The 144,179-nt window shown below is 41.7% G+C and overlaps 2 protein-coding genes and 1 pseudogene across 3 annotated transcripts; 1 reads left to right on the top strand and 2 right to left on the bottom strand.

Moving 5' to 3' along the window:
• Positions 1–28,116: 28,116 nt before the first annotated feature.
• On the top strand, positions 28,117–53,454 carry LOC146683856 (rab3 GTPase-activating protein catalytic subunit-like). Its single transcript, XM_085446792.1, has 8 exons — positions 28,117–28,533; positions 29,524–29,623; positions 31,954–32,046; positions 32,187–32,359; positions 32,957–33,045; positions 33,189–33,299; positions 35,316–35,376; positions 51,552–53,454. Exons 1-6 carry the CDS (start codon positions 28,339–28,341, stop codon positions 33,205–33,207), a joined length of 669 nt encoding a protein of 222 aa, XP_085302918.1. The 5' UTR covers positions 28,117–28,338; the 3' UTR covers positions 33,208–33,299; positions 35,316–35,376; positions 51,552–53,454.
• On the bottom strand, positions 46,756–49,162 carry LOC146683857 (histone H1 pseudogene; annotated as a pseudogene).
• Positions 53,455–54,745: 1,291 nt separating the features above from the next.
• LOC146683855 (rab3 GTPase-activating protein catalytic subunit-like) lies at positions 54,746–81,742 on the bottom strand. 2 transcript variants are annotated; one of them, XR_014917710.1, is made up of 8 exons: positions 81,629–81,742; positions 69,097–69,262; positions 68,007–68,106; positions 65,584–65,676; positions 65,271–65,443; positions 64,574–64,662; positions 64,320–64,430; positions 54,746–55,302 (listed from the first exon to the last, which is right to left on the bottom strand). XR_014917710.1 is itself a non-coding variant. In XM_085446794.1 (7 exons), the coding sequence occupies exons 2-7, from the start codon at positions 69,250–69,252 to the stop codon at positions 64,412–64,414; spliced, it is 630 nt and encodes a 209-aa protein (XP_085302920.1). In that variant the 5' UTR covers positions 69,253–69,262; positions 81,629–81,742; the 3' UTR covers positions 63,439–64,411. The 2 variants fall into 2 exon arrangements, 1 of the variants encoding a protein (XP_085302920.1); XM_085446794.1 differs by lacking the exon at positions 54,746–55,302 and having other exon boundaries at positions 63,439–64,430.
• Between the last annotated feature and the right edge of the window lie 62,437 nt (positions 81,743–144,179).

Raw genomic sequence — 144,179 nt, 5'->3', positions numbered from 1 at the left:
TGTTGTTCATGAGACTAAAGTCAGTGTAAATATATGTGGCCAATATTCTAGTTATTATATTAATCATTATAAGTTATTACAGCAGTGAGTTTGAACTCTCAAATCAAATCACTTATTGTCACATCACATGTGCAGGTACACTGGTACAGCACATGTGAGTGAAATCAACCCGTTCTCACTCCCGACGCGTAAAATAATGACGACAGAAACACACACTTTTTTTTTTAATTTATGTTTTATTAGTTTTCTTATTTATACAACATATACAACAAATTCAATTTAATCACCGTGAGGGGGAAAGCAAAACCAAACCGAACAACAACAGAAGAGACAAACGGACCAAAACAAGACCAAACAAAACACAAGAATAAACAAACCAAGAAATACAATGACATTATACAAAATCGGGCCTCCCATTTTGTACATATTTCAACCATTTCAACCAATATTCTTCAAAAGAGTCCGCCTGGCACTTTAGCCTAAAAGTTATTCTTTCCATAACAAAAATATTATATATCACATCAATCCATTCATCTATGGTAGGAATATCCTCTTTAATCCAAAGGCGAGTTATGGCCTTTTTGCAAGCTACCGACAGCACACTGAACAAATACTTATCCGGTTTGCATAGATTAAGACTCTCTAGGTTGCCTAGGTACAATAATGCAAAATGAAATTGTATTTTCTTTTGGAAGATTGTTTCCATGACCTTATGTATTTCCTTCCAAAATGGAACCACACGGGGACCTTCCCAAAAAATGTGAAAATGATTTGCTGTTGCATGTCCACAATGCCTCCAGCATGTTGTGTTCTGAGAATAATTGGATTTTTGGGCTGGGGTAATAAAATAACGAAATACATTCTTCCAGCTGAATTCCCTCCACGAGGGGGAGCTTGTTACTGACCACTGCTGCCTACAAATCCCATCCCATTCCTCTCCTGTTAAGAATAGATTGCTCTCTGTTTCCCATCTTCCTTTAACATATCTTGTATCATGACCCCGTAGATTGATCAGTGAACAATATAATTTGTAAATGATTTTTTGATAGGGTCCATCTCTATATGCATTCTCGAATATATTTATAATCTCTTCATTCCCAGTCGATAACTGAGAATTGTTTAGCTTTTTTTAGAAACACACACTTCTTACCGAAGAAATGAATATTATTTTACAGTGTTGCTGAATCACATGGATGAATTTAACACCTGGACACAGTTATAGGGCTTTGGAGCGTGATGTCACGGGGGTGGGCTTGGAAAGGATTTTGGCCCGATCCGCCATTTTGGGGGTCTAGCACAAGTGAAGAGGGAGCGAAGGCACACACCAACAGGCACACACCAACAGCCATGGTTCGTTCTTGCTGTGTGGTCGTCTGCAATGTTCGATCGCACGAGGCACAACATGAGGCAGCTCGTGTATTGATGTTACCAAACGAAGGTGTCTAGCCTGGATAGCAGCTGTGAGACGAGCTGATATCCAGTTCTCTTCCATCTCCAAATATCTGTTGATGCTCCTGACATTTTCATTCCGGTAAGTTCTAAATATGTTCATATCACTCTTTATAGCCTATTAGTTTTATTTTCTATGCGCTCTGAGCTCATAGCAAATTAGAACAAACATCCTACTGAGTGATTTTGCAGAACTACCTTCTATTTATAGAGTTGCTAATTATTTGGCATTATTGTAGTAAACCAGCCTATGAAATGGGTGAAACACATCATGACTGGGTTCCAGCGCTACACAAGGGACCTGCTTCAAACATACCACCATGCCAATCAGATTACTTCTTCCATGTGAGGGTGAAGAGGTGACCCTCCTGGATAAGATGGTGAAGGTTTGCTGCGTTTTGGTGAACAGTGTGATAATAAAACTGATGTGATGTTCTATAAGGTGGTTTTAATAAAAAAAGAGGCAAAAATTAGTTTGTTTCTTTATTCAACTTTTGAACAGTGGTACTCAGTCAGTAGCTAGTTGAAGGTCAGGTGGTTTTAGTGGCGTACCACTGAAGTGCTCTTCGTAGATGTGGTTAGGCAGGATAGAAACTGCAGAACCTGTGTCCACAATCAGTTCAATGTCCTTAGCTGATGACGTAGGTGTGCTCACATTTATGCTGCATTGCAATCCTTTTGATGCATGAGAAGGATCTGTTAAGTAAAGGACTGTGAGTTTTGGCAAATGGACTTCCCGTACATCTCTTGTCTTGGATGAGCAGCAGACACAAGCAAAATGTCCAATTTTATGACACAGTTTACAAGTAGCTTTGGATAAGATAGTGAAGGTTTGCTGCGTTTGGTGAACAGTGTGATAATAAAACCAGGGAAAAATGAAACCTGCTCCTGTTAAATATTCTTAAGTCTTGTGTTGTTAAAATTGCTGTATTTTTTCAAAAGATACAGTAAATAAAGTAATGTTAGTAGTGGGTGATATCATGTAAACACTGTCATGATTTTGTGTAAACATTTTGTCATTTGTAAACTATAAATGACATTGATTCTACATTGTAACTGATGTGATGTTCTATAAGGTGGTTTTAATAAAAAAAGAGGTTGACAGCAAATATCTCGATTAGCTTCAGTGCATCTGTAATAAATATGTGCAAGTTTCACTGCTTCGTTTAAACTGTATGATACTTATACTGACCCAGGGTCAGTGTAAAATACAATCCCAGCTGTGTGAACAAAGCCACTGTAAATTTAATCCTGTATGACAAACCTCAGGATGCTGGTTATTATTACTCTTTCCTGCTGGCACACCTGTCACACCTGAGAGTCAGCTAGAAACTTACAGTGACGTGGAAATCATGCAAAGACTGCCAGACTCTGTAATACTGCAAATGATCAGTGACTCAGGTTATCACTAAACTTTAAACAGCACCTCTGTGTGCTGAACATCTAGGATTGAGTCAGGCTGCATTGACTGTGGGACTTTAATGTGTTAAAAGCAGGTTGAAGACGGCTCAGAAACATTTGAAGATTAAAATTTAGCATTATGGCTGCTACTGGTTTGTAAAGCCTCTACTCAGCTGTATTTTTGTTACTAATTTATGTTTGTTGTTGTTTAACACGGATTTCAGAAGAGCAAATATGCTTAATAGTTTAACTAGATTTCATTTGTCAGTGTAGGACTGCTGAGTCACCTGAAGAACTCATTTCATTCATTCTCCACATGATGTTCATTTACAGAAATGTTTCACAGGAACTGATTTCTCCCAAAGGTTGAACTAGTGTGTTTCCATAGATTACCTCTGTATGAATGTACTTCTTAAATGAAGGCAAGTGTTTGTCCTTTTTTGTTCCTCAGGTACAGTACGTGATATCAAGGGCAGGCGGTCAACACTGGGGACAAGAAGCAGACATACTTCCAAGAGGGAGCTGCAGTGAGGTCAGAGGTCAGAATCTGAAACAGCTCAGGTTTATATTTTAGAGGTTATAAAAAAATCAAAATGTATTTATAAAGAAACCTTTAAATAATAGTCATAATTATGATTATTATAAGAAATATCAAACATTTAAGTGGATTTTCTGTTACACATGTTGTGTTAGCCCTGCGATAAACTGGCAGCCTGTCTTTGTCCTGTATCAGCTGGGATAGGCTTCATCCACCCGCAACCCTGAATTGGATACATTGTATTCCAATTATGTAATCTGATCATTTACAAACTCAAGGTATCTAATCAAAATGTAAGTAATAATTATAAAATGGGAAAGCAGAAATAAGTGTGACATAAATGTAAATGTGTTAGCTGACATAGAGGACAGCTACATGTAGTCTGAAAAACCTTTGTTGTCAAGTTTGCAGGTATATCAGCACGAGACATTCTTACATAGAAGAGACATTAAAGTCTCTGACTCAGTGAAGCATTATTGGTCCCATCTGTTTGGATAAATATAGGTTCGAGAGGCTCTTGGGCAAAAGGGGGACACGTTCCTGTTCCTTTTTCTGGAGGATCCACCGGACCGGAGGATACACAGATTGTTGTTTGAAATCGGGGCAGAATAATCCCCTGATCTGTGCAACGACTGAAGGGTTGTCTAACCCCTGAGGTTGAAGAAAGAAGAGCAAAGGACCACCCAACTGGACGACACTGGTGGCTGCAGCAATAAAATAAAGGTCTAAAGCTCCTTGGACAGAAGTTCTAGTCTGAGTACGTCTGAAGGAGTGGAGTACCTGAATCTGGCATTAATATTTGACATCACAACAGAGATGAATCTGGCAGTGATATTTGACATCATAAAAGAGAAGCGAGTCTGGCAGTGATATTTGACATCACAGCAGAGAGACTGGATGTGATGTCAGAACCCTCTAAATGTTGTAATTTACAGATGATAAATTGTATAGCGCTTTACTAGTCCCTAAGGACCCCAAAGCACCTTACACATCCAGTCATCCACCCATTCACACACCGGTGACGGCAAGCTACATTGTAGCCACAGCCACCCTGGGGCGCCCTGACAGAGATATTTAATTCCAAATGATTTGACTGCATCATTGCGTCTTTGAGTTATGATCATAGGCTTAGGGTTAGCACCACTGTTCAAAAGTTGAATAAAGAAACGAACTAATTTTTGCCTCTTTTTTTACAGGCCATTTACTATCTGTAAATTACAACATTTAGAGGGTTCTGACATCACAGTCATCCTTCTGACATCACATCCAGTCTCTCTGTTGTGATGTCAAATATCAATGCCAGATTCATCTCTCTGTTGTGATGTCAAATATCAATGCCAGATTCATCTCTCTGCTGTGATGTCAAATATCAATGCCAGATTCATCTCTCTGCTGTGATGTCAAATATCAATGCCAGATTCATCTCTCTGCTGTGATGTCAACAGAGAAGCGAATCTGGCATTGATATTTGACATCACAACAGAGAGACTGGATGTGATGTCACAAAGATGACTGTGATGTCAGAACCCTCTAAATGTTGTTGTAATTTACAGATGGTAAATGGCCTGTATTTGTATAGCGCTTTACTAGTCCCTAAGGACACCAGATTCATCTCTGCTGTGATGTCAAATATCAATGCCAGATTGATCTCTCTGCTGTGATGTCAAATATCAATGCCAGATTCATATCTCTGCTGTGATGTCAAATATCAATGCCAGATTCATATCTCTGCTGTGATGTCAAATATCAATGCCAGATTCATCTCTCTGCTGTGATGTCAAATATCAATGCCAGATTCATCTCTCTGCTGTGATGTCAACAGAGAAGCGAATCTGGCATTGATATTTGACATCACAACAGAGAGACTGGATGTGATGTCACAAAGATGACTGTGATGTCAGAACCCTCTAAATGTTGTAATTTACAGATGGTAAATGGCCTGTATTTGTATAGCGCTTTACTAGTCCCTAAGGACACCAGATTCAGAGATATTTAATTCCAAATTATTTGACTGCATCATTGCATCTTTGAGTTATGACCCAAACTCTCTATCAACTTTATGAATAAATTCACGTCCCCCTGTGACCTCATAATTACACCACAGTTCAGATAGCATGAATGAGTCATGAGGTCACACCAACAGTGACAACATCAGCAGTGACATCACTAAAGTTGCCACATGAGTCCATAAATAGAGACATTGCCCCGCAGCAGCTCCAAAGTGAGCCAATGGAGAGAATAGCTGAGCGTCTTGACGTCCTCATAGAGCAAAATAGAATGCTCATTGCCAAGATGGACAACCTTGAAAGGAATTTGAATGATGTCCATAAGGTGAGGCATGAGGAAGGAGCACAGACCTCCGTTGCCAACGTTGTGCGCATCCTAGGCCTAGGCCTAGGCCTTGCCACAACGGGCACCATCCTCGGTGCAGTCCTCGGCAAGATGGCTCACCAACCTTAGGGCAAGTCAATAAACTAATAAATGCATCAAAAATTGTGATATTGTAATTCATTTGTATTTGTAATAAGGTTTTTGAAGAAAGGAAGGAGAGGCACACCTGGACAGGTGTGCCTCTCCTTCCTTTCTTCTTACAGGCACACCTGGACAGGTGTGCCTGTAAGATGTGTTGAATTATAATATCATTTTATGGAGTCGAGAACAACTACCGGTAAGTGGCTTCACCACTTCACCGTCTGAAACGGTGCTTTGTGCTTTTTTGGACACAGTTAAATTGAGTTAGGGACTTTAGGGATTAAGCCAGAGACTGTAGAAACAGATACTGGGTAAGTGGCTGCAAAAAAGTGGAGCTTTCTTCGGTTAGACCCGTTATGTTAAATTTTTTCGAAATTGGTTAGGCCTAACAGCTTTAGCACCTATCAGTGTTTGTAAATATAAGACGTTGTTGTAATATAAATTAATATAGCTTTGGTTGAGCTGGCTGTGAGACTGTGTGTGACGTGAAGCTGCAGCACTGCGAGCTATCTTTAGACTGTGTGTGCACATTCTGCTGGGAGGCGCACAGACGAGTTTTGCTTCCTGTTTAGCGTGTTATAGAGCTTTATAATTATGAGTTGCAAACAATGATACATGCCTGTAATTAAAACGCTGATTTTGCTGATTATAATATTACAAATAAGGTTTTGAATGACTACGGTGAATGTTTGATGTTTGGCTGGGTTTTGATATAGAAGAGACAAATCGTGCATGAGTAAGACCGGCACTTCAGTCGGCAGAGTGAGTGAGTGATAAATACAGCTGTGATTTGTTTCAGTTTTGTGGTGTGAAGTATGTTGGGTTTTAAAACTGAAGTGCAGAGAGGAGTGTGTGGGGAGGCTGGCATGTCGTCTGTGCTGTAAAGGTGGGCGTGTTGCCTGCTGGTTCTTCTGATAAACTGGCAGCCTGTCTTTGTCCTGTATCAGCTGGGATAGGCTTCATCCACCCGCAACCCTGAATTGGATACATTGTATTCCAATTATGTAATCTGATCATTTACAAACTCAAGGTATCTAATCAAAATGTAAGTAATAATTATAAAAACTGTAAATTTGGCTCAGGGGGACCTGAAAGCCAGGAGACAATTTATTGACTTTGCCCACAATCTTATGGAGGAAAAGATTTCCAATAAATATTAATAGAGCAAAATCTCTCTCTCTTAAGTATTTGCGCCTAACCACGTCCTAACCTAGCAGTCATATACAGCTATTAATTAATCCTGCATTTTTTTGTCAAAGACATTTCTCACCATGAAATTACCCGATTCAAAATATGAACACACTGTTAGCCTTTGCAGTAATTTCCATATCTTAGTACTGCAAAATCAACAGTAAAAAACTCTAAAGGATGTTGTCGAAGGAGTTTGCAAAGAAAAGACCTGGATGACTGAGAACCTTCACAGTCTAAAGGATGTTAGCAGTTTAGTACTGTAATTTGCATGTAATTGTGGGAAAATTCCATGAGATTACATTATTTTTACGGTAACTCACCGTACTCATGGAAACAGCTGTAAAATACAGCAAATGTAACAATTGGTGATGTTACTGAGATTATACTATTACACCATCCGGATTTCTGTTGTTTTCTACTGTAGATCTAAGAGTAATTACTTAAATCCTCATTCAGAGTGTATTACTATAAAATGCGATTCACTGTGAAAGTAGTATAACATATAAACTACAATATACAGCATGATTTTTAACTTAAGGAGTAAGTTGCAGCCACACTAAAATTTAATTCCTTGAACTGAATGGAACCTCATATATTAATAAATGTATTTGTTTAGTCAAACAATGTGAAACATTATTAATACTATTAATTAATAGTATACTTGTAAGGTTAGTATTGTGATAGAGTCGAGTATATTTTAATTATACCCTTGTAGACATTATGACATTATGCTAGTACAATTATGGTGAACAAAAAGTACATCTAAAAGTTAATTTCAAGAATACTGTTATGTACTAAAACGGGGGCCAATATAGTACCAAGAAGCATTATTAGTATACGTACTAGGTAAGGTATACTTGGGAAATATAATTGAAGTATACTTATTTTTTGTATTGCCAGCAACAAAAACTAATGGCTACATTTAGAGTAATGTTTAAAAATGACTTCATTTAGCAGGATGTTGCTTTTTTCTCTTCTTATTCTTTCTTATACTGAACCTTCATTTGTTTTGTATAAGATGGTAATTTTTAAGACACCTCTGCCTAACTACAGTGAACTGACCTAATAATATGCTCTGGTCGTCATTTTACACAAGGTGTCACATCCATGAAACCTACACCACTAACCAGCATCAGTCCTACAACTTCACTCTCAAAATTAATAAATTCTGGGACAAGCAGAAACTGTATTTTTAGCGGTGCATTTTGCTGCAGGCCAGACTGCTATTAAATGCTCTCCTAAAGAAATAATTCCTTTGTAGCACCACTTCGTCTTGGTTCAGAAGAGATGTCCTGGATATACGTGATAATGTAACACATTATCACAGTTTAGCGCGTTGGGTTGTGTTTTTAAAGCGATTGTTATGTTTTAAAGCTTTGTAATGCGACAGGTGCGATAGCCGACACCACACCTTCACCTGACGTACAACGTGACGTATGACGCACACGTCGGGTATTCACTTTCAAAACAAAAATGGGGATAGAAAATAGAAAATATTGCTCGAGGTGGTTAATGCTCCTTTCGCTGGTTGCCAACCACCATTAAATAACAATAAGAAGAAAATATTGATCTGCTTCTCTTAGTTTTGCACGTTTAAGCTGCAATTCAGACTCAAAAAAAGCTGCAAAGCAGGAGAACAACATGGCCATCAACTATTCTGTGCCACAGATTCAGTTCGCTGCAGCACAGAGTGATGATGAGACCGTTAACATGTGCAACTTAGAAGTAGTCAGAGGTAACTGGATGTTCAATGGGATTAAATGCAAGGTTGATTGGATTATATCTGAAGATCATATGCTATTCGTAATAACTCTGCTAGACTCCAAATTGCGGCTCGTCCATGCGGGAGTATCCCAAAATTAAATGAAACCACTTAACACTATTTCCCTAAAATGGACTGACATGGGACACATTAAAGTTGGATCGGAACCAGCTAATCAGTCTGAAGGTAAGTGTTTTTTTCACTTATTCGAGAGAAGTCCGAAATGCGTTCTTAGTACTGTTTGTTTTGACTTTTAAGCTACCCTACCAGGATATTTTCATTCAAAGACAAAATGTCAATATCTATGAATGTGGAGACTCAAAAGACTGGTTAGGTAATAGTTGCCGATGGATTTATGAGACTTGATAGAAACTTGGACGTTTGCAACAGGTGAATCGGTGAACTACCGAGGTTGCGCCCAAATGCTTAAAGCTGTTAGCTGGTCAGTGTTTTCAGGTGTGCTTGTACTACCTGTACGGTGCGGAGTGCTGACTAAGTCATGTTAAACCCATTAAAGCGTCGAGCTCAAATATCTTTTCATTTTTGTGCACTGTTCTCTTGTTGGCACACATTTTCTGTTTATTGAAGCCTTTTGTGAATAATTTTGATCATGTAAAAACTGGGAATTGGTCCCTATTGACAATACTCTTATTTTTTGCATTGCATATGTCCTTTAGCAAAGGTAATTGGTCACTGAACTTTTTGCAACTGTGTATTTCTAAATTTTGTGGCTTCAGTGCACACAAATTTATATTGTTCAGCTTGCATGTTAAAAGCCTGCCAAGCACCCCAAGGCTGATTATGCTTGGTAAGAAGTCATTTATGAAATAGAGCTGATTAGACCATATTAAAATTTCTGTTTGGCACAGGAGCTTTTCGTGGACACAGGTATCCAGTCTCTGTTTTGTTAGCTCAAATTTCTGTAATTTCCTTTATAAACCAAGGTTGTTGGACATGTGTCTCAGTGAATCCAGCAAAGTAACAATATCAAATTTCACATTACATATTACTGATCAACATAGTAGTCTAGCTACACCAACAGCAGGAATACTGAAGTCAATACTGTAAAGTTTAACAGCAGCACAAACTATAAACTCCAAAATAACCATACAGTTGATTCACCTCCGGTACTTTAACTGGGCTGACTCTTTGTTAGGTGTGTTTAATGGGCAGAATAATTCCCAATTATGTACAATTATAATATGTTAAAATGGACTTGTGTACATAAGGCCATTAATAATTAACTGTACGTAGCTATTTGCTTTATGACTATCTAGACAGTGTGAAGAAGTGAAGTATTGAAATTATTTTATGTTGCATAATGACAACATGTTGCCCCTATACATTTAAGGACAAAGTTCAATGACCGCCACCTGCTGGATGGTGAGTGCAGAGGGGCGTGTAATTGTTGAGCTGGACAAAGAGAACACCTGTGCTGATGCAATGTCAGTCTTCTTTGGTTCATTCTATGTATTGAACCTGGAATACCAGGAGTCAGCGGGTGCAAGGTTTTTTGTAAGGATAAACCCTGAAGAGGGAACAAAATGTACCTCCAAGGTTGGGACAAGCAGGAAGACTGGGACCACTGTGAAGCGAAAGGTTGTTCACATTAACCCTCATGTCACAACTTTCCTCCAGTGGCTTACTGAATTTGAGTGGAGAACTTCAAATTAGGGAAATTAGTAAATTTCTTGTATAATTTAAGTGACCAATGTGTTGTTACCCATGTCTCCACAGATGATCCATGTCCCATGCTTTCTGGACATTTACACAAGACGAGCAACAATGAAGACAAGCTCTCTCGCCATCTTGCAAGACGCTGTCTCTGTCCAATAGGTTTTTTTGAGTGCAACAGTTTTGATTTTTTTTCCTTCTTTTACCCATCCATCCATCCATCCATTCGCTTCCGCTTATCCTTTTTCAGGGTCGCGGGGGGCGCTGGAGCCTATCCCAGCTGTCATAGGGCGAAAGGCGGGGTACACCCTGGACAGGTCGCCAGTCTGTCGCAGGGCCAACACATAGGGACAGACAACCATTCACACTCACATTCACTCGCACATTCACACCTAGTGGCAATTTGGATTATCCAATTAACCTATCCCCACAAGCTGCATGTCTTTGGACGGTGGGAGGAAGCCGGAGTACCCGGAGAGAACCCACGCAAACACGGGGAGAACATGCAAACTCCACACAGAAAGACCTGATGGTGGAATTGAACTCAGGACCTTCTTGCTGTGCAGCACCAGTGCTAACCTTCTTTTACCCGTTTGTTAAAAATTATTTCAGCTACTTACACTTTAATTGTCACATGTATTGGCTCACCCTACAAATCAATGAACTCAGTCCACAAAGCAAGATCAAGTGCAGGTCAGTCAAGTTCCTTCACACCACACACGCTCATCCATGTCCTTGTGGACCCTGTTTTGTGCAATGATTTGGTCGTGTGAGCCAGTATTTTGGACAAAGTGTATATAAAGGCAGACGTGTGGGGCTTGATATTATATCCATTACAATTCAGTTTATTTGTATGGTGCCAACAAAATGAATGCCAAGGCACTTCACATTGTAGGTTTGAGACCCTACAAAATATAAGTAAGGAAACCCAACACTTGAGCATGTGTTGTCTGCCATGATATGGATATGACATAATATCGTTATTGTTTGTACAACCATCTGAGAAAATAATGGATTACATGGTTTAGTAAAAACAAGTGCTTCCTCAATGAAAATATGTTTTCAGTTCTTTTCAGTTTTTGATTTTGGAAATGTGTATTTCAGCAGGGAAGAATCAGAACTGAAATAAAGTGGTGCAAAGCACATGAATTATATTTTGTGTGTGTGTGTGTGTGTGTGTGTGTGTGTGTGTCTATCCATCCATCCAATTTTTTTGGAACCCTCCAGTCTCTTACAGTATGTTACTGTTAACTGAAATTACGGTAAATTACGACCTGTTAAAAGAGTAAATGACCGCCTGTTGGGACACGGTGTCCTCTAGCAGAGATGAATATTTTTGGTACTGATGATGCGTGATAACGGTAAGTTACTGGTTAATATATTGCAGTTTATTACCTTGCAGCGGGCTTACAGTGACATACCGTGAATAAGCGGTAGTATACCAATTTCTTAATCACAGTATGATGTTACTTTGTTGACGTAATTTACGACATAACGACATAACGGTATCTCACTGACATAACTGTCGCCAGTGAGATACCGTAAAAAAGGCTACGGTGCGTTACCATAATTTGTCCAAGAGTATTATACCACACCAGCAAAAAACGGTATCATCCTGCAGAAAGGTAAGCTAGCGTAACACGGCGTCACGGTATGACGCTGGCAGCAGTGACGCCAGTATGTTACCGTAAAGTGGCGATGAAAAGTCTAACGGTGCAGATACACGGAGTAATCAGAAAAGTTTAGCATGAATCTGGACATTAGATTTAAGATTTAAGCTTATCAGATATCACTTGTTAGAAGCTCCTTACCGTTTGAAGAAATCTCTTCTCAATCTGCTGTCCTCTTCTGCTTGCATCTTTTTTTTTTCATCTAACACTGACGTTATTCCATGTTAATTATTTTTTCTCCGTGAAAAACACAGCAACTCATCTTATCCCGGGGTGCCAGGAAGTCGAGCTGCGGATCTCAGCAGAAAACTTTTCAAACTGATTGCAGGTTGATCCAGGTATACATTTGAAACAGGTTCTCCTCTGTGACGTGACAGTCGGAACGCATCTGCGTAACCATGGTTACAGGGGGACGCTTTGGAGCTCTGCTGCTCAGCAGCAAAATATTTCAGATCAATATGTAAATACTCCAACTCTAAAACCAAGTAAAATAAATATGCTGCATATGTGTATAGTGCGTTCATGTGTGTGTGTGCGCTGCGTGGTGACGTAGGCGCGTGCATGTGTGCCCCTGTCACAGCTCCTTTCAGCATGGCCGGAGGTAAGTCACTGCCACGTTGCTCTCAGCTAATTAAAGTTTGTTCAGATCCCAAGCTGCAATGTGAATACAGCCAAACCGCCGCGTTTTTGTTTGTCATTAAGAGACTCATTCGGGATAAGTTTTGTGGAGGGCGGAGTTCACTAATATACACTTATAATGAGTTTTAGCCGAGAACGCAGCTAAAATGCTAGCATGCTAAGTTAGCCTGATTGCTAGCGGCTACTCGCGGCAGTCTTTTTTTAACAGCATGCACTCTTTTTTCCTTCGTCAGGAGAGGTGTACTGGCAGTCGCGTGACACACATAGATCAGACACATATTTCTGTGTTGCAGGTATGGAGATGTTCTTATGTTTTGGAGATGCAGTCTTTCAGTCATTGTTTTTATAAGTACAGTGTTGTACTGCCTGTTAGATGGCGGTTATTAATATAATTGTACTGAAGTATAATGTTTGAACTATAAGTACCAGAATATTGGGTCCTGGTTATTGAATTGTATTTATCTGACTGTTTATTTGTTTTTGAATTATTTTGTTTATTGTTCTTATAAGTTGTTTTTGATGTTTTTTCAGTGACATATTATTTATTTTGTGCTTTTTGTTTTTGAGAGCTTAAGTTAATGTTTTAAAACAATTTGTTGTATTTGATTCATTATATTATTGTAGTGTTAATGAAGCTGCAGACACAGCTGCTTTCAGCATGGCCGGAGGAGAGGTGTACTGGCAGTCGCGTGACACACACAGATCAGACACATGTTTCTGTGTTGCAGATGTGCAGTAAAGAGCCAAAGACTCAGTACTGTCTCCTGCCTCTTACTTTCACGCCAGAACACAACGCAAGAACAACAGGCGTAACACATGAACGGGTTACACATACTGAGGTGAGTTGTTGAGGATATGTCGAGCTGTCGATAAGCACGGCTGTTTTTGTGCTCTTATATACTGTTAGCCTGTTTTGCTGGCGTTAGTGAAGCTGTTTTCAACTGGATGTAACATTGTTGAACTCTGATGATTAATGAATAAACTCTCGATGTGACGACGTGAGCATGTAATTGTAACCCTGTGTTCATTTAGTCGTTTGATACCGTTTAATATCCAGTACATCTATTGGGTGTTTTATAACATGCCCTGGAATCATTTTAAGTTTTACAATGCCGGTGATTTACGACTCTTTCGCGACAGTCAACTGTGGCGTAAACTCTGGCGGGTCTCAGAGCTAGCTTATGTGAGCCAGCAGTGACATCTATACATGCAGTAGCCTTAAAATACTGATTATTTATTCTCCTGCTAGGTAAGAATTTGTGTTTTATACGTTTATTGTCACATTGTGCGCCATGTTATTGTTTCGGTGAAATGAATTTCTACAATGGCGGACTTAGACAAAATAGTGTTACTGTTAATTTGACTCTCTGCAGTGTTTAAATGCTTACATATACACACACAGTTACTGTCCCTCCACACGTAGGACTCAGTTCTGCTTCTATGCCCCATCTTTGTTTACTCTTTCCCACCCAACAAGTGCATAAATAAGATGTTAAAAACGTCATCATCATATCAAACATGATCGATTTGGGGGGAGTTTGTTTGGCACATGCTGACTGCATCTAATTATAATCAGAAGAGGAGGCGAGAGCAGAGAACGAGAGTGCAGCAGTTTGGTGAAAGGAACAGGTGAAGAAGAGGTGAGCATCCAAGAGACGAGCAAGAGGACGGTTTCAAAGCAGACATTATGGCACAATAAAAGCTGTAAGAGCAGAGATTCATTCATATCTTTACTATTTTTCTTTAGCTTTTACTCCCGCTGCTTACAATAAATCCGAGATAAAGAACAAACAAGAACAACTCACATGGCATTGATTGTTTAGTTCAGTGTCACTCTGTGATTGTTTGACATTTCATATAAATGTGACTCTAAAATATAGCCAATAATAAAAAGCTGCTGTTACTGAGTGAAACTTGAAGGATTATGATAAACTTCAGTTCTTACTGAATCTGTAACATTGCTTTTTTTAAAATTGTTAAATGACTTTTGTGTCACTGTGCACAGTGAAAAGCTCACCTGATGTAGTGGTGAGGCCATGTTCACCACTAGATGGAGACAACCTGGCACAGGTATTTTCTATACACTAAATTTCACACTGAAAAGCCTTGGTGGGAATTTTTGTTTCATAGAAAGTAAAGGAAAACATGTCTTGAGGTCTTTTTCCAGTGTTTTCAAAATTGTGTTTTTCACATACACATCAAAACTTCACACAGACAAACACGCACACACAAAACAACAAAATATGTCAAATTACATATTTTGTTGACTATTTTGTTGACTATGCACCCCTACCCATAATAAATGGGTAGGGGTGCATAGTCAGTAAAAGTCACCAAGGCTCTGCAGAGCTCCAAACCTGCTCTGCCACAGACAGAAGCATCAAAAATGTGCGCTGGGAGCTTCATGGCATGGATTTCTACAGCCAAGCAAATCTATATGTGTGTGGCCAAGAACCTTAGTCCATGTAGGGCATCTTAGCACAGTTTACTTGTGTCAGCTAGTGGGAGGGCAGAGAGGGCAGCCTTTACATTGTTTTATTGTAGAGTGACAGGAACTGCCTATGAGCTTCTAATCAAGCAGAAGTGTTGACGGAAAATCTATCAAAGGAAATACATTGATGAAAATCAAAGAAGAGAAATATTTATGTGATGTTCCATTTTCCTGAGAGCTGATTGGCTGTGATGACTCCTTCAAGTACTACATGCTACTTTGTCCTGCTAGTTAAGCCTGCTGTCTGTTCTCAGGCCTCCTCCTGTTTCACTGCCATATATCCACCACCAGAGGGCTCCACTGACCTGCCTGCTGACATCAGAGCACACCCCTGTGTCATGTGACCTGGCAGGAGTAGCAAAGCTGGACTCAGACCTGGCCAGGCAAGTTCAAAGGCAGCTGTGGTAGAGAGAGTATATGGGCTCAAATTGTGGTCATAAATATTTTGTACTTGTAAATCAGGATTTGTGTGTGTATGGGATCAGAACGATGCCACCTTGAAATGAAACCGAAAAAAATATTGAAACTGAAAAAAATATTGAAACTGAAATAAATGTACAGCGCGGCTGCAGTCACGGACAAACTTGCATGTGTCTGTTCGGGAATGGCAGATGCTGAGAGGTCCAGCGTTTACATTACCGGCTATTTCAAAGTGACAGCCTGAGGTGTTCTTCAGTAAATTGGACTACCAGACAGGAGGACCTGAGGCCCCACCGTATTATTTTCGGTAAGTTAAATGTGTGTGTAAGCTAATCCGTAACTTAGGTCCTTAGGTGAGCACTCGGCTGTCGGGGAAACTTGTTTTGTAAAGTTCGTTTAGCTAACCCGTGCAGGTGAATGAATTTACCCTGACTAAAGAAATCAAGAGAAACGCACCGGGCTGCTCAGTGACTAACCACGCTTACTGTACTTTCTTTATGAGCAACAGGCTGGACTCTGCTTCTGCTCCTGTGCAGAGCTGATTATTAAATATGTGCAAACAGCAGCATGTTTTCTGTCGCTTTCCACATGTGGAACGACATTAACGCCAACTTTTAAAAACCTGCCACTTCAGTAACCCCTCATTAGTCAATAGCTACGGATTAAATAGCAAAGCCCGATACTTATGTACTGAAACCAACTACTTCCGCTTGGCAGCTTAAGTTAAAATGTTAATTTTTTCCTCTGATTATTTTTTTAGCACTGACTCTGTATATTTTTTGTTTGTTGCAAATATTCAGGTTAAAAAACTGTCCGAATTATATTTAATGAGGTATGTTCACAAAGTCACATGTGCAGTACTCTGTATAGCTTGCATCCTTTAGGACAAATAATTTGAAGCATTAATATTTCTTGTTCAATACTGAGCTGATAACACCTCCGTATTGTCATGGCCCTGGGTCATGTGACCCAGTATTCTGAGTTTCTTGGTGTTTTGTTATTCTTTTTAGTCTAGTTTCATTTCGGTTTATCTAGTTCAGGGGTGCCCAATCCCGGTCCTCGAGAGCTACCGTCCTGCAGCTTTTAGATGCATCCCTACTCCAACACAGCTGAATCAAATGGTTTGATTACCTCTTCAGCATGCCATCGTGTTTGGCAAAGGCCTGATAACAAGCCATTCATTTGATTCAGCTGTGTTGGAGTAGGGATGCATCTAAAAGCTGCAGGACGGTAGCTCTCGAGGACCGGGATTGGGCACCCCTGATCTAGTTACATTCTGCCATGTTTCATGTCCAAGTTTTCTTTGTTTGTCAAGTTCATGTCACGTCTAATCTCCATGTTTTCTGTTTTACTTTGAAAGTCTGTATTCAATGTCAGTGTATTCAGTTTCATTTCTCCTGTCCTGTCGTTAGGTTCATGTGTGTCAGCTGTGCTCCCATGTGTGGCCACTTCCCCTGATCATCCCTCATGTGTATTTAGTCTCTGTGTTTCATACAGTCTGTGTCGCGTCGTCTGTGTACTTCCCCCCGGTCAAGTTAAGTGTTTTTCAGGATTCTGTGCAGTTCATGTTTGCCATTTGGTTTATGTTGTTTTTCATGCAGCCGCACGATGAGGTTCCGTGCAGGTCATGTTCATGTCTCTTTCGTCACGCCACTTGGTTCACAGTTTCCATGCATCTGCACAGCATTCTGTTCACAGTGATCATAGTTATGCCTTTCAGTCAGGTTAGTGTTTTTCCAGTTTAGGTTTTTGGTTAGTTGCAGTCTCAGTCCCTGTTATGTTTTGTCTACTCCCTTCTGCATCAGCCCAAATAAAGGCTCGCTTTCAGTTTAAGTTTTCCTTAAAGTGTCCTTAAGTGTCCTTCCCAGCGCTCATGAGACTGCTTTGCTGCACTGTGGTATGAGGTGCTAACCTGTTGACAGTGTTAATTTTAAAATGTATTCCACCAAAGATAATAGAAGTAACATATTCTGAATACTTTACAACTACATGAATATCCTATTGCTGTGTGATTTATTACTATTACCGAAGGTTACTCTCCATACCAACACCAACTAGATGTTTAAATCTTAATATAAATGAGTAACAGTAGGTGCACATTAGGTAAGGCTGCACTTTTTGCAGTGATCTCGTAAATAAAACAGGTCCGCGGCTCCGAACCGTAGTAAAGGGACCTCTGGCTAATACGTTGGGGTCTTTTTTTTTTTTTTTTTCCTGGATCACCTGTTGAGAAAGAAAAAAGAAAACAAGCAGAAGAAGACTAGAGCAATAAAATAAACAACACCATGATGATCTATGGGAATATAACAGTAAATACTAAATGTTAAACATTATTGTGCAGCACGTAAGATCGACAGCGCACAGTGTGCTTTAAGGTAGGAGCCAAAAAGGAGCAGAGCAGCGGCGTTAAGGACGTCCTCGCCGTACCTGGGTCCATCAGGTCCTCCAGACGCGTGAGCAGTTTGGTGAGTTTCACCATTTGCTCCAGGAGCTGCGCCTGGATGACGGCAGATTCCAGCAATACCACCGTCTTTCACTCGCCCAGTTTGAGGACCTGCTGTCCCGCGTTGGTCCCAGCATTGCCCGCCTTGACACCAACTACAGACGCTCAATCCCACCTGCAGAGCGCCTGTCCATCTCCCTGAGGTTAGTAAAAGTGTTTAATACGGTAGTCCTTTATTGATACCTGTGCTAACATGGATGTGCTATGCTATCAATGAATGCTGTCGGTGTTTACTGATAGCAAGCTGTGGTACGGAGACGACTGTTTATAATATTTCTAGTGATACTCGGGTCTCATCAAGTCCCGATTTACAGTGGGGCAAAAAAGTATTTAGTCAGCCACCGATTGTGCAAGTTCCCCCACTTAAAATGATGACAGAGGTCAGTAATTTGCACCAGAGGTACACTTCAACTGTGAGAGACAGAATGTGAAAAAAAAAATCCATGAATCCACATGGTAGGATTTGTAAAGAATTTATTGGTAAATCAGGGTGGAAAATAAGTATTTGGTCACCTCAAACAAGGAAAATCTCTGGCTATCACAGACCTGTAACGTCTTCTGTAAGACGCTTTTCTGTCCCCCACTCGTTACCTGTATGAATGGCACCTGTTTGAACTCATCATCTGTATAAAAGACACCTGTCCACAGCCTCAAACAGTCAGACTCCAAACTCCGCCATGGCCAAGACCAAAGAGCTTTCGAAGGACACCAGGAAAAGTATTGTAGACCTGCACCAGACTGGGAAGAGTGAATCTACAATAGGCAAGCAGCTTGGTGTGAAAAAATCAACTGTGGGAGCAATCATCAGAAAATGGAAGACATACAAGACCACTGATAATCTCCCTCGATCTGGGGCTCCACGCAAGATCTCATCCCGTGGGGTCAAAATGATCATGAGAACGGTGAGCAAAGATCCCAGAACCACACGGGGGGACCTGGTGAATGACCTGCAGAGAGCTGGGACCAAAGTAACAAAGGTCACCATCAGTAACACACTACAACGGCAGGGAATCAAATCCCGCAGTGCCAGACGTGTTCCGCTGCTGAAGCCAGTGCATGTCCAGGCCCGTCTGAAGTTTGCCAGAGAGCACATGGATGATACAGCAGAGGATTGGGAGAATGTCATGTGGTCAGATGAAACCAAAGTAGAACTTTTTGGTATAAACTCAACTCGTCGTGTTTGGAGGAAGAAGAATACTGAGTTGCATCCCAAGAACACCATACCTACTGTGAAGCATGGGGGTGGGAACATCATGCTATGGGGCTGTTTTTCTGCCAAGGGGACAGGACCACTGATCCGTGTTAAGGACAGAATGAATGGGGCCATGTATCGTGAGATTTTGAGCCAAAACCTCCTTCCATCAGTGAGAACTTTGAAGATGAAACGAGGCTGGGTCTTCCAACATGACAATGATCCAAAACACACCGCCCGGGCAACAAAGGAGTGGCTCCGTAAGAAGCATTTGAAAGTCCTGGAGTGGCCTAGCCAGTCTCCAGACCTCAACCCCATAGAAAATCTGTGGCGGGAGTTGAAAGTCCGTGTTGCTCGGCGACAGCCCCAAAACATCACTGCTCTCGAGAAGATCTGCATGGAGGAATGGGCCAAAATACCAGCTACTGTGTGTGCAAACCTGGTAAAGACCTATAGTAAACGTTTGACCTCTGTTATTGCCAACAAAGGTTATGTTACAAAGTATTGAGTTGTATTTTTGTTATTGACCAAATACTTATTTTCCACCCTGATTTACAAATAAATTCTTTACAAATCCTACCATGTGGATTCATGGATTTTTTTTTCACATTCTGTCTCTCACAGTTGAAGTGTACCTCTGGTGCAAATTACTGACCTCTGTCATCATTTTAGGTGGGGGAACTTGCACAATCGGTGGCTGACTAAATACTTTTTTGCCCCACTGTAATTCGATTTATGCCGTTATCAGTGTTTGAATGATAGCATGGCTGTGGTGTCATATCAATGTATGCTCTCGCTGTTTGCTGATATCAAACTGTGGTATGAGGACCACTGTGGGTTAATCTTTGTAGTGATACTCACTCCTTTCTTTTTATTTAGACCTGGTTTAATTCTGGGATAGTTGAATATTTGTATATAATCCCAGCAGACTGTTTTAGATTATATCTAATATATATCATGTAATTATCCTTGTAATTACAAAAGGTTTTATGTAAGATTTATGTTTTGTAATTTAAATCTGACATCACAAAAGTATTTTGGAATTTGAATAATGTATTTTGTAACTGCAGCATTTTGTCCAGGTTCCTTGCCACCGAGGACTCCTTCAGGACCATCGCATTCAGTTTTCGAGTTGGCGTGTCCTTGGTGAGCCAGATCACCCCCCAGGTAGCGACGTCCATCTGGGACTGTCTAGTGGACGACTTCATGGCTGTGCCTTCAACTGAAGACTGGCGGTGCATTGCAGAGGGATTCCAGGAGCGCTGGAACTTCCCTCTCTCCCTCACAGTAGAGGTTGTATCTGCGCTCCATGGAGCTCCGTCCTGAAATTGCGGAGAAGTGTGTGAAGGCAACGTGTGTTCTCCACAATTTTCTGTGCTGTTTGGACAAGAGAGGGGCACCTGCTGTGAGGGGTGTGGCACCTGCTGTGAGGGGTGTGGCACCTGCTGTGAGGGGTGTGGCACCTGCTGTGAGGGGTGTGGCACCTGCTGTGAGGGGTGTGGTACCTACTGTGGTGGAGCCGTTGCAAGGCCTGGGTCGTGTAGCAGCAAACAACTCCTCCAGAGAGGCTGTCCTGGTGGGGGAGAAGTTCATGGCCCACTTCTCGGCGGAGGGAGCCGTGTCTTGGCAACCAAAGGAGTAGCCTGTTTGAAGTCTGAGTGACTTCCCCACAACGGCTCTTTTGAGAGCCACCCACAAACCTCTAAAGAGTGTTCCTGTCTTTTTTAATTTTTCTTAATAAATGGAGCTCTACTCCAAAATAAACTAACCTCTCTTTACTCTCTTAAAGACATATTTACATATAATTGTTACACAAAGTTTTGGCTGTCTCACCTTGTTTTGGTACAATCTGCCAGGTGTAACAATTTTTAATCATGTTTTTGCTGGAGAAGTGCAAGGTTTTAGTCAACACCATCAGACACAAAGAAATGTAAAAATATATATTTTAAATTAAGTTGTTTCAGCTATTTTGACTATTACCAGCTTCTCTGTTCTACTGTTTATGCACATATGTTTTCAAAGTAATTATACCACATTTAAAAGTAAGATTGTTTTGGCTTTTTATTATTAGAGTTAGGCAGCACGGTGGTTAGCACTGTTGCCGCACAGCAAGAAGGTCCTGAGTTCAATTCCAACATCAGGCTGGGGTCTTTCTGTGTGGAGTTTGCATGTTCTCCCCGTGTTTGCATGGGTTCCCTCCGGGTACTCCGGCTTCCTCCCACCGTCCAAAGACATGAAGCTTGTGGGGATAGGTTAATTGGATAATCCAAATTGCCACTAGGTGTGAATGTGCGAGTGAATGTGAGTGTGAATGGTTGTCTGTCCCTGTATGTTGGCCCTGCGACAGACTGGCGACCTGTCCAGGGTGTACCCCGCCTTTCGCCCTATGACAGCTGGGATAGGCTCCAGCGCCCCCCGCGACCCTGAAAAGGATAAGCGGAAGCGAATGGATGGATGGATGCATGGATTATTAGAGTTACAGTCATACATATTTTCAGAAGCTTGTATTTAATCTCCATAAGAAACGATCATATTTAGCAGCGTGAAAATTACATATTTATTTAGAAAATTACGTATTTTTATTGGAAGATCATGAGGGAGGAAAATATATGGTTCTTCAAAACAGAAAAATAAACAAAAAATCCATATTATGGAGTTGACAAGTGGTGACACATGAGTAGAAAACAGGATATTATTTCTTTCAAAATGACCATTAAACCTTAACAACCTTTGTAATATCACAAGACACATCATAACAATTCTGTTTTTGCACATGTCAAGTTCTACATCTTAATAGTTCACCAGCAAGTAGCTGCCTACTGCTCCTTGATTCCTAAAGTACTCTGTGGTTGTGTGTTTAGACGCTGCTGGACTTTCTCTCCTTTTGACTCTCTGTGCTTGTTTCCAAAACCTTCTCTTCTGCCTTTTTTTCTCTTCCTTTCAGATCACTGATGTTCTTTATTTTTCCCTCTTTCACTCTATTTCTCCATCTTTCCCTTTATGAGAAACTCAGGCTGGCTGTTAATTTTTTCTCTACTTATTTTTTGATCATCCCTGTTCCTTCTCTTTTGTTCCTCTACTGACAGCTTCCTCTTTGCTATTCTAGCCTGAAATGTACCATTTTGTAATTGCTATAATTTTTCTGAAGCATATGCATTTACACATATTAAGGATGAATATTCACAACACAAATATGTATTAAGCAACAGAAATGCTATCCGGTCTTTAAGTCTGATGTCATTAGCCGTTTCCAGGTCCAAACTCCGCTGCAGATCCCAAAGTCAAAGGAACTCTGCGGCATCACTGAGAGTTACAAACTGTCTAAATTCTTTCATCTTTAATAAAATGATCAGTGTGGCTGTTTTACCAGGTGTAACATCCAGGCATCCATGAAAACAGAATATATGAAATTTAACAGAGTTAGAAGTTAGCTCGCCGGTTTCCACCTTAACACCAGCTCTGCTATCACTTCCAACATAAATGAAGACAAAACTAAACAGCACTGGCGTTTGTAGGGTTACTGATGTTGGACTAGCTGGTGTATAATGATGTGCTACGTGATTGCTAGCAACACAGCTATGTTAGCGTAACATAAACACAGTGAAACTTTTTTCCACTTGATAAAAGTTAACGTGAGGGTTCCCGATGGTTAGGCTGACAGTGATCACTGACTGTTTTTAGGGGCTTGTTCAGATTAAATAGAACAAGATAAAAAAGAATAAAAACATGTTAAAACACAACAGCCTTAATAAACACAGAGTAGTTTGGACCCGAAAGCAGGGTTCATACATCATCACTTAAAAGACCAGCTCTCGGGGCAGAGATAGCTCAGTAGATAGTGTTTGCCCCATGATCGTTGGGCAGGGCTCTAGACTAACTTTTTGCCATGGGCGTACGCGTACCGGCACAAAAGTTAGGCGCACACAAGTTTTATAATAATTTATATAATATAATGTGTTTTTCTGGATACACTGTGCTTTTTCAGCATTCAAAGATTGATGACACCGTGTCAGAGCACTGGCTATGAATTTCAGAAGGATCAGGCCTTAACTTAACAGAAAAGTTAGCAATAGTTCTTTTCCTGTTACAGCTACATCCACTTCTGTCGTGCCCAGGCTGCTCACTAGGGCTGGGTATCATCACTGATTTCTATAATCCATTCGATTCCGGTTTTCAAAGTCCCGATTCGATTCAACTTAGCCTCAGACAGTCAGAAATATTATAATTCTGATCATTTATCAGTACTGACTTCATCAGAATTGTGAACATCACAGCAGATTCCTTTGTGTGAAAGTAACTGAGAATAAAACACAGAAAAACATGAAGGAGATTTTCCTGGTCTGGCTTTTTATAGCAGATAACCTTAAAAATATTCTACAATGTTCTGCATATAAAGTTTAAATTTCTTCAGTATTGAACAACAGAAAAAATAGGCTTTCTTGAAGAAAAAGACAGTAGCCGACAGCACTGTAAACAACGGTAGACTGGTGGGTAATAAGCGAATAAATAATACAGAAAACAGAGATTGGAGACGGGAAACTGTTCTTGAAGTACAGAGAGAGATAGAGAGAGAGCTAGCTGTGCATGGATGTGATTTTAATAGTCGTGGAAGCAAAACAGCAAAATTCAGCTCGGTGAATTTTGGTTGGAGAGAGACAAAACCTGCAGCTCAGAATCAGCGCAAAAAGACGTAAACACATCGCGGACCGGACGCATCAGATTCGCTAAGCTCCGACAGCGTGTCCGTCTACGGGCCGTCGGGTGAGAAAGCCGAGAAAGACAAAGTTAATTCTGATGGGTCGGGTCCGCTCTGTGTTTACGTCTTTGTGTGGAGTCCGTGTACCTGCTCTGATTTGCTGTTTGGTTGTTGTTGAACTGGTTTTGTGAGCTTTAATCTGAGAATCTGGCGTTTCTGGCAAAACACAGTTATATTTAAAAGTCGATTCAGGATTTAATGAATTGATATCGCTTTATTCAAGCTACTCACCTCCCACTTCCACCTGCACTTTCAACTGGACCACGGCCAATCAGAGAGGTCCCGCCCCTTACTATCTCTGATTGGTTTAGTCCACGATAGGGACAAAATGTGTGTCTGTTGTTGACCACAGGGAAGGTTGCAGATTTTTTTTTTTTTTTTTTGCTACCCGAACAGTTGGTCGCACAGGTGCAACCAAATATTTTTTTTTAGTCGCACCACTGAAAAATTTGGTCGCACTCTAGAGCCCTGTTGGGGGTTCAAATCCACCAAACAGCGGCTATCCTGAGATACCCTTGAGCAAGGTACCGTCTCTACACACTGCTCCCCGGGTCATGGATTGGTAGCTGCCCACTGCTTCACTGAGTAAATGGGTTAAATGCAGAGGACTAAGCATTTTCCTACAGGATTAATAAAGTATACATTAACTATGAGATTCAAGATCAGGCAAATTCCATAATATTTGACACATCTGTAAAGCAGAAATATCAGTAAAATGCACAGGAAGTAATATGACTGAAATAGTAATAAAAATAATATAATTAGTGAATAGGACACTTTTGTGACATTTGCCAAAATCATTAGAAAAAGGGTCAACACCGTCAGGCAAAAATCCTGATGGTGCTGACAAAATACCCTACTTTCTCTCATAGCACGTTTTTCTGACAGACGCCATCTTGTTGTTCATCAGTTGCTTATGGCCTCTACTGTGGTGTTGATGCACTATGGTTGTGACACAGAGTTTTATCAGAAAGGTATGCAATAAATGAAATAAAAATTAAAAAAACTCACCAGAGCAGTGACCTCATGGCATGTGTATCAAACAGGAAGTGGTAAAGGGGTCCTCACAGTGTAAGTTACCCACAATAATTCCTGATTTTTTTGTACTTTTTAAAAAATCTGATGGTGTTGACAGAAACTTTGGACATGTTTTGTCCCTTATCTCAAGAATCACTGATATATTCTCAAAATCTTTCATAAACTGCCTGCTTTTCAGGAATGAGGTGGTAATTCGATTTTGGAGCAGTTCTTGAGCCATAACCAATGATGAGCAGCTTTCCTCACTGTCACTGGTACGGTGCTGCACTGATGCCTTCCTGAGAGCCAATGCAAGCACAAAGAGTTAAGTCAGCAGTTTTTTGATGAGCTTTCAATATTTCCTTTAACTAACGGGGAGTGAGGTCCTTTTATCTCAGGCATGTCAGGAATACTGAAACCTGGGCTGACTGACCTGACCACAGCCTCTATGACTTCAGCATCACTGTGTCCTTTACACAAGAGGCTGACTGGCCCACAGATCTTGACACCTCTCCTTACTGTCACTTCTTGAAGCCTGTTTGCTGCTGTAGGAAACACGTTTTATGGAGCTGTCAGCTGACTCGGCGATGTTCTGTTCACTCTTTGACACACCCTGCTAATTGCTTATATTAACATCTCTTGGCTGGTCTGAGAATGGGTTGGCGTTCCCCGGACAAGCTGGAGGAGGCTTCTCTGCTTGGGCTGCTGCTGTGTTACTGCTGCATTTCTGCTCATCAGACTCACCTAATGAGATGGCTGGAACTGTTTCTTTTTGGCGAGGTGTCTGATGTCAGCTGGCAGTGATGATGATGATGCCACTCGAAGCTGCTTTTTCAAGTTTGATTCAGTTAGTCTTGAGTGGAAGCGCCTCTTTGCAAGAGTCAGTTTTGAAAAGACCTGTTCAAAGTGGTACGTTGTCCCAAACAGAGATGCAAATTTCAGGGCATGTCTCGCCAGGATGGGAAAAGCCTCAGCATGAACGTACAGTTTGTGAAAGTCCAGCAGAGAGAGGCTGTTATACTTAGCTTTGAGCTCGTAGTTGTTTTGCAGCCCAATTATTTCCACTTGGAAAGTGTCTGGCACAGATGGTTGCACATTAAACGGCGTAGCAAACATCTCCAGTTCCTTTTGGATATTCTTCACATCTTGAAACCTGTCATCAAATGCCTGAATGAGTTTTGCACAACGACTGTTGTTGTGATTTGGCGCTACACAAATAAAATTGAATTGAATTTAGAATTGTCCCTATTGCCAGTCTTGGCAGCCGGGGGTCAGTCCGCCAGGGCCTCCGCTCCTGGCCGCCACCCGGCACACAATGCACCCAGCTCGCACTGGAACGTTTCGCAGCCGAGTGTGAAGCAGCGGGAATGAGGATCAGCACCTCCAAATCTGAGGCCATGGTTCTCAGCCGGAAAAGGGTGGAGTGCCCACTCCGGGTCGGGGATGAGTTCCTGCCCCAAGTGGAGGAGTTCAAGTATCTCGGGGTCTTGTTCGCGAGTGATGGGAGAAGGGAGCCGGAGATCGACAGACGGATTGGGGCTGCAGCTGCAGTAATGCGGACGCTGCACCGGTCCGTCGTGGTGAAGAGGGAGCTGAGTGTAAAAGCGAAGCTCTCCATTTACCGGTCGATCTACGTCCCTACCCTCACCTATGGCCACGAGCTGTGGGTAGTGACCGAAAGAACGAGATCGCGGATAGAAGCGGCAGAAATGAGCTTCCACCGAAGGGTGGCTGGCCTCTCCCTTAGAGATTGGAGCCTCCTGGGCGCCTCCTGGGTGAGGTGTTCCAGGCATGTCCCACCGGGAGGAGGCCCCGGGGCAGACCCAGGACACGCTGGAGAGATTATATCTCTCGGCTGGCCTGGGAACGCCTTGGTATTCCCCCGGATAAGCTGGAGGAGGTGGCTGGGGAGAGGGAGGTCTGGGCCTCTTTGCTTAGGCTGCTGCCCCCGCGACCCGGCCTCGGATAAAGCGGATGAAGATGGATGGATGAATTTAGAATTTGTTTGTTTTATTTTATTGTGAAAGAACTATAGAGGAAGCGACCACCTTTTCGCACATGCGTAGAAAAACATCCTAATTTCCTGAACCGATCAGGCAGCCAAAGGCAACAACATGGCTGCTGATAGCGATGTGAGTTTGTTTTGTAACATGTCAGTGGTCGTGTCCAAATTCATGGGCTGCATCCTCCTGAGGACCCGGCCTTCGCGGTCTATGTGGGCCGGGTCCTGAGAAGGTCGGGTAGGCCGGAAGTAAACGGCTGTTAAATTGGACGGTCTCGCCTTCGGATTAGCGTCACTGCTGTCTCGGTGGAGTTTAATAAACTCGGCCGTCTGCTCCTTGCTGTCTAAAATATAACAGGACACTGGAGTAAACTCTCGACCATCTCACACTTCTGTTTAATCAGTTTTCTGTTTGACGTTTATTCAGCTGTGTGAAAACCAAGGAGGAACCCACCTGGGGGATTAATAAAGTTTTATTTTATCTAATCTAATAACTTTAATCTCAGCCAAACCGATTTACTCACGAACAAATAAAACACTGAAAAAAGTCCAACAATAACATTTTTAGGTTGTCTAAGTGACTTATATATCACGTTTAACCTGAGTAGCGAAAGTCTGCGGTGATCTGAATATGATGTGCCGGGAGTTGTGCCGTTCTCTGCGGCTTCAGTGACCCTCGAGCTCCCGGCTAGCTATCGAGCTGGTGGGTAGCAGACGTGTAGGGACCTTGCTCAGGGGTACCTCAGCTTAGCTTTTCACTTGATTCAAACCCCCAACCTTCTGATCCCGGGGCAGCCACTCTACCTACTGACCTATCCCTCACACACGTTTACATCGTTGAACAAGTCTGTGCCACAGAGCACGCTGCATCGCTGCATCGCTGCATCGCTGCATCGCAGCAAAGAATGGGTTTGGAGGATTTTTTTAGAAGTGATGAATTGCTGCAGCCCCAGATTACGCCAATGAACACAACATATTAAAACCAGTCTGTGTAGCACTCAGTGGTCCGTGCAGTGACAGTGCTGACATACATGCCAGTACAATGCAGTTCTGCAGCTTGTTGCTCTGTGTTTCAGTCGGACTGTTTAGTTTAGCTGGATTGTTGCTGGTTGAGAGAAACTGAAGCTGGATGTCGGGCGTGTACCAGAGATCCTGCTAGTAATGCCTTCTGCTGTTTATCTTGTGTTCAGTCAGGTACCGATGTTTGTGCAGATCCAGCAGAAGTGGAGGCGGATGTATGCCGGAGAGTGCAAAGGACCAGGCGTGCGCACCGACTTTGAGATCGTTCACCTGCGTCGAGCGCCCGTGCAGTACAACCACCTGTCCGGCCTGCTCGACATCTTCAAATCTAAGATAGTAAGTGCTCTGGAACAAACATCTTTATATGGATCATATTTCAAGGTTGTTTGTTTGTTTTTAATAAAGAAAAATTAAAATTGTGCAGCCACAGAGCGTCATGTACCCATGTTCTACAAGTATCACCTCAGCATCCTGTTCCAGACGATTTTAGGACGATGTGAATCCTGTTAAATGCAACTAATAATCATAAAAGCATCCACGAAGTGCATGTAAATGTATTTTCTAAAACATTTATTCATCTGGTTTTTCCTGCTCATGTACAGTCTCTCCTCCTCCTCCTCCTCCTGCTGTGCTCTGACAGTCACACAAAAACTGTATTCAACTTGAAAATAACACAAACATCTTATCTTATAATAAGAATATATTCTTGTAATAGTTCGTCAAAGAGCAGGTTGATAACAGTACAGCACACTGCTTAGTTATGTGAACATTGGGAAAACAGAAGAGGAAGAAGAAGACGTCTAATTCTGTGTAAATTCGGTTTCTGGATTTTTGTGGAGTTAATTTGTGAATAAAATAAAGACTGTTAGGAAGTGGATGTCGGTTTAATGATCAGTTTGTTTGAACTTTGTTTATTCCTATTCCTGGAAACACAATGGATTCCCAGACATCACGTTGTTTAACCCTTTCATGCACAGTGGTCTGCAGCTATTCAAAGGCTGTTTTCTTGTATTTGTGTTGGTGTTGATGGTAAACTTGCACAGAAACACTACACACTGATGTCTCCATACCCTTCATAAGTCAAAACCGATGTTGTCCACCTAAGTGGACATTTAAAAAATGAAGTTCAAAAATCTTATATTCATTCCTAAAGAAGAATAAAAATCCTGATTGATGTTGTCATCATCCACACATGAGGGTTAAATGTGTTCAGTATGTTCCCAGAAACAGCCGACAATGACGAGGTGTAATCCACGCCTGTACAGAGAGATTAATGCTGCAGCTTGTTACCATAAACATGAGCTGATGTCTTCCTGTTGTCATCAGGGTTGTTCCCTGTTCCCTCTGCCTCCAGTCAACATCGCCATTCGCTTCACCTACGTGCTCCAAGACTGGCAGCAGTATTCATGGCCACAGCAGCCTCCAGGTAGGCAGTACATGTCATGTCATTAATACACAAATAGAAAAATGTAATATTATTATTAAGAAATTATTAAAATTTTTTTAAATACATGTCAGCAAGTGGCTGACATCCAGAAACCCTGCCAGTGGCTTTTAGGAGTCGTGTGTGTGATGCAGGTCATGTTGTTGTTTCCTGTGGAACGATTGTACCTGCTGGTTCCAGGTCGTTCTTCTGATAAGTCTTTTCACTCGTCTGTCTGAAATCGTGTGGGGAGCGCTTGGTCGTGGCTGGTTTATCGTAAATAAATAAAAACCCTGCAGGGGCAACGCCAGGTTTATGGCCCCAACAGTGCTCACTGGAACCTTCAGTAACTTAGAAGTTCTTCTGTAGCCGATGCCATCAGTCTTAAGTGTGCAAAGGTCTTGAGAGAGCTTGTTGGTTTTACCCATCATGAGACGCTTCTTGTGTGAAACCTGGCTAATGAGGCCATAGTTGGGACTGAACCGGCTGATATTAATTTGCACTAAGTGGCAGGATTGCTCTGTAATTACTCATAAATGTGTCTTTTTGCACCTTTCTTTCTGTCCAATACATTTCCCCCGTGTCATTCTTCATTGTTAGACGTCATGTATGGACATCTATGGTGGCGCTGGGTGATATGAGGAAAATGTAATATCACAATATTTTTTTGCTATATCACAAAACACGAAATAAATCACGATATGTTTAAGTTATTTTCAACCATATAGGATCTAAATTTGCACTTATTCAAACCGACCATTCAGGATGGTTTTCTATTGTCAACATAAAAATGATCTGAATGAACTGAAATGTTTTCTTTTAACCATCAGCTGCACACAGAGGATTTTCACAGATTACAGTATAATCACAGTAAGTCTCTTTCTGTGGTCAACACTAGACTTTAACATCAAAAGATCACAGCAACAAAAAACGACGTCAAGAAAAAAATCATGAGTCAAAATAAAACGACTGAAATGAAAAAGCTGCTCTGTTGTTCTTATAAAAATGGCAAAATAAAAAAAATGGATGACATCAAATTACAGAAACAAGTCGAGACAGTGACTATAAAACAGTTTATTTAATGTTTGCTTGGTGTGCAGGGAGACGTTGACATGCAGGGTTTAAAACATCATTTCTTTTGCAGCGAGATTCATTCTCTCACCGTCTGAAACTCCTGATGTCGCCATATTTTTACCTGTTCAGTTCAGTTCAGTTTTATTTATACAGCACCAAATCACAACAACAGTCGCCTCAAGGTGCTTTATATTGCACAGTAGATCGTACAATAATAGATACAGAGAAAAACCCAACAATCATATGACCCCCTATGAGCAAGCACTTTGGGGACAGTGGGAAGGAAAAACTCCCTTTAAATAGGAAGAAACCTCCAGCAGAACCAGGCTCAGGGAGGGGCGGAGCCATCTGCTGTGATTGGTTGGGGTGAGAGAAGGAAGACAGGATAAAGACATGCTGTGGAAGAGAGACAGAGATTAATAACAGATGTGATTCAATGCAGAGAGGTCTGTTAACACATAGTGAGTGAAGAAGAAACACTCAATGCATCATGGGAATCCCCCGGCAGCCTGCGTCTATTGCAGCATAACTAAGGGAGGATTCAGGGTCACCTGGTCCAGCCCTAACTATATGCTTTAGCAAATAGGAAAGTTTGAAGCCTAATCTTGAAAGTAGAGATAGGGTCTGTCTCCTGAATCCAAACTGGAAGCTGGTTCCACAGAAGAGGGGCCTGAAAACTGAAGGCTCTGCCTCCCATTCTACTTTTAAATACTCTAGGAACAACAAGTAGGCCTGCAGAGCGAGAGCGAAGTGCTCTAATAGGGTGATATGGTACTACAAGGTCATTAAGATAAGCACAGAGGAAACTATTTCTAAGCTAAAATTCATGCATCAAATGATACGCAGCAGATAAGACGGATGTAATCAAGCTACCGATAGAAAGAACATAGTAAAGGACAAATAAAGTGTCTTTTTTTCCTCATTGTTCTATGTGTGGGCCTCCTACTTCCTCCCACAGTCCAAAGACATGCAGTTAGTGGGGACAGGTTCATTGGGGCCCTAAATTTCCCACGGTGTGAATGTCTGTCTCTGTGTTTGCCCTGCGGCAGACTGGCGACCTGTCCAGGGTGTGCCCCGCCTCTCATGACAGCCCCAAGCACTTTACATGTGATGTAAAGTGGACTTTTCTTTTGTTGCCACGTCCATGATTTAGAAAATGTTACACAGATGTTGTCCTGCTTCGCTGTGCTGAAGCGTGTGCTTCATGAAAAGTTTGAATAAGAAAATATCAGGTCAGTAACTGTTTGTGTTCCCTGTAGGTGAGGCTGTGACAGAGCTCTTTAAACTCTGCTGTAGGACTGAGTGTACAGAGGAGATTCCTGGAAGAGGATACGCTGAAGATGAGGGCAAAGGTCAGGTTCCTGGCTTTACTTGTTGAGTGACCATACTGCATTCTGGAAACGTGCGTAGCTTACTGGGAGATCTGGGCATCTGTGCTGACCCGGGCCTCAGCAATTGAACAGAAACTCTTGGATGTGTTTGTCGTCTGTAGAAAACAGTGATATCAGCTCTGCTTTGTCCAAGCTGACCGAGCCAGCAGCAACTGTGCCCATTTCCAAACTGTCTGTCTCCAACATGGTGCACAGTGCCCGGAAGCACATTCGCCGCCATCGACGCATCGATGAGTCGCCCCTTAACACCGAGATACTCAATTCTGTCCTTCTGGTAAGAGTTAATCATGTAACCTGTTTAAAAGGCATTAACTAGTCGGAGTTGACTAATACTTGACTGAGTTTTAATGGTTTCAGCTCATTTTATGAGGAAACTGATTCTGACAGAAGAGGTGTGGATCCCGTGTTAGGAGACGGTGAGCGTGATATTCAGAGCAGCAGAGACCTCGGAGCGTGTGGTAGTTTGACTCGTACTGATGTGGCTCCTCTGCTTCTTTTCACAAACAGTTTTTCCTTCCTGGTTACTGTTGAGCCCGTCACACTCAGCAGCTCGAGCTCGAGCTAAGACAGCCTTGAATCTTAAAACTACAGCCGTAATTGCATTTATGTCTTAGAGTGCTGGCCACAGATATTGATCCCATCTGACAGCAGCTCAGTAAAGCACAAGAGCGTCATCTTAAACAGGATATCAGGCAGCGTTCTTATTTTTATTGTCACATCCTGCTTTTGCCACTGAGCGATCAGCATCCTGTGTTTTATCATGAAGTGATGACTACGTGAGCTGCACTTGTTTAATTCTTCTAACATCTAGAAAACAACAGAGTTTCTAAATGACAGACTTATTTATTTGTGTTTGTGTCTCTGTTTCCAGATGCTGCTGTGGAGAAGTCTGACTGTAAGAATAACACTCAGCTGTCCAACTCCAGTGGGACATCGGAGCAAGAGAAAACCTCTGATTATGTATGTTTGCCTCTTCACCACTCGCACACTCAAGGTTACACTCAGGTCAGGTCCAATATAAGTTTCAGAGTGAAGACAGGCTCAGTGCTGTCAGTACTTTGTCAGGATTTTTATTGATTTCATGGTCTTTTCCCTCGTTGTAGAACCTTTTCCACCAGCTGAAGTCGGCCCCCAGTGACAGTCTGACCTACCGTCTGGCTCTGTGTGTGTGTCTGTTCAACTATTACTACGGTGGGCTGCGGGCTGTTCTCTAAGTAAATATATTTCTAAAGGTGCTTTGATGTGAAATTATCACCAGATGTCGGTAACAACACTTCCAATCCAGACGTGCAAAGGAATCAAACCACAGATGAAGTTGTGTAATAATACAAAGTGACACAGGGACATTTATTTATTACTTTATACAAATGTTGGTGATGACAGTTCATGGCAGCGTCTGTATGGAGAAACCAGTCCCATCATTGCTCATGACTTTGACCCACTCACCACACAAACAGTCTATAAATCCCGAATGCTCCGTGGATCCTTCCCACAGATTCAGCTCAGGTGATTGGCTGGGCCGTTCCAGCAGCTTTACTTGATTTCTCTGAAACCAACCGTTTCCATTGGCTGTGTTTGTGATCATGGTCTTGCTGAAACATCCATCCTTGTTTCATCTTCATCATCCTGGTAGATGGCAGCAGATTCTAATCAACAATGTCTCCATTCATCCTTCCTGGAGTTATGTTTAATGTCTCAGTGCTGTACGCTGAATAAACAGCCCCCCCCCCATGATGCTCCCGCCTCCAGACTTCAGTGTTGCTGTGGTGTTTTTGGGGTGAAGCCACCCAAACATGGTGTGTTTACAGCCTTCAAAGAGTTCAGTTTTGGTCTTTTGTGACCAAACTATATTAAAGATAAAGCATATTGTTGTACCTATGCATTACACTGGAGCAGAGCTTACATACACTCAACAAAAATATAAACGCAACACCTTTGTTACTGCTCCCATTCCCCATGGGATGGACGTAGAGACCTAAAATTCATTCCAGATACACAATATAACCATCCCTCCCAAACAGTGGTCACAAATCAGTCCAAATGTGTGGTAGTGGGCACATCTGCTATATTGAGATAATCCATCCCACCTCACAGGTGTGCCACATCAGGATGCTGATCTGACATCATGAGTAGTGCACAGGTGTACCTCAGACTGCCCACAACAAAAGGCCACCCTGGAATGTGCAGTTTTGTCTCACAGCAAAATGCCACAGATGCCACAAGCAATGAGGGAGCGTGCAATTGGCATGCTGACAGCAGGAATGTCAACCAGATCTGTCGCCCGTGCATTGAATGTTCATTTCTCAACCATAAGCCGTCTCCACAGGCTCCACACTTTCAGCTTGATGTGTTTGTGGATATATGACTTTAATTATCCACAAAATCATCACATTCTCTGTAAGATTAAGGTCGACTATTGAACAGCGTATATTTTAAAGTAAAGGCTTTAAAACCATAATAATAATAATGGATTGGATTTATATAGCGCTTTTCAAGGCACCCAAAGCCACTATTCATTCACTCTCGCATTCACACACTGGTGGAGGCAGCTACGGTTGTAGCCACAGCTGCCCTGGGGCAGACTGACAGAAGCGAGGCTGCCATATCGCGCCATCGGCCCCTCTGGCCAGCACCAGTAGGCTGTAGGGTAAAGTGTCTTGCCCAAGGACACAACGACCAGGACAGAGAGCCCGGGGATCGAACCGGCGACCTTCCGGTTACAGATACGCTTCCCAACCCCCTGAGCTACGGTTGCCCCACAAACATCACTAATGTCACATAACTTTGCCGACATGTGGCCAACAGCAATGTTTTAATGTTCTTCATTATTAAACATTTGCACATAAATAAGTGACATAATATTCAGTACTTACTTTTGAAAGTTTACTCTTCGGCCGCCCTGCTTCAGCCATGCACGTTTTTTGTCCGGCAAAATTATCCACACCCACCGCCGCGCTATGAAGTCTGGGCTATGGTGGGCAACGAAGGATACACAGACCCATCCTTAAAATTCAGGGCAATGAAGGACGCATTTCGAGCAGCCTTTGAATTGGGACAGCCTTCGTCGCGTTTCTGATGTAATCGGCCTTAAAATGTGGCCTTTAAGGCTGCAGACCCTGAATTGGGACACAGCCGAAGTGTGTGTTTCCACCTGAGATTATGGATCTGACCTCAGCTGTTCTTCATCACTCTCATGTTGATGATGTCACTGCTGTGTTTGTCCTCTGCAGAGACCTGGTGGAAAATCATCACAGGCTTGTCTGAGAGGAGAACCCTCGACACTGAAGAAAAGTAAGTGTTCAGTGAGTTTATCTGAAGGTTTGTCATGAATGATTCTCACAGTCATGATGTTTGACTCCTTCCCCTCTGTGGACACATGTTCACATCATCATCATCATATTTACTTAAAAAACACTTTGAAACAATCACAGCTGACACAAAGTTCTGTACATTGGAACTAAATAACAAAATGACATAAGATATAAATATAAAAAGCCAAATAAAATACAAAGTAAAATAATTCATTAGAGAAACTAAGTCTCACTGAGTTTAAAAGCCAAAGAATAAAAGTGGTTTTAAGACGTGATTTAAAAGTGGACAGTTAAGAGGCTTCTCTAACGTGCAGGGCAAATTATTCCATAATTTTGAAACCACGATAGAGAAGGCCCTGTCCCCTCTGAACTTCCTCCTGGATCTCGGTACCTCCAGGAGCAGCTGGTCAGCTGACCTGAGAGACCGACAGGGTATGTGGGGATGAAGAAGCTCAGAGAGGTAAGGCGGGGCAAGATTGTAAAAGCATTTAAAAACAAACATGAGAATTTTAAAATGAACTCTAAAAGACACAGGCAGCCAGTGCAGTGAGGCTAAGACAGGGCTTATATGCTCTCTTTTACAAGTTCCTGTTAGGAGTCGTGCAGCCGCATTTTGAACCTGCTGCAGACCCGAGAGCAACAACTGACTGACCCCCACATAGAGTGAGTTACAGTCGTCCAGGCGGGAAGAAATAAAAGCATGGATCACTGTTTCAAAGTGCTTCCTAGAAAGAAAAGATTTTACTGCTGCCAGTTGCCTTAAATAATAAAAACTAGACTTCACCACTGCTCTAATTTGGTTGTCCATCCATCCATCCATCTTCATCCGCTTTATCCGAGGCTGGGTCGCGGGGGAAGCAGCCTAAGCAAAGCAAATTTGGTCGTCCAATTTAAAATAACTGTCCAACTTAAATGGCAAATGGTAAATGGCCTGTATTTGTATAGCACTTTACTAGTCCCTAAGGACCCCAAAGCGCTTTACACATCCAGTCATCCACCCATTCACACACTGGTGAATGGTGGTAAAACCAAACAACAGGTTTAAAATAGACTTCCAGGCGTCCCAAATCACAGAGGACGACTCACAGGGACCACTGGGTCCAAACACCATCACTTCTGTTTTCTTGTCATTAAAATTTAAAAATGTTCAGAGCCAACCAAGTTTTAATGTCATCTAGGAATGTCATGAGAGGTTTTACGGAGATGCCATCCATCTGCTTGAGTGGCAAATAAATTTGGCATAACAATGAAATGAGATCCCATGCCTTCTAAAGATGGAACCCAGAGGCAATAAATACAGTAAATAGAGCAGTGGCCCTAAAATTGAGCCCTGTGGGATGCTGCAATTTGGGGTTAGTATCTTGCCCAAGGATATTTGGCATGCAGACTAGAAGAAGCCAGGAATTGAATCACCAACCTTCCAATCAGTAGATGACCTGCTCTACCGCCTGAGCTACAGCCACCCCACAAACCCTTAATAATGCAGATTCTGTGCTATGAAGGGTTTTAAAACCTGACTGAAAAACCTCAAAGATGCCATTATCATCTAGAAAATCTTTCAGTTGACTAAAAACAATTTCTCTAAAACCTTGGAAAGTAAAGGCAGCTTGGAAACAAGCCTATAATTAGCTAAAACTGTGTGATCAAGGCCAGGTTTTGAAATTTGCAGGAACCACACCAGGGCCCTGTTTCAGGAAGCCGGTTTGGAAAACTCAGAGTGAAAAACGACACTCACGGTTGAGTAACCCCGAACTGTCCAACTCGGAATATTCCGTTTCAGAAAGGCTGATAACAATTAGTTCAGTCAACGCGGAGTTGCTTTAACCCCAAGTGAAGCGCGCGGACGAGGATACATAAAGCCCTGATAAGCGGAGCACAGATTAAGCGAGTCACCATGGAGACGGAGGGAAAGAAGGCGCGGTCAATGTATTTCACAGCGCTTGAGGCCGAAATGCTGATGGCAGCATATGCCGATAACATGCAAATTCCGCGGAAAAAAGTAACACAGCCACAGCTGCAAAAGAAAGTGAGCATGCATGGCAAAACATAGCCGACAGAGTCAATGCGTGAGTGTTAATTTAAACATTGATCTAGGGATTTCCACCCATTTAACACGTTATTTTATCATATGTTATTTTATTTGTTATTTTATACATTTTATTTTGTGACGTGATGTGAGCGCAGGTGCAACCCAACAGGCCCCAAACGTGCCTGGCAGCAAGTAAAAATGAAATATAAAAATATAGTCCAAACAGGTGAGGTGTAATTGTATTATGAGCCATAGTGCTTGGTCTGTTTGTCCGATGTAAATCAATTGCAGTTAGAGGTTACATTAATTTTCTGTCTGTAAGCACTTATTGAAATTATCTGAGCACATTACAAGTACATATTTGCTTACTCTGTATGCTCAAATGTGACCCGTTATAGCCAACAGAAAAAAAGCGGAGGCCCGAAAAACAGGTGGGGGTCCTCCTCCACCACCACTCACAGAGGCTGAGCAGTTGGCCCTCAGCCAAAACAGTGGGCGCCCTGTGGCCGAAGGCATCTCTGCGGGGACATCCTCTGAGTCAATAACCCGCAAGACACAAGTGCCTACATAGGGGGTAAATTCAAAATAATACATGATGTGCATACATCCTTTCTTCACAGTCACCTTCGCAGTGCTACTCATTCATTTGATAAACTCTTTACCATAATGGATTATTTTGTAGTGAAGTTATTTTCCTACTGATTTTGCCTTCCCTCAGCCTTGGTTGTCTTTGAGAGCATAATGACAATGAAGTGTAAGGTGCTTGGTATGTTTGTTAATTGCCATTTGGTCCCTTGTAAGTTATAAGTGACCTGTATAAACCTCATATTCTATCAGTTGATGGTGATGGTGTACTGCATCTGGTGCAGCCTCCTGTTGAGCCAGACCAACATGCAGTTGTGAGTAATACTCCACAGATTATATGAGTTTACAGTAGAACAGCAATGTTGTCTATTTCTTTACTACAGGAAAATAATGAAGAAACATTGACAGCTGTTACAGAGGAGGAAGCAACAGAGACACTTTATGAGGTTTACATCTTTTAATACTTTGTGTACAGGAAATACAGGCGACCAATAAAGCCAGTTGAACAAAAAATCTGTTTATTCTTCTTTCAACATGTTGAGGTGATGGGTCAAAGGAAATGATTGTGACATATGGTGTCTCTGACTGCGCTTCCATCTTGTATGTCCGTGGGAGGGTCAGGATGTTCATGGTTTGGATCACTGCTGATGTTTGGTTCAGAAGGACAGTGTTCTCCTCTAATTGTGGCAATGTTGTGAAGAATCACACATGCCACAATAATGTCACATGCCCTTTCTGGGGTGACCCTGAGTCTTTGCAGGCACTGGAACCGGGCCTTAAGCATTCCGATAGTCATTTCAACTCTGGCTCTTGTCCTGCAATTAGCCAGATTATATCGCTGCTGTGGGCCCGGTTCAGGGTCAGGGTAAGGGGTAAGCAAATAGGGTAAACATGGATACCCCCTATCACCAAGCAAGTAGCCAGTGAACTCTCCTAAGACAGAAGGATACACTTCAGTTCAAATGTCCCTGAAGCAATTGGTCTTTATATATTTTAAAGTATTTTCAACTCACCATGTCCAAATTTTGTGCTCAGTGTACATTCACGGAATATTTGTGAGTCATGGACAGAGCCTGGCCACTTGGCTTCCACATTTGTGATAATGTTGGCAGCATCATATATGATCTTCACAGTGCAGAGAACACAAATTAGCATCCATTACTATGATGAAATAATTTGTTAGTTTGAAATGCTACAGGGAACTATGTACCTGTACATTAATGCTGTGGAAAGACTTCCTGTTCACATAGTCTCCTTCATTTACTGAAGGAGCAATAATTGGAATGTGAGTACCATCTATACAGCCAATCACGCCTGGGAACCGTGAAAATAAATGTAAAATTTAAGTAGTAGTTCAAGTATCACCACATCATAAATTAAGTTTTGTTCATCCTGATACCTGCAATTTTGTGGCATCCCTCTTTGATGAATCTTGTGGGTCTGTGACCGGGGAACACCACAGACGAGTACAGGAGACGTTTCAGTGCAACTGTAACATTCCTGACTGCCCGACAGACGGTAGCCTTGGAAACGTGCTCAGCGTCACCAATATTATACAGAAAGCTCCCGTTTGCAAAAAACCGAAGTGCAATACAAATAATATGTACAGAACTGAGAGCATGTCCGCGATGTGTCACATGCGTAATATATGGCCTGAGGATGTTATCCAAATAAATTATAGATTGTGCTGAGAAACGGTAACGTTCGCACAGGAAATCATCAGGTAATGATAAGATGTCCAGACGCGCTCGAATCACTCTCTCCCGGCGGAGAGCTCTGCGGAGAATTTGGGCTTCGATATCTACCGGCTCTTCAAGGAAGGGACACGCCATGTCTGAGACTTCCTACTGTCAGGTTTCCGACAAAGGGGCGGAGACAGTCAGGGTTAGTTGTGGTAAACCTGCTAGGGGGCAGGTTAGCTTCACGGCGTGTGTCGTCATAGTGACTCACTCAGGCTGCAGCTGAACTCGCTTTGTGAAACCGAAAACCCAGAGTTTTCGTTAACTCAGGGTATACTTACTCAGTTTTTCCACTAAACCGGCTTCCTGAAACAGGGCCCAGAAGTCAGACTGCTGTTAATAATGTCAAGGACATACTGCTCTATACTAGGAAAAATTATTTTAAAAATTGTGGAGGAAAAGGATCCTGAGGGGAACCTGCGGGCTTAATATTGTCATGATCCTGGGCCATGTTGGCCCAGCAGTCTTAGTATTCATGTCTTTTTGTGTATTGTTCCTTATTTGATTTCCCCTTGTGACTTTTATCCCCTGTGTGCCCCTCTATGTATCTGAGAGCCCTCGTGTCCCCTCCTTGTGTTTCATTCCATGTTTCCCCAGCCCACTATGCCCGTGCTCTCTCTCTCCTCCGGTCTGCACCTCTGTGTACTTCCTGTTTTACTTTGACAGTCTCCCGTCAGTGTTGTTTACTCCTGCCATGTCTTGTTATGTTTATCTGTGTCAGCTGTGCTCCCATGGGTGGCCACTTCCCCTGATCATCCCTCTTGTGTATTTAGTCTCTGTGTTTCATGTAGTCTGTGTCGCGTCGTCTGTGTTCCCACCCTCCGTGTTTCCATGCCCAGTCTTTTGTATCCCCAGCCATAGCATAGATTGTTCCCAGTTTAGGTTTGTTTAGTTCCTGCTCTTGTGCTGCCCTCATTCTTGTTTGTTTCTTTCGTGATCATCAGCCACAATAAAAGGCTCGCTTTTGTTTAAGTGCACTCCCGTATCCTCACTTGTGTTCGCACCTGGGTCCTCAACACACTCTCCACACGGTCTGCCACTGCGACCGTGACAGTACGACGCGACCATGCCGGACCCAGCGACACAAGAGAGTGGGATCATCCAGACGGTGGAGTCGCTATGTAGCAAATGGCTGCAGTGTTCCGGAGTGGAGGAACGGGAGGAGTTAGCCCGCCAAGTGGGAGTATGCGCGTCTGTATTTCCCTGGTTATGGGAGGCACTACACCCGCTGATCGTTGACTTTCTCGTCACCGCTCTCCAACTCCGTCCGCAGCCGCAGCTGCCCAGTGTGCGGGCTGCGCCGCCAGAGCCCTGCTGTTGTCCTGTTTCCCCGCTGCTTCGCGAGCCAGACGCAGTTAGGGTCGGAACGGTGAGGCTCACCACCGTCACACCATCCGCTCGCGCCTCATCGGCTTCCGGGTCTTCACCGCGGTCTGGCCACACGGCGCAGCGCACAGAGATGACGGAGGCCATAGACTTTGGTGAGGAAGAGCGGCAGCAGGTGTTACGGGCTTATCGGGAGGACGAGCTCCGGTGGAAGCCCTGGCTCATTCTGGAGGAGGAACTCACACCTGTTGCATCGCCTACCAGCCGCTCGCCCTCTCCACCCCGCTCGGACTTCACTTCCCCTGCCTCGCCTTTAGCGAGGATATGGGCAGAGGATGAGATTGCCGCTACGTCACCCTCTGCTTTGGTGGCATCAGCGTCCATGGCACCAGCTACCAGAAAGAAGCGGCGCCGGCGCCGCTGTTGCACCGCGCTAACTCCGGTGAGTGACTGTGTTTTTGTGCCTCACGATCCTTCTATGGAGAAGAGGGAGATGAGCATTGATTTGCCGGGGCCGGAAACTATAGCGGAATTGTGCTCCAAAGCCGACAGAACTGTGTTTAGTTGTTCAGAAAGAGCTACTACGGAAATCATGGAGGCCGGCCTCTGTGAGCGGCAGCAAGCAGCTTGCACCCACGTAGAGGAGGAGCTCCGGGGAATGCCGTGGCTCACCCCCGATTGTCAGCACATCTTTCGGGGAACACGCCTGGCTCTCGGGGGCCCTCGGAGCTGCCAGGGTCTGCCACCCCTCACTTCCCCAACAGCCAATGCTTCAGCCTCAGTGGTTTCCTCAAGGAAGAGGCGACATCCACGTCGCCGCAGCACCATGCAGCAGCTGGAGGTTGGTGGAACTCTCGTTTCCTCTCGGACTCCGTTAATAATAGAGGTTAGTGACAATCTTTCGCCTCAAAGTCTTCCTGAGTTGCTGGAATGTGACTGTCATGAAGGGTTCGCAGACGCTCCAGAGATAAAGACAATTTCTACATGTGCTGGAGGAGCGATAGCGACCCAGTGCTCCTCAACACCACCCATTCTCTTGCTAAACGATGAAAGTATTGATCACGAACTCATGTTTGGTGTGAAGGGTGGTGATATAACCTCTGGTCATGAGCGGTGTGACTTTAATAATGACACCCTGTCTGTACCCGGTGATCAACTTGACTGTTCCTTAGCTCATCCATCTTGTGACTCATCTACTTGTTATGAATTGTGTAAACCAGAGGAGAACAATTCAAAGCGATCTCTGAGTGATGCTCTCACTCCTGTACTCAACAAGCACAATTCACCTGAGTTTTGTGTTCCAGGTCAAGAGAACAGTAATGGCAATGTGGTCTATGCTCTGAACTCTAAGAGTGAATTGTGCCCCCCGGAAGAAGATGGGGCACACATGTCTGAACCATGTAGCTCCAGCACCCCTCAGGGTGCAGGGAATGCTGAAGCTGAGATCTGGGCCTCCGATACTGTCTCTAATGGTCATGTTTTACCGTCAGTTTGCGTAAATTTGGAACCATGTTCTTTTGATTCTTCTAAATCATTTCAGGATGGGGTGTTGGTTGGGAGTACTACTGATATAGTAAGCTCACAGTCTGCACCACCACTGGCAGCCACAGCTCTATTAGACACTGTGTTAGCGGCACCTCCATTCATAGAGGACTCAGAGTCTCTGTCTAAGTCAGCTTCTGGTGGGGGGGCTAGCTGGGGAATGCAGGCCTGAGACTGCGAAATACCAGGCCGAGCCGCATGATTCCTGTCAGTCAGAGCATAATGAGGCTTCAATCCCCTCTGACAGCATCACTTTTGATTTGTTTGTGACTAATGTGGTCACTGCTAAAGCTAATGGCTCTGTCAAACCAATCACAGAAGAGTTTATTCAGACTCTTGCCGTTAACCTAGTGCCAGCCGTCCCATCAGAAGGAAGTGTAACTACTGTGTGTGTAAGCACAGACACCGATGAGGTTACAAGTCCACCACATGACTGCAAAATGAGCGTGTATGTGTCTTGTTTGACCAGTTGTGCCGACTTAATGGATGTCCAGGAACCTAGCCGTGAACTGATTAATCATGTTTCTAGGAACGGTTCAGTTATAAATGCAGCTCATGTGGTCGAACTAGCCCCTTTGGTGACTGAAACCCTGTCACAGGTGGACACTGAAGAAACGTCACGTTGTCTTCCTGTGACAGAGGAAATAAACTGTGCTGAGAGCCTTGGGGGTCCACTTTTCGAACAGGGTTTGTCCATAACAGTTAACTTGCTTGCTAGGAATGGCGAGATTTCCGCTAGAGATGGTGCAGAGACTGTTACTGACTCTGGGCAATATTATGGGGTAGATGCTGCCTGTGTGTTCAAGATTAATCAATGTAATTCTGGTGAGGGTGAGGCAGCCAATCTGAGTTTGTGTTTTTCTGCTTCTGAGTTAAAAGAACCAAATACTGAGAATAAAGACTCTGACTTTATGTTTGTGAAGGAAAACGAGAATATGAATTTGGACAATGACAGGCAGACCTCTGAAAGGAACACACACCTAGTACTTGGCTGCGACACCACTTTCTCCCAGACTGCCATGGACATGTCTGTTCTGGGTTCTGAACCAGACGGTGACCAAATGAATAATGTTTTCAGGGGTGATCTGGTGGGAAATGAACCGTGTGATGTTACATTAAATTCCCCAGAGAGTCAGCGGCATCTTTCTTCTGCCAGGGTAACGGCTCAGCCCCCTGCTCAGCTCTCTGTTTCGCCAGGGGTCTCCATAACTGCTCATCCTGCATCTGTAGCTGAATGCCTGGGTGTGCCACTCCAGCACCCTGCAGCAGGCACACCACTTCACGCCACATCAGCTGGAGGGTCCGAGGGTCCCGTCCAGCCTCACGCCACGTCAGCTGGAGGGTCCGAGAGGCCCGTTCAGCCACCTGTCTCCGCTGGAGGGTCCGAGGGGCCCGTTCAGCCTCACGCCACGTCAGCTGGAGGGTCCGAGGGGCCCGTTCAGCCTCCTGTCTCCGCTGGAGGGTCCGAGTGGCCCGTTCAGCCTCACGCCACGTCGGCTGGAGGGTCCGAGGGGCCCGTTCAGCCTCCTGTCTCCGCTGGAGGGTCCGAGTGGCCCGTTCAGCCTCACGCCACGTCGGCTGGAGGGTCCGAGGGGCCCGTTCAGCCTCACGCCACGTCGGCTGGAGGGTCCGAGGGGCCCGTTCAGCCTCCTGTCTCCGCTGGAGGGTCCGAGGGGCCCATTCAGCCTCCTGTCTCCGCTGGAGGGTCCGAGGGGCCCGTTCAGCCTCGAGCCACGTCAGCTGGAGGGCCCGGGGAGCCCGTCCAGCCACCATCTACTTCTGCGTCGTCTGGTCCAGCCGCAGCCTCTGCTTCTGCCACGCCTGGTCCGGCCTCCGAGCCTTCATCCTCCACGCCTGGTTGTTACACCCCCGTCCAAAGTACATCCGGTACCTCAGCATCGTCGGCCAGTTTCTGGGCCTCTAGCCAGACGTCATCGCCGTCGTGGTCGGCCCCAAGACCGCCTTCGCCTGAGTCGCCGCCGTTGCCTTCCGCACGGTCGGCCCCCTGACCTGTCTCTACGTCATTGCCGCCGTTGCCTATGTTAGGTTTGTAGCATAAACCTATTCGCTGGAACGTTAAGACAATATAATTACACTGCAAGCAAGACACAAGTAGGCAAACTTCTTCATGTTACTCGTGCACGGGAGAGAACCGGACAGGCACCGTTCCTTCGCTTGACCCCAGTAGCTCTCGTCCGTTCTCCCATACACTGTCCTTTTATTGAGGTTACATGAATATGCATAAGTTCATTAACATATGACGTCTACATACACAAAGAGTACCTTGCCTGTGTGTGTGTGTGTGTGTGTGTGTGTGTGTGTGTGTGTGTGTGTGTGTGTGTGTGGACTGCTGATCAAAGGGTCAAACATCCTTGGTCAGGAAGAGGGTAGCCTCCCCCTCACCCTAGATGGTTCATCCTAGATAACACGGTGAGGAAGTCCTGCAGTTCATCTAAACAAAGAGCACTTAGACTAGAACAGACGCAACTACGTTAATCCTACCATAAAATAATAAGACACGGTATGACCTCTCATGCTCCCAAAGTGCTGTCTAATACACACAAAGTTTGCAGACTATCAAGGATCAAAACCTCTACCAATCTACAACTAATTACAAAACTCTAAGCATATATAAGTAAATATTTCTAAGCATAAATGACAATCAACAATACAAATCTAACATTTCCCCCCTTTTTGACCTTTATGCCTGAAAAGTTCCCAGGTATGAATACCTCATGTCAGACAGTTTCAATGCAAACATTTTTATACTCAGCATATGTCAAATCACCCTAAATTACTGAAAAGGTACACAGTACAACAAATGTATTAGCAGTTATCCCATTCATCATTGATCTCATCTCATGGCAAACTGCATCCTACAAACAAACAAACAAATTGTTAATTTAATAGTGAAAATAAGAAGATAACATTTCCAAAAACATCTCAGCTTGGTGGTGCTTCCTCCAGGTGTGCACATCACATGCCTCTCTGCAGAGTGGTTTGAGTTCTGCAGGGCGTCATGAATGTCTCTTCCAGTTGTTTCCATCGTTGTCCATAGGACCAGAGTCCAAATGTATGTAGAATAAACATTCAAACATACCAGTTGGTTTTGTTGTTTGTCAACATGGTTCTCAGCTATTTCCAAAGCTGCAGACCTCTCAGCACTCTAGTTTTATGGCCTCCCATTACCTCACTTCAGGCCTTCGTCCTGTGAGGGGGATATTTATGACTCCTTCCTTGTCCTTCATTGTCCATACTCTGCAGAAAACACCTCTGTGGAAAGGGTGAAGGGTTGTCTTACTGCTATTATGATCCCAGCAGCCTTCAGAGTGTCATCGTATGCACAGTACAGTGGCACAGCGTTAGGTGATGTTCATAGGAAACTGCTGTCATCACCACCATAGCTTCTGGTTCCTGTGCTTTTCACAGAATCATGATGTCATCCTCGAACTCCTTCTACGCTGTCGATGGAGCTTGGCACGCTCCTCATCCCCTGAGTGTTTATGTTCCAACGCTGCTGAAGGTTTAAGGCAGAGCACGTCGTACACCTTAGTCGTCTTCCTCAGCGTCAATATTGAATCTTTCATTGTATTTAAAATCTTGCTGTGGGAAGTCTCCTCTTGATTTCCTGGAAGCTCAGTAGCATGTCTGCTGTGCTGAAGATGATCTCTGATCCTCCTGAAGCCTCTCTCCCATCTTGTGGACGATCCTCTCCTCTATTTTGCAGGCAGTTTCATGGTCCTTGCTGTGGCTCCAAGGTCTGATTTCATGATGGGCCCCAATCAGCTTGATCTTTGACCTCAACCACTGCCTGGTCCTGTCAGCTATGCGCTTCTCACTGGGCCTCTGAAGATTTCTCAGGAGATTACTGCTGCACCTGTATTTCCTTGCTAGGAAGACAAACTATTTGGAGAGTATGTCAACAATCATCAAACCACATTCTTTAGTTCAGTGAACTTCACTTATAGGCCATCAAAGCCTCATCTGAACATGGGTGCACCACTTGCATAGGTTTAATATTTGTAAATAAAACGGCTAATCACACAAATCACTGCAACAATAATAAAAAGAAATTCACAAGCAAAAATCAGTGCTTGTTCAAAAATGAAAAATAAAAAATAACAAAGATTATCAAACCAAACTCTCAGTGCACTGTGAAAGTATCAAAATAAAAAGGCCTTGTTAAGTCATGACACAAACTCCTCATCATCTTCACAACAGGAGAAGAATCATCAGCTAGATTCACTCCAAACCAACCATCAACTGCACAACACACAACATAAGCCTAATGTCTTCTTTAACTTATGAGTTTAATCACCAGGTCTGTGCTCTTCACTCATTTAAGCCACAGATCTATTTTATTCAATTTTTCCTTTTTCCCTTCATCATAAAACATGTGACATGCTGTCATGCACTTCACAAAAGACGTTTGTTCTGATGTATTCAGAGTTGTGTATCTAAATACAGGATTCACTCGCACATCAAAACAGGAAACTCAGTGTTTTAGAGTCTCCACTCAACACACAACAAACTCCAACACATCTCATTCACTCGTACTAGAATTCAGTCACCTTTCATTAATCTAAAACCGATCAACTAATTTGCATATCAGCTATTAACCCACTAAGTTGACAGGACGACAGAAAAGCATGTTCAAAATAGTATCACAAAAGACAATTTCCCTCATACAGTAAATTACTTATGCTGCCTCAATCAAGCAGGAAGCTTCTCCCAATTTACCATTTTAACACTAAATTTATTGTCTGATCACTGATTTATCAAACCAGGATTTTTTTTTTTTTTTTCCCACAAAAGTTAAATTGTTGTCCTGCAACTTGGAGAGTCAATTTTTTTCTTTAGGATAAATTCAGCATTTGATAACAAGTGTCTGCTAAATTGACACTATTGTAACACTGATGAAAGATAACAAGCTAATTTTCATTACATGTGTTTGTGTTATTAGGCAGGTCTAATGCATGTCTGTGGAGCTGCATCTCCAGCAGAGCATGTTCTTAAAGCTGCCTTTCCTACACACTTCTCTGCTATTATTTAATCATTTCTTAACTAATGTGCTATGAGTCTTCATGAGTCATTTTGTGTTTGGAATTGTTAGTAGGGTTAATGCATGTTCTGCTTGTGTGTGTGTGTGATTTTGTATATGTTTCTATTTTCGCAATGTTTCAGACTCCGTCTCAATTTTCCAACTTAAGCAGTCAGTTTTCTTTTCCCCAGGTTTGCTAACCCAAATTTTGATTTCCCACATTAAATAATTCCTATGTGTTCTCACCTAGTCTTCTCACTCTGTTGTCCTCTCACTCTTTTGTCCTCTCCCACTTCAACAGTCCCGGCAGTTCTCCTTCAGCTTTGTCCTGTCTAGTAGCTGAAGTGCTGCTGCTGCCTTCTTGGGCGACTTCTTAGCAGCTGCTGCCGGCTTCTTGACTTTGGCTGCGGCGGGCTTCTTGGCTTTGCTCTCAGTAGCCTTGTTCATCTTGAAGGATCCGGAGGTCCTGGTGCCCTTGGTCTGCACCAGAGTGCCCTTCGCCACCAGGCTCTTGATGGCGGTCTTGACACGGGCCTTGTTCTTGTCCACATCGTAGCCTCCGGCAGCCAGAGCCTTCTTGAGAGCGGCCACAGACAGGCCGTTGCGCTCCTTGGAAGCGGCCACGGCTTTCACAATCAGCTCGCCCACGCTGAGGCCGACCTTCTTGGGCTTGGAAGTCATCGTCTTCTTCTTTTTGGCCTGAACCTCGGCGCAGGGCGTGTTTATGATGGAGCCTTTCCCACCACAGCGCTGGCACGTTGAACGCATCATGAAGGGTCCATTTCTTTCATGTCGCTAGCCGCATGTGGCTTGCCCGAGTCACTCAGTCCTTTTTGAGCATTTCAACATGCTGCCGCCGCAGACCCTGGCCTCAGATCCAGCAAGTTTAGCGCGCTGATCTCCAAAAAAGTCCCGAAGGCCAGAAAGACGTCAAATAAGTGTCTCGTGCTGAGAACTCAAACAAAAACTCCTCTTCACGCTGCCATCTTGCTCGCCCCTCCGTGAAATTCAACCAATCAGACAGGAAGATGGGTTTGCTTTCTTCTTCTGCTGCTGTTTATCCACATTGCTGCTGCTTTGCTGGGACTTTTTGTGCTCAGGACTTGCTGCTGTCTCTTTATCATGTTATTGCTTTGGAGCTGCATTTCTTATCTTCAGGGAGGAGTGAGCTCGCTTGTGAGGTTGAGAAACACATGGCACTGTAAATAAGTCAGCCAGAAACTTGGCCTGCATGTTTCCAATGATGTTAAACTATAACTTTCTTCCGACTGCTGCATGTGGAAAATTGATTCAGGTCTGCTTTTCACCTGAAAGTGACAAACTAAAACATGTTCATTATTATCATCACTGCTTAATCAACACACATCTCTCTCTCTCTCTCTCTGTCTGTGTTTGTGTGAACAATCCTTTCTTAAAAGCAGAAAATGACATTGTAGTTGTTTTTCGGCTGATCAACACAAAACCTTTTTCCTATGATTATTTTTCTTCGTCTACAATGTAGTAATTTGTCTCCTTTTCACTCTTTTTTTTTTTTCTTCACAATAGCTGGTGGTCTGCAAAATCACCGCTCTCACTCACAATCAGAGGCAATCACTTTTGCACAGTGCACAAAAACACTGTGATGTCAGACACATTCACACTCACTTTTTCATCTGCATAAATAAACCATATGGCTGGAGATATGTGCTATGGTGATCCATAGGCATGATCACCAGTTTATTTAATTATTTTTAATCCAACAAACAAATAAACAAAAACATGATGCTGATGCTACACACACACGAGTCAGGGTGCAGAAAAACTGCTCATGGAAACGCTGCACACTCTCTGTTTCCCTCTCTTTGAGTAGTTCTCAGACAGCTCTTGATCTGATAATGTGTAGCCTGCTCATCAGCTCAAAAAACAAAAACAAAACTGCAACGCGACATCACACAGTAGTTGCATGCTCTGCCCACAGTGGCAAAGTCTTACACTTTCATATTCAACACAGCTTCTCCATCATGTATTTTTAGATGTTTCATACAGGGTTGAGCATATTAGTTGTTTTCACAGGTGTGCTCTACATCTCAACAATGGTTCATAATAAGACGACCGTCTTCCACAAAGGTCAAGTGCCTCTATGCACTTCATTAGTTTAAATATTTACCTATATCACTTCTCCTCACATGTCATTGTACTGAATTTAAGCAACCACAAGCTTAATGTAGGTTACTTTTAACAACTATCCACCTCAATGGTTTGGCACACAGGCTGTTAACATTTTGTGTCAGGAAGGGGTGGGGGGAAAGCCACCCACCAGAGCACAGCTGCTGATGTGGGCTGGCCTTTTCCACACACTCTTCAAGGCTGGTGTGTTTTCTGAAAACTTCTAACATTTGAATCTCTTCCATTTATAAACCTGCGATTAACCGCACGGCTCAGGTCCGTGTGAAACCCGCGCGACCGCATTCGCGTGCACCCACGCAGCTGTGGAGCCTTCGCTCTCTCTCTTTTATACATAAATACTTTGTGCTGCCAGGAGCAAAGTCCAGCACAAACGTCTTTCTCCCTCTAACTCACTCTTGGTTGCTTAGAAACCCATGATAACAACAACAGTCGGTGTTACAGACCACGTGTTCTGCTCCGCACACACTCACACAACAACAACAACAAAAACGACGACGACGACAACAACAATGACAACAACACAAAATAGGCCTACTCCGGACTCACACCGGACCGCTCGGGACCCTGACCCAGTTGTGGGACGCTCACCCACTCGCGCGACAAAACCCAATGAAGGGACGCTCGGGACACACACCCAGGGCGATTTCAAAACCGGACACTCACCGGACGCTTGGGACCCTTGGGCGATTTAACCAAAACTTCTTTTTCGGGACACTAACCCAGTTATCGCTCCACAAAGCAGCGAACTTCTCAACGCCTCACAAAATGGCGGAGACTGCACAACGACACGGTTATAGAGTCGGCCTCTTTAAACTTACTTGGCGTTGCTTAGCGTGTAATATCAGCCTGAATACCGCCGATCGCCATTCATCGAGGAGAAAGACAGACAGCGAATCCACAGGAACTTCCTGGCTGACGTCAGTCTTTCAGCGTGCCTCTCCCCCCCCCTCGGTGAATGCGATCCCAGGGAGCCGGCATCGAAGGACCAATTAATGTTAGGTTTGTAGCATAAACCTATTCGCTGGAACGTTAAGACAATATAATTACACTGCAAGCAAGACACAAGTAGGCAAACTTCTTCATGTTACTCGTGCACGGGAGAGAACCACGCGGCCGGCCTCCGGACCCGCTCTGTAGCCGCTGCCGTCTTCCACGCGGCCGGCCTCCGGACCCGCTCTGTAGCTGCCGCCGTCTTCCACGCGGCCGGCCTCCGGACCCGCTCTGTAGCTGCCGCCGTCTTCCACGCGGCCGGCCTCCGGACCCGCTCTGTAGCCGCCGCCGTCTTCCACGCGGCCGGCCTCCGGATCTGTTCTGCCGGCCACTGCCACTTTTTCCGGCCCCGGAACAGCTGAATTGTGAACTTTTGTGCTGTCGCCCCCCAGGTTGACCTTCTGACCTCTTTGGACATTTGCCTCCCTGTTTTGAACTGTTTTTGTGTCTTTGTGGGCTCAGTTTTGGTTCATGCTCCTCGTCTTTGTTTGGTTTTGTTCCCTCCGTCCGGGTCCCCCGCCTCCCGCCCTGGGTGGGTTGTTCTGTTTGTCTTGTGTTTTGGTTCTCGGGTTTGGGCTGTCGGGAGCCGGCCCTTGGGGGGGGGGGGGGGTGATGTCATGATCCTGGGCCATGTTGGCCCAGCAGTCTTAGTATTCATGTCTTTTTGTGTATTGTTCCTTATTTGATTTCCCCTTGTGACTTTTAATATGCAAAACACACTAACATTTTTATTGCAGGATTATAGGTCCAGGGTGGTGCTGCTCCAGGGGAGGAGATGCCCTGCTGTTGCCTGGGACATGATCTGGCTACCCTTTTTCTTTCAGACAGGAATCTGAGTTTGATGAGTTGACGCATGAGAGTGTCCATGCGTCAAGTGGTGGGGTCCAGAATTAACACTAAACAATGTTTACTATTATTGTTGCAGTGAGTTGTGTGATTAACCGTTTATTTACATGTTCAGATGAGGCTTTGATGGCCTATAAGTGAAGTTCACTGAACTAAAGAATGTGGTTTGATGATTGTTGACGTGCTCTCCAAATAGAAGTTTTTCTGAAATACAGGTGCAGCAGTGAGACGCGAGAAACATTCCAGGCATAGCGGACAGCCCAGGCAGTGGTTGAGGTCAAAGGTCAAGCTGGTTGGGGCCCATCATGAGATCAGACCTTGGAGCCACAGCAAGGACCATTTCAACTGCCTGCAAAATAGCGAGAGACCCTCCTGGATTTATCAGAGCCACTGCAAAGAGGTCGAGGTCCCAGGAAACCCCGGCACCCCCAAGACAGCACAATAGAGAAATCTCACACTTGGTTGTTTCAGTGGTGAGGGGGGAGTGCTGATTGAGCCCCCGTAGGGTAAGCTCGCACTTCAACCTCCAGCCTCTGATCAACTCTAGGGCAACCAAGTGCGAGGCGTGACGCACCTGTGTGCAACCATGGGAAGGTGGACCCTCTTGGTTACCTTGACTACGACGCTTACCTTTACAGGACCCCAGCTGGTGCCGGAATCAGCTGAACCAGGAGGAAGGCAGAGAGGATGGACACATGACAACTCTCACCTAAGAGACATGATGCAAGACCACATCCCTCCATGGATGAATAATGCCTGGTACCGTTATATCCACGACAGAACAAAAGCAGAATCGGCAAATACAGACTATTATGTCTGTTCCCATCTACCCAGCACGGCAACATACCCCACACTATATATGTTCCTGGACCAACTCTCAGGGAAGAACTACTCTATGATATTAGCAGAGAAAGGGGACTTTGTGTCCTCTTCAACAACACATGCTGCATTTACATAAAGAAGACGCACATTCATCAAACATGACTGACGCCCTGAATGTTTTGAGACAGATCCAGCAGGCCCAAAATCAGGACTATCCATGACGAAAAGGAGTGCCTGAGAGGATCGTCCACAAGATGGGAGCTGAGGCCAGGAGAGAGACTTCAGGAGGATCAGAGATCATCTTCAGCACAGCAGACATCACACAGAGAGCTGTGCTACTGAGCTTCCAGGAGATCAAGAGGAGACTTCCCACAGCAAGATTTTAAATACAATGAAAGATTCAATGTTGACGCTGAGGAAGACAACTAAGGTGTACGACGTGCTCTGCCTTAAACCTTCAGCAGCGTTGGAAGGAGTCTAAGGATGACATCATGATTCTGTGAAAAGCACAGGAACCAGAAGCTATGGTGGTGATAACAGCAGTTTCCTATGAGGTCTGCAGCTTTGGAAATAGCTGAGACCCATGTTGACAAACAACAAAACTAACTGGTATGTTTGAATGTCTATTCTACATACATTTGGACTCTGGTCCTATGGACAGTGATGGAAACAACTGGAAGAGACATTTATGACACCCTGCAGAACTCAAACCACTCTGCAGAGAGACATGTGATTGCACACCCGGAGGAAGCATCACCAAGATGGGATGTTTTTGAAAATGTTATCTTCTTATTTTCACTATTAAATTAACAATTTCTTTGTTTGTTTGTAGGATGCAGTTTGCCATGAGATGAGATCAATGGGGAATGGGATATCCGCTAATACCTTTGTTAAACTCTGTACTTTTACAGTGATTTAGGGTGATTTGACGTATGCTGAGTATAACAATGTTGGCATTGAAACTGTCAGACATGAGGTATTCATAACTGGAAACTTTTCTAGCATAAAGGTCAATAAAGGGGGGAATGTTAGGTTTTGTATTGTTGATTGTCATTTATGCTTAGAAACATTTACTCATATATGCTTAGAAGTGTATAATCAATTGTAGATTGAAAGAATGTCTCATCCTAGGAGGTCTGTAACAACTCTGTGTAGCATGAAGAGGGGAGTGCGTTCACTCCTCTACAGAGTGTGTTCTGGCATAGATCACACCCCCTAGGAGAGGTTTTATCTTTTCTTGATATATGGTATAGCAAACACATGTATATCTGTTTGAGTGTAAGAGCCTTTTGTTTAGATGGACCTGTTAGACTCCTGGCACCAGCTTTGGGGAGTCTTCACAGGGTCACATCTTGACCTCACACACACAGTATTCTTTGTTCACATGTATACCTATGTAAGATGTTATATGTTAATGACCCAATGCATATTCATGTCACCACAATAAAAGGAGTGCTCTGGGGAGTCTGGCTGAGAGTCTGACGGAGGTCAAGTGGTGGGACGACACTTGGCTCCAGCCAGATCTCCCTCATGCATGAGTGAACCAGAGAACTTTGGTGCCTTGAGTCTTGCTTTTTGCTGCGTAGCAGATTGTCCTTAACGTTCCAGCGAATAGGTTTATGCTACAAACCTATCATTCCCCATCACATTCATCACCTGTTCCTCTGGTGTCTCTGATTGGAGCACGCAGGTGTGTGGAGCAGAGTGAAATCACACACCTAATGCTGTTTTATTCAACCTGGATCTTAGAAGTTTTGATTAACATTAAACATCGTTTAAACTGTATGTGTCTGTATCATGGGATGGATACACCCTTAACAAAACAAAGAAAATATGACAAAACCAAGTTTCCCCTCATGCTGTCGGACGCGCCTCGAGGAACCAGCTCCATTTAAAACATCACAGTCAGCTGTAAAGTGTCGTTTCAGTTTTTATACAACGTCAAAGAGCTTCATGTTTGAACAATCAGCTTATGAACAGGAATAAGAACTGCACGGTCTGGTTCTGGTTGGATGCAAACAAACAGCTGTGTGTTAATCCAGCAGCAGGACATGCTGGAGGATGGAGCTCAGCTGAAACGACCCATGAAGTCCTCACCGACTCTCATGTTTACCATCAGGACCAATCCCTGCAACTGAAATATAATCTACTAAATATCAGAGTTGAGAAGGTTGTGTTAGCGTGTGGTGAGTGCAGGATGGGGAACTCCATCCTAACGACAAATTTCATTTCCTTAAAAAGGCATCAAGAGAAGCTTTGAAGGTAAAATGAAGGTTTTAGTGTGAAACTGTTTTATCACAGCTGCAGGAAGCTGCAGATTTATGAATACACAGAAGGATTTAGTTTCACATATTTCCAGACAAAGCCATAAATGCTTCTTAATCAATGCCAGTAATATACTGCTTCCTGCTTTTAAGCTTGGGCGAGCCGTAGATGCTGAAATATTGCACCGTTCTTACAAATAAAGCAAACAAATGAAGAAATGTATTTCTATGATCTTACTCCATGGCCACATTCATACATGTGAAAGTCTCCATCCTGTGTCCTTCACTTATCTTCATCCCAGGTGTGAATTGTTCACGGGACTTAAAAGGAGGACGTGTCTGTGGAAAAGCCTCCGGTCAACCTAAACTCCTCCCTCATCAGGACACAGAAGAGCCGCTGAGGCAGCGCCTTGGAGTACGCTGCTGGTCGCGGCACACAGGTGCGCAACAAGATCTCCCGGCCTGCTGGAGGAGGGAAGTCTGGTACTCTGCTACTTCCCCCAGTTTGCTTCTTGTCAGATCCCAAGTCCTCATCGACGGGCGCCAGAAGGGCAGCCTAAAAGGGCAAAGGTCAAATGTTAGCAAACAGCAACCGATTCTGAAGAAATGTGCTGTGTGAGGTGGACACGTGGATATTCAGAAGTACTGTAACCGAGTCTCCCACAGAGACCTGATCCAGACTACAGCTCACAAACACAGCTCCTCTACTAACACCTCACTGCAGCTGCACGCTGCTGATCCTGTCTGTGATTAGAAATGATTTCAATAAAGTAAAACAGAGGCTCGTTTTCTATGAGCGTAAACAGGGATCTCTGTTTCAGTCTGTGTAACAAACATGTTTACTGAATAAGTCTTTCAGTAAATATGTTTTTGTTAATTCAGTAAAATCTGCAAAGATGACTTGTACTGTTGGCAGCAACAAACAGAGACAGAGTGTGGGACAGACAGGAAGTCAGGACACGTCTATGTGCTTCACAGTGGGACTAGAACATGAACATTTCTACACACACCACAGGCAGCAACTGTGCAAACCTCCACGTCACCAAAAACACCCTGCAGGTCCCATCAGAGCAACGGCAGAGAAAACAGATGAAACATCTGTTAGAGAGAAAAACGCTTCGCTGCTTTCTTACCTGTATGACACTAAAAGGGTTTTGTTTTTTTAATAATAAAGGCTTCATGTTTTACAGTTAAAGCTCATGCAAACATGCAGGCTTATTTGTCTGATCAATGCAAAAGTTCAAACATGTCTCTTTCAAGCCTCATTATCAGCTGAGATCATAGTAAAGACACAGACAGGATCCTGATCCATCTGTTCTTTATATAATTACTGTTTTTACTGTAATGTACAGTGGGGCAAAAAAGTATTTAGTCAGCCACCGATTGTGCAAGTTCCCCCACCTAAAATGATGACAGAGGTCAGTAATTTGCACCAGAGGTACACTTCAACTGTGAGAGACAGAATATGAAAAAGAAATCCATGAATCCACATGGTAGGATTTGTAAAGAATTTATTCGTAAATTAGGGTGGAAAATAAGTATTTGGTCAATAACAAAAATACAACTCAATACTTTGTAACATAACCTTTGTTGGCAATAACAGAGGTCAAACGTTTACTATAGGTCTTTACCAGGTTTGCACACACAGTAGCTGGTATTTTGGCCCATTCCTCCATGCAGATCTTCTCGAGAGCAGTGATGTTTTGGGGCTGTCGCCGAGCAACACGGACTTTCAACTCCCGCCACAGATTTTCTATGGGGTTGAGGTCTGGAGACTGGCTAGGCCACTCCAGGACTTTCAAATGCTTCTTACGGAGCCACTCCTTTGTTGCCCGGGCGGTGTGTTTTGGATCATTGTCATGTTGGAAGACCCAGCCTCGTTTCATCTTCAAAGTTCTCACTGATGGAAGGAGGTTTTGGCTCAAAATCTCACGATACATGGCCCCATTCATTCTGTCCTTAACACGGATCAGTGGTCCTGTCCCCTTGGCAGAAAAACAGCCCCATAGCATGATGTTCCCACCCCCATGCTTCACAGTAGGTATGGTGTTCTTGGGATGCAACTCAGTATTCTTCTTCCTCCAAACACGACGAGTTGAGTTTATACCAAAAAGTTCTACTTTGGTTTCATCTGACCACATGACATTCTCCCAATCCTCTGCTGTATCATCCATGTGCTCTCTGGCAAACTTCAGACGGGCCTGGACATGCACTGGCTTCAGCAGCGGAACACGTCTGGCACTGCGGGATTTGATTCCCTGCCGTTGTAGTGTGTTACTGATGGTGACCTTTGTTACTTTGGTCCCAGCTCTCTGCAGGTCATTCACCAGGTCCCCCCGTGTGGTTCTGGGATCTTTGCTCACCGTTCTCATGATCATTTTGACCCCACGGGATGAGATCTTGCGTGGAGCCCCAGATCGAGGGAGATTATCAGTGGTCTTGTATGTCTTCCATTTTCTGATGATTGCTCCCACAGTTGATTTTTTCACACCAAGCTGCTTGCCTATTGTAGATTCACTCTTCCCAGTCTGGTGCAGGTCTACAATACTTTTCCTGGTGTCCTTCGAAAGCTCTTTGGTCTTGGCCATGGCGGAGTTTGGAGTCTGACTGTTTGAGGCTGTGGACAGGTGTCTTTTATACAGATGATGAGTTCAAACAGGTGCCATTCATACAGGTAACGAGTGGGGGACAGAAAAGCTTCTTACAGAAGACGTTACAGGTCTGTGAGAGCCAGAGATTTTCCTTGTTTGAGGTGACCAAATACTTATTTTCCACCCTGATTTACCAATAAATTCTTTACAAATCCTACCATGTGGATTCATGGATTTTTTTTTTCACATTCTGTCTCTCACAGTTGAAGTGTACCTCTGGTGCAAATTACTGACCTCTGTCATCATTTTAAGTGGGGGAACTTGCACAATCGGTGGCTGACTAAATACTTTTTTGCCCCACTGTAGAATATCATGGACATAATACACAGACTGCAGCCTAAATACTGCTAAAAACAGCCCTTTTTATTTTTAAGGTTTTACGTATTAACCTTTTATTATAAGAGTCACCTGATCCTTAGCAGGTGTGTATACAGAAATACACCAGGTCATTATTTAAGCAAAGCGAAGCCAAACTGCTCCTGTGTGACAGATGAAGTCCACCTTTAAACAGCATTTAGATGCTGTTATTGAAACTCGATTAGTGGCAGCACTGGTCTGTGGGCTGGGGACACTGGTGCCACCAGTACAGCGCGCACTTTTCACAGCGCCATCATGTGGATCAAACTGTATTCTGGGTCAAACCTGATGTTTTATCATTTACACTGAACAAAAATATAAATGCAACACTTTTGTTTTTGCTCCTGTTTTCCATGAGCTCAACTCAAAGATATGAAACATTTTCTACAAACACAAAAGACCCGACACTCGCAAGCAATGTTCCCTCTAAGCTGCGCGCGTGCACAATTGCGCACTGCTGGCACAATTGCGCACTGCTGGCACGGTCTCTGCACAGAAAATCTGCGTTGCGCACAAAAAAAAAAAAAAAAAAGAAAAATCACCTGAATTGAAATTAAAATGAAAACTTTAACGATTCTGTTTTGCAGTGTTAGTCAGTGACTGGCTGCTCCCGTATGGGATCAGAACGAGGCCACCTTATCCCGTAGTCCAGCCAATCACGCGATTCACATTCGTATATACGCAGCTGATCAACGTGGCTGACAGGCTATGACAGCGTCCTTATGTGCGACACCGGTGTTTTAGCAAAGCGGCTGATGTGGAGTGAAGCCACGTTAATGACAACGTGTACAACCATTGGAGATGTGAGCAGGACAGACGGAACAACTGACGGACAAAGTGTGGACTTTATACCAGTTTTTGAATTGTGTTGATCGGCCACGTAAAACCAGAGTTATGATAAAATATCTGCATTGTTTGGTTTTCTTCCTGAATACTGTCGTTGTTTATATTTACTGCAGGAAGAAACGGTAAAAACGCCGTTTTATAAGGAAAACGCTCGAAAGCCTGTGAGCAAAAACAACACCAAAACAAACCCCCACCAGCCTTTCCTATTGGTGGAAAAATGCACCATGTCGACCAATCAAAAAATGATATGGCAACATGACATTTAGTTGTTTAGGAAGGGGGAAGTTTTAGGAGTGACGGCGTGTTTGAGATGCGATTGCCAAGTTTAGCACAAATCTTGTGTAGTTAGAGTGTAGTTAGTGTGTAGTTAAGAGTGTAGTTAGTGTGTAGTTAGTGTGTAGTGTAGTCAATAGTTTTGTTGTGTGTGTCAGAACAATGGTTTACAGGTGTTGCAGCAGTGACACATCTGCTGCTGTCAGGCCTGCAGGTATCAGGCTGTTGTTCTCCTTCATCTCATAGTGGACAGAAATTATTTTTTGCAGCGGCACAAATAATTTGTGTGGCATCAGATTTGATGCAGAACAGCTGATTGTTCTGCAAATAGTTTGAAATGTTTATTTAAAAAACACCTCAGCTGCATTTTTAGGTAAACAGCTGCAAAAAACTCTGTTTGCAAAACTCAGTTACTTTTTTGAAGAAGTCTTGTTGTGTAAAAGTATTCTTGGATGCTGGTGTGACCACAGTGCACACGTCTGCTGTTGCTCACAGTGGTCCAAGGGACGCTCAGGGAGTTTGTGTGTTCAGACACGTGAAACATTACAGGGAACATTGCTCGCAAACACTGCTCACAAATCTGTCTAAATGTGTGTTAGTGAGAACTTCTCGTTAGCTGAGATAATCCATCCCACCTCACAGGTGTGGCATGTCAAGGTGCTGATTAGACAGCATGAATATTGCACAGGTGTGTCTGAGACTGCCCACAATAAAAGGCCACTCTGAAATATGCCGTACATGTGTAGCACAATGACACACATGTCGCAAAACCAGTCAGGATCCGGTTCAGCTCATGGAAACAAAAGTGTTGTGTTTATATTTGTGTTCAGTGTAACAAATACTGAGACGTGTAATAATGTCGTGTGTTGTTCATCTGAGGATGCTGCAAAGAACCAGATTATTTTTATTATCCTGTTTGTCTGTTATGTGAACCTTTAGAGGATGTACCTTATAATGACTGAGTGTGTTTATCGCACTATGTTAAATGTAACTGTGAGCGACACGAGGCTTACTGCTCATGGTTACCTCATCAGTGGTGAAGTCAGCCAGCTTGATGCAAGAAACAGGAAGAAGAAAAGGATGAAAGAGCAACACACAGATGAAAAACAAAAACAGACTTTCTAATCGACAGAGCTGAAATCTGAACATGTCACCAGCTGCAGGAGGCAACGCTCTGAACCACGTCGTTCCTCCTCCAGATGGAGCTTTCACTGCCTATAGTCTCTTGACATACAATGGTTGGATTCTCCTATGATACTGTATCAGCTGAGCCTCAAATTCTTATTGTAGCCAGATGGGCTACTCGCCTTCCGTTGTTTTTCTTCTCTCATTCTCTCTCTCTCTCGCTCGCTCTACCACCCTCGCTCTCTTTCCACTGCACTCGCTCCTTGTATCAGGTGATCGGGTTAATTGGGAACCCACCTGCACATTGATTGCAGGGTGGCGCTAGCCTGTATAAAGCTAAGCCGATGTCTTGTTGGATTAATTCCTCCCGAGCTTCTGGTACGATACAGCAGTAAATGCTGGCGTACTGCGACGGACTGATCAGCAAGAGCCGATTATACGACAGCTACAGGTATGCTCTCGCTTAACCTTGGATTCCCTCCGAATACTGGAATTGGTGTTAATATCCTTTTCCGGCCTGTTGTAGCGCAGCAGTCTGTTTAATTCTGCCATTGCGGAGAGAGGTGTTCGTGGTATCTCCACCAATGAGAGTATAGTGCCTCCGGTCCTGGGGTAAGCTGTTAGAACTACTTTTATTAGCATTCATAGCTATAAGAGTTTAAGGTTACACTTATCTGTTTCAGGGTTCACTGCTGTACTCACCTCTCCATGGTAAATTGTCCAACCTAAATTGGAAGAGTGGACTGCCTTCTCAGTTGCTGTTGTGAACTCCTCCTTGGTGGAGTCTGCTGTCTTGTCTTGTTTTGTCTTATCTTGTTTTTATTAAGTAGGCTTACCTTTTTTTTGGGTTCGCCTGGTGTTCTATTTTACCCTGGACTGTTGCTCGTACCCACACTTCTGTGATCGGGCTGAAGTGATTCTCTGCCCGAGTGTCGTGCTGGGACTCTAAATCGCCTGGGTGGCCGGTCTCAGCCGGTGGGGAGCCAGACCGGCCTACGCCTGAGAATAATTATTACCAGCACGAGTGGTAGTTTGACCCGTGGGGAATAAGCCTTTCCCGTGTGTGTGTGTGTGTGTGTGTGATTTCTTTTATTAAAGTTATTAAAGTGTGTTTTAGTCTTTTTATGATTTGTAGCGAGCCTGACGCTCAGTGTCCTTTTATTCTTTTAACATACTTTTCTGTGTTTTATTTCAGTGAAGGAGGACGAGCCAGTGGCCCTGGGACCTCAGGTGGTGGGTCGTTTTCACACTTTCTTTTGTACAGCACTGGGTGGTCTGCAGTGATTCTTTTGGTGTGATTTTCTTTTGGTTCCACGGCTGCTGGTAAGTCCAAGTTCCACGATTGTTTATTTTTACTGTAGGACACTGTCAATAATGACGCTACATCTTGACTTTTAATATTTTATTTATAAAATATTATTTATAATATTTTATTTATTTCTATAAATAAAACTGTTTTAATATTGGAAGCCAACCTGCCTCAGTGTGCATCCTTGAATCTGTGCGGTCTTCTTTTATTCCTTTTATTTATTTTTCTTAAATATATTTCCTGGGGGTGTAATTCCCCTAGGTGGCGTTGTCAAGTTTATTTATTTTGTGCATAACCCCGCCGACCACTTGGTCACATTATGATCTCGAGCTTCTTCAGTCTCAGTGAATCCTTAGTTGGCTCAGATGCATCATCTGGTGTTTGAGTGTAACAAGGTGGTTGTAACACAAAAGGAGTGTAAACAGGTGAGTGTGGTTTGTAGTGTAAACTAAAGCAGCGTGTCTAACCAACCACATCTCCATCGCTCCACAGCTGCTGAGGGAGCTACAACCCTCATTCAGCCTTTCACAGACATACAGCAATGAACTGTATGAACAATAAACTTTATTCATACACACAAATCCCTTTAGGGTTGTGTCAGCGAGGGCAAACGTGCCGCATCAAATACATGGAGCTACAAGCTGTGGTGACCCACTGTCAGTAAGGGAGCTTTATTACACACACACAGCATCACAACAACAGTTACCTCAAGCTGCTTCTATGTTATAAGGCAAAGACCCTGCAGTTACACAGGAAACATTAGGTGACCATCTGTGAGCGACAGTGGGAACCAAAGCCTCTAACATCCATCGATAGATGAGGGGCAGACGGACTGAATGCAGAGAGGTGTACTAACACATGTTGAGTGAAGAAGAAACACCCAGTGCATTATGGGGAACTTAGACCTATAACTTAGACCTGTGCGCCTTAGCATATGCTACTTCCGGCGCATAGCGCTTAGTTTCCGGTGTGATATTCGCTCCTTGTTCAAGGTCGGGTTTTTCAACCAAATGGACGAATCAAGTGGCGATTTACATTTCTCGAGATGTCGAATGTATCTGTAGATGATGTTGATCGACTTGTCGATATTTTTTCCCCCCGCACCTCAGAGAGAGACAGGATTCAAATTTTATACTTCTCAGTATTTGTATACAGCGCTCCCTCGTTTATCGCGGGAGTTACGTTCTAAAAATAACCTGCGATTGGTGAAATCTGAAGTAGCCAACTTTATTTTTTACAATTATTATAGATGTGTTAAGGTAAAACCCGTCACTACACACTTTATACACTCAGACCGACATGAACATTTTCACACGTTTCTCTCCTGTTTAAGCTCTCAAAGTTCAAACCTTCGTAGACAAATAAGTCCAGTATTACAGAAACCAAAGATCAAACCGTGTTTTCAGGTCCAGCACATGAGAACAGAGCAGCTGAGAGATAATTCAACATCAATGAATCATTAATGAACCAATGAATAAGCGATTCTGTACTGTACAGGAGAGACGGCACGGAGGAGATCAACAATAGTCTGCAGCCAATCAGGACGCAGAACACAAAGCGCTGTGATTCATCCGTGAAGCGCACACCTCTCCAACGTGCCAGACGCCATCGAATGTGAGCATTTGCCCACACAAGTCTGTTACGGCGACGAGCTGGAGTCGGGTCAAGACCCCGATGAGGACGACGGGCATGCAGTTGAGCGTCCCTGAGACGGTTTCTGACAGTTTGTGCAGAAATTGTTTGGTTGTGCAAACCAATTGTTCCAGCAGCTGTCTGGGTGGCTGGTCTCAGACGATCTTGGAGGTGAACCTGCTGGATGTGGAGGTCCTGGGCTGGTGTGGTTACACGAGGTCTGCGGTTGTGAGGCCGGTTGGATGTGCTGCCATATTCTCTGAAACGCCTGTGGAGACGGCTTATGGTTGAGAAATGAACATTCAATGCACGGGCGACAGATCTGGTTGACATTCCTGCTGTCAGCATGCCAATTGCACGCTCCCTCATTGCTTGTGGCATCTGTGGCATTTTGCTGTGAGACAAAACTGCACATTCCAGGGTGGCCTTTTGTTGTGGGCAGTCTGAGGTACACCTGTGCACTACTCATGATGTCAGATCAGCATCCTGATGTGGCACACCTGTGAGGTGGGATGGATTATCTCAATATAGCAGATGTGCCCACTACCACACATTTGGACTGATTTGTGACCACTGTTTGGGAGGGATGGTTATATTGTGTATCTGGAATGAATTTTAGGTCTCTACGTCCATCCCATGGGGAATGGGAGCAGTAACAAAGGTGTTGCGTTTATATTTTTGTTGAGTGTATGTAAGCTCTGCTCCAGTGTAATGCATAGGTACAACAATATGCTTTATCTTTAATATAGTTTGGTCACAAAAGACCAAAACTGAACTCTTTGAAGGCTGTAAACACACCATGTTTGGGTGGCTTCACCCCAAAAACACCACAGCAACACTGAAGTCTGGAGGCGGGAGCATCATGGGGGGGGGGCTGTTTATTCAGCGTACAGCACTGAGACATTAAACATAACTCCAGGAAGGATGAATGGAGACATTGTTGATTAGAATCTGCTGCCATCTACCAGGATGATGAAGATGAAACAAGGATGGATGTTTCAGCAAGACCATGATCACAAACACAGCCAATGGAAACGGTTGGTTTCAGAGAAATCAAGTAAAGCTGCTGGAACGGCCCAGCCAATCACCTGAGCTGAATCTGTGGGAAGGATCCACGGAGCATTCGGGATTTATAGACTGTTTGTGTGGTGAGTGGGTCAAAGTCATGAGCAATGATGGGACTGGTTTCTCCATACAGACGCTGCCATGAACTGTCATCACCAACATTTGTATAAAGTAATAAATAAATGTCCCTGTGTCACTTTGTATTATTACACAACTTCATCTGTGGTTTGATTCCTTTGCACGTCTGGATTGGAAGTGTTGTTACCGACATCTGGTGATAATTTCACATCAAAGCACCTTTAGAAATATATTTACTTAGAGAACAGCCCGCAGCCCACCGTAGTAATAGTTGAACAGACACACACACAGAGCCAGACGGTAGGTCAGACTGTCACTGGGGGCCGACTTCAGCTGGTGGAAAAGGTTCTACAACGAGGGAAAAGACCATGAAATCAATAAAAATCCTGACAAAGTACTGACAGCACTGAGCCTGTCTTCACTCTGAAACTTATATTGGACCTGACCTGAGTGTAACCTTGAGTGTGCGAGTGGTGAAGAGGCAAACATACATAATCAGAGGTTTTCTCTTGCTCCGATGTCCCACTGGAGTTGGACAGCTGAGTGTTATTCTTACAGTCAGACTTCTCCACAGCAGCATCTGGAAACAGAGACACAAACACAAATAAATAAGTCTGTCATTTAGAAACTCTGTTGTTTTCTAGATGTTAGAAGAATTAAACAAGTGCAGCTCACGTAGTCATCACTTCATGATAAAACACAGGATGCTGATCGCTCAGTGGCAAAAGCAGGATGTGACCAGAAGTAGACAATAAAAATAAGAACGCTGCCTGATATCCTGTTTAAGATGACGCTCTTGTGCTTTACTGAGCTGCTGTCAGATGGGATCAATATCTGTGGCCAGCACTCTAAGACATAAATGCAATTACGGCTGTAGTTTTAAGATTCAAGGCTGTCTTAGCTCGAGCTCGAGCTGCTGAGTGTGACGGGCTCAACAGTAACCAGGAAGGAAAAACTGTTTGTGAAAAGAAGCAGAGGAGCCACATCAGTACGAGTCAAACTACCACACGCTCCGAGGTCTCTGCTGCTCTGAATATCACGCTCACCGTCTCCTAACACGGGATCCACACCTCTTCTGTCAGAATCAGTTTCCTCATAAAATGAGCTGAAACCATTAAAACTCAGTCAAGTATTAGTCAACTCCGACTAGTTAATGCCTTTTAAACAGGTTACATGATTAACTCTTACCAGAAGGACAGAATTGAGTATCTCGGTGTTAAGGGGCGACTCATCGATGCGTCGATGGCGGCGAATGTGCTTCCGGGCACTGTGCACCATGTTGGAGACAGACAGTTTGGAAATGGGCACAGTTGCTGCTGGCTCGGTCAGCTTGGACAAAGCAGAGCTGATATCACTGTTTTCTACAGACGACAAACACATCCAAGAGTTTCTGTTCAATTGCTGAGGCCCGGGTCAGCACAGATGCCCAGATCTCCCAGTAAGCTACGCACGTTTCCAGAATGCAGTATGGTCACTCAACAAGTAAAGCCAGGAACCTGACCTTTGCCCTCATCTTCAGCGTATCCTCTTCCAGGAATCTCCTCTGTACACTCAGTCCTACAGCAGAGTTTAAAGAGCTCTGTCACAGCCTCACCTACAGGGAACACAAACAGTTACTGACCTGATATTTTCTTATTCAAACTTTTCATGAAGCACACGCTTCAGCACAGCGAAGCAGGACAACATCTGTGTAACATTTTCTAAATCATGGACGTGGCAACAAAAGAAAAGTCCACTTTACATCACATGTAAAGTGCTTGGGGCTGTCATGAGAGGCGGGGCACACCCTGGACAGGTCGCCAGTCTGCCGCAGGGCAAACACAGAGACAGACATTCACACCGTGGGAAATTTAGGGCCCCAATGAACCTGTCCCCACTAACTGCATGTCTTTGGACTGTGGGAGGAAGTAGGAGGCCCACACATAGAACAATGAGGAAAAAAAGACACTTTATTTGTCCTTTACTATGTTCTTTCTATCGGTAGCTTGATTACATCCGTCTTATCTGCTGCGTATCATTTGATGCATGAATTTTAGCTTAGAAATAGTTTCCTCTGTGCTTATCTTAATGACCTTGTAGTACCATATCACCCTATTAGAGCACTTCGCTCTCGCTCTGCGGGCCTACTTGTTGTTCCTAGAGTATTTAAAAGTAGAATGGGAGGCAGAGCCTTCAGTTTTCAGGCCCCTCTTCTGTGGAACCAGCTTCCAGTTTGGATTCAGGAGACAGACACTATCTCTACTTTCAAGATTAGGCTTCAAACTTTCCTATTTGCTAAAGCATATAGTTAGGGCTGGACCAGGTGACCCTGAATCCTCCCTTAGTTATGCTGCAATAGACGCAGGCTGCCGGGGGATTCCCATGATGCATTGAGTGTTTCTTCTTCACTCACTATGTGTTAACAGACCTCTCTGCATTGAATCACATCTGTTATTAATCTCTGTCTCTCTTCCACAGCATGTCTTTATCCTGTCTTCCTTCTCTCACCCCAACCAATCACAGCAGATGGCTCCGCCCCTCCCTGAGCCTGGTTCTGCTGGAGGTTTCTTCCTGTTTAAAGGGAGTTTTTCCTTCCCACTGTCCCCAAAGTGCTTGCTCATAGGGGGTCATATGATTGTTGGGTTTTTCTCTGTATCTATTATTGTACGATCTACTGTGCAATATAAAGCACCTTGAGGCGACTGTTGTTGTGATTTGGTGCTGTATAAATAAAACTGAACTGAACTGAACAGGTAAAAATATGGCGACATCAGGAGTTTCAGACGGTGAGAGAATGAATCTCGCTGCAAAAGAAATGATGTTTTAAACCCTGCATGTCAACGTCTCCCTGCACACCAAGCAAACATTAAATAAACTGTTTTATAGTCACTGTCTCGACTTGTTTCTGTAATTTGATGTCATCCATTTTTTTTATTTTGCCATTTTTATAAGAACAACAGAGCAGCTTTTTCATTTCAGTCGTTTTATTTTGACTCATGATTTTTTTCTTGACGTCGTTTTTTGTTGCTGTGATCTTTTGATGTTAAAGTCTAGTGTTGACCACAGAAAGAGACTTACTGTGATTATACTGTAATCTGTGAAAATCCTCTGTGTGCAGCTGATGGTTAAAAGAAAACATTTCAGTTCATTCAGATCATTTTTATGTTGACAATAGAAAACCATCCTGAATGGTCGGTTTGAATAAGTGCAAATTTAGATCCTATATGGTTGAAAATAACTTAAACATATCGTGATTTATTTCGTGTTTTGTGATATAGCAAAAAAATATTGTGATATTACATTTTCCTCATATCACCCAGCGCCACCATAGATGTCCATACATGACGTCTAACAATGAAGAATGACACGGGGGAAATGTATTGGACAGAAAGAAAGGTGCAAAAAGACACATTTATGAGTAATTACAGAGCAATCCTGCCACTTAGTGCAAATTAATATCAGCCGGTTCAGTCCCAACTATGGCCTCATTAGCCAGGTTTCACACAAGAAGCGTCTCATGATGGGTAAAACCAACAAGCTCTCTCAAGACCTTTGCACACTTAAGACTGATGGCATCGGCTACAGAAGAACTTCTAAGTTACTGAAGGTTCCAGTGAGCACTGTTGGGGCCATAAACCTGGCGTTGCCCCTGCAGGGTTTTTATTTATTTACGATAAACCAGCCACGACCAAGCGCTCCCCACACGATTTCAGACAGACGAGTGAAAAGACTTATCAGAAGAACGACCTGGAACCAGCAGGTACAATCGTTCCACAGGAAACAACAACATGACCTGCATCACACACACGACTCCTAAAAGCCACTGGCAGGGTTTCTGGATGTCAGCCACTTGCTGACATGTATTTAAAAAAAATTTAATAATTTCTTAATAATAATATTACATTTTTCTATTTGTGTATTAATGACATGACATGTACTGCCTACCTGGAGGCTGCTGTGGCCATGAATACTGCTGCCAGTCTTGGAGCACGTAGGTGAAGCGAATGGCGATGTTGACTGGAGGCAGAGGGAACAGGGAACAACCCTGATGACAACAGGAAGACATCAGCTCATGTTTATGGTAACAAGCTGCAGCATTAATCTCTCTGTACAGGCGTGGATTACACCTCGTCATTGTCGGCTGTTTCTGGGAACATACTGAACACATTTAACCCTCATGTGTGGATGATGACAACATCAATCAGGATTTTTATTCTTCTTTAGGAATGAATATAAGATTTTTGAACTTCATTTTTTAAATGTCCACTTAGGTGGACAACATCGGTTTTGACTTATGAAGGGTATGGAGACATCAGTGTGTAGTGTTTCTGTGCAAGTTTACCATCAACACCAACACAAATACAAGAAAACAGCCTTTGAATAGCTGCAGACCACTGTGCATGAAAGGGTTAAACAACGTGATGTCTGGGAATCCATTGTGTTTCCAGGAATAGGAATAAACAAAGTTCAAACAAACTGATCATTAAACCGACATCCACTTCCTAACAGTCTTTATTTTATTCACAAATTAACTCCACAAAAATCCAGAAACCGAATTTACACAGAATTAGACGTCTTCTTCTTCCTCTTCTGTTTTCCCAATGTTCACATAACTAAGCAGTGTGCTGTACTGTTATCAACCTGCTCTTTGACGAACTATTACAAGAATATATTCTTATTATAAGATAAGATGTTTGTGTTATTTTCAAGTTGAATACAGTTTTTGTGTGACTGTCAGAGCACAGCAGGAGGAGGAGGAGGAGGAGAGACTGTACATGAGCAGGAAAAACCAGATGAATAAATGTTTTAGAAAATACATTTACATGCACTTCGTGGATGCTTTTATGATTATTAGTTGCATTTAACAGGATTCACATCGTCCTAAAATCGTCTGGAACAGGATGCTGAGGTGATACTTGTAGAACATGGGTACATGACGCTCTGTGGCTGCACAATTTTAATTTTTCTTTATTAAAAACAAACAAACAACCTTGAAATATGATCCATATAAAGATGTTTGTTCCAGAGCACTTACTATCTTAGATTTGAAGATGTCGAGCAGGCCGGACAGGTGGTTGTACTGCACGGGCGCTCGACGCAGGTGAACGATCTCAAAGTCGGTGCGCACGCCTGGTCCTTTGCACTCTCCGGCATACATCCGCCTCCACTTCTGCTGGATCTGCACAAACATCGGCACCTGACTGAACACAAGATAAACAGCAGAAGGCATTACTAGCAGGATCTCTGGTACACGCCCGACATCCAGCTTCAGTTTCTCTCAACCAGCAACAATCCAGCTAAACTAAACAGTCCGACTGAAACACAGAGCAACAAGCTGCAGAACTGCATTGTACTGGCATGTATGTCAGCACTGTCACTGCACGGACCACTGAGTGCTACACAGACTGGTTTTAATATGTTGTGTTCATTGGCGTAATCTGGGGCTGCAGCAATTCATCACTTCTAAAAAAATCCTCCAAACCCATTCTTTGCTGCGATGCAGCGATGCAGCGATGCAGCGTGCTCTGTGGCACAGACTTGTTCAACGATGTAAACGTGTGTGAGGGATAGGTCAGTAGGTAGAGTGGCTGCCCCGGGATCAGAAGGTTGGGGGTTTGAATCAAGTGAAAAGCTAAGCTGAGGTACCCCTGAGCAAGGTCCCTACACGTCTGCTACCCACCAGCTCGATAGCTAGCCGGGAGCTCGAGGGTCACTGAAGCCGCAGAGAACGGCACAACTCCCGGCACATCATATTCAGATCACCGCAGACTTTCGCTACTCAGGTTAAACGTGATATATAAGTCACTTAGACAACCTAAAAATGTTATTGTTGGACTTTTTTCAGTGTTTTATTTGTTCGTGAGTAAATCGGTTTGGCTGAGATTAAAGTTATTAGATTAGATAAAATAAAACTTTATTAATCCCCCAGGTGGGTTCCTCCTTGGTTTTCACACAGCTGAATAAACGTCAAACAGAAAACTGATTAAACAGAAGTGTGAGATGGTCGAGAGTTTACTCCAGTGTCCTGTTATATTTTAGACAGCAAGGAGCAGACGGCCGAGTTTATTAAACTCCACCGAGACAGCAGTGACGCTAATCCGAAGGCGAGACCGTCCAATTTAACAGCCGTTTACTTCCGGCCTACCCGACCTTCTCAGGACCCGGCCCACATAGACCGCGAAGGCCGGGTCCTCAGGAGGATGCAGCCCATGAATTTGGACACGACCACTGACATGTTACAAAACAAACTCACATCGCTATCAGCAGCCATGTTGTTGCCTTTGGCTGCCTGATCGGTTCAGGAAATTAGGATGTTTTTCTACGCATGTGCGAAAAGGTGGTCGCTTCCTCTATAGTTCTTTCACAATAAAATAAAACAAACAAATTCTAAATTCATCCATCCATCTTCATCCGCTTTATCCGAGGCCGGGTCGCGGGGGCAGCAGCCTAAGCAAAGAGGCCCAGACCTCCCTCTCCCCAGCCACCTCCTCCAGCTTATCCGGGGGAATACCAAGGCGTTCCCAGGCCAGCCGAGAGATATAATCTCTCCAGCGTGTCCTGGGTCTGCCCCGGGGCCTCCTCCCGGTGGGACATGCCTGGAACACCTCACCCAGGAGGCGCCCAGGAGGCTCCAATCTCTAAGGGAGAGGCCAGCCACCCTTCGGTGGAAGCTCATTTCTGCCGCTTCTATCCGCGATCTCGTTCTTTCGGTCACTACCCACAGCTCGTGGCCATAGGTGAGGGTAGGGACGTAGATCGACCGGTAAATGGAGAGCTTCGCTTTTACACTCAGCTCCCTCTTCACCACGACGGACCGGTGCAGCGTCCGCATTACTGCAGCTGCAGCCCCAATCCGTCTGTCGATCTCCGGCTCCCTTCTCCCATCACTCGCGAACAAGACCCCGAGATACTTGAACTCCTCCACTTGGGGCAGGAACTCATCCCCGACCCGGAGTGGGCACTCCACCCTTTTCCGGCTGAGAACCATGGCCTCAGATTTGGAGGTGCTGATCCTCATTCCCGCTGCTTCACACTCGGCTGCGAAACGTTCCAGTGCGAGCTGGGTGCATTGTGTGCCGGGTGGCGGCCAGGAGCGGAGGCCCTGGCGGACTGACCCCCGGCTGCCAAGACTGGCAATAGGGACAATTCTAAATTCAATTCAATTTTATTTGTGTAGCGCCAAATCACAACAACAGTCGTTGTGCAAAACTCATTCAGGCATTTGATGACAGGTTTCAAGATGTGAAGAATATCCAAAAGGAACTGGAGATGTTTGCTACGCCGTTTAATGTGCAACCATCTGTGCCAGACACTTTCCAAGTGGAAATAATTGGGCTGCAAAACAACTACGAGCTCAAAGCTAAGTATAACAGCCTCTCTCTGCTGGACTTTCACAAACTGTACGTTCATGCTGAGGCTTTTCCCATCCTGGCGAGACATGCCCTGAAATTTGCATCTCTGTTTGGGACAACGTACCACTTTGAACAGGTCTTTTCAAAACTGACTCTTGCAAAGAGGCGCTTCCACTCAAGACTAACTGAATCAAACTTGAAAAAGCAGCTTCGAGTGGCATCATCATCATCACTGCCAGCTGACATCAGACACCTCGCCAAAAAGAAACAGTTCCAGCCATCTCATTAGGTGAGTCTGATGAGCAGAAATGCAGCAGTAACACAGCAGCAGCCCAAGCAGAGAAGCCTCCTCCAGCTTGTCCGGGGAACGCCAACCCATTCTCAGACCAGCCAAGAGATGTTAATATAAGCAATTAGCAGGGTGTGTCAAAGAGTGAACAGAACATCGCCGAGTCAGCTGACAGCTCCATAAAACGTGTTTCCTACAGCAGCAAACAGGCTTCAAGAAGTGACAGTAAGGAGAGGTGTCAAGATCTGTGGGCCAGTCAGCCTCTTGTGTAAAGGACACAGTGATGCTGAAGTCATAGAGGCTGTGGTCAGGTCAGTCAGCCCAGGTTTCAGTATTCCTGACATGCCTGAGATAAAAGGACCTCACTCCCCGTTAGTTAAAGGAAATATTGAAAGCTCATCAAAAAACTGCTGACTTAACTCTTTGTGCTTGCATTGGCTCTCAGGAAGGCATCAGTGCAGCACCGTACCAGTGACAGTGAGGAAAGCTGCTCATCATTGGTTATGGCTCAAGAACTGCTCCAAAATCGAATTACCACCTCATTCCTGAAAAGCAGGCAGTTTATGAAAGATTTTGAGAATATATCAGTGATTCTTGAGATAAGGGACAAAACATGTCCAAAGTTTCTGTCAACACCATCAGATTTTTTAAAAAGTACAAAAAAATCAGGAATTATTGTGGGCAACTTACACTGTGAGGACCCCTTTACCACTTCCTGTTTGATACACATGCCATGAGGTCACTGCTCTGGTGAGTTTTTTTAATTTTTATTTCATTTATTGCATACCTTTCTGATAAAACTCTGTGTCACAACCATAGTGCATCAACACCACAGTAGAGGCCATAAGCAACTGATGAACAACAAGATGGCGTCTGTCAGAAAAACGTGCTATGAGAGAAAGTAGGGTATTTTGTCAGCACCATCAGGATTTTTGCCTGACGGTGTTGACCCTTTTTCTAATGATTTTGGCAAATGTCACAAAAGTGTCCTATTCACTAATTATATTATTTTTATTACTATTTCAGTCATATTACTTCCTGTGCATTTTACTGATATTTCTGCTTTACAGATGTGTCGAATATTATGGAATTTGCCTGATCTTGAATCTCATAGTTAATGTATACTTTATTAATCCTGTAGGAAAATGCTTAGTCCTCTGCATTTAACCCATTTACTCAGTGAAGCAGTGGGCAGCTACCAATCCATGACCCGGGGAGCAGTGTGTAGAGACGGTACCTTGCTCAAGGGTATCTCAGGATAGCCGCTGTTTGGTGGATTTGAACCCCCAACAGGGCTCTAGAGTGCGACCAAATTTTTCAGTGGTGCGACTAAAAAAAAATATTTGGTTGCACCTGTGCGACCAACTGTTCGGGTAGCAAAAAAAAAAAAAAAAAATCTGCAACCTTCCCTGTGGTCAACAACAGACACACATTTTGTCCCTATCGTGGACTAAACCAATCAGAGATAGTAAGGGGCGGGACCTCTCTGATTGGCCGTGGTCCAGTTGAAAGTGCAGGTGGAAGTGGGAGGTGAGTAGCTTGAATAAAGCGATATCAATTCATTAAATCCTGAATCGACTTTTAAATATAACTGTGTTTTGCCAGAAACGCCAGATTCTCAGATTAAAGCTCACAAAACCAGTTCAACAACAACCAAACAGCAAATCAGAGCAGGTACACGGACTCCACACAAAGACGTAAACACAGAGCGGACCCGACCCATCAGAATTAACTTTGTCTTTCTCGGCTTTCTCACCCGACGGCCCGTAGACGGACACGCTGTCGGAGCTTAGCGAATCTGATGCGTCCGGTCCGCGATGTGTTTACGTCTTTTTGCGCTGATTCTGAGCTGCAGGTTTTGTCTCTCTCCAACCAAAATTCACCGAGCTGAATTTTGCTGTTTTGCTTCCACGACTATTAAAATCACATCCATGCACAGCTAGCTCTCTCTCTATCTCTCTCTGTACTTCAAGAACAGTTTCCCGTCTCCAATCTCTGTTTTCTGTATTATTTATTCGCTTATTACCCACCAGTCTACCGTTGTTTACAGTGCTGTCGGCTACTGTCTTTTTCTTCAAGAAAGCCTATTTTTTCTGTTGTTCAATACTGAAGAAATTTTAACTTTATATGCAGAACATTGTAGAATATTTTTAAGGTTATCTGCTATAAAAAGCCAGACCAGGAAAATCTCCTTCATGTTTTTCTGTGTTTTATTCTCAGTTACTTTCACACAAAGGAATCTGCTGTGATGTTCACAATTCTGATGAAGTCAGTACTGATAAATGATCAGAATTATAATATTTCTGACTGTCTGAGGCTAAGTTGAATCGAATCGGGACTTTGAAAACCGGAATCGAATGGATTATAGAAATCAGTGATGATACCCAGCCCTAGTGAGCAGCCTGGGCACGACAGAAGTGGATGTAGCTGTAACAGGAAAAGAACTATTGCTAACTTTTCTGTTAAGTTAAGGCCTGATCCTTCTGAAATTCATAGCCAGTGCTCTGACACGGTGTCATCAATCTTTGAATGCTGAAAAAGCACAGTGTATCCAGAAAAACACATTATATTATATAAATTATTATAAAACTTGTGTGCGCCTAACTTTTGTGCCGGTACGCGTACGCCCATGGCAAAAAGTTAGTCTAGAGCCCTGCCCAACGATCATGGGGCAAACACTATCTACTGAGCTATCTCTGCCCCGAGAGCTGGTCTTTTAAGTGATGATGTATGAACCCTGCTTTCGGGTCCAAACTACTCTGTGTTTATTAAGGCTGTTGTGTTTTAACATGTTTTTATTCTTTTTTATCTTGTTCTATTTAATCTGAACAAGCCCCTAAAAACAGTCAGTGATCACTGTCAGCCTAACCATCGGGAACCCTCACGTTAACTTTTATCAAGTGGAAAAAAGTTTCACTGTGTTTATGTTACGCTAACATAGCTGTGTTGCTAGCAATCACGTAGCACATCATTATACACCAGCTAGTCCAACATCAGTAACCCTACAAACGCCAGTGCTGTTTAGTTTTGTCTTCATTTATGTTGGAAGTGATAGCAGAGCTGGTGTTAAGGTGGAAACCGGCGAGCTAACTTCTAACTCTGTTAAATTTCATATATTCTGTTTTCATGGATGCCTGGATGTTACACCTGGTAAAACAGCCACACTGATCATTTTATTAAAGATGAAAGAATTTAGACAGTTTGTAACTCTCAGTGATGCCGCAGAGTTCCTTTGACTTTGGGATCTGCAGCGGAGTTTGGACCTGGAAACGGCTAATGACATCAGACTTAAAGACCGGATAGCATTTCTGTTGCTTAATACATATTTGTGTTGTGAATATTCATCCTTAATATGTGTAAATGCATATGCTTCAGAAAAATTATAGCAATTACAAAATGGTACATTTCAGGCTAGAATAGCAAAGAGGAAGCTGTCAGTAGAGGAACAAAAGAGAAGGAACAGGGATGATCAAAAAATAAGTAGAGAAAAAATTAACAGCCAGCCTGAGTTTCTCATAAAGGGAAAGATGGAGAAATAGAGTGAAAGAGGGAAAAATAAAGAACATCAGTGATCTGAAAGGAAGAGAAAAAAAGGCAGAAGAGAAGGTTTTGGAAACAAGCACAGAGAGTCAAAAGGAGAGAAAGTCCAGCAGCGTCTAAACACACAACCACAGAGTACTTTAGGAATCAAGGAGCAGTAGGCAGCTACTTGCTGGTGAACTATTAAGATGTAGAACTTGACATGTGCAAAAACAGAATTGTTATGATGTGTCTTGTGATATTACAAAGGTTGTTAAGGTTTAATGGTCATTTTGAAAGAAATAATATCCTGTTTTCTACTCATGTGTCACCACTTGTCAACTCCATAATATGGATTTTTTGTTTATTTTTCTGTTTTGAAGAACCATATATTTTCCTCCCTCATGATCTTCCAATAAAAATACGTAATTTTCTAAATAAATATGTAATTTTCACGCTGCTAAATATGATCGTTTCTTATGGAGATTAAATACAAGCTTCTGAAAATATGTATGACTGTAACTCTAATAATCCATGCATCCATCCATCCATTCGCTTCCGCTTATCCTTTTCAGGGTCGCGGGGGGCGCTGGAGCCTATCCCAGCTGTCATAGGGCGAAAGGCGGGGTACACCCTGGACAGGTCGCCAGTCTGTCGCAGGGCCAACATACAGGGACAGACAACCATTCACACTCACATTCACTCGCACATTCACACCTAGTGGCAATTTGGATTATCCAATTAACCTATCCCCACAAGCTTCATGTCTTTGGACGGTGGGAGGAAGCCGGAGTACCCGGAGGGAACCCACGCAAACACGGGGAGAACATGCAAACTCCACACAGAAAGACCCCAGCCTGATGTTGGAATTGAACTCAGGACCTTCTTGCTGTGCGGCAACAGTGCTAACCACCGTGCTGCCTAACTCTAATAATAAAAAGCCAAAACAATCTTACTTTTAAATGTGGTATAATTACTTTGAAAACATATGTGCATAAACAGTAGAACAGAGAAGCTGGTAATAGTCAAAATAGCTGAAACAACTTAATTTAAAATATATATTTTTACATTTCTTTGTGTCTGATGGTGTTGACTAAAACCTTGCACTTCTCCAGCAAAAACATGATTAAAAATTGTTACACCTGGCAGATTGTACCAAAACAAGGTGAGACAGCCAAAACTTTGTGTAACAATTATATGTAAATATGTCTTTAAGAGAGTAAAGAGAGGTTAGTTTATTTTGGAGTAGAGCTCCATTTATTAAGAAAAATTAAAAAAGACAGGAACACTCTTTAGAGGTTTGTGGGTGGCTCTCAAAAGAGCCGTTGTGGGGAAGTCACTCAGACTTCAAACAGGCTACTCCTTTGGTTGCCAAGACACGGCTCCCTCCGCCGAGAAGTGGGCCATGAACTTCTCCCCCACCAGGACAGCCTCTCTGGAGGAGTTGTTTGCTGCTACACGACCCAGGCCTTGCAACGGCTCCACCACAGCAGGTGCCACACCCCTCACAGCAGGTGCCACACCCCTCACAGCAGGTGCCACACCCCTCACAGCAGGTGCCACACCCCTCACAGCAGGTGCCACACCCCTCACAGCAGGTGCCACACCCCTCACAGCAGGTGCCCCTCTCTTGTCCAAACAGCACAGAAAATTGTGGAGAACACACGTTGCCTTCACACACTTCTCCGCAATTTCAGGACGGAGCTCCATGGAGCGCAGATACAACCTCTACTGTGAGGGAGAGAGGGAAGTTCCAGCGCTCCTGGAATCCCTCTGCAATGCACCGCCAGTCTTCAGTTGAAGGCACAGCCATGAAGTCGTCCACTAGACAGTCCCAGATGGACGTCGCTACCTGGGGGGTGATCTGGCTCACCAAGGACACGCCAACTCGAAAACTGAATGCGATGGTCCTGAAGGAGTCCTCGGTGGCAAGGAACCTGGACAAAATGCTGCAGTTACAAAATACATTATTCAAATTCCAAAATACTTTTGTGATGTCAGATTTAAATTACAAAACATAAATCTTACATAAAACCTTTTGTAATTACAAGGATAATTACATGATATATATTAGATATAATCTAAAACAGTCTGCTGGGATTATATACAAATATTCAACTATCCCAGAATTAAACCAGGTCTAAATAAAAAGAAAGGAGTGAGTATCACTACAAAGATTAACCCACAGTGGTCCTCATACCACAGTTTGATATCAGCAAACAGCGAGAGCATACATTGATATGACACCACAGCCATGCTATCATTCAAACACTGATAACGGCATAAATCGAATTACAGTGGGGCAAAAAAGTATTTAGTCAGCCACCGATTGTGCAAGTTCCCCCACCTAAAATGATGACAGAGGTCAGTAATTTGCACCAGAGGTACACTTCAACTGTGAGAGACAGAATGTGAAAAAAAAATCCATGAATCCACATGGTAGGATTTGTAAAGAATTTATTCGTAAATTAGGGTGGAAAATAAGTATTTGGTCAATAACAAAAATACAACTCAATACTTTGTAACATAACCTTTGTTGGCAATAACAGAGGTCAAACGTTTACTATAGGTCTTTACCAGGTTTGCACACACAGTAGCTGGTATTTTGGCCCATTCCTCCATGCAGATCTTCTCGAGAGCAGTGATGTTTTGGGGCTGTCGCCGAGCAACACGGACTTTCAACTCCCGCCACAGATTTTCTATGGGGTTGAGGTCTGGAGACTGGCTAGGCCACTCCAGGACTTTCAAATGCTTCTTACGGAGCCACTCCTTTGTTGCCCGGGCGGTGTGTTTTGGATCATTGTCATGTTGGAAGACCCAGCCTCGTTTCATCTTCAAAGTTCTCACTGATGGAAGGAGGTTTTGGCTCAAAATCTCACGATACATGGCCCCATTCATTCTGTCCTTAACACGGATCAGTGGTCCTGTCCCCTTGGCAGAAAAACAGCCCCATAGCATGATGTTTCCACCCCCATGCTTCACAGTAGGTATGGTGTTCTTGGGATGCAACTCAGTATTCTTCGTCCTCCAAACACGACGAGTTGAGTTTATACCAAAAAGTTCTACTTTGGTTTCATCTGACCACATGACATTCTCCCAATCCTCTGCTGTATCATCCATGTGCTCTCTGGCAAACTTCAGACGGGCCTGGACATGCACTGGCTTCAGCAGCGGAACACGTCTGGCACTGCGGGATTTGATTCCCTGCCGTTGTAGTGTGTTACTGATGGTGACCTTTGTTACTTTGGTCCCAGCTCTCTGCAGGTCATTCACCAGGTCCCCCCGTGTGGTTCTGGGATCTTTGCTCACCGTTCTCATGATCATTTTGACCCCACGGGATGAGATCTTGCGTGGAGCCCCAGATCGAGGGAGATTATCAGTGGTCTTGTATGTCTTCCATTTTCTGATGATTGCTCCCACAGTTGATTTTTTCACACCAAGCTGCTTGCCTATTGTAGATTCACTCTTCCCAGTCTGGTGCAGGTCTACAATACTTTTCCTGGTGTCCTTCGAAAGCTCTTTGGTCTTGGCCATGGCGGAGTTTGGAGTCTGACTGTTTGAGGCTGTGGACAGGTGTCTTTTATACAGATGATGAGTTCAAACAGGTGCCATTCATACAGGTAACGAGTGGGGGACAGAAAAGCGTCTTACAGAAGACGTTACAGGTCTGTGAGAGCCAGAGATTTTCCTTGTTTGAGGTGACCAAATACTTATTTTCCACCCTGATTTACCAATAAATTCTTTACAAATCCTACCATGTGAATTCATGGATTTTTTTTTTCACATTCTGTCTCTCACAGTTGAAGTGTACCTCTGGTGCAAATTACTGACCTCTGTCATCATTTTAAGTGGGGGAACTTGCACAATCGGTGGCTGACTAAATACTTTTTTGCCCCACTGTAAATCGGGACTTGATGAGACCCGAGTATCACTAGAAATATTATAAACAGTCGTCTCCGTACCACAGCTTGCTATCAGTAAACACCGACAGCATTCATTGATAGCATAGCACATCCATGTTAGCACAGGTATCAATAAAGGACTACCGTATTAAACACTTTTACTAACCTCAGGGAGATGGACAGGCGCTCTGCAGGTGGGATTGAGCGTCTGTAGTTGGTGTCAAGGCGGGCAATGCTGGGACCAACGCGGGACAGCAGGTCCTCAAACTGGGCGAGTGAAAGACGGTGGTATTGCTGGAATCTGCCGTCATCCAGGCGCAGCTCCTGGAGCAAATGGTGAAACTCACCAAACTGCTCACGCGTCTGGAGGACCTGATGGACCCAGGTACGGCGAGGACGTCCTTAACGCCGCTGCTCTGCTCCTTTTTGGCTCCTACCTTAAAGCACACTGTGCGCTGTCGATCTTACGTGCTGCACAATAATGTTTAACATTTAGTATTTACTGTTATATTCCCATAGATCATCATGGTGTTGTTTATTTTATTGCTCTAGTCTTCTTCTGCTTGTTTTCTTTTTTCTTTCTCAACAGGTGATCCAGGAAAAAAAAAAAAAAAAAGACCCCAACGTATTAGCCAGAGGTCCCTTTACTACGGTTCGGAGCCGCGGACCTGTTTTATTTACGAGATCACTGCAAAAAGTGCAGCCTTACCTAATGTGCACCTACTGTTACTCATTTATATTAAGATTTAAACATCTAGTTGGTGTTGGTATGGAGAGTAACCTTCGGTAATAGTAATAAATCACACAGCAATAGGATATTCATGTAGTTGTAAAGTATTCAGAATATGTTACTTCTATTATCTTTGGTGGAATACATTTTAAAATTAACACTGTCAACAGGTTAGCACCTCATACCACAGTGCAGCAAAGCAGTCTCATGAGCGCTGGGAAGGACACTTAAGGACACTTTAAGGAAAACTTAAACTGAAAGCGAGCCTTTATTTGGGCTGATGCAGAAGGGAGTAGACAAAACATAACAGGGACTGAGACTGCAACTAACCAAAAACCTAAACTGGAAAAACACTAACCTGACTGAAAGGCATAACTATGATCACTGTGAACAGAATGCTGTGCAGATGCATGGAAACTGTGAACCAAGTGGCGTGACGAAAGAGACATGAACATGACCTGCACGGAACCTCATCGTGCGGCTGCATGAAAAACAACATAAACCAAATGGCAAACATGAACTGCACAGAATCCTGAAAAACACTTAACTTGACCGGGGGGAAGTACACAGACGACGCGACACAGACTGTATGAAACACAGAGACTAAATACACATGAGGGATGATCAGGGGAAGTGGCCACACATGGGAGCACAGCTGACACACATGAACCTAACGACAGGACAGGAGAAATGAAACTGAATACACTGACATTGAATACAGACTTTCAAAGTAAAACAGAAAACATGGAGATTAGACGTGACATGAACTTGACAAACAAAGAAAACTTGGACATGAAACATGGCAGAATGTAACTAGATCAGGGGTGCCCAATCCCGGTCCTCGAGAGCTACCGTCCTGCAGCTTTTAGATGCATCCCTACTCCAACACAGCTGAATCAAATGAATGGCTTGTTATCAGGCCTTTGCCAAACACGATGGCATGCTGAAGAGGTAATCAAACCATTTGATTCAGCTGTGTTGGAGTAGGGATGCATCTAAAAGCTGCAGGACGGTAGCTCTCGAGGACCGGGATTGGGCACCCCTGAACTAGATAAACCGAAATGAAACTAGACTAAAAAGAATAACAAAACACCAAGAAACTCAGAATACTGGGTCACATGACCCAGGGCCATGACAATACGGAGGTGTTATCAGCTCAGTATTGAACAAGAAATATTAATGCTTCAAATTATTTGTCCTAAAGGATGCAAGCTATACAGAGTACTGCACATGTGACTTTGTGAACATACCTCATTAAATATAATTCGGACAGTTTTTTAACCTGAATATTTGCAACAAACAAAAAATATACAGAGTCAGTGCTAAAAAAATAATCAGAGGAAAAAATTAACATTTTAACTTAAGCTGCCAAGCGGAAGTAGTTGGTTTCAGTACATAAGTATCGGGCTTTGCTATTTAATCCGTAGCTATTGACTAATGAGGGGTTACTGAAGTGGCAGGTTTTTAAAAGTTGGCGTTAATGTCGTTCCACATGTGGAAAGCGACAGAAAACATGCTGCTGTTTGCACATATTTAATAATCAGCTCTGCACAGGAGCAGAAGCAGAGTCCAGCCTGTTGCTCATAAAGAAAGTACAGTAAGCGTGGTTAGTCACTGAGCAGCCCGGTGCGTTTCTCTTGATTTCTTTAGTCAGGGTAAATTCATTCACCTGCACGGGTTAGCTAAACGAACTTTACAAAACAAGTTTCCCCGACAGCCGAGTGCTCACCTAAGGACCTAAGTTACGGATTAGCTTACACACACATTTAACTTACCGAAAATAATACGGTGGGGCCTCAGGTCCTCCTGTCTGGTAGTCCAATTTACTGAAGAACACCTCAGGCTGTCACTTTGAAATAGCCGGTAATGTAAACGCTGGACCTCTCAGCATCTGCCATTCCCGAACAGACACATGCAAGTTTGTCCGTGACTGCAGCCGCGCTGTACATTTATTTCAGTTTCAATATTTTTTTCAGTTTCAATATTTTTTTCGGTTTCATTTCAAGGTGGCATCGTTCTGATCCCATACACACACAAATCCTGATTTACAAGTACAAAATATTTATGACCACAATTTGAGCCCATATACTCTCTCTACCACAGCTGCCTTTGAACTTGCCTGGCCAGGTCTGAGTCCAGCTTTGCTACTCCTGCCAGGTCACATGACACAGGGGTGTGCTCTGATGTCAGCAGGCAGGTCAGTGGAGCCCTCTGGTGGTGGATATATGGCAGTGAAACAGGAGGAGGCCTGAGAACAGACAGCAGGCTTAACTAGCAGGACAAAGTAGCATGTAGTACTTGAAGGAGTCATCACAGCCAATCAGCTCTCAGGAAAATGGAACATCACATAAATATTTCTCTTCTTTGATTTTCATCAATGTATTTCCTTTGATAGATTTTCCGTCAACACTTCTGCTTGATTAGAAGCTCATAGGCAGTTCCTGTCACTCTACAATAAAACAATGTAAAGGCTGCCCTCTCTGCCCTCCCACTAGCTGACACAAGTAAACTGTGCTAAGATGCCCTACATGGACTAAGGTTCTTGGCCACACACATATAGATTTGCTTGGCTGTAGAAATCCATGCCATGAAGCTCCCAGCGCACATTTTTGATGCTTCTGTCTGTGGCAGAGCAGGTTTGGAGCTCTGCAGAGCCTTGGTGACTTTTACTGACTATGCACCCCTACCCATTTATTATGGGTAGGGGTGCATAGTCAACAAAATAGTCAACAAAATATGTAATTTGACATATTTTGTTGTTTTGTGTGTGCGTGTTTGTCTGTGTGAAGTTTTGATGTGTATGTGAAAAACACAATTTTGAAAACACTGGAAAAAGACCTCAAGACATGTTTTCCTTTACTTTCTATGAAACAAAAATTCCCACCAAGGCTTTTCAGTGTGAAATTTAGTGTATAGAAAATACCTGTGCCAGGTTGTCTCCATCTAGTGGTGAACATGGCCTCACCACTACATCAGGTGAGCTTTTCACTGTGCACAGTGACACAAAAGTCATTTAACAATTTTAAAAAAAGCAATGTTACAGATTCAGTAAGAACTGAAGTTTATCATAATCCTTCAAGTTTCACTCAGTAACAGCAGCTTTTTATTATTGGCTATATTTTAGAGTCACATTTATATGAAATGTCAAACAATCACAGAGTGACACTGAACTAAACAATCAATGCCATGTGAGTTGTTCTTGTTTGTTCTTTATCTCGGATTTATTGTAAGCAGCGGGAGTAAAAGCTAAAGAAAAATAGTAAAGATATGAATGAATCTCTGCTCTTACAGCTTTTATTGTGCCATAATGTCTGCTTTGAAACCGTCCTCTTGCTCGTCTCTTGGATGCTCACCTCTTCTTCACCTGTTCCTTTCACCAAACTGCTGCACTCTCGTTCTCTGCTCTCGCCTCCTCTTCTGATTATAATTAGATGCAGTCAGCATGTGCCAAACAAACTCCCCCCAAATCGATCATGTTTGATATGATGATGACGTTTTTAACATCTTATTTATGCACTTGTTGGGTGGGAAAGAGTAAACAAAGATGGGGCATAGAAGCAGAACTGAGTCCTACGTGTGGAGGGACAGTAACTGTGTGTGTATATGTAAGCATTTAAACACTGCAGAGAGTCAAATTAACAGTAACACTATTTTGTCTAAGTCCGCCATTGTAGAAATTCATTTCACCGAAACAATAACATGGCGCACAATGTGACAATAAACGTATAAAACACAAATTCTTACCTAGCAGGAGAATAAATAATCAGTATTTTAAGGCTACTGCATGTATAGATGTCACTGCTGGCTCACATAAGCTAGCTCTGAGACCCGCCAGAGTTTACGCCACAGTTGACTGTCGCGAAAGAGTCGTAAATCACCGGCATTGTAAAACTTAAAATGATTCCAGGGCATGTTATAAAACACCCAATAGATGTACTGGATATTAAACGGTATCAAACGACTAAATGAACACAGGGTTACAATTACATGCTCACGTCGTCACATCGAGAGTTTATTCATTAATCATCAGAGTTCAACAATGTTACATCCAGTTGAAAACAGCTTCACTAACGCCAGCAAAACAGGCTAACAGTATATAAGAGCACAAAAACAGCCGTGCTTATCGACAGCTCGACATATCCTCAACAACTCACCTCAGTATGTGTAACCCGTTCATGTGTTACGCCTGTTGTTCTTGCGTTGTGTTCTGGCGTGAAAGTAAGAGGCAGGAGACAGTACTGGGTCTTTGGCTCTTTACTGCACATCTGCAACACAGAAACATGTGTCTGATCTGTGTGTGTCACGCGACTGCCAGTACACCTCTCCTCCGGCCATGCTGAAAGCAGCTGTGTCTGCAGCTTCATTAACACTACAATAATATAATGAATCAAATACAACAAATTGTTTTAAAACATTAACTTAAGCTCTCAAAAACAAAAAGCACAAAATAAATAATATGTCACTGAAAAAACCTCAAAAACAACTTATAAGAACAATAAACAAAATAATTCAAAAACAAATAAACAGTCAGATAAATACAATTCAATAACCAGGACCCAATATTCTGGTACTTATAGTTCAAACATTATACTTCAGTACAATTATATTAATAACCGCCATCTAACAGGCAGTACAACACTGTACTTATAAAAACAATGACTGAAAGACTGCATCTCCAAAACATAAGAACATCTCCATACCTGCAACACAGAAATATGTGTCTGATCTGTGTGTGTCACGCGACTGCCAGTACACCTCTCCTGACGAAGGAAAAAAGAGTGCATGCTGTTAAAAAAAGACTGCCGCGAGTAGCCGCTAGCAATCAGGCTAACTTAGCATGCTAGCATTTTAGCTGCGTTCTCGGCTAAAACTCATTATAAGTGTATATTAGTGAACTCCGCCCTCCACAAAACTTATCCCGAATGAGTCTCTTAATGACAAACAAAAACGCGGCGGTTTGGCTGTATTCACATTGCAGCTTGGGATCTGAACAAACTTTAATTAGCTGAGAGCAACGTGGCAGTGACTTACCTCCGGCCATGCTGAAAGGAGCTGTGACAGGGGCACACATGCACGCGCCTACGTCACCACGCAGCGCACACACACACATGAACGCACTATACACATATGCAGCATATTTATTTTACTTGGTTTTAGAGTTGGAGTATTTACATATTGATCTGAAATATTTTGCTGCTGAGCAGCAGAGCTCCAAAGCGTCCCCCTGTAACCATGGTTACGCAGATGCGTTCCGACTGTCACGTCACAGAGGAGAACCTGTTTCAAATGTATACCTGGATCAACCTGCAATCAGTTTGAAAAGTTTTCTGCTGAGATCCGCAGCTCGACTTCCTGGCACCCCGGGATAAGATGAGTTGCTGTGTTTTTCACGGAGAAAAAATAATTAACATGGAATAACGTCAGTGTTAGATGAAAAAAAAAAGATGCAAGCAGAAGAGGACAGCAGATTGAGAAGAGATTTCTTCAAACGGTAAGGAGCTTCTAACAAGTGATATCTGATAAGCTTAAATCTTAAATCTAATGTCCAGATTCATGCTAAACTTTTCTGATTACTCCGTGTATCTGCACCGTTAGACTTTTCATCGCCACTTTACGGTAACATACTGGCGTCACTGCTGCCAGCGTCATACCGTGACGCCGTGTTACGCTAGCTTACCTTTCTGCAGGATGATACCGTTTTTTGCTGGTGTGGTATAATACTCTTGGACAAATTATGGTAACGCACCGTAGCCTTTTTTACGGTATCTCACTGGCGACAGTTATGTCAGTGAGATACCGTTATGTCGTTATGTCGTAAATTACGTCAACAAAGTAACATCATACTGTGATTAAGAAATTGGTATACTACCGCTTATTCACGGTATGTCACTGTAAGCCCGCTGCAAGGTAATAAACTGCAATATATTAACCAGTAACTTACCGTTATCACGCATCATCAGTACCAAAAATATTCATCTCTGCTAGAGGACACCGTGTCCCAACAGGCGGTCATTTACTCTTTTAACAGGTCGTAATTTACCGTAATTTCAGTTAACAGTAACATACTGTAAGAGACTGGAGGGTTCCAAAAAAATTGGATGGATGGATAGACACACACACACACACACACACACACACAAAATATAATTCATGTGCTTTGCACCACTTTATTTCAGTTCTGATTCTTCCCTGCTGAAATACACATTTCCAAAATCAAAAACTGAAAAGAACTGAAAACATATTTTCATTGAGGAAGCACTTGTTTTTACTAAACCATGTAATCCATTATTTTCTCAGATGGTTGTACAAACAATAACGATATTATGTCATATCCATATCATGGCAGACAACACATGCTCAAGTGTTGGGTTTCCTTACTTATATTTTGTAGGGTCTCAAACCTACAATGTGAAGTGCCTTGGCATTCATTTTGTTGGCACCATACAAATAAACTGAATTGTAATGGATATAATATCAAGCCCCACACGTCTGCCTTTATATACACTTTGTCCAAAATACTGGCTCACACGACCAAATCATTGCACAAAACAGGGTCCACAAGGACATGGATGAGCGTGTGTGGTGTGAAGGAACTTGACTGACCTGCACTGAACCCTGATCTTGCTTTGTGGACTGAGTTCATTGATTTGTAGGGTGAGCCAATACATGTGACAATTAAAGTGTAAGTAGCTGAAATAATTTTTAACAAACGGGTAAAAGAAGGTTAGCACTGGTGCTGCACAGCAAGAAGGTCCTGAGTTCAATTCCACCATCAGGTCTTTCTGTGTGGAGTTTGCATGTTCTCCCCGTGTTTGCGTGGGTTCTCTCCGGGTACTCCGGCTTCCTCCCACCGTCCAAAGACATGCAGCTTGTGGGGATAGGTTAATTGGATAATCCAAATTGCCACTAGGTGTGAATGTGCGAGTGAATGTGAGTGTGAATGGTTGTCTGTCCCTATGTGTTGGCCCTGCGACAGACTGGCGACCTGTCCAGGGTGTACCCCGCCTTTCGCCCTATGACAGCTGGGATAGGCTCCAGCGCCCCCCGCGACCCTGAAAAAGGATAAGCGGAAGCGAATGGATGGATGGATGGATGGGTAAAAGAAGGAAAAAAAATCAAAACTGTTGCACTCAAAAAAACCTATTGGACAGAGACAGCGTCTTGCAAGATGGCGAGAGAGCTTGTCTTCATTGTTGCTCGTCTTGTGTAAATGTCCAGAAAGCATGGGCCATGGATCATCTGTGGAGACATGGGTAACAACACATTGGTCACTTAAATTATACAAGAAATTTACTAATTTCCCTAATTTGAAGTTCTCCACTCAAATTCAGTAAGCCACTGGAGGAAAGTTGTGACATGAGGGTTAATGTGAACAACCTTTCGCTTCACAGTGGTCCCAGTCTTCCTGCTTGTCCCAACCTTGGAGGTACATTTTGTTCCCTCTTCAGGGTTTATCCTTACAAAAAACCTTGCACCCGCTGACTCCTGGTATTCCAGGTTCAATACATAGAATGAACCAAAGAAGACTGACATTGCATCAGCACAGGTGTTCTCTTTGTCCAGCTCAACAATTACACGCCCCTCTGCACTCACCATCCAGCAGGTGGCGGTCATTGAACTTTGTCCTTAAATGTATAGGGGCAACATGTTGTCATTATGCAACATAAAATAATTTCAATACTTCACTTCTTCACACTGTCTAGATAGTCATAAAGCAAATAGCTACGTACAGTTAATTATTAATGGCCTTATGTACACAAGTCCATTTTAACATATTATAATTGTACATAATTGGGAATTATTCTGCCCATTAAACACACCTAACAAAGAGTCAGCCCAGTTAAAGTACCGGAGGTGAATCAACTGTATGGTTATTTTGGAGTTTATAGTTTGTGCTGCTGTTAAACTTTACAGTATTGACTTCAGTATTCCTGCTGTTGGTGTAGCTAGACTACTATGTTGATCAGTAATATGTAATGTGAAATTTGATATTGTTACTTTGCTGGATTCACTGAGACACATGTCCAACAACCTTGGTTTATAAAGGAAATTACAGAAATTTGAGCTAACAAAACAGAGACTGGATACCTGTGTCCACGAAAAGCTCCTGTGCCAAACAGAAATTTTAATATGGTCTAATCAGCTCTATTTCATAAATGACTTCTTACCAAGCATAATCAGCCTTGGGGTGCTTGGCAGGCTTTTAACATGCAAGCTGAACAATATAAATTTGTGTGCACTGAAGCCACAAAATTTAGAAATACACAGTTGCAAAAAGTTCAGTGACCAATTACCTTTGCTAAAGGACATATGCAATGCAAAAAATAAGAGTATTGTCAATAGGGACCAATTCCCAGTTTTTACATGATCAAAATTATTCACAAAAGGCTTCAATAAACAGAAAATGTGTGCCAACAAGAGAACAGTGCACAAAAATGAAAAGATATTTGAGCTCGACGCTTTAATGGGTTTAACATGACTTAGTCAGCACTCCGCACCGTACAGGTAGTACAAGCACACCTGAAAACACTGACCAGCTAACAGCTTTAAGCATTTGGGCGCAACCTCGGTAGTTCACCGATTCACCTGTTGCAAACGTCCAAGTTTCTATCAAGTCTCATAAATCCATCGGCAACTATTACCTAACCAGTCTTTTGAGTCTCCACATTCATAGATATTGACATTTTGTCTTTGAATGAAAATATCCTGGTAGGGTAGCTTAAAAGTCAAAACAAACAGTACTAAGAACGCATTTCGGACTTCTCTCGAATAAGTGAAAAAAACACTTACCTTCAGACTGATTAGCTGGTTCCGATCCAACTTTAATGTGTCCCATGTCAGTCCATTTTAGGGAAATAGTGTTAAGTGGTTTCATTTAATTTTGGGATACTCCCGCATGGACGAGCCGCAATTTGGAGTCTAGCAGAGTTATCACGAATAGCATATGATCTTCAGATATAATCCAATCAACCTTGCATTTAATCCCATTGAACATCCAGTTACCTCTGACTACTTCTAAGTTGCACATGTTAACGGTCTCATCATCACTCTGTGCTGCAGCGAACTGAATCTGTGGCACAGAATAGTTGATGGCCATGTTGTTCTCCTGCTTTGCAGCTTTTTTTGAGTCTGAATTGCAGCTTAAACGTGCAAAACTAAGAGAAGCAGATCAATATTTTCTTCTTATTGTTATTTAATGGTGGTTGGCAACCAGCGAAAGGAGCATTAACCACCTCGAGCAATATTTTCTATTTTCTATCCCCATTTTTGTTTTGAAAGTGAATACCCGACGTGTGCGTCATACGTCACGTTGTACGTCAGGTGAAGGTGTGGTGTCGGCTATCGCACCTGTCGCATTACAAAGCTTTAAAACATAACAATCGCTTTAAAAACACAACCCAACGCGCTAAACTGTGATAATGTGTTACATTATCACGTATATCCAGGACATCTCTTCTGAACCAAGACGAAGTGGTGCTACAAAGGAATTATTTCTTTAGGAGAGCATTTAATAGCAGTCTGGCCTGCAGCAAAATGCACCGCTAAAAATACAGTTTCTGCTTGTCCCAGAATTTATTAATTTTGAGAGTGAAGTTGTAGGACTGATGCTGGTTAGTGGTGTAGGTTTCATGGATGTGACACCTTGTGTAAAATGACGACCAGAGCATATTATTAGGTCAGTTCACTGTAGTTAGGCAGAGGGGTCTTAAAAATTACCATCTTATACAAAACAAATGAAGGTTCAGTATAAGAAAGAATAAGAAGAGAAAAAAGCAACATCCTGCTAAATGAAGTCATTTTTAAACATTACTCTAAATGTAGCCATTAGTTTTTGTTGCTGGCAATACAAAAAATAAGTATACTTCAATTATATTTCCCAAGTATACCTTACCTAGTACGTATACTAATAATGCTTCTTGGTACTATATTGGCCCCCGTTTTAGTACATAACAGTATTCTTGAAATTAACTTTTAGATGTACTTTTTGTTCACCATAATTGTACTAGCATAATGTCATAATGTCTACAAGGGTATAATTAAAATATACTCGACTCTATCACAATACTAACCTTACAAGTATACTATTAATTAATAGTATTAATAATGTTTCACATTGTTTGACTAAACAAATACATTTATTAATATATGAGGTTCCATTCAGTTCAAGGAATTAAATTTTAGTGTGGCTGCAACTTACTCCTTAAGTTAAAAATCATGCTGTATATTGTAGTTTATATGTTATACTACTTTCACAGTGAATCGCATTTTATAGTAATACACTCTGAATGAGGATTTAAGTAATTACTCTTAGATCTACAGTAGAAAACAACAGAAATCCGGATGGTGTAATAGTATAATCTCAGTAACATCACCAATTGTTACATTTGCTGTATTTTACAGCTGTTTCCATGAGTACGGTGAGTTACCGTAAAAATAATGTAATCTCATGGAATTTTCCCACAATTACATGCAAATTACAGTACTAAACTGCTAACATCCTTTAGACTGTGAAGGTTCTCAGTCATCCAGGTCTTTTCTTTGCAAACTCCTTCGACAACATCCTTTAGAGTTTTTTACTGTTGATTTTGCAGTACTAAGATATGGAAATTACTGCAAAGGCTAACAGTGTGTTCATGTTTTGAATCGGGTAATTTCATGGTGAGAAATGTCTTTGACAAAAAAATGCAGGATTAATTAATAGCTGTATATGACTGCTAGGTTAGGACGTGGTTAGGCGCAAATACTTAAGAGAGAGAGATTTTGCTCTATTAATATTTATTGGAAATCTTTTCCTCCATAAGATTGTGGGCAAAGTCAATAAATTGTCTCCTGGCTTTCAGGTCCCCCTGAGCCAAATTTACAGTTTTTATAATTATTACTTACATTTTGATTAGATACCTTGAGTTTGTAAATGATCAGATTACATAATTGGAATACAATGTATCCAATTCAGGGTTGCGGGTGGATGAAGCCTATCCCAGCTGATACAGGACAAAGACAGGCTGCCAGTTTATCAGAAGAACCAGCAGGCAACACGCCCACCTTTACAGCACAGACGACATGCCAGCCTCCCCACACACTCCTCTCTGCACTTCAGTTTTAAAACCCAACATACTTCACACCACAAAACTGAAACAAATCACAGCTGTATTTATCACTCACTCACTCTGCCGACTGAAGTGCCGGTCTTACTCATGCACGATTTGTCTCTTCTATATCAAAACCCAGCCAAACATCAAACATTCACCGTAGTCATTCAAAACCTTATTTGTAATATTATAATCAGCAAAATCAGCGTTTTAATTACAGGCATGTATCATTGTTTGCAACTCATAATTATAAAGCTCTATAACACGCTAAACAGGAAGCAAAACTCGTCTGTGCGCCTCCCAGCAGAATGTGCACACACAGTCTAAAGATAGCTCGCAGTGCTGCAGCTTCACGTCACACACAGTCTCACAGCCAGCTCAACCAAAGCTATATTAATTTATATTACAACAACGTCTTATATTTACAAACACTGATAGGTGCTAAAGCTGTTAGGCCTAACCAATTTCGAAAAAATTTAACATAACGGGTCTAACCGAAGAAAGCTCCACTTTTTTGCAGCCACTTACCCAGTATCTGTTTCTACAGTCTCTGGCCTAATCCCTAAAGTCCCTAACTCAATTTAACTGTGTCCAAAAAAGCACAAAGCACCGTTTCAGACGGTGAAGTGGTGAAGCCACTTACCGGTAGTTGTTCTCGACTCCATAAAATGATATTATAATTCAACACATCTTACAGGCACACCTGTCCAGGTGTGCCTGTAAGAAGAAAGGAAGGAGAGGCACACCTGTCCAGGTGTGCCTCTCCTTCCTTTCTTCAAAAACCTTATTACAAATACAAATGAATTACAATATCACAATTTTTGATGCATTTATTAGTTTATTGACTTGCCCTAAGGTTGGTGAGCCATCTTGCGAAGGACTGCACCGAGGATGGTGCCCGCTGTGGCAAGGTCTAGGCCTAGGCCTAGGATGCGCACAACGTTGGCAACGGAGGTCTGTGCTCCTTCCTCATGCCTCACCTTATGGACATCATTCAAATTCCTTTCAAGGTTGTCCATCTTGGCAATGAGCATTCTATTTTGCTCTATGAGGACGTCAAGACGCTCAGCTATTCTCTCCATTGGCTCACTTTGGAGCTGCTGCGGGGCAATGTCTCTATTTATGGACTCATGTGGCAACTTTAGTGATGTCACTGCTGATGTTGTCACTGTTGGTGTGACCTCATGACTCATTCATGCTATCTGAACTGTGGTGTAATTATGAGGTCACAGGGGGACGTGAATTTATTCATAAAGTTGATAGAGAGTTTGGGTCATAACTCAAAGATGCAATGATGCAGTCAAATAATTTGGAATTAAATATCTCTGAATCTGGTGTCCTTAGGGACTAGTAAAGCGCTATACAAATACAGGCCATTTACCATCTGTAAATTACAACATTTAGAGGGTTCTGACATCACAGTCATCTTTGTGACATCACATCCAGTCTCTCTGTTGTGATGTCAAATATCAATGCCAGATTCGCTTCTCTGTTGACATCACAGCAGAGAGATGAATCTGGCATTGATATTTGACATCACAGCAGAGAGATGAATCTGGCATTGATATTTGACATCACAGCAGAGATATGAATCTGGCATTGTTATTTGACATCACAGCAGAGAGATGAATCTGGCATTGATATTTGACATCACAGCAGAGAGATGAATCTGGCATTGATATTTGACATCACAGCAGAGAGATGAATCTGGCATTGTTATTTGACATCACAGCAGAGAGATGAATCTGGCATTGATATTTGACATCACAGCAGAGAGATGAATCTGGCATTGATATTTGACATCACAGCAGAGAGATGAATCTGGCATTGATATTTGACATCACAGCAGAGATATGAATCTGGCATTGATATGTGACATCACAGCAGAGATATGAATCTGGCATTGATATTTGACATCACAACAGAGAGACTGGATGTGATGTCACAAAGATGACTGTGATGTCAGAACCCTCTAAATGTTGTAATTTACAGATGGTAAATGGCCTGTATTTGTATAGCGCTTTACTAGTCCCTAAGGACACCAGATTCATCTCTGCTGTGATGTCAAATATCAATGCCAGATTCATATCTCTGCTGTGATGTCAAATAACAATGCCAGATTCATATCTCTGCTGTGATGTCAAATATCAATGCCAGATTCATCTCTCTGCTGTGATGTCAAATATCAATGCCAGATTCATCTCTCTGCTGTGATGTCAAATATCAATGCCAGATTCATCTCTCTGCTGTGATGTCAAATATCAATGCCAGATTCATCTCTCTGCTGTGATGTCAACAGAGAAGCGAATCTGGCATTGATATTTGACATCACAACAGAGAGACTGGATGTGATGTCACAAAGATGACTGTGATGTCAGAACCCTTTAAATGTTGTAATTTACAGATGGTAAATGGCCTGTATTTGTATAGCGCTTTACTAGTCCCTAAGGACACCAGATTCAGAGATATTTAATTCCAAATTATTTGACTGCATCATTGCATCTTTGAGTTATGACCCAAACTCTCTATCAACTTTATGAATAAATTCACGTCCCCCTGTGACCTCATAATTACACCACAATTCAGATAGCATGAATGAGTCATGAGGTCACACCAACAGTGACAACATCAGCAGTGACATCACTAAAGTTGCCAGGTGAGTCCATAAATAGAACCCGTGACGTGGAGCAGGTATCGCTGTTTTGGACCTTGTCCCTGCAGCAGCTCCAAAGTGAGCCAATGGAGAGAATAGCTCAGCGTTTAGAGTTCCTCATAGAGGAAAATAGAACGATTAGTGCTAGGATGGACAACCTTGAATGGGAGTTCAGAAAGGAAAGGAGGCGTGAGAAAGCACCACAGAGTGCCCTTGGCAACCTAGGTCTAGGTCTAGGTCTAGGTCTAGGTCTAGGTCTTGCCATAATGGGCCCCATCTTCGGTGCAGCTTACCTGTCCACCTTGATTGGCTGCTTATAACATAATAACTATACTCTGCTCTCATTTATGTTAAGTTTTATTTTGCCCTCACTTGCTAATTAAAATAAAGAAAAATTATATTTAAAAATATATATTAATTGCTCTGTGTGTTTATTTCAATGAAGACGTGTATTTTTTGTGATAGAAAAATATAAATTGTCCAAAACATTTGAGAGTTTTTAAATTAGCACTGCATGAGTTTAACTGTGGCACAGACAGCTGTCAATCCTGGTGAGTGAGAGTTCAACCTCCAAACTGAACCCAGTGTGTTACTGGCAGAATCACAGATTTACTCACATTTACTGATTGTTCTGTAGGGTCTTTACAATTTTCAGCCCCTTCAGGTGACTGTTGTCTTCTGACTCCATCTTTATGGTTTAGTTAGATTAAATATTTAACCAGTTAATTCAAGAATGGAAGACACATTTATCACAAAGGCACTCTTATAATGTAGATTAAATGTGTGTTGACATAACATCTAGATGTATGATTAGAAAGAGAGAAATGTTGTAATGAGTAATGACATGAACAAAGTGCAGTATTCCAAGATGGCATCAGAGTTTTAACACCTTTTATAGTCATGTTTTTATAATTATGCTAAGTTTAAAAGCTCAAAGATAATGACATAGATGCATCTGTTTCTGTTATTATCACAAGACCATATTGGTCGCACTCTAGGGCCCTGAACAATTAGCTAATGTTGTTCATGAGACTAAAGTCAGTGTAAATATATGTGGCCAATATTCTAGTTATTATATTAATCATTATAAGTTATTACAGCAGTGAGTTTGAACTCTCAAATCAAATCACTTATTGTCACATCACATGTGCAGGTACACTGGTACAGCACATGTGAGTGAAATCAACCCGTTCTCACTCCCGACGCGTAAAATAATGACGACAGAAACACACACTTTTTTTTTTAATTTATGTTTTATTAGTTTTCTTATTTATACAACATATACAACAAATTCAATTTAATCACCGTGAGGGGGAAAGCAAAACCAAACCGAACAACAACAGAAGAGACAAACGGACCAAAACAAGACCAAACAAAACACAAGAATAAACAAACCAAGAAATACAATGACATTATACAAAATCGGGCCTCCCATTTTGTACATATTTCAACCATTTCAACCAATATTCTTCAAAAGAGTCCGCCTGGCACTTTAGCCTAAAAGTTATTCTTTCCATAACAAAAATATTATATATCACATCAATCCATTCATCTATGGTAGGAATATCCTCTTTAATCCAAAGGCGAGTTATGGCCTTTTTGCAAGCTACCGACAGCACACTGAACAAATACTTATCCGGTTTGCATAGATTAAGACTCTCTAGGTTGCCTAGGTACAATAATGCAAAATGAAATTGTATTTTCTTTTGGAAGATTGTTTCCATGACCTTATGTATTTCCTTCCAAAATGGAACCACACGGGGACCTTCCCAAAAAATGTGAAAATGATTTGCTGTTGCATGTCCACAATGCCTCCAGCATGTTGTGTTCTGAGAATAATTGGATTTTTGGGCTGGGGTAATAAAATAACGAAATACATTCTTCCAGCTGAATTCCCTCCACGAGGGGGAGCTTGTTACTGACCACTGCTGCCTACAAATCCCATCCCATTCCTCTCCTGTTAAGAATAGATTGCTCTCTGTTTCCCATCTTCCTTTAACATATCTTGTATCATGACCCCGTAGATTGATCAGTGAACAATATAATTTGTAAATGATTTTTTGATAGGGTCCATCTCTATATGCATTCTCGAATATATTTATAATCTCTTCATTCCCAGTCGATAACTGAGAATTGTTTAGCTTTTTTTAGAAACACACACTTCTTACCGAAGAAATGAATATTATTTTACAGTGTTGCTGAATCACATGGATGAATTTAACACCTGGACACAGTTATAGGGCTTTGGAGCGTGATGTCACGGGGGTGGGCTTGGAAAGGATTTTGGCCCGATCCGCCATTTTGGGGGTCTAGCACAAGTGAAGAGGGAGCGAAGGCACACACCAACAGGCACACACCAACAGCCATGGTTCGTTCTTGCTGTGTGGTCGTCTGCAATGTTCGATCGCACGAGGCACAACATGAGGCAGCTCGTGTATTGATGTTACCAAACGAAGGTGTCTAGCCTGGATAGCAGCTGTGAGACGAGCTGATATCCAGTTCTCTTCCATCTCCAAATATCTGTTGATGCTCCTGACATTTTCATTCCGGTAAGTTCTAAATATGTTCATATCACTCTTTATAGCCTATTAGTTTTATTTTCTATGCGCTCTGAGCTCATAGCAAATTAGAACAAACATCCTACTGAGTGATTTTGCAGAACTACCTTCTATTTATAGAGTTGCTAATTATTTGGCATTATTGTAGTAAACCAGCCTATGAAATGGGTGAAACACATCATGACTGGGTTCCAGCGCTACACAAGGGACCTGCTTCAAACATACCACCATGCCAATCAGATTACTTCTTCCATGTGAGGGTGAAGAGGTGACCCTCCTGGATAAGATGGTGAAGGTTTGCTGCGTTTTGGTGAACAGTGTGATAATAAAACTGATGTGATGTTCTATAAGGTGGTTTTAATAAAAAAAGAGGCAAAAATTAGTTTGTTTCTTTATTCAACTTTTGAACAGTGGTACTCAGTCAGTAGCTAGTTGAAGGTCAGGTGGTTTTAGTGGCGTACCACTGAAGTGCTCTTCGTAGATGTGGTTAGGCAGGATAGAAACTGCAGAACCTGTGTCCACAATCAGTTCAATGTCCTTAGCTGATGACGTAGGTGTGCTCACATTTATGCTGCATTGCAATCCTTTTGATGCATGAGAAGGATCTGTTAAGTAAAGGACTGTGAGTTTTGGCAAATGGACTTCCCGTACATCTCTTGTCTTGGATGAGCAGCAGACACAAGCAAAATGTCCAATTTTATGACACAGTTTACAAGTAGCTTTGGATAAGATAGTGTAGGTTTGCTGCGTTTGGTGAACAGTGTGATAATAAAACCAGGGAAAAATGAAACCTGCTCCTGTTAAATATTCTTAAGTCTTGTGTTGTTAAAATTGCTGTATTTTTTCAAAAGATACAGTAAATAAAGTAATGTTAGTAGTGGGTGATATCATGTAAACACTGTCATGATTTTGTGTAAACATTTTGTCATTTGTAAACTATAAATGACATTGATTCTACATTGTAACTGATGTGATGTTCTATAAGGTGGTTTTAATAAAAAAAGAGGTTGACAGCAAATATCTCGATTAGCTTCAGTGCATCTGTAATAAATATGTGCAAGTTTCACTGCTTCGTTTAAACTGTATGATACTTATACTGACCCAGGGTCAGTGTAAAATACAATCCCAGCTGTGTGAACAAAGCCACTGTAAATTTAATCCTGTATGACAAACCTCAGGATGCTGGTTATTATTACTCTTTCCTGCTGGCACACCTGTCACACCTGAGAGTCAGCTAGAAACTTACAGTGACGTGGAAATCATGCAAAGACTGCCAGACTCTGTAATACTGCAAATGATCAGTGACTCAGGTTATCACTAAACTTTAAACAGCACCTCTGTGTGCTGAACATCTAGGATTGAGTCAGGCTGCATTGACTGTGGGACTTTAATGTGTTAAAAGCAGGTTGAAGACGGCTCAGAAACATTTGAAGATTAAAATTTAGCATTATGGCTGCTACTGGTTTGTAAAGCCTCTACTCAGCTGTATTTTTGTTACTAATTTATGTTTGTTGTTGTTTAACACGGATTTCAGAAGAGCAAATATGCTTAATAGTTTAACTAGATTTCATTTGTCAGTGTAGGACTGCTGAGTCACCTGAAGAACTCATTTCATTCATTCTCCACATGATGTTCATTTACAGAAATGTTTCACAGGAACTGATTTCTCCCAAAGGTTGAACTAGTGTGTTTCCATAGATTACCTCTGTATGAATGTACTTCTTAAATGAAGGCAAGTGTTTGTCCTTTTTTGTTCCTCAGGTACAGTACGTGATATCAAGGGCAGGCGGTCAACACTGGGGACAAGAAGCAGACATACTTCCAAGAGGGAGCTGCAGTGAGGTCAGAGGTCAGAATCTGAAACAGCTCAGGTTTATATTTTAGAGGTTATAAAAAAATCAAAATGTATTTATAAAGAAACCTTTAAATAATAGTCATAATTATGATTATTATAAGAAATATCAAACATTTAAGTGGATTTTCTGTTACACATGTTGTGTTAGCCCTGCGATAAACTGGCAGCCTGTCTTTGTCCTGTATCAGCTGGGATAGGCTTCATCCACCCGCAACCCTGAATTGGATACATTGTATTCCAATTATGTAATCTGATCATTTACAAACTCAAGGTATCTAATCAAAATGTAAGTAATAATTATAAAATGGGAAAGCAGAAATAAGTGTGACATAAATGTAAATGTGTTAGCTGACATAGAGGACAGCTACATGTAGTCTGAAAAACCTTTGTTGTCAAGTTTGCAGGTATATCAGCACGAGACATTCTTACATAGAAGAGACATTAAAGTCTCTGACTCAGTGAAGCATTATTGGTCCCATCTGTTTGGATAAATATAGGTTCGAGAGGCTCTTGGGCAAAAGGGGGACACGTTCCTGTTCCTTTTTCTGGAGGATCCACCGGACCGGAGGATACACAGATTGTTGTTTGAAATCGGGGCAGAATAATCCCCTGATCTGTGCAACGACTGAAGGGTTGTCTAACCCCTGAGGTTGAAGAAAGAAGAGCAAAGGACCACCCAACTGGACGACACTGGTGGCTGCAGCAATAAAATAAAGGTCTAAAGCTCCTTGGACAGAAGTTCTAGTCTGAGTACGTCTGAAGGAGTGGAGTACCTGAATCTGGCATTAATATTTGACATCACAACAGAGATGAATCTGGCAGTGATATTTGACATCATAAAAGAGAAGCGAGTCTGGCAGTGATATTTGACATCACAGCAGAGAGACTGGATGTGATGTCAGAACCCTCTAAATGTTGTAATTTACAGATGATAAATTGTATAGCGCTTTACTAGTCCCTAAGGACCCCAAAGCACCTTACACATCCAGTCATCCACCCATTCACACACCGGTGACGGCAAGCTACATTGTAGCCACAGCCACCCTGGGGCGCCCTGACAGAGATATTTAATTCCAAATGATTTGACTGCATCATTGCGTCTTTGAGTTATGATCATAGGCTTAGGGTTAGCACCACTGTTCAAAAGTTGAATAAAGAAACGAACTAATTTTTGCCTCTTTTTTTACAGGCCATTTACTATCTGTAAATTACAACATTTAGAGGGTTCTGACATCACAGTCATCCTTCTGACATCACATCCAGTCTCTCTGTTGTGATGTCAAATATCAATGCCAGATTCATCTCTCTGTTGTGATGTCAAATATCAATGCCAGATTCATCTCTCTGCTGTGATGTCAAATATCAATGCCAGATTCATCTCTCTGCTGTGATGTCAAATATCAATGCCAGATTCATCTCTCTGCTGTGATGTCAAATATCAATGCCAGATTCATCTCTCTGCTGTGATGTCAACAGAGAAGCGAATCTGGCATTGATATTTGACATCACAACAGAGAGACTGGATGTGATGTCACAAAGATGACTGTGATGTCAGAACCCTCTAAATGTTGTTGTAATTTACAGATGGTAAATGGCCTGTATTTGTATAGCGCTTTACTAGTCCCTAAGGACACCAGATTCATCTCTGCTGTGATGTCAAATATCAATGCCAGATTGATCTCTCTGCTGTGATGTCAAATATCAATGCCAGATTCATATCTCTGCTGTGATGTCAAATATCAATGCCAGATTCATATCTCTGCTGTGATGTCAAATATCAATGCCAGATTCATCTCTCTGCTGTGATGTCAAATATCAATGCCAGATTCATCTCTCTGCTGTGATGTCAACAGAGAAGCGAATCTGGCATTGATATTTGACATCACAACAGAGAGACTGGATGTGATGTCACAAAGATGACTGTGATGTCAGAACCCTCTAAATGTTGTAATTTACAGATGGTAAATGGCCTGTATTTGTATAGCGCTTTACTAGTCCCTAAGGACACCAGATTCAGAGATATTTAATTCCAAATTATTTGACTGCATCATTGCATCTTTGAGTTATGACCCAAACTCTCTATCAACTTTATGAATAAATTCACGTCCCCCTGTGACCTCATAATTACACCACAGTTCAGATAGCATGAATGAGTCATGAGGTCACACCAACAGTGACAACATCAGCAGTGACATCACTAAAGTTGCCACATGAGTCCATAAATAGAGACATTGCCCCGCAGCAGCTCCAAAGTGAGCCAATGGAGAGAATAGCTGAGCGTCTTGACGTCCTCATAGAGCAAAATAGAATGCTCATTGCCAAGATGGACAACCTTGAAAGGAATTTGAATGATGTCCATAAGGTGAGGCATGAGGAAGGAGCACAGACCTCCGTTGCCAACGTTGTGCGCATCCTAGGCCTAGGCCTAGGCCTTGCCACAACGGGCACCATCCTCGGTGCAGTCCTCGGCAAGATGGCTCACCAACCTTAGGGCAAGTCAATAAACTAATAAATGCATCAAAAATTGTGATATTGTAATTCATTTGTATTTGTAATAAGGTTTTTGAAGAAAGGAAGGAGAGGCACACCTGGACAGGTGTGCCTCTCCTTCCTTTCTTCTTACAGGCACACCTGGACAGGTGTGCCTGTAAGATGTGTTGAATTATAATATCATTTTATGGAGTCGAGAACAACTACCGGTAAGTGGCTTCACCACTTCACCGTCTGAAACGGTGCTTTGTGCTTTTTTGGACACAGTTAAATTGAGTTAGGGACTTTAGGGATTAAGCCAGAGACTGTAGAAACAGATACTGGGTAAGTGGCTGCAAAAAAGTGGAGCTTTCTTCGGTTAGACCCGTTATGTTAAATTTTTTCGAAATTGGTTAGGCCTAACAGCTTTAGCACCTATCAGTGTTTGTAAATATAAGACGTTGTTGTAATATAAATTAATATAGCTTTGGTTGAGCTGGCTGTGAGACTGTGTGTGACGTGAAGCTGCAGCACTGCGAGCTATCTTTAGACTGTGTGTGCACATTCTGCTGGGAGGCGCACAGACGAGTTTTGCTTCCTGTTTAGCGTGTTATAGAGCTTTATAATTATGAGTTGCAAACAATGATACATGCCTGTAATTAAAACGCTGATTTTGCTGATTATAATATTACAAATAAGGTTTTGAATGACTACGGTGAATGTTTGATGTTTGGCTGGGTTTTGATATAGAAGAGACAGATTCATCTCTGCTGTGATGTCAAATATCAATGCCAGATTCATATCTCTGCTGTGATGTCAAATAACAATGCCAGATTCATCTCTCTGCTGTGATGTCAAATATCAATGCCAGATTCATCTCTCTGCTGTGATGTCAAATATCAATGCCAGATTCATCTCTCTGCTGTGATGTCAAATATCAATGCCAGATTCATCTCTCTGCTGTGATGTCAAATATCAATGCCAGATTCATCTCTCTGCTGTGATGTCAAATATCAATGCCAGATTCATCTCTCTGCTGTGATGTCAAATATCAATGCCAGATTCATCTCTCTGCTGTGATGTCAACAGAGAAGCGAATCTGGCATTGATATTTGACATCACAACAGAGAGACTGGATGTGATGTCACAAAGATGACTGTGATGTCAGAACCCTTTAAATGTTGTAATTTACAGATGGTAAATGGCCTGTATTTGTATAGCGCTTTACTAGTCCCTAAGGACACCAGATTCAGAGATATTTAATTCCAAATTATTTGACTGCATCATTGCATCTTTGAGTTATGACCCAAACTCTCTATCAACTTTATGAATAAATTCACGTCCCCCTGTGACCTCATAATTACACCACAATTCAGATAGCATGAATGAGTCATGAGGTCACACCAACAGTGACAACATCAGCAGTGACATCACTAAAGTTGCCAGGTGAGTCCATAAATAGAACCCGTGACGTGGAGCAGGTATCGCTGTTTTGGACCTTGTCCCTGCAGCAGCTCCAAAGTGAGCCAATGGAGAGAATAGCTCAGCGTTTAGAGTTCCTCATAGAGGAAAATAGAACGATTAGTGCTAGGATGGACAACCTTGAATGGGAGTTCAGAAAGGAAAGGAGGCGTGAGAAAGCACCACAGAGTGCCCTTGGCAACCTAGGTCTAGGTCTAGGTCTAGGTCTAGGTCTAGGTCTTGCCATAATGGGCCCCATCTTCGGTGCAGCTTACCTGTCCACCTTGATTGGCTGCTTATAACATAATAACTATACTCTGCTCTCATTTATGTTAAGTTTTATTTTGCCCTCACTTGCTAATTAAAATAAAGAAAAATTATATTTAAAAATATATATTAATTGCTCTGTGTGTTTATTTCAATGAAGACGTGTATTTTTTGTGATAGAAAAATATAAATTGTCCAAAACATTTGAGAGTTTTTAAATTAGCACTGCATGAGTTTAACTGTGGCACAGACAGCTGTCAATCCTGGTGAGTGAGAGTTCAACCTCCAAACTGAACCCAGTGTGTTACTGGCAGAATCACAGATTTACTCACATTTACTGATTGTTCTGTAGGGTCTTTACAATTTTCAGCCCCTTCAGGTGACTGTTGTCTTCTGACTCCATCTTTATGGTTTAGTTAGATTAAATATTTAACCAGTTAATTCAAGAATGAAAGACACATTTATCACAAAGGCACTCTTATAATGTAGATTAAATGTGTGTTGACATAACATCTAGATGTATGATTAGAAAGAGAGAAATGTTGTAATGAGTAATGACATGAACAAAGTGCAGTATTCCAAGATGGCATCAGAGTTTTAACACCTTTTATAGTCATGTTTTTATAATTATGCTAAGTTTAAAAGCTCAAAGATAATGACATAGATGCATCTGTTTCTGTTATTATCACAAGACCATATTGGTCGCACTCTAGGGCCCTGAACAATTAGCTAATGTTGTTCATGAGACTAAAGTCAGTGTAAATATATGTGGCCAATATTCTAGTTATTATATTAATCATTATAAGTTATTACAGCAGTGAGTTTGAACTCTCAAATCAAATCACTTATTGTCACATCACATGTGCAGGTACACTGGTACAGCACATGTGAGTGAAATCAACCCGTTCTCACTCCCGACGCGTAAAATAATGACGACAGAAACACACACTTTTTTTTTTAATTTATGTTTTATTAGTTTTCTTATTTATACAACATATACAACAAATTCAATTTAATCACCGTGAGGGGGAAAGCAAAACCAAACCGAACAACAACAGAAGAGACAAACGGACCAAAACAAGACCAAACAAAACACAAGAATAAACAAACCAAGAAATACAATGACATTATACAAAATCGGGCCTCCCATTTTGTACATATTTCAACCATTTCAACCAATATTCTTCAAAAGAGTCCGCCTGGCACTTTAGCCTAAAAGTTATTCTTTCCATAACAAAAATATTATATATCACATCAATCCATTCATCTATGGTAGGAATATCCTCTTTAATCCAAAGGCGAGTTATGGCCTTTTTGCAAGCTACCGACAGCACACTGAACAAATACTTATCCGGTTTGCATAGATTAAGACTCTCTAGGTTGCCTAGGTACAATAATGCAAAATGAAATTGTATTTTCTTTTGGAAGATTGTTTCCATGACCTTATGTATTTCCTTCCAAAATGGAACCACACGGGGACCTTCCCAAAAAATGTGAAAATGATTTGCTGTTGCATGTCCACAATGCCTCCAGCATGTTGTGTTCTGAGAATAATTGGATTTTTGGGCTGGGGTAATAAAATAACGAAATACATTCTTCCAGCTGAATTCCCTCCACGAGGGGGAGCTTGTTACTGACCACTGCTGCCTACAAATCCCATCCCATTCCTCTCCTGTTAAGAATAGATTGCTCTCTGTTTCCCATCTTCCTTTAACATATCTTGTATCATGACCCCGTAGATTGATCAGTGAACAATATAATTTGTAAATGATTTTTTGATAGGGTCCATCTCTATATGCATTCTCGAATATATTTATAATCTCTTCATTCCCAGTCGATAACTGAGAATTGTTTAGCTTTTTTTAGAAACACACACTTCTTACCGAAGAAATGAATATTATTTTACAGTGTTGCTGAATCACATGGATGAATTTAACACCTGGACACAGTTATAGGGCTTTGGAGCGTGATGTCACGGGGGTGGGCTTGGAAAGGATTTTGGCCCGATCCGCCATTTTGGGGGTCTAGCACAAGTGAAGAGGGAGCGAAGGCACACACCAACAGGCACACACCAACAGCCATGGTTCGTTCTTGCTGTGTGGTCGTCTGCAATGTTCGATCGCACGAGGCACAACATGAGGCAGCTCGTGTATTGATGTTACCAAACGAAGGTGTCTAGCCTGGATAGCAGCTGTGAGACGAGCTGATATCCAGTTCTCTTCCATCTCCAAATATCTGTTGATGCTCCTGACATTTTCATTCCGGTAAGTTCTAAATATGTTCATATCACTCTTTATAGCCTATTAGTTTTATTTTCTATGCGCTCTGAGCTCATAGCAAATTAGAACAAACATCCTACTGAGTGATTTTGCAGAACTACCTTCTATTTATAGAGTTGCTAATTATTTGGCATTATTGTAGTAAACCAGCCTATGAAATGGGTGAAACACATCATGACTGGGTTCCAGCGCTACACAAGGGACCTGCTTCAAACATACCACCATGCCAATCAGATTACTTCTTCCATGTGAGGGTGAAGAGGTGACCCTCCTGGATAAGATGGTGAAGGTTTGCTGCGTTTTGGTGAACAGTGTGATAATAAAACTGATGTGATGTTCTATAAGGTGGTTTTAATAAAAAAAGAGGCAAAAATTAGTTTGTTTCTTTATTCAACTTTTGAACAGTGGTACTCAGTCAGTAGCTAGTTGAAGGTCAGGTGGTTTTAGTGGCGTACCACTGAAGTGCTCTTCGTAGATGTGGTTAGGCAGGATAGAAACTGCAGAACCTGTGTCCACAATCAGTTCAATGTCCTTAGCTGATGACGTAGGTGTGCTCACATTTATGCTGCATTGCAATCCTTTTGATGCATGAGAAGGATCTGTTAAGTAAAGGACTGTGAGTTTTGGCAAATGGACTTCCCGTACATCTCTTGTCTTGGATGAGCAGCAGACACAAGCAAAATGTCCAATTTTATGACACAGTTTACAAGTAGCTTTGGATAAGATAGTGAAGGTTTGCTGCGTTTGGTGAACAGTGTGATAATAAAACCAGGGAAAAATGAAACCTGCTCCTGTTAAATATTCTTAAGTCTTGTGTTGTTAAAATTGCTGTATTTTTTCAAAAGATACAGTAAATAAAGTAATGTTAGTAGTGGGTGATATCATGTAAACACTGTCATGATTTTGTGTAAACATTTTGTCATTTGTAAACTATAAATGACATTGATTCTACATTGTAACTGATGTGATGTTCTATAAGGTGGTTTTAATAAAAAAAGAGGTTGACAGCAAATATCTCGATTAGCTTCAGTGCATCTGTAATAAATATGTGCAAGTTTCACTGCTTCGTTTAAACTGTATGATACTTATACTGACCCAGGGTCAGTGTAAAATACAATCCCAGCTGTGTGAACAAAGCCACTGTAAATTTAATCCTGTATGACAAACCTCAGGATGCTGGTTATTATTACTCTTTCCTGCTGGCACACCTGTCACACCTGAGAGTCAGCTAGAAACTTACAGTGACGTGGAAATCATGCAAAGACTGCCAGACTCTGTAATACTGCAAATGATCAGTGACTCAGGTTATCACTAAACTTTAAACAGCACCTCTGTGTGCTGAACATCTAGGATTGAGTCAGGCTGCATTGACTGTGGGACTTTAATGTGTTAAAAGCAGGTTGAAGACGGCTCAGAAACATTTGAAGATTAAAATTTAGCATTATGGCTGCTACTGGTTTGTAAAGCCTCTACTCAGCTGTATTTTTGTTACTAATTTATGTTTGTTGTTGTTTAACACGGATTTCAGAAGAGCAAATATGCTTAATAGTTTAACTAGATTTCATTTGTCAGTGTAGGACTGCTGAGTCACCTGAAGAACTCATTTCATTCATTCTCCACATGATGTTCATTTACAGAAATGTTTCACAGGAACTGATTTCTCCCAAAGGTTGAACTAGTGTGTTTCCATAGATTACCTCTGTATGAATGTACTTCTTAAATGAAGGCAAGTGTTTGTCCTTTTTTGTTCCTCAGGTACAGTACGTGATATCAAGGGCAGGCGGTCAACACTGGGGACAAGAAGCAGACATACTTCCAAGAGGGAGCTGCAGTGAGGTCAGAGGTCAGAATCTGAAACAGCTCAGGTTTATATTTTAGAGGTTATAAAAAAATCAAAATGTATTTATAAAGAAACCTTTAAATAATAGTCATAATTATGATTATTATAAGAAATATCAAACATTTAAGTGGATTTTCTGTTACACATGTTGTGTTAGCCCTGCGATAAACTGGCAGCCTGTCTTTGTCCTGTATCAGCTGGGATAGGCTTCATCCACCCGCAACCCTGAATTGGATACATTGTATTCCAATTATGTAATCTGATCATTTACAAACTCAAGGTATCTAATCAAAATGTAAGTAATAATTATAAAATGGGAAAGCAGAAATAAGTGTGACATAAATGTAAATGTGTTAGCTGACATAGAGGACAGCTACATGTAGTCTGAAAAACCTTTGTTGTCAAGTTTGCAGGTATATCAGCACGAGACATTCTTACATAGAAGAGACATTAAAGTCTCTGACTCAGTGAAGCATTATTGGTCCCATCTGTTTGGATAAATATAGGTTCGAGAGGCTCTTGGGCAAAAGGGGGACACGTTCCTGTTCCTTTTTCTGGAGGATCCACCGGACCGGAGGATACACAGATTGTTGTTTGAAATCGGGGCAGAATAATCCCCTGATCTGTGCAACGACTGAAGGGTTGTCTAACCCCTGAGGTTGAAGAAAGAAGAGCAAAGGACCACCCAACTGGACGACACTGGTGGCTGCAGCAATAAAATAAAGGTCTAAAGCTCCTTGGACAGAAGTTCTAGTCTGAGTACGTCTGAAGGAGTGGAGTACCTGAATCTGGCATTAATATTTGACATCACAACAGAGATGAATCTGGCAGTGATATTTGACATCATAAAAGAGAAGCGAGTCTGGCAGTGATATTTGACATCACAGCAGAGAGACTGGATGTGATGTCAGAACCCTCTAAATGTTGTAATTTACAGATGATAAATTGTATAGCGCTTTACTAGTCCCTAAGGACCCCAAAGCACCTTACACATCCAGTCATCCACCCATTCACACACCGGTGACGGCAAGCTACATTGTAGCCACAGCCACCCTGGGGCGCCCTGACAGAGATATTTAATTCCAAATGATTTGACTGCATCATTGCGTCTTTGAGTTATGATCATAGGCTTAGGGTTAGCACCACTGTTCAAAAGTTGAATAAAGAAACGAACTAATTTTTGCCTCTTTTTTTACAGGCCATTTACTATCTGTAAATTACAACATTTAGAGGGTTCTGACATCACAGTCATCCTTCTGACATCACATCCAGTCTCTCTGTTGTGATGTCAAATATCAATGCCAGATTCATCTCTCTGTTGTGATGTCAAATATCAATGCCAGATTCATCTCTCTGCTGTGATGTCAAATATCAATGCCAGATTCATCTCTCTGCTGTGATGTCAAATATCAATGCCAGATTCATCTCTCTGCTGTGATGTCAACAGAGAAGCGAATCTGGCATTGATATTTGACATCACAACAGAGAGACTGGATGTGATGTCACAAAGATGACTGTGATGTCAGAACCCTCTAAATGTTGTTGTAATTTACAGATGGTAAATGGCCTGTATTTGTATAGCGCTTTACTAGTCCCTAAGGACACCAGATTCATCTCTGCTGTGATGTCAAATATCAATGCCAGATTGATCTCTCTGCTGTGATGTCAAATATCAATGCCAGATTCATATCTCTGCTGTGATGTCAAATATCAATGCCAGATTCATATCTCTGCTGTGATGTCAAATATCAATGCCAGATTCATCTCTCTGCTGTGATGTCAAATATCAATGCCAGATTCATCTCTCTGCTGTGATGTCAACAGAGAAGCGAATCTGGCATTGATATTTGACATCACAACAGAGAGACTGGATGTGATGTCACAAAGATGACTGTGATGTCAGAACCCTCTAAATGTTGTAATTTACAGATGGTAAATGGCCTGTATTTGTATAGCGCTTTACTAGTCCCTAAGGACACCAGATTCAGAGATATTTAATTCCAAATTATTTGACTGCATCATTGCATCTTTGAGTTATGACCCAAACTCTCTATCAACTTTATGAATAAATTCACGTCCCCCTGTGACCTCATAATTACACCACAGTTCAGATAGCATGAATGAGTCATGAGGTCACACCAACAGTGACAACATCAGCAGTGACATCACTAAAGTTGCCACATGAGTCCATAAATAGAGACATTGCCCCGCAGCAGCTCCAAAGTGAGCCAATGGAGAGAATAGCTGAGCGTCTTGACGTCCTCATAGAGCAAAATAGAATGCTCATTGCCAAGATGGACAACCTTGAAAGGAATTTGAATGATGTCCATAAGGTGAGGCATGAGGAAGGAGCACAGACCTCCGTTGCCAACGTTGTGCGCATCCTAGGCCTAGGCCTAGGCCTTGCCACAACGGGCACCATCCTCGGTGCAGTCCTCGGCAAGATGGCTCACCAACCTTAGGGCAAGTCAATAAACTAATAAATGCATCAAAAATTGTGATATTGTAATTCATTTGTATTTGTAATAAGGTTTTTGAAGAAAGGAAGGAGAGGCACACCTGGACAGGTGTGCCTCTCCTTCCTTTCTTCTTACAGGCACACCTGGACAGGTGTGCCTGTAAGATGTGTTGAATTATAATATCATTTTATGGAGTCGAGAACAACTACCGGTAAGTGGCTTCACCACTTCACCGTCTGAAACGGTGCTTTGTGCTTTTTTGGACACAGTTAAATTGAGTTAGGGACTTTAGGGATTAAGCCAGAGACTGTAGAAACAGATACTGGGTAAGTGGCTGCAAAAAAGTGGAGCTTTCTTCGGTTAGACCCGTTATGTTAAATTTTTTCGAAATTGGTTAGGCCTAACAGCTTTAGCACCTATCAGTGTTTGTAAATATAAGACGTTGTTGTAATATAAATTAATATAGCTTTGGTTGAGCTGGCTGTGAGACTGTGTGTGACGTGAAGCTGCAGCACTGCGAGCTATCTTTAGACTGTGTGTGCACATTCTGCTGGGAGGCGCACAGACGAGTTTTGCTTCCTGTTTAGCGTGTTATAGAGCTTTATAATTATGAGTTGCAAACAATGATACATGCCTGTAATTAAAACGCTGATTTTGCTGATTATAATATTACAAATAAGGTTTTGAATGACTACGGTGAATGTTTGATGTTTGGCTGGGTTTTGATATAGAAGAGACAGATTCATCTCTGCTGTGATGTCAAATATCAATGCCAGATTCATATCTCTGCTGTGATGTCAAATAACAATGCCAGATTCATCTCTCTGCTGTGATGTCAAATATCAATGCCAGATTCATCTCTCTGCTGTGATGTCAAATATCAATGCCAGATTCATCTCTCTGCTGTGATGTCAAATATCAATGCCAGATTCATCTCTCTGCTGTGATGTCAAATATCAATGCCAGATTCATCTCTCTGCTGTGATGTCAAATATCAATGCCAGATTCATCTCTCTGCTGTGATGTCAAATATCAATGCCAGATTCATCTCTCTGCTGTGATGTCAACAGAGAAGCGAATCTGGCATTGATATTTGACATCACAACAGAGAGACTGGATGTGATGTCACAAAGATGACTGTGATGTCAGAACCCTTTAAATGTTGTAATTTACAGATGGTAAATGGCCTGTATTTGTATAGCGCTTTACTAGTCCCTAAGGACACCAGATTCAGAGATATTTAATTCCAAATTATTTGACTGCATCATTGCATCTTTGAGTTATGACCCAAACTCTCTATCAACTTTATGAATAAATTCACGTCCCCCTGTGACCTCATAATTACACCACAATTCAGATAGCATGAATGAGTCATGAGGTCACACCAACAGTGACAACATCAGCAGTGACATCACTAAAGTTGCCAGGTGAGTCCATAAATAGAACCCGTGACGTGGAGCAGGTATCGCTGTTTTGGACCTTGTCCCTGCAGCAGCTCCAAAGTGAGCCAATGGAGAGAATAGCTCAGCGTTTAGAGTTCCTCATAGAGGAAAATAGAACGATTAGTGCTAGGATGGACAACCTTGAATGGGAGTTCAGAAAGGAAAGGAGGCGTGAGAAAGCACCACAGAGTGCCCTTGGCAACCTAGGTCTAGGTCTAGGTCTAGGTCTAGGTCTAGGTCTTGCCATAATGGGCCCCATCTTCGGTGCAGCTTACCTGTCCACCTTGATTGGCTGCTTATAACATAATAACTATACTCTGCTCTCATTTATGTTAAGTTTTATTTTGCCCTCACTTGCTAATTAAAATAAAGAAAAATTATATTTAAAAATATATATTAATTGCTCTGTGTGTTTATTTCAATGAAGACGTGTATTTTTTGTGATAGAAAAATATAAATTGTCCAAAACATTTGAGAGTTTTTAAATTAGCACTGCATGAGTTTAACTGTGGCACAGACAGCTGTCAATCCTGGTGAGTGAGAGTTCAACCTCCAAACTGAACCCAGTGTGTTACTGGCAGAATCACAGATTTACTCACATTTACTGATTGTTCTGTAGGGTCTTTACAATTTTCAGCCCCTTCAGGTGACTGTTGTCTTCTGACTCCATCTTTATGGTTTAGTTAGATTAAATATTTAACCAGTTAATTCAAGAATGAAAGACACATTTATCACAAAGGCACTCTTATAATGTAGATTAAATGTGTGTTGACATAACATCTAGATGTATGATTAGAAAGAGAGAAATGTTGTAATGAGTAATGACATGAACAAAGTGCAGTATTCCAAGATGGCATCAGAGTTTTAACACCTTTTATAGTCATGTTTTTATAATTATGCTAAGTTTAAAAGCTCAAAGATAATGACATAGATGCATCTGTTTCTGTTATTATCACAAGACCATATTGGTCGCACTCTAGGGCCCTGAACAATTAGCTAATGTTGTTCATGAGACTAAAGTCAGTGTAAATATATGTGGCCAATATTCTAGTTATTATATTAATCATTATAAGTTATTACAGCAGTGAGTTTGAACTCTCAAATCAAATCACTTATTGTCACATCACATGTGCAGGTACACTGGTACAGCACATGTGAGTGAAATCAACCCGTTCTCACTCCCGACGCGTAAAATAATGACGACAGAAACACACACTTTTTTTTTTAATTTATGTTTTATTAGTTTTCTTATTTATACAACATATACAACAAATTCAATTTAATCACCGTGAGGGGGAAAGCAAAACCAAACCGAACAACAACAGAAGAGACAAACGGACCAAAACAAGACCAAACAAAACACAAGAATAAACAAACCAAGAAATACAATGACATTATACAAAATCGGGCCTCCCATTTTGTACATATTTCAACCATTTCAACCAATATTCTTCAAAAGAGTCCGCCTGGCACTTTAGCCTAAAAGTTATTCTTTCCATAACAAAAATATTATATATCACATCAATCCATTCATCTATGGTAGGAATATCCTCTTTAATCCAAAGGCGAGTTATGGCCTTTTTGCAAGCTACCGACAGCACACTGAACAAATACTTATCCGGTTTGCATAGATTAAGACTCTCTAGGTTGCCTAGGTACAATAATGCAAAATGAAATTGTATTTTCTTTTGGAAGATTGTTTCCATGACCTTATGTATTTCCTTCCAAAATGGAACCACACGGGGACCTTCCCAAAAAATGTGAAAATGATTTGCTGTTGCATGTCCACAATGCCTCCAGCATGTTGTGTTCTGAGAATAATTGGATTTTTGGGCTGGGGTAATAAAATAACGAAATACATTCTTCCAGCTGAATTCCCTCCACGAGGGGGAGCTTGTTACTGACCACTGCTGCCTACAAATCCCATCCCATTCCTCTCCTGTTAAGAATAGATTGCTCTCTGTTTCCCATCTTCCTTTAACATATCTTGTATCATGACCCCGTAGATTGATCAGTGAACAATATAATTTGTAAATGATTTTTTGATAGGGTCCATCTCTATATGCATTCTCGAATATATTTATAATCTCTTCATTCCCAGTCGATAACTGAGAATTGTTTAGCTTTTTTTAGAAACACACACTTCTTACCGAAGAAATGAATATTATTTTACAGTGTTGCTGAATCACATGGATGAATTTAACACCTGGACACAGTTATAGGGCTTTGGAGCGTGATGTCACGGGGGTGGGCTTGGAAAGGATTTTGGCCCGATCCGCCATTTTGGGGGTCTAGCACAAGTGAAGAGGGAGCGAAGGCACACACCAACAGGCACACACCAACAGCCATGGTTCGTTCTTGCTGTGTGGTCGTCTGCAATGTTCGATCGCACGAGGCACAACATGAGGCAGCTCGTGTATTGATGTTACCAAACGAAGGTGTCTAGCCTGGATAGCAGCTGTGAGACGAGCTGATATCCAGTTCTCTTCCATCTCCAAATATCTGTTGATGCTCCTGACATTTTCATTCCGGTAAGTTCTAAATATGTTCATATCACTCTTTATAGCCTATTAGTTTTATTTTCTATGCGCTCTGAGCTCATAGCAAATTAGAACAAACATCCTACTGAGTGATTTTGCAGAACTACCTTCTATTTATAGAGTTGCTAATTATTTGGCATTATTGTAGTAAACCAGCCTATGAAATGGGTGAAACACATCATGACTGGGTTCCAGCGCTACACAAGGGACCTGCTTCAAACATACCACCATGCCAATCAGATTACTTCTTCCATGTGAGGGTGAAGAGGTGACCCTCCTGGATAAGATGGTGAAGGTTTGCTGCGTTTTGGTGAACAGTGTGATAATAAAACTGATGTGATGTTCTATAAGGTGGTTTTAATAAAAAAAGAGGCAAAAATTAGTTTGTTTCTTTATTCAACTTTTGAACAGTGGTACTCAGTCAGTAGCTAGTTGAAGGTCAGGTGGTTTTAGTGGCGTACCACTGAAGTGCTCTTCGTAGATGTGGTTAGGCAGGATAGAAACTGCAGAACCTGTGTCCACAATCAGTTCAATGTCCTTAGCTGATGACGTAGGTGTGCTCACATTTATGCTGCATTGCAATCCTTTTGATGCATGAGAAGGATCTGTTAAGTAAAGGACTGTGAGTTTTGGCAAATGGACTTCCCGTACATCTCTTGTCTTGGATGAGCAGCAGACACAAGCAAAATGTCCAATTTTATGACACAGTTTACAAGTAGCTTTGGATAAGATAGTGAAGGTTTGCTGCGTTTGGTGAACAGTGTGATAATAAAACCAGGGAAAAATGAAACCTGCTCCTGTTAAATATTCTTAAGTCTTGTGTTGTTAAAATTGCTGTATTTTTTCAAAAGATACAGTAAATAAAGTAATGTTAGTAGTGGGTGATATCATGTAAACACTGTCATGATTTTGTGTAAACATTTTGTCATTTGTAAACTATAAATGACATTGATTCTACATTGTAACTGATGTGATGTTCTATAAGGTGGTTTTAATAAAAAAAGAGGTTGACAGCAAATATCTCGATTAGCTTCAGTGCATCTGTAATAAATATGTGCAAGTTTCACTGCTTCGTTTAAACTGTATGATACTTATACTGACCCAGGGTCAGTGTAAAATACAATCCCAGCTGTGTGAACAAAGCCACTGTAAATTTAATCCTGTATGACAAACCTCAGGATGCTGGTTATTATTACTCTTTCCTGCTGGCACACCTGTCACACCTGAGAGTCAGCTAGAAACTTACAGTGACGTGGAAATCATGCAAAGACTGCCAGACTCTGTAATACTGCAAATGATCAGTGACTCAGGTTATCACTAAACTTTAAACAGCACCTCTGTGTGCTGAACATCTAGGATTGAGTCAGGCTGCATTGACTGTGGGACTTTAATGTGTTAAAAGCAGGTTGAAGACGGCTCAGAAACATTTGAAGATTAAAATTTAGCATTATGGCTGCTACTGGTTTGTAAAGCCTCTACTCAGCTGTATTTTTGTTACTAATTTATGTTTGTTGTTGTTTAACACGGATTTCAGAAGAGCAAATATGCTTAATAGTTTAACTAGATTTCATTTGTCAGTGTAGGACTGCTGAGTCACCTGAAGAACTCATTTCATTCATTCTCCACATGATGTTCATTTACAGAAATGTTTCACAGGAACTGATTTCTCCCAAAGGTTGAACTAGTGTGTTTCCATAGATTACCTCTGTATGAATGTACTTCTTAAATGAAGGCAAGTGTTTGTCCTTTTTTGTTCCTCAGGTACAGTACGTGATATCAAGGGCAGGCGGTCAACACTGGGGACAAGAAGCAGACATACTTCCAAGAGGGAGCTGCAGTGAGGTCAGAGGTCAGAATCTGAAACAGCTCAGGTTTATATTTTAGAGGTTATAAAAAAATCAAAATGTATTTATAAAGAAACCTTTAAATAATAGTCATAATTATGATTATTATAAGAAATATCAAACATTTAAGTGGATTTTCTGTTACACATGTTGTGTTAGCCCTGCGATAAACTGGCAGCCTGTCTTTGTCCTGTATCAGCTGGGATAGGCTTCATCCATCTGGCATTAATATTTGACATCACAACAGAGATGAATCTGGCAGTGATATTTGACATCATAAAAGAGAAGCGAGTCTGGCAGTGATATTTGACATCACAGCAGAGAGACTGGATGTGATGTCAGAACCCTCTAAATGTTGTAATTTACAGATGATAAATTGTATAGCGCTTTACTAGTCCCTAAGGACCCCAAAGCACCTTACACATCCAGTCATCCACCCATTCACACACCGGTGACGGCAAGCTACATTGTAGCCACAGCCACCCTGGGGCGCCCTGACAGAGATATTTAATTCCAAATGATTTGACTGCATCATTGCGTCTTTGAGTTATGATCATAGGCTTAGGGTTAGCACCACTGTTCAAAAGTTGAATAAAGAAACGAACTAATTTTTGCCTCTTTTTTTACAGGCCATTTACTATCTGTAAATTACAACATTTAGAGGGTTCTGACATCACAGTCATCCTTCTGACATCACATCCAGTCTCTCTGTTGTGATGTCAAATATCAATGCCAGATTCATCTCTCTGTTGTGATGTCAAATATCAATGCCAGATTCATCTCTCTGCTGTGATGTCAAATATCAATGCCAGATTCATCTCTCTGCTGTGATGTCAAATATCAATGCCAGATTCATCTCTCTGCTGTGATGTCAACAGAGAAGCGAATCTGGCATTGATATTTGACATCACAACAGAGAGACTGGATGTGATGTCACAAAGATGACTGTGATGTCAGAACCCTCTAAATGTTGTTGTAATTTACAGATGGTAAATGGCCTGTATTTGTATAGCGCTTTACTAGTCCCTAAGGACACCAGATTCATCTCTGCTGTGATGTCAAATATCAATGCCAGATTGATCTCTCTGCTGTGATGTCAAATATCAATGCCAGATTCATATCTCTGCTGTGATGTCAAATATCAATGCCAGATTCATATCTCTGCTGTGATGTCAAATATCAATGCCAGATTCATCTCTCTGCTGTGATGTCAAATATCAATGCCAGATTCATCTCTCTGCTGTGATGTCAACAGAGAAGCGAATCTGGCATTGATATTTGACATCACAACAGAGAGACTGGATGTGATGTCACAAAGATGACTGTGATGTCAGAACCCTCTAAATGTTGTAATTTACAGATGGTAAATGGCCTGTATTTGTATAGCGCTTTACTAGTCCCTAAGGACACCAGATTCAGAGATATTTAATTCCAAATTATTTGACTGCATCATTGCATCTTTGAGTTATGACCCAAACTCTCTATCAACTTTATGAATAAATTCACGTCCCCCTGTGACCTCATAATTACACCACAGTTCAGATAGCATGAATGAGTCATGAGGTCACACCAACAGTGACAACATCAGCAGTGACATCACTAAAGTTGCCACATGAGTCCATAAATAGAGACATTGCCCCGCAGCAGCTCCAAAGTGAGCCAATGGAGAGAATAGCTGAGCGTCTTGACGTCCTCATAGAGCAAAATAGAATGCTCATTGCCAAGATGGACAACCTTGAAAGGAATTTGAATGATGTCCATAAGGTGAGGCATGAGGAAGGAGCACAGACCTCCGTTGCCAACGTTGTGCGCATCCTAGGCCTAGGCCTAGGCCTTGCCACAACGGGCACCATCCTCGGTGCAGTCCTCGGCAAGATGGCTCACCAACCTTAGGGCAAGTCAATAAACTAATAAATGCATCAAAAATTGTGATATTGTAATTCATTTGTATTTGTAATAAGGTTTTTGAAGAAAGGAAGGAGAGGCACACCTGGACAGGTGTGCCTCTCCTTCCTTTCTTCTTACAGGCACACCTGGACAGGTGTGCCTGTAAGATGTGTTGAATTATAATATCATTTTATGGAGTCGAGAACAACTACCGGTAAGTGGCTTCACCACTTCACCGTCTGAAACGGTGCTTTGTGCTTTTTTGGACACAGTTAAATTGAGTTAGGGACTTTAGGGATTAAGCCAGAGACTGTAGAAACAGATACTGGGTAAGTGGCTGCAAAAAAGTGGAGCTTTCTTCGGTTAGACCCGTTATGTTAAATTTTTTCGAAATTGGTTAGGCCTAACAGCTTTAGCACCTATCAGTGTTTGTAAATATAAGACGTTGTTGTAATATAAATTAATATAGCTTTGGTTGAGCTGGCTGTGAGACTGTGTGTGACGTGAAGCTGCAGCACTGCGAGCTATCTTTAGACTGTGTGTGCACATTCTGCTGGGAGGCGCACAGACGAGTTTTGCTTCCTGTTTAGCGTGTTATAGAGCTTTATAATTATGAGTTGCAAACAATGATACATGCCTGTAATTAAAACGCTGATTTTGCTGATTATAATATTACAAATAAGGTTTTGAATGACTACGGTGAATGTTTGATGTTTGGCTGGGTTTTGATATAGAAGAGACAGATTCATCTCTGCTGTGATGTCAAATATCAATGCCAGATTCATATCTCTGCTGTGATGTCAAATAACAATGCCAGATTCATCTCTCTGCTGTGATGTCAAATATCAATGCCAGATTCATCTCTCTGCTGTGATGTCAAATATCAATGCCAGATTCATCTCTCTGCTGTGATGTCAAATATCAATGCCAGATTCATCTCTCTGCTGTGATGTCAAATATCAATGCCAGATTCATCTCTCTGCTGTGATGTCAAATATCAATGCCAGATTCATCTCTCTGCTGTGATGTCAACAGAGAAGCGAATCTGGCATTGATATTTGACATCACAACAGAGAGACTGGATGTGATGTCACAAAGATGACTGTGATGTCAGAACCCTTTAAATGTTGTAATTTACAGATGGTAAATGGCCTGTATTTGTATAGCGCTTTACTAGTCCCTAAGGACACCAGATTCAGAGATATTTAATTCCAAATTATTTGACTGCATCATTGCATCTTTGAGTTATGACCCAAACTCTCTATCAACTTTATGAATAAATTCACGTCCCCCTGTGACCTCATAATTACACCACAATTCAGATAGCATGAATGAGTCATGAGGTCACACCAACAGTGACAACATCAGCAGTGACATCACTAAAGTTGCCAGGTGAGTCCATAAATAGAACCCGTGACGTGGAGCAGGTATCGCTGTTTTGGACCTTGTCCCTGCAGCAGCTCCAAAGTGAGCCAATGGAGAGAATAGCTCAGCGTTTAGAGTTCCTCATAGAGGAAAATAGAACGATTAGTGCTAGGATGGACAACCTTGAATGGGAGTTCAGAAAGGAAAGGAGGCGTGAGAAAGCACCACAGAGTGCCCTTGGCAACCTAGGTCTAGGTCTAGGTCTAGGTCTAGGTCTAGGTCTTGCCATAATGGGCCCCATCTTCGGTGCAGCTTACCTGTCCACCTTGATTGGCTGCTTATAACATAATAACTATACTCTGCTCTCATTTATGTTAAGTTTTATTTTGCCCTCACTTGCTAATTAAAATAAAGAAAAATTATATTTAAAAATATATATTAATTGCTCTGTGTGTTTATTTCAATGAAGACGTGTATTTTTTGTGATAGAAAAATATAAATTGTCCAAAACATTTGAGAGTTTTTAAATTAGCACTGCATGAGTTTAACTGTGGCACAGACAGCTGTCAATCCTGGTGAGTGAGAGTTCAACCTCCAAACTGAACCCAGTGTGTTACTGGCAGAATCACAGATTTACTCACATTTACTGATTGTTCTGTAGGGTCTTTACAATTTTCAGCCCCTTCAGGTGACTGTTGTCTTCTGACTCCATCTTTATGGTTTAGTTAGATTAAATATTTAACCAGTTAATTCAAGAATGAAAGACACATTTATCACAAAGGCACTCTTATAATGTAGATTAAATGTGTGTTGACATAACATCTAGATGTATGATTAGAAAGAGAGAAATGTTGTAATGAGTAATGACATGAACAAAGTGCAGTATTCCAAGATGGCATCAGAGTTTTAACACCTTTTATAGTCATGTTTTTATAATTATGCTAAGTTTAAAAGCTCAAAGATAATGACATAGATGCATCTGTTTCTGTTATTATCACAAGACCATATTGGTCGCACTCTAGGGCCCTGAACAATTAGCTAATGTTGTTCATGAGACTAAAGTCAGTGTAAATATATGTGGCCAATATTCTAGTTATTATATTAATCATTATAAGTTATTACAGCAGTGAGTTTGAACTCTCAAATCAAATCACTTATTGTCACATCACATGTGCAGGTACACTGGTACAGCACATGTGAGTGAAATCAACCCGTTCTCACTCCCGACGCGTAAAATAATGACGACAGAAACACACACTTTTTTTTTTAATTTATGTTTTATTAGTTTTCTTATTTATACAACATATACAACAAATTCAATTTAATCACCGTGAGGGGGAAAGCAAAACCAAACCGAACAACAACAGAAGAGACAAACGGACCAAAACAAGACCAAACAAAACACAAGAATAAACAAACCAAGAAATACAATGACATTATACAAAATCGGGCCTCCCATTTTGTACATATTTCAACCATTTCAACCAATATTCTTCAAAAGAGTCCGCCTGGCACTTTAGCCTAAAAGTTATTCTTTCCATAACAAAAATATTATATATCACATCAATCCATTCATCTATGGTAGGAATATCCTCTTTAATCCAAAGGCGAGTTATGGCCTTTTTGCAAGCTACCGACAGCACACTGAACAAATACTTATCCGGTTTGCATAGATTAAGACTCTCTAGGTTGCCTAGGTACAATAATGCAAAATGAAATTGTATTTTCTTTTGGAAGATTGTTTCCATGACCTTATGTATTTCCTTCCAAAATGGAACCACACGGGGACCTTCCCAAAAAATGTGAAAATGATTTGCTGTTGCATGTCCACAATGCCTCCAGCATGTTGTGTTCTGAGAATAATTGGATTTTTGGGCTGGGGTAATAAAATAACGAAATACATTCTTCCAGCTGAATTCCCTCCACGAGGGGGAGCTTGTTACTGACCACTGCTGCCTACAAATCCCATCCCATTCCTCTCCTGTTAAGAATAGATTGCTCTCTGTTTCCCATCTTCCTTTAACATATCTTGTATCATGACCCCGTAGATTGATCAGTGAACAATATAATTTGTAAATGATTTTTTGATAGGGTCCATCTCTATATGCATTCTCGAATATATTTATAATCTCTTCATTCCCAGTCGATAACTGAGAATTGTTTAGCTTTTTTTAGAAACACACACTTCTTACCGAAGAAATGAATATTATTTTACAGTGTTGCTGAATCACATGGATGAATTTAACACCTGGACACAGTTATAGGGCTTTGGAGCGTGATGTCACGGGGGTGGGCTTGGAAAGGATTTTGGCCCGATCCGCCATTTTGGGGGTCTAGCACAAGTGAAGAGGGAGCGAAGGCACACACCAACAGGCACACACCAACAGCCATGGTTCGTTCTTGCTGTGTGGTCGTCTGCAATGTTCGATCGCACGAGGCACAACATGAGGCAGCTCGTGTATTGATGTTACCAAACGAAGGTGTCTAGCCTGGATAGCAGCTGTGAGACGAGCTGATATCCAGTTCTCTTCCATCTCCAAATATCTGTTGATGCTCCTGACATTTTCATTCCGGTAAGTTCTAAATATGTTCATATCACTCTTTATAGCCTATTAGTTTTATTTTCTATGCGCTCTGAGCTCATAGCAAATTAGAACAAACATCCTACTGAGTGATTTTGCAGAACTACCTTCTATTTATAGAGTTGCTAATTATTTGGCATTATTGTAGTAAACCAGCCTATGAAATGGGTGAAACACATCATGACTGGGTTCCAGCGCTACACAAGGGACCTGCTTCAAACATACCACCATGCCAATCAGATTACTTCTTCCATGTGAGGGTGAAGAGGTGACCCTCCTGGATAAGATGGTGAAGGTTTGCTGCGTTTTGGTGAACAGTGTGATAATAAAACTGATGTGATGTTCTATAAGGTGGTTTTAATAAAAAAAGAGGCAAAAATTAGTTTGTTTCTTTATTCAACTTTTGAACAGTGGTACTCAGTCAGTAGCTAGTTGAAGGTCAGGTGGTTTTAGTGGCGTACCACTGAAGTGCTCTTCGTAGATGTGGTTAGGCAGGATAGAAACTGCAGAACCTGTGTCCACAATCAGTTCAATGTCCTTAGCTGATGACGTAGGTGTGCTCACATTTATGCTGCATTGCAATCCTTTTGATGCATGAGAAGGATCTGTTAAGTAAAGGACTGTGAGTTTTGGCAAATGGACTTCCCGTACATCTCTTGTCTTGGATGAGCAGCAGACACAAGCAAAATGTCCAATTTTATGACACAGTTTACAAGTAGCTTTGGATAAGATAGTGAAGGTTTGCTGCGTTTGGTGAACAGTGTGATAATAAAACCAGGGAAAAATGAAACCTGCTCCTGTTAAATATTCTTAAGTCTTGTGTTGTTAAAATTGCTGTATTTTTTCAAAAGATACAGTAAATAAAGTAATGTTAGTAGTGGGTGATATCATGTAAACACTGTCATGATTTTGTGTAAACATTTTGTCATTTGTAAACTATAAATGACATTGATTCTACATTGTAACTGATGTGATGTTCTATAAGGTGGTTTTAATAAAAAAAGAGGTTGACAGCAAATATCTCGATTAGCTTCAGTGCATCTGTAATAAATATGTGCAAGTTTCACTGCTTCGTTTAAACTGTATGATACTTATACTGACCCAGGGTCAGTGTAAAATACAATCCCAGCTGTGTGAACAAAGCCACTGTAAATTTAATCCTGTATGACAAACCTCAGGATGCTGGTTATTATTACTCTTTCCTGCTGGCACACCTGTCACACCTGAGAGTCAGCTAGAAACTTACAGTGACGTGGAAATCATGCAAAGACTGCCAGACTCTGTAATACTGCAAATGATCAGTGACTCAGGTTATCACTAAACTTTAAACAGCACCTCTGTGTGCTGAACATCTAGGATTGAGTCAGGCTGCATTGACTGTGGGACTTTAATGTGTTAAAAGCAGGTTGAAGACGGCTCAGAAACATTTGAAGATTAAAATTTAGCATTATGGCTGCTACTGGTTTGTAAAGCCTCTACTCAGCTGTATTTTTGTTACTAATTTATGTTTGTTGTTGTTTAACACGGATTTCAGAAGAGCAAATATGCTTAATAGTTTAACTAGATTTCATTTGTCAGTGTAGGACTGCTGAGTCACCTGAAGAACTCATTTCATTCATTCTCCACATGATGTTCATTTACAGAAATGTTTCACAGGAACTGATTTCTCCCAAAGGTTGAACTAGTGTGTTTCCATAGATTACCTCTGTATGAATGTACTTCTTAAATGAAGGCAAGTGTTTGTCCTTTTTTGTTCCTCAGGTACAGTACGTGATATCAAGGGCAGGCGGTCAACACTGGGGACAAGAAGCAGACATACTTCCAAGAGGGAGCTGCAGTGAGGTCAGAGGTCAGAATCTGAAACAGCTCAGGTTTATATTTTAGAGGTTATAAAAAAATCAAAATGTATTTATAAAGAAACCTTTAAATAATAGTCATAATTATGATTATTATAAGAAATATCAAACATTTAAGTGGATTTTCTGTTACACATGTTGTGTTAGCCCTGCGATAAACTGGCAGCCTGTCTTTGTCCTGTATCAGCTGGGATAGGCTTCATCCACCCGCAACCCTGAATTGGATACATTGTATTCCAATTATGTAATCTGATCATTTACAAACTCAAGGTATCTAATCAAAATGTAAGTAATAATTATAAAATGGGAAAGCAGAAATAAGTGTGACATAAATGTAAATGTGTTAGCTGACATAGAGGACAGCTACATGTAGTCTGAAAAACCTTTGTTGTCAAGTTTGCAGGTATATCAGCACGAGACATTCTTACATAGAAGAGACATTAAAGTCTCTGACTCAGTGAAGCATTATTGGTCCCATCTGTTTGGATAAATATAGGTTCGAGAGGCTCTTGGGCAAAAGGGGGACACGTTCCTGTTCCTTTTTCTGGAGGATCCACCGGACCGGAGGATACACAGATTGTTGTTTGAAATCGGGGCAGAATAATCCCCTGATCTGTGCAACGACTGAAGGGTTGTCTAACCCCTGAGGTTGAAGAAAGAAGAGCAAAGGACCACCCAACTGGACGACACTGGTGGCTGCAGCAATAAAATAAAGGTCTAAAGCTCCTTGGACAGAAGTTCTAGTCTGAGTACGTCTGAAGGAGTGGAGTACCTGAATCTGGCATTAATATTTGACATCACAACAGAGATGAATCTGGCAGTGATATTTGACATCATAAAAGAGAAGCGAGTCTGGCAGTGATATTTGACATCACAGCAGAGAGACTGGATGTGATGTCAGAACCCTCTAAATGTTGTAATTTACAGATGATAAATTGTATAGCGCTTTACTAGTCCCTAAGGACCCCAAAGCACCTTACACATCCAGTCATCCACCCATTCACACACCGGTGACGGCAAGCTACATTGTAGCCACAGCCACCCTGGGGCGCCCTGACAGAGATATTTAATTCCAAATGATTTGACTGCATCATTGCGTCTTTGAGTTATGATCATAGGCTTAGGGTTAGCACCACTGTTCAAAAGTTGAATAAAGAAACGAACTAATTTTTGCCTCTTTTTTTACAGGCCATTTACTATCTGTAAATTACAACATTTAGAGGGTTCTGACATCACAGTCATCCTTCTGACATCACATCCAGTCTCTCTGTTGTGATGTCAAATATCAATGCCAGATTCATCTCTCTGTTGTGATGTCAAATATCAATGCCAGATTCATCTCTCTGCTGTGATGTCAAATATCAATGCCAGATTCATCTCTCTGCTGTGATGTCAAATATCAATGCCAGATTCATCTCTCTGCTGTGATGTCAACAGAGAAGCGAATCTGGCATTGATATTTGACATCACAACAGAGAGACTGGATGTGATGTCACAAAGATGACTGTGATGTCAGAACCCTCTAAATGTTGTTGTAATTTACAGATGGTAAATGGCCTGTATTTGTATAGCGCTTTACTAGTCCCTAAGGACACCAGATTCATCTCTGCTGTGATGTCAAATATCAATGCCAGATTGATCTCTCTGCTGTGATGTCAAATATCAATGCCAGATTCATATCTCTGCTGTGATGTCAAATATCAATGCCAGATTCATATCTCTGCTGTGATGTCAAATATCAATGCCAGATTCATCTCTCTGCTGTGATGTCAACAGAGAAGCGAATCTGGCATTGATATTTGACATCACAACAGAGAGACTGGATGTGATGTCACAAAGATGACTGTGATGTCAGAACCCTCTAAATGTTGTAATTTACAGATGGTAAATGGCCTGTATTTGTATAGCGCTTTACTAGTCCCTAAGGACACCAGATTCAGAGATATTTAATTCCAAATTATTTGACTGCATCATTGCATCTTTGAGTTATGACCCAAACTCTCTATCAACTTTATGAATAAATTCACGTCCCCCTGTGACCTCATAATTACACCACAGTTCAGATAGCATGAATGAGTCATGAGGTCACACCAACAGTGACAACATCAGCAGTGACATCACTAAAGTTGCCACATGAGTCCATAAATAGAGACATTGCCCCGCAGCAGCTCCAAAGTGAGCCAATGGAGAGAATAGCTGAGCGTCTTGACGTCCTCATAGAGCAAAATAGAATGCTCATTGCCAAGATGGACAACCTTGAAAGGAATTTGAATGATGTCCATAAGGTGAGGCATGAGGAAGGAGCACAGACCTCCGTTGCCAACGTTGTGCGCATCCTAGGCCTAGGCCTAGGCCTTGCCACAACGGGCACCATCCTCGGTGCAGTCCTCGGCAAGATGGCTCACCAACCTTAGGGCAAGTCAATAAACTAATAAATGCATCAAAAATTGTGATATTGTAATTCATTTGTATTTGTAATAAGGTTTTTGAAGAAAGGAAGGAGAGGCACACCTGGACAGGTGTGCCTCTCCTTCCTTTCTTCTTACAGGCACACCTGGACAGGTGTGCCTGTAAGATGTGTTGAATTATAATATCATTTTATGGAGTCGAGAACAACTACCGGTAAGTGGCTTCACCACTTCACCGTCTGAAACGGTGCTTTGTGCTTTTTTGGACACAGTTAAATTGAGTTAGGGACTTTAGGGATTAAGCCAGAGACTGTAGAAACAGATACTGGGTAAGTGGCTGCAAAAAAGTGGAGCTTTCTTCGGTTAGACCCGTTATGTTAAATTTTTTCGAAATTGGTTAGGCCTAACAGCTTTAGCACCTATCAGTGTTTGTAAATATAAGACGTTGTTGTAATATAAATTAATATAGCTTTGGTTGAGCTGGCTGTGAGACTGTGTGTGACGTGAAGCTGCAGCACTGCGAGCTATCTTTAGACTGTGTGTGCACATTCTGCTGGGAGGCGCACAGACGAGTTTTGCTTCCTGTTTAGCGTGTTATAGAGCTTTATAATTATGAGTTGCAAACAATGATACATGCCTGTAATTAAAACGCTGATTTTGCTGATTATAATATTACAAATAAGGTTTTGAATGACTACGGTGAATGTTTGATGTTTGGCTGGGTTTTGATATAGAAGAGACAGATTCATCTCTGCTGTGATGTCAAATATCAATGCCAGATTCATATCTCTGCTGTGATGTCAAATAACAATGCCAGATTCATCTCTCTGCTGTGATGTCAAATATCAATGCCAGATTCATCTCTCTGCTGTGATGTCAAATATCAATGCCAGATTCATCTCTCTGCTGTGATGTCAAATATCAATGCCAGATTCATCTCTCTGCTGTGATGTCAAATATCAATGCCAGATTCATCTCTCTGCTGTGATGTCAAATATCAATGCCAGATTCATCTCTCTGCTGTGATGTCAAATATCAATGCCAGATTCATCTCTCTGCTGTGATGTCAACAGAGAAGCGAATCTGGCATTGATATTTGACATCACAACAGAGAGACTGGATGTGATGTCACAAAGATGACTGTGATGTCAGAACCCTTTAAATGTTGTAATTTACAGATGGTAAATGGCCTGTATTTGTATAGCGCTTTACTAGTCCCTAAGGACACCAGATTCAGAGATATTTAATTCCAAATTATTTGACTGCATCATTGCATCTTTGAGTTATGACCCAAACTCTCTATCAACTTTATGAATAAATTCACGTCCCCCTGTGACCTCATAATTACACCACAATTCAGATAGCATGAATGAGTCATGAGGTCACACCAACAGTGACAACATCAGCAGTGACATCACTAAAGTTGCCAGGTGAGTCCATAAATAGAACCCGTGACGTGGAGCAGGTATCGCTGTTTTGGACCTTGTCCCTGCAGCAGCTCCAAAGTGAGCCAATGGAGAGAATAGCTCAGCGTTTAGAGTTCCTCATAGAGGAAAATAGAACGATTAGTGCTAGGATGGACAACCTTGAATGGGAGTTCAGAAAGGAAAGGAGGCGTGAGAAAGCACCACAGAGTGCCCTTGGCAACCTAGGTCTAGGTCTAGGTCTAGGTCTAGGTCTAGGTCTTGCCATAATGGGCCCCATCTTCGGTGCAGCTTACCTGTCCACCTTGATTGGCTGCTTATAACATAATAACTATACTCTGCTCTCATTTATGTTAAGTTTTATTTTGCCCTCACTTGCTAATTAAAATAAAGAAAAATTATATTTAAAAATATATATTAATTGCTCTGTGTGTTTATTTCAATGAAGACGTGTATTTTTTGTGATAGAAAAATATAAATTGTCCAAAACATTTGGGAGTTTTTAAATTAGCACTGCATGAGTTTAACTGTGGCACAGACAGCTGTCAATCCTGGTGAGTGAGAGTTCAACCTCCAAACTGAACCCAGTGTGTTACAGGCAGAATCACAGATTTACTCACATTTACTGATTGTTCTGTAGGGTCTTTACAATTTTCAGCCCCTTCAGGTGACTGTTGTCTTCTGACTCCATCTTTATGGTTTAGTTAGATTAAATATTTAACCAGTTAATTCAAGAATGAAAGACACATTTATCACAAAGGCACTCTTATAATGTAGATTAAATGTGTGTTGACATAACATCTAGATGTATGATTAGAAAGAGAGAAATGTTGTAATGAGTAATGACATGAACAAAGTGCAGTATTCCAAGATGGCATCAGAGTTTTAACACCTTTTATAGTCATGTTTTTATAATTATGCTAAGTTTAAAAGCTCAAAGATAATGACATAGATGCATCTGTTTCTGTTATTATCACAAGACCATATTGGTCGCACTCTAGGGCCCTGAACAATTAGCTAATGTTGTTCATGAGACTAAAGTCAGTGTAAATATATGTGGCCAATATTCTAGTTATTATATTAATCATTATAAGTTATTACAGCAGTGAGTTTGAACTCTCAAATCAAATCACTTATTGTCACATCACATGTGCAGGTACACTGGTACAGCACATGTGAGTGAAATCAACCCGTTCTCACTCCCGACGCGTAAAATAATGACGACAGAAACACACACTTTTTTTTTTAATTTATGTTTTATTAGTTTTCTTATTTATACAACATATACAACAAATTCAATTTAATCACCGTGAGGGGGAAAGCAAAACCAAACCGAACAACAACAGAAGAGACAAACGGACCAAAACAAGACCAAACAAAACACAAGAATAAACAAACCAAGAAATACAATGACATTATACAAAATCGGGCCTCCCATTTTGTACATATTTCAACCATTTCAACCAATATTCTTCAAAAGAGTCCGCCTGGCACTTTAGCCTAAAAGTTATTCTTTCCATAACAAAAATATTATATATCACATCAATCCATTCATCTATGGTAGGAATATCCTCTTTAATCCAAAGGCGAGTTATGGCCTTTTTGCAAGCTACCGACAGCACACTGAACAAATACTTATCCGGTTTGCATAGATTAAGACTCTCTAGGTTGCCTAGGTACAATAATGCAAAATGAAATTGTATTTTCTTTTGGAAGATTGTTTCCATGACCTTATGTATTTCCTTCCAAAATGGAACCACACGGGGACCTTCCCAAAAAATGTGAAAATGATTTGCTGTTGCATGTCCACAATGCCTCCAGCATGTTGTGTTCTGAGAATAATTGGATTTTTGGGCTGGGGTAATAAAATAACGAAATACATTCTTCCAGCTGAATTCCCTCCACGAGGGGGAGCTTGTTACTGACCACTGCTGCCTACAAATCCCATCCCATTCCTCTCCTGTTAAGAATAGATTGCTCTCTGTTTCCCATCTTCCTTTAACATATCTTGTATCATGACCCCGTAGATTGATCAGTGAACAATATAATTTGTAAATGATTTTTTGATAGGGTCCATCTCTATATGCATTCTCGAATATATTTATAATCTCTTCATTCCCAGTCGATAACTGAGAATTGTTTAGCTTTTTTTAGAAACACACACTTCTTACCGAAGAAATGAATATTATTTTACAGTGTTGCTGAATCACATGGATGAATTTAACACCTGGACACAGTTATAGGGCTTTGGAGCGTGATGTCACGGGGGTGGGCTTGGAAAGGATTTTGGCCCGATCCGCCATTTTGGGGGTCTAGCACAAGTGAAGAGGGAGCGAAGGCACACACCAACAGGCACACACCAACAGCCATGGTTCGTTCTTGCTGTGTGGTCGTCTGCAATGTTCGATCGCACGAGGCACAACATGAGGCAGCTCGTGTATTGATGTTACCAAACGAAGGTGTCTAGCCTGGATAGCAGCTGTGAGACGAGCTGATATCCAGTTCTCTTCCATCTCCAAATATCTGTTGATGCTCCTGACATTTTCATTCCGGTAAGTTCTAAATATGTTCATATCACTCTTTATAGCCTATTAGTTTTATTTTCTATGCGCTCTGAGCTCATAGCAAATTAGAACAAACATCCTACTGAGTGATTTTGCAGAACTACCTTCTATTTATAGAGTTGCTAATTATTTGGCATTATTGTAGTAAACCAGCCTATGAAATGGGTGAAACACATCATGACTGGGTTCCAGCGCTACACAAGGGACCTGCTTCAAACATACCACCATGCCAATCAGATTACTTCTTCCATGTGAGGGTGAAGAGGTGACCCTCCTGGATAAGATGGTGAAGGTTTGCTGCGTTTTGGTGAACAGTGTGATAATAAAACTGATGTGATGTTCTATAAGGTGGTTTTAATAAAAAAAGAGGCAAAAATTAGTTTGTTTCTTTATTCAACTTTTGAACAGTGGTACTCAGTCAGTAGCTAGTTGAAGGTCAGGTGGTTTTAGTGGCGTACCACTGAAGTGCTCTTCGTAGATGTGGTTAGGCAGGATAGAAACTGCAGAACCTGTGTCCACAATCAGTTCAATGTCCTTAGCTGATGACGTAGGTGTGCTCACATTTATGCTGCATTGCAATCCTTTTGATGCATGAGAAGGATCTGTTAAGTAAAGGACTGTGAGTTTTGGCAAATGGACTTCCCGTACATCTCTTGTCTTGGATGAGCAGCAGACACAAGCAAAATGTCCAATTTTATGACACAGTTTACAAGTAGCTTTGGATAAGATAGTGAAGGTTTGCTGCGTTTGGTGAACAGTGTGATAATAAAACCAGGGAAAAATGAAACCTGCTCCTGTTAAATATTCTTAAGTCTTGTGTTGTTAAAATTGCTGTATTTTTTCAAAAGATACAGTAAATAAAGTAATGTTAGTAGTGGGTGATATCATGTAAACACTGTCATGATTTTGTGTAAACATTTTGTCATTTGTAAACTATAAATGACATTGATTCTACATTGTAACTGATGTGATGTTCTATAAGGTGGTTTTAATAAAAAAAGAGGTTGACAGCAAATATCTCGATTAGCTTCAGTGCATCTGTAATAAATATGTGCAAGTTTCACTGCTTCGTTTAAACTGTATGATACTTATACTGACCCAGGGTCAGTGTAAAATACAATCCCAGCTGTGTGAACAAAGCCACTGTAAATTTAATCCTGTATGACAAACCTCAGGATGCTGGTTATTATTACTCTTTCCTGCTGGCACACCTGTCACACCTGAGAGTCAGCTAGAAACTTACAGTGACGTGGAAATCATGCAAAGACTGCCAGACTCTGTAATACTGCAAATGATCAGTGACTCAGGTTATCACTAAACTTTAAACAGCACCTCTGTGTGCTGAACATCTAGGATTGAGTCAGGCTGCATTGACTGTGGGACTTTAATGTGTTAAAAGCAGGTTGAAGACGGCTCAGAAACATTTGAAGATTAAAATTTAGCATTATGGCTGCTACTGGTTTGTAAAGCCTCTACTCAGCTGTATTTTTGTTACTAATTTATGTTTGTTGTTGTTTAACACGGATTTCAGAAGAGCAAATATGCTTAATAGTTTAACTAGATTTCATTTGTCAGTGTAGGACTGCTGAGTCACCTGAAGAACTCATTTCATTCATTCTCCACATGATGTTCATTTACAGAAATGTTTCACAGGAACTGATTTCTCCCAAAGGTTGAACTAGTGTGTTTCCATAGATTACCTCTGTATGAATGTACTTCTTAAATGAAGGCAAGTGTTTGTCCTTTTTTGTTCCTCAGGTACAGTACGTGATATCAAGGGCAGGCGGTCAACACTGGGGACAAGAAGCAGACATACTTCCAAGAGGGAGCTGCAGTGAGGTCAGAGGTCAGAATCTGAAACAGCTCAGGTTTATATTTTAGAGGTTATAAAAAAATCAAAATGTATTTATAAAGAAACCTTTAAATAATAGTCATAATTATGATTATTATAAGAAATATCAAACATTTAAGTGGATTTTCTGTTACACATGTTGTGTTAGCCCTGCGATAAACTGGCAGCCTGTCTTTGTCCTGTATCAGCTGGGATAGGCTTCATCCACCCGCAACCCTGAATTGGATACATTGTATTCCAATTATGTAATCTGATCATTTACAAACTCAAGGTATCTAATCAAAATGTAAGTAATAATTATAAAATGGGAAAGCAGAAATAAGTGTGACATAAATGTAAATGTGTTAGCTGACATAGAGGACAGCTACATGTAGTCTGAAAAACCTTTGTTGTCAAGTTTGCAGGTATATCAGCACGAGACATTCTTACATAGAAGAGACATTAAAGTCTCTGACTCAGTGAAGCATTATTGGTCCCATCTGTTTGGATAAATATAGGTTCGAGAGGCTCTTGGGCAAAAGGGGGACACGTTCCTGTTCCTTTTTCTGGAGGATCCACCGGACCGGAGGATACACAGATTGTTGTTTGAAATCGGGGCAGAATAATCCCCTGATCTGTGCAACGACTGAAGGGTTGTCTAACCCCTGAGGTTGAAGAAAGAAGAGCAAAGGACCACCCAACTGGACGACACTGGTGGCTGCAGCAATAAAATAAAGGTCTAAAGCTCCTTGGACAGAAGTTCTAGTCTGAGTACGTCTGAAGGAGTGGAGTACCTGAATCTGGCATTAATATTTGACATCACAACAGAGATGAATCTGGCAGTGATATTTGACATCATAAAAGAGAAGCGAGTCTGGCAGTGATATTTGACATCACAGCAGAGAGACTGGATGTGATGTCAGAACCCTCTAAATGTTGTAATTTACAGATGATAAATTGTATAGCGCTTTACTAGTCCCTAAGGACCCCAAAGCACCTTACACATCCAGTCATCCACCCATTCACACACCGGTGACGGCAAGCTACATTGTAGCCACAGCCACCCTGGGGCGCCCTGACAGAGATATTTAATTCCAAATGATTTGACTGCATCATTGCGTCTTTGAGTTATGATCATAGGCTTAGGGTTAGCACCACTGTTCAAAAGTTGAATAAAGAAACGAACTAATTTTTGCCTCTTTTTTTACAGGCCATTTACTATCTGTAAATTACAACATTTAGAGGGTTCTGACATCACAGTCATCCTTCTGACATCACATCCAGTCTCTCTGTTGTGATGTCAAATATCAATGCCAGATTCATCTCTCTGTTGTGATGTCAAATATCAATGCCAGATTCATCTCTCTGCTGTGATGTCAAATATCAATGCCAGATTCATCTCTCTGCTGTGATGTCAAATATCAATGCCAGATTCATCTCTCTGCTGTGATGTCAACAGAGAAGCGAATCTGGCATTGATATTTGACATCACAACAGAGAGACTGGATGTGATGTCACAAAGATGACTGTGATGTCAGAACCCTCTAAATGTTGTTGTAATTTACAGATGGTAAATGGCCTGTATTTGTATAGCGCTTTACTAGTCCCTAAGGACACCAGATTCATCTCTGCTGTGATGTCAAATATCAATGCCAGATTGATCTCTCTGCTGTGATGTCAAATATCAATGCCAGATTCATATCTCTGCTGTGATGTCAAATATCAATGCCAGATTCATATCTCTGCTGTGATGTCAAATATCAATGCCAGATTCATCTCTCTGCTGTGATGTCAAATATCAATGCCAGATTCATCTCTCTGCTGTGATGTCAACAGAGAAGCGAATCTGGCATTGATATTTGACATCACAACAGAGAGACTGGATGTGATGTCACAAAGATGACTGTGATGTCAGAACCCTCTAAATGTTGTAATTTACAGATGGTAAATGGCCTGTATTTGTATAGCGCTTTACTAGTCCCTAAGGACACCAGATTCAGAGATATTTAATTCCAAATTATTTGACTGCATCATTGCATCTTTGAGTTATGACCCAAACTCTCTATCAACTTTATGAATAAATTCACGTCCCCCTGTGACCTCATAATTACACCACAGTTCAGATAGCATGAATGAGTCATGAGGTCACACCAACAGTGACAACATCAGCAGTGACATCACTAAAGTTGCCACATGAGTCCATAAATAGAGACATTGCCCCGCAGCAGCTCCAAAGTGAGCCAATGGAGAGAATAGCTGAGCGTCTTGACGTCCTCATAGAGCAAAATAGAATGCTCATTGCCAAGATGGACAACCTTGAAAGGAATTTGAATGATGTCCATAAGGTGAGGCATGAGGAAGGAGCACAGACCTCCGTTGCCAACGTTGTGCGCATCCTAGGCCTAGGCCTAGGCCTTGCCACAACGGGCACCATCCTCGGTGCAGTCCTCGGCAAGATGGCTCACCAACCTTAGGGCAAGTCAATAAACTAATAAATGCATCAAAAATTGTGATATTGTAATTCATTTGTATTTGTAATAAGGTTTTTGAAGAAAGGAAGGAGAGGCACACCTGGACAGGTGTGCCTCTCCTTCCTTTCTTCTTACAGGCACACCTGGACAGGTGTGCCTGTAAGATGTGTTGAATTATAATATCATTTTATGGAGTCGAGAACAACTACCGGTAAGTGGCTTCACCACTTCACCGTCTGAAACGGTGCTTTGTGCTTTTTTGGACACAGTTAAATTGAGTTAGGGACTTTAGGGATTAAGCCAGAGACTGTAGAAACAGATACTGGGTAAGTGGCTGCAAAAAAGTGGAGCTTTCTTCGGTTAGACCCGTTATGTTAAATTTTTTCGAAATTGGTTAGGCCTAACAGCTTTAGCACCTATCAGTGTTTGTAAATATAAGACGTTGTTGTAATATAAATTAATATAGCTTTGGTTGAGCTGGCTGTGAGACTGTGTGTGACGTGAAGCTGCAGCACTGCGAGCTATCTTTAGACTGTGTGTGCACATTCTGCTGGGAGGCGCACAGACGAGTTTTGCTTCCTGTTTAGCGTGTTATAGAGCTTTATAATTATGAGTTGCAAACAATGATACATGCCTGTAATTAAAACGCTGATTTTGCTGATTATAATATTACAAATAAGGTTTTGAATGACTACGGTGAATGTTTGATGTTTGGCTGGGTTTTGATATAGAAGAGACAGATTCATCTCTGCTGTGATGTCAAATATCAATGCCAGATTCATATCTCTGCTGTGATGTCAAATAACAATGCCAGATTCATCTCTCTGCTGTGATGTCAAATATCAATGCCAGATTCATCTCTCTGCTGTGATGTCAAATATCAATGCCAGATTCATCTCTCTGCTGTGATGTCAAATATCAATGCCAGATTCATCTCTCTGCTGTGATGTCAAATATCAATGCCAGATTCATCTCTCTGCTGTGATGTCAAATATCAATGCCAGATTCATCTCTCTGCTGTGATGTCAAATATCAATGCCAGATTCATCTCTCTGCTGTGATGTCAACAGAGAAGCGAATCTGGCATTGATATTTGACATCACAACAGAGAGACTGGATGTGATGTCACAAAGATGACTGTGATGTCAGAACCCTTTAAATGTTGTAATTTACAGATGGTAAATGGCCTGTATTTGTATAGCGCTTTACTAGTCCCTAAGGACACCAGATTCAGAGATATTTAATTCCAAATTATTTGACTGCATCATTGCATCTTTGAGTTATGACCCAAACTCTCTATCAACTTTATGAATAAATTCACGTCCCCCTGTGACCTCATAATTACACCACAATTCAGATAGCATGAATGAGTCATGAGGTCACACCAACAGTGACAACATCAGCAGTGACATCACTAAAGTTGCCAGGTGAGTCCATAAATAGAACCCGTGACGTGGAGCAGGTATCGCTGTTTTGGACCTTGTCCCTGCAGCAGCTCCAAAGTGAGCCAATGGAGAGAATAGCTCAGCGTTTAGAGTTCCTCATAGAGGAAAATAGAACGATTAGTGCTAGGATGGACAACCTTGAATGGGAGTTCAGAAAGGAAAGGAGGCGTGAGAAAGCACCACAGAGTGCCCTTGGCAACCTAGGTCTAGGTCTAGGTCTAGGTCTAGGTCTTGCCATAATGGGCCCCATCTTCGGTGCAGCTTACCTGTCCACCTTGATTGGCTGCTTATAACATAATAACTATACTCTGCTCTCATTTATGTTAAGTTTTATTTTGCCCTCACTTGCTAATTAAAATAAAGAAAAATTATATTTAAAAATATATATTAATTGCTCTGTGTGTTTATTTCAATGAAGACGTGTATTTTTTGTGATAGAAAAATATAAATTGTCCAAAACATTTGAGAGTTTTTAAATTAGCACTGCATGAGTTTAACTGTGGCACAGACAGCTGTCAATCCTGGTGAGTGAGAGTTCAACCTCCAAACTGAACCCAGTGTGTTACTGGCAGAATCACAGATTTACTCACATTTACTGATTGTTCTGTAGGGTCTTTACAATTTTCAGCCCCTTCAGGTGACTGTTGTCTTCTGACTCCATCTTTATGGTTTAGTTAGATTAAATATTTAACCAGTTAATTCAAGAATGAAAGACACATTTATCACAAAGGCACTCTTATAATGTAGATTAAATGTGTGTTGACATAACATCTAGATGTATGATTAGAAAGAGAGAAATGTTGTAATGAGTAATGACATGAACAAAGTGCAGTATTCCAAGATGGCATCAGAGTTTTAACACCTTTTATAGTCATGTTTTTATAATTATGCTAAGTTTAAAAGCTCAAAGATAATGACATAGATGCATCTGTTTCTGTTATTATCACAAGACCATATTGGTCGCACTCTAGGGCCCTGAACAATTAGCTAATGTTGTTCATGAGACTAAAGTCAGTGTAAATATATGTGGCCAATATTCTAGTTATTATATTAATCATTATAAGTTATTACAGCAGTGAGTTTGAACTCTCAAATCAAATCACTTATTGTCACATCACATGTGCAGGTACACTGGTACAGCACATGTGAGTGAAATCAACCCGTTCTCACTCCCGACGCGTAAAATAATGACGACAGAAACACACACTTTTTTTTTTAATTTATGTTTTATTAGTTTTCTTATTTATACAACATATACAACAAATTCAATTTAATCACCGTGAGGGGGAAAGCAAAACCAAACCGAACAACAACAGAAGAGACAAACGGACCAAAACAAGACCAAACAAAACACAAGAATAAACAAACCAAGAAATACAATGACATTATACAAAATCGGGCCTCCCATTTTGTACATATTTCAACCATTTCAACCAATATTCTTCAAAAGAGTCCGCCTGGCACTTTAGCCTAAAAGTTATTCTTTCCATAACAAAAATATTATATATCACATCAATCCATTCATCTATGGTAGGAATATCCTCTTTAATCCAAAGGCGAGTTATGGCCTTTTTGCAAGCTACCGACAGCACACTGAACAAATACTTATCCGGTTTGCATAGATTAAGACTCTCTAGGTTGCCTAGGTACAATAATGCAAAATGAAATTGTATTTTCTTTTGGAAGATTGTTTCCATGACCTTATGTATTTCCTTCCAAAATGGAACCACACGGGGACCTTCCCAAAAAATGTGAAAATGATTTGCTGTTGCATGTCCACAATGCCTCCAGCATGTTGTGTTCTGAGAATAATTGGATTTTTGGGCTGGGGTAATAAAATAACGAAATACATTCTTCCAGCTGAATTCCCTCCACGAGGGGGAGCTTGTTACTGACCACTGCTGCCTACAAATCCCATCCCATTCCTCTCCTGTTAAGAATAGATTGCTCTCTGTTTCCCATCTTCCTTTAACATATCTTGTATCATGACCCCGTAGATTGATCAGTGAACAATATAATTTGTAAATGATTTTTTGATAGGGTCCATCTCTATATGCATTCTCGAATATATTTATAATCTCTTCATTCCCAGTCGATAACTGAGAATTGTTTAGCTTTTTTTAGAAACACACACTTCTTACCGAAGAAATGAATATTATTTTACAGTGTTGCTGAATCACATGGATGAATTTAACACCTGGACACAGTTATAGGGCTTTGGAGCGTGATGTCACGGGGGTGGGCTTGGAAAGGATTTTGGCCCGATCCGCCATTTTGGGGGTCTAGCACAAGTGAAGAGGGAGCGAAGGCACACACCAACAGGCACACACCAACAGCCATGGTTCGTTCTTGCTGTGTGGTCGTCTGCAATGTTCGATCGCACGAGGCACAACATGAGGCAGCTCGTGTATTGATGTTACCAAACGAAGGTGTCTAGCCTGGATAGCAGCTGTGAGACGAGCTGATATCCAGTTCTCTTCCATCTCCAAATATCTGTTGATGCTCCTGACATTTTCATTCCGGTAAGTTCTAAATATGTTCATATCACTCTTTATAGCCTATTAGTTTTATTTTCTATGCGCTCTGAGCTCATAGCAAATTAGAACAAACATCCTACTGAGTGATTTTGCAGAACTACCTTCTATTTATAGAGTTGCTAATTATTTGGCATTATTGTAGTAAACCAGCCTATGAAATGGGTGAAACACATCATGACTGGGTTCCAGCGCTACACAAGGGACCTGCTTCAAACATACCACCATGCCAATCAGATTACTTCTTCCATGTGAGGGTGAAGAGGTGACCCTCCTGGATAAGATGGTGAAGGTTTGCTGCGTTTTGGTGAACAGTGTGATAATAAAACTGATGTGATGTTCTATAAGGTGGTTTTAATAAAAAAAGAGGCAAAAATTAGTTTGTTTCTTTATTCAACTTTTGAACAGTGGTACTCAGTCAGTAGCTAGTTGAAGGTCAGGTGGTTTTAGTGGCGTACCACTGAAGTGCTCTTCGTAGATGTGGTTAGGCAGGATAGAAACTGCAGAACCTGTGTCCACAATCAGTTCAATGTCCTTAGCTGATGACGTAGGTGTGCTCACATTTATGCTGCATTGCAATCCTTTTGATGCATGAGAAGGATCTGTTAAGTAAAGGACTGTGAGTTTTGGCAAATGGACTTCCCGTACATCTCTTGTCTTGGATGAGCAGCAGACACAAGCAAAATGTCCAATTTTATGACACAGTTTACAAGTAGCTTTGGATAAGATAGTGAAGGTTTGCTGCGTTTGGTGAACAGTGTGATAATAAAACCAGGGAAAAATGAAACCTGCTCCTGTTAAATATTCTTAAGTCTTGTGTTGTTAAAATTGCTGTATTTTTTCAAAAGATACAGTAAATAAAGTAATGTTAGTAGTGGGTGATATCATGTAAACACTGTCATGATTTTGTGTAAACATTTTGTCATTTGTAAACTATAAATGACATTGATTCTACATTGTAACTGATGTGATGTTCTATAAGGTGGTTTTAATAAAAAAAGAGGTTGACAGCAAATATCTCGATTAGCTTCAGTGCATCTGTAATAAATATGTGCAAGTTTCACTGCTTCGTTTAAACTGTATGATACTTATACTGACCCAGGGTCAGTGTAAAATACAATCCCAGCTGTGTGAACAAAGCCACTGTAAATTTAATCCTGTATGACAAACCTCAGGATGCTGGTTATTATTACTCTTTCCTGCTGGCACACCTGTCACACCTGAGAGTCAGCTAGAAACTTACAGTGACGTGGAAATCATGCAAAGACTGCCAGACTCTGTAATACTGCAAATGATCAGTGACTCAGGTTATCACTAAACTTTAAACAGCACCTCTGTGTGCTGAACATCTAGGATTGAGTCAGGCTGCATTGACTGTGGGACTTTAATGTGTTAAAAGCAGGTTGAAGACGGCTCAGAAACATTTGAAGATTAAAATTTAGCATTATGGCTGCTACTGGTTTGTAAAGCCTCTACTCAGCTGTATTTTTGTTACTAATTTATGTTTGTTGTTGTTTAACACGGATTTCAGAAGAGCAAATATGCTTAATAGTTTAACTAGATTTCATTTGTCAGTGTAGGACTGCTGAGTCACCTGAAGAACTCATTTCATTCATTCTCCACATGATGTTCATTTACAGAAATGTTTCACAGGAACTGATTTCTCCCAAAGGTTGAACTAGTGTGTTTCCATAGATTACCTCTGTATGAATGTACTTCTTAAATGAAGGCAAGTGTTTGTCCTTTTTTGTTCCTCAGGTACAGTACGTGATATCAAGGGCAGGCGGTCAACACTGGGGACAAGAAGCAGACATACTTCCAAGAGGGAGCTGCAGTGAGGTCAGAGGTCAGAATCTGAAACAGCTCAGGTTTATATTTTAGAGGTTATAAAAAAATCAAAATGTATTTATAAAGAAACCTTTAAATAATAGTCATAATTATGATTATTATAAGAAATATCAAACATTTAAGTGGATTTTCTGTTACACATGTTGTGTTAGCCCTGCGATAAACTGGCAGCCTGTCTTTGTCCTGTATCAGCTGGGATAGGCTTCATCCACCCGCAACCCTGAATTGGATACATTGTATTCCAATTATGTAATCTGATCATTTACAAACTCAAGGTATCTAATCAAAATGTAAGTAATAATTATAAAATGGGAAAGCAGAAATAAGTGTGACATAAATGTAAATGTGTTAGCTGACATAGAGGACAGCTACATGTAGTCTGAAAAACCTTTGTTGTCAAGTTTGCAGGTATATCAGCACGAGACATTCTTACATAGAAGAGACATTAAAGTCTCTGACTCAGTGAAGCATTATTGGTCCCATCTGTTTGGATAAATATAGGTTCGAGAGGCTCTTGGGCAAAAGGGGGACACGTTCCTGTTCCTTTTTCTGGAGGATCCACCGGACCGGAGGATACACAGATTGTTGTTTGAAATCGGGGCAGAATAATCCCCTGATCTGTGCAACGACTGAAGGGTTGTCTAACCCCTGAGGTTGAAGAAAGAAGAGCAAAGGACCACCCAACTGGACGACACTGGTGGCTGCAGCAATAAAATAAAGGTCTAAAGCTCCTTGGACAGAAGTTCTAGTCTGAGTACGTCTGAAGGAGTGGAGTACCTGAATCTGGCATTAATATTTGACATCACAACAGAGATGAATCTGGCAGTGATATTTGACATCATAAAAGAGAAGCGAGTCTGGCAGTGATATTTGACATCACAGCAGAGAGACTGGATGTGATGTCAGAACCCTCTAAATGTTGTAATTTACAGATGATAAATTGTATAGCGCTTTACTAGTCCCTAAGGACCCCAAAGCACCTTACACATCCAGTCATCCACCCATTCACACACCGGTGACGGCAAGCTACATTGTAGCCACAGCCACCCTGGGGCGCCCTGACAGAGATATTTAATTCCAAATGATTTGACTGCATCATTGCGTCTTTGAGTTATGATCATAGGCTTAGGGTTAGCACCACTGTTCAAAAGTTGAATAAAGAAACGAACTAATTTTTGCCTCTTTTTTTACAGGCCATTTACTATCTGTAAATTACAACATTTAGAGGGTTCTGACATCACAGTCATCCTTCTGACATCACATCCAGTCTCTCTGTTGTGATGTCAAATATCAATGCCAGATTCATCTCTCTGTTGTGATGTCAAATATCAATGCCAGATTCATCTCTCTGCTGTGATGTCAAATATCAATGCCAGATTCATCTCTCTGCTGTGATGTCAAATATCAATGCCAGATTCATCTCTCTGCTGTGATGTCAACAGAGAAGCGAATCTGGCATTGATATTTGACATCACAACAGAGAGACTGGATGTGATGTCACAAAGATGACTGTGATGTCAGAACCCTCTAAATGTTGTTGTAATTTACAGATGGTAAATGGCCTGTATTTGTATAGCGCTTTACTAGTCCCTAAGGACACCAGATTCATCTCTGCTGTGATGTCAAATATCAATGCCAGATTGATCTCTCTGCTGTGATGTCAAATATCAATGCCAGATTCATATCTCTGCTGTGATGTCAAATATCAATGCCAGATTCATATCTCTGCTGTGATGTCAAATATCAATGCCAGATTCATCTCTCTGCTGTGATGTCAAATATCAATGCCAGATTCATCTCTCTGCTGTGATGTCAACAGAGAAGCGAATCTGGCATTGATATTTGACATCACAACAGAGAGACTGGATGTGATGTCACAAAGATGACTGTGATGTCAGAACCCTCTAAATGTTGTAATTTACAGATGGTAAATGGCCTGTATTTGTATAGCGCTTTACTAGTCCCTAAGGACACCAGATTCAGAGATATTTAATTCCAAATTATTTGACTGCATCATTGCATCTTTGAGTTATGACCCAAACTCTCTATCAACTTTATGAATAAATTCACGTCCCCCTGTGACCTCATAATTACACCACAGTTCAGATAGCATGAATGAGTCATGAGGTCACACCAACAGTGACAACATCAGCAGTGACATCACTAAAGTTGCCACATGAGTCCATAAATAGAGACATTGCCCCGCAGCAGCTCCAAAGTGAGCCAATGGAGAGAATAGCTGAGCGTCTTGACGTCCTCATAGAGCAAAATAGAATGCTCATTGCCAAGATGGACAACCTTGAAAGGAATTTGAATGATGTCCATAAGGTGAGGCATGAGGAAGGAGCACAGACCTCCGTTGCCAACGTTGTGCGCATCCTAGGCCTAGGCCTAGGCCTTGCCACAACGGGCACCATCCTCGGTGCAGTCCTCGGCAAGATGGCTCACCAACCTTAGGGCAAGTCAATAAACTAATAAATGCATCAAAAATTGTGATATTGTAATTCATTTGTATTTGTAATAAGGTTTTTGAAGAAAGGAAGGAGAGGCACACCTGGACAGGTGTGCCTCTCCTTCCTTTCTTCTTACAGGCACACCTGGACAGGTGTGCCTGTAAGATGTGTTGAATTATAATATCATTTTATGGAGTCGAGAACAACTACCGGTAAGTGGCTTCACCACTTCACCGTCTGAAACGGTGCTTTGTGCTTTTTTGGACACAGTTAAATTGAGTTAGGGACTTTAGGGATTAAGCCAGAGACTGTAGAAACAGATACTGGGTAAGTGGCTGCAAAAAAGTGGAGCTTTCTTCGGTTAGACCCGTTATGTTAAATTTTTTCGAAATTGGTTAGGCCTAACAGCTTTAGCACCTATCAGTGTTTGTAAATATAAGACGTTGTTGTAATATAAATTAATATAGCTTTGGTTGAGCTGGCTGTGAGACTGTGTGTGACGTGAAGCTGCAGCACTGCGAGCTATCTTTAGACTGTGTGTGCACATTCTGCTGGGAGGCGCACAGACGAGTTTTGCTTCCTGTTTAGCGTGTTATAGAGCTTTATAATTATGAGTTGCAAACAATGATACATGCCTGTAATTAAAACGCTGATTTTGCTGATTATAATATTACAAATAAGGTTTTGAATGACTACGGTGAATGTTTGATGTTTGGCTGGGTTTTGATATAGAAGAGACAGATTCATCTCTGCTGTGATGTCAAATATCAATGCCAGATTCATATCTCTGCTGTGATGTCAAATAACAATGCCAGATTCATCTCTCTGCTGTGATGTCAAATATCAATGCCAGATTCATCTCTCTGCTGTGATGTCAAATATCAATGCCAGATTCATCTCTCTGCTGTGATGTCAAATATCAATGCCAGATTCATCTCTCTGCTGTGATGTCAAATATCAATGCCAGATTCATCTCTCTGCTGTGATGTCAAATATCAATGCCAGATTCATCTCTCTGCTGTGATGTCAAATATCAATGCCAGATTCATCTCTCTGCTGTGATGTCAACAGAGAAGCGAATCTGGCATTGATATTTGACATCACAACAGAGAGACTGGATGTGATGTCACAAAGATGACTGTGATGTCAGAACCCTTTAAATGTTGTAATTTACAGATGGTAAATGGCCTGTATTTGTATAGCGCTTTACTAGTCCCTAAGGACACCAGATTCAGAGATATTTAATTCCAAATTATTTGACTGCATCATTGCATCTTTGAGTTATGACCCAAACTCTCTATCAACTTTATGAATAAATTCACGTCCCCCTGTGACCTCATAATTACACCACAATTCAGATAGCATGAATGAGTCATGAGGTCACACCAACAGTGACAACATCAGCAGTGACATCACTAAAGTTGCCAGGTGAGTCCATAAATAGAACCCGTGACGTGGAGCAGGTATCGCTGTTTTGGACCTTGTCCCTGCAGCAGCTCCAAAGTGAGCCAATGGAGAGAATAGCTCAGCGTTTAGAGTTCCTCATAGAGGAAAATAGAACGATTAGTGCTAGGATGGACAACCTTGAATGGGAGTTCAGAAAGGAAAGGAGGCGTGAGAAAGCACCACAGAGTGCCCTTGGCAACCTAGGTCTAGGTCTAGGTCTAGGTCTAGGTCTAGGTCTTGCCATAATGGGCCCCATCTTCGGTGCAGCTTACCTGTCCACCTTGATTGGCTGCTTATAACATAATAACTATACTCTGCTCTCATTTATGTTAAGTTTTATTTTGCCCTCACTTGCTAATTAAAATAAAGAAAAATTATATTTAAAAATATATATTAATTGCTCTGTGTGTTTATTTCAATGAAGACGTGTATTTTTTGTGATAGAAAAATATAAATTGTCCAAAACATTTGAGAGTTTTTAAATTAGCACTGCATGAGTTTAACTGTGGCACAGACAGCTGTCAATCCTGGTGAGTGAGAGTTCAACCTCCAAACTGAACCCAGTGTGTTACTGGCAGAATCACAGATTTACTCACATTTACTGATTGTTCTGTAGGGTCTTTACAATTTTCAGCCCCTTCAGGTGACTGTTGTCTTCTGACTCCATCTTTATGGTTTAGTTAGATTAAATATTTAACCAGTTAATTCAAGAATGAAAGACACATTTATCACAAAGGCACTCTTATAATGTAGATTAAATGTGTGTTGACATAACATCTAGATGTATGATTAGAAAGAGAGAAATGTTGTAATGAGTAATGACATGAACAAAGTGCAGTATTCCAAGATGGCATCAGAGTTTTAACACCTTTTATAGTCATGTTTTTATAATTATGCTAAGTTTAAAAGCTCAAAGATAATGACATAGATGCATCTGTTTCTGTTATTATCACAAGACCATATTGGTCGCACTCTAGGGCCCTGAACAATTAGCTAATGTTGTTCATGAGACTAAAGTCAGTGTAAATATATGTGGCCAATATTCTAGTTATTATATTAATCATTATAAGTTATTACAGCAGTGAGTTTGAACTCTCAAATCAAATCACTTATTGTCACATCACATGTGCAGGTACACTGGTACAGCACATGTGAGTGAAATCAACCCGTTCTCACTCCCGACGCGTAAAATAATGACGACAGAAACACACACTTTTTTTTTTAATTTATGTTTTATTAGTTTTCTTATTTATACAACATATACAACAAATTCAATTTAATCACCGTGAGGGGGAAAGCAAAACCAAACCGAACAACAACAGAAGAGACAAACGGACCAAAACAAGACCAAACAAAACACAAGAATAAACAAACCAAGAAATACAATGACATTATACAAAATCGGGCCTCCCATTTTGTACATATTTCAACCATTTCAACCAATATTCTTCAAAA

Source organism: Copadichromis virginalis, linkage group LG22 (assembly GCF_057382275.1).
Source record: "Copadichromis virginalis isolate Kocher_CV1m ecotype Utaka linkage group LG22, C_Virginalis_male_GT1.1, whole genome shotgun sequence".
Taxonomy (NCBI): Eukaryota; Metazoa; Chordata; class Actinopteri; order Cichliformes; family Cichlidae; genus Copadichromis; species Copadichromis virginalis.
This window is presented reverse-complemented; position numbering and strand designations above follow the sequence as displayed.

Coding starts and splice junctions, on each gene's coding strand:
- LOC146683855 (XM_085446794.1), bottom strand. CDS start 69,252: ATGTTTGTGCAGATCCAGCAGAAGTGGAGGCGGATGTATGCCGGAGAG. Junction 68,107..69,096: donor ACATCTTCAAATCTAAGATA/GTAAGTGCTCTG, acceptor TGTTGTCATCAG/GGTTGTTCCCTGTTCCCTCT. Junction 65,677..68,006: donor ATGGCCACAGCAGCCTCCAG/GTAGGCAGTACA, acceptor TGTTCCCTGTAG/GTGAGGCTGTGACAGAGCTC.
- LOC146683856 (XM_085446792.1), top strand. CDS start 28,339: ATGCCTTCTGCTGTTTATCTTGTGTTCAGTCAGGTACCGATGTTTGTG. Junction 28,534..29,523: donor ACATCTTCAAATCTAAGATA/GTAAGTGCTCTG, acceptor TGTTGTCATCAG/GGTTGTTCCCTGTTCCCTCT. Junction 32,360..32,956: donor TACTCAATTCTGTCCTTCTG/GTAAGAGTTAAT, acceptor CTCTGTTTCCAG/ATGCTGCTGTGGAGAAGTCT.